We start from the raw sequence: 144,179 nt of genomic DNA, 5'->3' as shown, positions 1-144,179 counted from the left end.
CGTAAGTTGTATAGCATTTGAAAGTTTCAGTTGGGCGTCGCAATATAGCAATATCATTCTCATAGAAAACTCGGACACTGAAAGTTTATACCAAGTTGTACCAAGTTTTTTATGTTGTCCGAATAGTCTAACAGTACAGGACGTGCTCTGAATGTGTTGCCCCATAGAGGACGATAACCTGTTAACCCAGCTCTACACTTATTTCAAGCGGTGACGAGTTCGAATATCGGCTATCCTAAAGTTGTCTTAATCTTAGTAGTCAGCAATAACAGGTACAGTTAAATATTATTGAATAAGCTATGGAATTTATGATCCTGGGTAGCGTAGCCAGTATAACGACTGGCTACGACCAAGGGGTCGGAGTTCGAGTCTAGGTAGGGTCAAGAATTTTCACTTCTAAATCTCGTCCAGACCTGCTGTGGGTTCCACCCAACCTCCTATTTAATGGGTAACGGGGGTTCCTTTTCCGGGGGTAAAGCGGTCGGGGTGTGAAACTAACCGCTCACCTCCGAGGTCATGAAAACATGGGTCTATATCCACTCCCCCGTATGTTTTCATGGCGTACTGTTTAATTAGTTAAGCTCAGGGACAAGTTTACATTTTACCTATTGAATTTACTGAAGAAAACGATGAATAAATATATGTCAGAAGTAGCTCTACAGTAAACTGCTTAACATGTACACTTCTCCAAATGTAATAGGAATGATCAAGTCAAGGGGGATGAAGTGGGCAGGGCGTGTAGCACAAATAGGGAGGAAGAGGGATGCATATAAGATATTGGTGGGATATTCAGAAGAGAGGAGACCACTAGGAAAACCAAGACGTAGGTGGGCAGATAATATTAAACTGGATCTTAGAGAGATAGAATGGGGTTATATTACAAATTCTTTATTAAAACCGTCACAACAGAACTATATCAAGATCAGTGCCTAGTTTTGCCTCTGCTACATGTTTCGGCTATTAATAGCCATTAAGCAAATAATGGCTGACATATATACACCACTGAACTGCAGTACTAGTAAAATTGGATACAATAATAATAATTTTATAAAATACTTGACGTAAAAATACAATAAATTAGATTATAAAAAACAAAAGTTATAGTATAAAACAAAAATAACATTTTTCAATTGATGCTTTATATCATCGAGTCAGTCGTTGGTTTTTGTAATTTTGTTGCTTTCCCACCGACAAATGGGAGTATTCTATATTTTGTGTGTATGCAATAAAACTGTTATTGGAGGCTCGTGATATAGATGTAGTAATATTTATGTTAATCTAAAAATGATATGAAAGTAATGGTATTAAATTATTAAATGGTATTAATTATGACTCTAATTAACACTTCTTCATTTCTCACATAATCGGTCCAACTGATCTTCTCCATCCTTCTCCAACACCACATTTCAAAATTTAATTTAATTTAATTTAATTTAATTTCACACGTACACCTTCCATCATCTGTTAACAAGCTACCCAAATATAAAAACATTTCACATTTTCCAGTTGTTTTTGGTCTATCTTTATTGTGACTGGAGTTGGTTGTCTCGAAATTTTCATTATTTTTTTTTTCACATTCATTTCCATGCCATAGCACCTTCCAAATTCGATTAATCTATCAATCATACCCTGTAGTAGAGTTTCTTCCTTAGCCATTAACACAAGGTCATCTGCATATTTCACAGTTTGAATAATTTGCCCTCCTAATTTGAAGTCTCCAAGCCCGCCCAGAGATTCTTTGGTAAGGTATTCGCTGTACAAGTTGAACAAAATTGGTGATAAACAGCATCCTTGTCGAACTCCTCTTCCAATCTTCACACTTCTTGTCTCCCCTCTGTCCAGTCGTACTCTAACTTTCTGATCCATGTACAATTTGCTAATCAATCTTCTTTCACGCCAATCGATACCTGTTTCCTTAGGATCTCCATTAATTTGGTCCAATTTACACGGTCAAATGCCTTCTGCCAGTCTATAAAGGAAGCACACAGTTCTTCATCTATCTCCAAAGTTCGTTCTGCTATAATTCTCATCATCCAAATTGCATCCCTGGTTCCTTTTCCTCTTCTAAATCCAAACTGATCCTCTCCAAGTATATCCTGTATTTTCCTTTCGATTTTTCTTTTAAGTATCTTTGCTGTATGTGCAATACGGCTTATTGTGCGATGGTCGCTGCATTTTGTACCTTTTGTCTTTTTCTTTAAGGCAATCATTGTAACTTCTGTAAAGTCCTTGGGCCACTCTCCACTTTCATATATGGTGTTCATTAGTTTTGTCAGTGTTTTCAAACCACCTTCTCCCAGTAACTTGAGCACATCTCCAGGTACATCATCATCTCCTGTAGCCTTTCCCTTCCTCATTTCCTTGATAGCTTTTTCCACCTCACTTTGTAAAATATATGGTCCTTTCTCGTCTGTATCTACTTCTTCTTCCGGTTCAACTTCTAAGGTTTCTGGCCGATTAGGTCGATCATATAGTTCTGAAATATAATTTTCCCAAATTTTCAGCACTTGCCTCTGATCTACTATTCTATTCCCCTGGGAGTCTTCGATGCCAACATTTTGAATCCCATGATTCTCTTTCCATCCTAGTTCTTTTGTCTTCATGTACATCAAATCATAACGCCCTGTTCTTTGAAATTCTATAATCTCATTACATATCTTCTCAAGATATTCTTTTTGGCCCTGTCCGTGGTTCTTTTCAATTCATTCCTCAGTCTCCTGTATTTCCTTCTGACTTCTTCATTGTTGACATTCTTCCATTTCCTTCGCTCCTCCATTTTACTCATCATCTCCTGTGTAACCCATGGTTTTCTTGCTATCTTCTCAACTTTACCTACCAAATCACTGATAGTATCTAACATGCATTCTTTTATATTGTTCCACTGCCCTTCAACATTTCCGCTTTCACTTTCAATTGCACTGAGTTTCTCTTCTAGGGTCTCTTGCACGCTTTGTCTTTGAGCATATAACTTCTCCAAATCCCATCTAGGTCTGCGCTTTTGGAATCTTATAATTTTCTTCAACCTGGTTTGGAACTTGGCAACCAGTAAGTCGTGGTTAGAGATAATATCTGCCCCAGGCAGCGTCTTCACATCCTTCACACTGTTTCTGAATTGATGTTTCACAAGAATGTAGTCAAGCTGATGCCTCCTCCAATCCCAAGGTGCCTTCCATGTGTAAATTCTTCTCTTTGGCTTCTTGAACCAAGTGTTGGTAACAATCAGTCCATTTCTTTCACAAAAGTCAATAAGCATTTGACCCCTGTGATTCCGTCTTCCTAGTCCATGTGATCCAACAGTATTCTGATATAATTCATCTCCAACAGTGCTATTCCAGTCTCCTAATATGATGCTGTTTGTGTCTCCTCTTCCATCTTCCTGAAGAACGTCTTCAATTGTGTCATACACTTTTTCCACTTCATCATCTTCAATCTCTGATGTTGGCATGTACACTTGCATAATCAGTATATCTACCGGTTCTGCCTTTAAACTTCAGAGCAATAATTCCGTCATTACAGACAATCTTCTTAAGAACACTCCTCACTACACTTTTATGCACCACTATTGCCACACCTCTTTCAGCCCGTTCACCTCCGGAATAATACACTGTATAATCACCACTTCTTATTTCACCTTGTCCTTTCCACCGCACTTCGCTGACACCTCATTCTTCTGCATTTCCGTTTTCAAATTCTCCAATTTGCCTGCTTGATTCAAGGTTCTGACATTCCATGTTCCAGTCTTGTAACCATGATGTTCCTTCTGATCTTATTATTAATTACTATTTAGTCGGTGCCTCATCTTACAAAGTATTGTCCGTTCTGCAGGGAATGAAAACGACTGATTTGATGTAAGATTAAAGTCAATGCAAGGAAGGGGGGAGGGAGGTAGAGATAAGGTGTATGGGGAAGGGGGGGGAGGGGGTGGAGGGGGGTATGACTGTATATAATGTTTTGTATGTACCAATGATTACATCATATATGGGTTAAACATTTCGGTAAAATTATCACAGTTGCAAATAATTTTGCTGATTTCGTAAATGTGAAATCTTTCATATGTATCGAAGGTTCGGCCTTTCTTGCCGATGTATAGAACTTCTAATGTTTTGTCTATCGTACTATATTCATGTGTGGTGTCCAATATATGTTGAGCAAATTCGGAGCTTTGTCCGTTATTTTTTGTCTCGTATGTGTTCTCTGAATCTGACCTTAAAGGTACGTCGGGTCTGTCCTATATATTTTAATGGACAGTCAGTACAATGCAGTTGGTAAACCCCACTAAGATTATACATATCATTTTTGTCATCATTTATTTTCAACATATGTTTTATATTGTTTTTTGCCTTATATGAGATACCAACTTCAGTGTTCTTGAAAAGTTTAGTAATAGATCTGATTACATGGCCGAAAGAGGTAAAGGTGGTCCACTTCTTTTTGTGTGTAGTATTTTTTGGAGGGTTTTTGTGTTAGTTGTGTGGTATTTAGTAGGTAGTTATTATTATTTAGAATAGTTCTAACCACGTTTTCTTCTATGTTTTTATTGTTATGCGAAAGGGGATATTGATTCAATCGTTTAGTGAGAAAGTTTATAGCAGCTTTTTGTGTTCAAATGGGTGACATGAATCATTGTGGATGATTAGATCAGTAGCTGTAGGTTGTCGACAGATTCCTAGTTGTAGGTTTTCGTGTGTTTTTTCGATGGATAAATCTAAGAAACTGATCTTATTATTTGTTTCTTTTTCTATTGTGAATTTGATATTAGGGTGGATATTGTTGAAATCATACAACGTATTTTCAATGTTAGTTATATGGGAATTATAAATGATTAAAATATCGTTAACGTATCTAAAATAATCTATTATATGCTATTTCGTCAAAATATCAATGATAGTTGTATATTCGAGGTATTGTATAAATACCTCAGCAAGAATTGCTTAAGTTGGTGCTCCCATGGCAAGATCTTCATTTTGTTTAAACTATTTGCCATTATGTTCAATATAAATTTTGTTCTAGCATTACCTTTAGTAGGTTATTAATTTCAATTTTTGTTCCATGTGAAATGATTTGATTCTTAGCTATAATATTTTCAAAAATATTGAAAAGTTCCTTCATTGGGGTATTGGTATACATATTTTCGATATCAAAACAACACATTTGTGTATTGTTATTTATTTCAATGAATTGTAATGAGTGTGCTAGTGTACTAGTGTTTTTTCACATTAAAAGCATTAGGTAGTTGTATTGTATTTGTTAATATTGTGTTTAAGTGTTTAGCTAGATTATAAGCAGGGCAGTTTGTCCAATGGACTATTGGTCATATGGGTTGTCCTTGCTTATGTAATTTAATAGTGCCGTATATATGTGGTGCGCGGGGATTTATGTGTATAAGTTTCGATATATCTTTGTGTTTTATGATGTTTTTACAATTGTTTATGTAATTCCTTGTAATTTGTTGTACGTTGTTTGTAATGTAGTGTGACAACTCAGTAAAGTTATTATTGTTAATGAAGTTATCAAGTTTATTGATGTAATCGTCTTTCTTTAGAATGACTAGCGTGTTGCCTTTATCGGCTTTTGCTATTATTGAGTGACTAGTAATTATTTTATGTTTGATGTTCTTTAGTGTGTTCCATTCTACATGCTCTTTTTGAATTTATATTTTATTTCTTTTTTGATTTTGTTTATTAATTAATTTTTGCAAGTTATATAGCTACTAATTGTTTCAAATAAGGTTGGCTTTTCTCAGGTATAGTTCTTATAGCAGTGTCAGTTTCAAGGGCTAGCGTTTTTATCCAATTTTTTGGTTTCTTATGCAGGTTATATTTCAGTCCTTTGTCTAGGGAGTGCAATCCATCGTCAGTAAATACGATGTCAGTCATATTAATCGTACGTTTAAAAAACGTATGTGGTGCTTTGTTATTATTTATGGTGTTAATTTCTTAATATTATTTTAGTTTTTAATTTTGTTGTTTAGAGTGTCGTGTTTTGTTTCCACTTTCTGTTGAATCATGGTTTCGATATTAACGTATAATATATACCATAGATTATTCCAATTAGCTGCATTTTCTAGATACAGAATGTATAAAATTTTATTTAGGTGTTGTTTTTTAGTATACCAAAATGTAATTTCATTTTTTATTCTTGTTATTTGGAAATTTTTTATTGTTTTTAGATCTCTAGTTTTGTTATGTGGATTTACTTTCATTTTTGTTAGTGCATATTTGGGTGTTAAGTTCTCAGCCAAACATTTCTTATTAAAATATAAATTAGCATGGGGTTATATTGATTGGATCTACCTGGCTGAGGATAGGAACAAGGAGAGTGCTCTTGTGAACACAGTAATGAACCTTCGGATTCCATAAATTGCTGGGAAATACTTGAGTGGCTTCTCAAAAAGGGCTGAGTTCCATGACGTTGGTTAGTAAGCTCTGCAGTAGGTACCGGGGGTTGTCTCCCCGGGCTTAAAGCGGCAGGGACGCGAAAGTGACCAGTCACTTCCATCTAGTGCCGAGGTTAAGGACGGTGGAGCTATACCTCCACTCCCTTATACTTTTTGTATGGCGCAGTGTTTAATTAATTACTCGTCCTAATTTTTCCGTCTCTAATGCAACATAAACTTTTACTTTAAAACGTCATTAGAGTCGCATTTAAATTTCCTAAGATATCATTAAAATCATATTTTATTTTCCTGTTGCGATAAGTTTCAGCCCCATAAGGCCATCCTCAGGCAAATGGTAATATATTGAAACCGCCGAACTTTATCAGCTCATGTGTCAGTATACCACATATTACAGGCTACTACTGCACGTCATCGTTTGAGAATGTATGTCCACACTTCGCTCACGCTGTGTTCCCTTTGTGCGTAGCTCTCGCGTCCGCCATGTGTCTCTTGCACTGACGGACGCGTGATGCACCAATGCAACAGGAAGCTAGCAGTAAGTAAAGTAGAAGAGTGAACTAAAGCGCTAATGAGGAGTACATGATCATCTGGACTGCAATGTCATGCAGTTCGTCATAAAGGTGCAGTTCCTCCAAATGACAAGGCTTTGTAACCGAGGTCCTGCTTTTCATAGCCTAACAAAGCGTTAATGGCTATTTTCAATCTTATAAAATACTGCAATGTTAAAACCTTCTTACTTATATATTTATTTTATTTTCATTCATTTTTGTTTCATTGGCAGTTTCAACATGTTAGCATTTTATTTTTGTGCTCTTTTATTTGTATTAGACTCTAGTGATAGTCGGGATAGCGCAGTCGGTATAGCGACTGGCTACGGGCTGGACGGCCGGGGGTTCGGAGCTCGAGTCCTAGTAGGGCCAAGAATTTTCCCTTCTCCAAGTCGTCCAGACCGGTTCTGGGGTTCACCCAGCCTCCTACCCGATAAATACTGGAGGTCCTTTCCCCAGGGGTAAAGAGGCCCGGGGGTGAAGCTGACCACTCCAACTAGTGACGAGCTGAAGAATACGTGGATCTATACATCCACTCTCCGTAATTCTTCGTGAAGTAGTGCTTAATTGGTTAAACACAGGAACAATGTATCTTACATTTATTAGATTCTTGTGGTTTTAATCAAGACATAATCATCGACTTCTTCGAAATTCTTTTATGAGTATCATAATGATAATATTGATTTAATTCGATGTTAGAGAAGCCTTGAATTAAAGTAGCGAAGTTAAGTAACTTAATCAGTAACTAATCAGTTTCTGCTTGTGCCACTTTTATGCGGATTATGAGAAGGATCTACAATGAGCCAAGTACCCCATCAGTATGTTGGTCCTCTAGGACATAATACCGTATACACGTAGTTTGGTAGGAACCTGTTCCCACTAATCTTTAAGGCGTTACTCTTTCACTCTGATGATTGGGTCAGAATTTTCACGGAAATATTGTTACGTCTTTATCAGACAAATAGACATCACATCCATGAATACCGCAGCCTCAATAAGAAATTCAGATGTCACTAAATAGCATGTGAGAAGAGAAATTATTTTGTAATGAAATTATAGGATGAATGAATATTGACAGCGGTGTTTTGTTTGCCGACATTCGAATTCTACAGTTTCTCGCAAGCTCACCTGATGGCAGCAATGAACCAGTAGTCACCAAACATCATACTCATCATGCACTCAAAATTCCATCTGATTACGCACGCTTAGCAGAGGATAAAAAACTCCGTGGTTTTTGTCCTCAAGCGAACTATACCGACCGAGCTACCGCCGCTTGTAGGTGAAATTAGTGCCAGCCTTAACAGATAGAGGGTGTCACGTGGTCGGTGCAACGGATCCCATGGCCGATAATTTCGGTTTTCTAGACCAGAGCCACTATTTCCTTGAAATAGCTCCTCAATTATCCTCACGAAGCTGAGTGGACCCCGTTCCAGACCCACTACTTCTCAGAAAATCTTGTAGGTCCGGGAATCGAACCCGAACGTCTGGATCTGTAACCAGGAACTCTGACCACTAGACCACAGAGGCGGCCTAGGAGAGATTTAATGCAAATAATAATAACATTTGTATAAGGCATTATGAGAAATGTGTAAAAATTTGAAAATTATATCCAATAATTATTTTATTCTCAGAAATTTGGGAATGTCTGCCCATTGCTTGATGCCAGTGGCGGAATATGTCAGGTCTGCTCTCGGAGCGGTAGTGTTCTGCCAGACATTGCCCAGGAACCGCAGCACAGGTCAATAACTGATTGCGTACCTAGATTTCTCCTAATCATCATGCTTTCGGAACCTTCAGGGAAATTCTGATTGCTATATCATCTCACACGATTTAATTGTCCTCCCAGGACAGGAGTTTACAATGGCGGAATGATCTCATCAAATGACATTACTATTCAGAAAACGTTACTCCAATTATATTAAAGCGATTCCAGATTTCACTTATCTCGAAGACAGATTCATTAGTGTGCAAGTCTTATTTCAACATATGGCAAGCTTGGGTCTCTAAATGACTCCGTCCAGATTGATATTGGAAATAATTATCTTAACAATACAGCCGTGTGTACGTAAACCATCACAAGAAGGGCGGAAAACTGTACTGAACACATTGCTAAAATCATCTTTTGCGATTTCTCTATCTACGCTTACACAAGCTAAATAGGAGACGTCTATATCTGAGTTCTTTATCCACATGAATAATTTCGTTTCTCACGTTCGCATGTACTCGTACACACGGCAGCTCAGTGTTCAAAACTACAATCTGAAGGAGAAAGAAAGTGTTAAGGGAGAAAGTTATGAAAGGGATAAAAAGCAGAAGGGGTATGAAGGTTGAAGATACGAAAGAAATAAATTGCCCCTTGAATTTCAGCGACCTTCCGTACCAATAATAATATTCACAATAATGAAAAATGTTTCAAGCGAATATTTTAAACCATAAAAAAGATGAGCATTTTACGACATGTATTGAGATGAAGTATTTTTGATAAACTAAATTNTTCAAACTAAATTAAAGTTCGATTTCGGAATTATATAATTCTGGAGCTAGAGTTGATCAGTACTAATCACATTTAAATTCACTCGATAACTTTTATTATAGACTAATAATAGGCTGTCAAACTTCCTAATCAAATCAGTAGTTTCGGAGATAGGATATGAGGGCAAACGAGTCAATGTCCTCACACACTACCGGTATTATTTTAATGTCAATTTTAATATTATTTTCTTACATACCTCTAGGTCTCCCAAGCGGACTGTCCCCTGCAGTTTCTAGACTTGATACTGAAATGCTTTTCTCATGTTTCGGCTGCATGCTACATGTGCTTAGTATCTTATCCTCCTTGCTGCCGTCGCCCCAGTAACATATGTCGAACAGTGCAACTTATGAAACTTTTTATGGAATTTTCTTCACCCTCCTTCCACTTACTCTCTTACGTTGTTCTTCCTGGATTCCATACTAAGAGTTCTTCGGATTATGCTCTTCTCTTAGGGTCAGAGACAAATTTACACCCAAACCACAGGTCCACTAATACAGGATGATTCTAAATTATTATCGGAAATTTTGTGGTCTATAATATTCAGATCGAAAGGAATCGAATAAAACTAATTATGGAATGTGAAAATGTAATTCATAAATTTTGATGCTTAAAGAATCAATACTGAAGAATGCCGAGCAACTTCAACATGCACGCCTTTCCTGGCACTTAAGGTTTGAAATTTATAGGACAGGGAGATACCGACAATAATTTAGAATTACTCTATGGTTTTGGATTACTTAATATTCAGATTTTCACTTCATCTAATGTCAGGGTTAAGAATGGAGGATCTGTATGCCCACTCCACCATATGCCTTCATAGCATGGTGCATTAAGTGCAAGCACAATTTTACTTACCATAGCAAGATTTCTCCGAAATTTAGCTGTTATTTCGTTTTTCATGTATGCAATTTTCATTTGTAGTTCTTCGATATTTTAATTTTTCCAAATTCTCGATTTATTGGTGTCCTGGATTCTGATGACTGGATATTAGTGTATATGAAAGCTGTTTTCTAGGGCGCCGAAAATACACATTGTCGATTATTAACATTAGTGTATTCTGGGATGTGATTTCGTATAGTCTGGGAGATGTTTACCGGCGTTTCAGGGGAACGCGATGCCTCCATCTTCTAACCGGAGGAATGTTCAAGGCGGCTTCTTTTTCTGAAACTATACCATCAGCCAGGCTGCATTGAGCCATATCTCAGAAGACGTTAATATTCTTAGCCACCGCTGCGAGAACCTCAAATACCACAAGATTCATAATGCAGTCTCCTCGGTTATGATACCGTGAAATCCGGTATGTATTTGCTAATCTTTAAATATCATTTCAAACCTCGAAGATGCATGCATTATGTACTACCGAAACCTTGGCAGCCAGAAACGTAGAATCATACATTAAGTCATACCCAGAATACCATAGTAGAATCTCATACTTGTATAGAACTTGAGCTTCCTACGAAGAGTACTATCTTCTGGAATATGACGCGCAATCCGCTCAAAGCGGAGTGGCTCTGCTTGGTACTTGTTTCACGCTGGTTTCTGCTTGACTTACTCTTAGACGCTAAGACCTTCTTCCGAAATGTTGATTGGCTTTCAACGGAGTGCACGGTGTTCTCTGCAAGAGAGAATTTTCTTACACACACTGTATTAGCCCAAATATCAGGCGAGATTCGTTTAATACTGCTTCTTAGAAAAGAGGTGTCGCCATAGTTCCGGATCGTTAAGAATAAACGCGAAGAAGATTATGGGGAATTGCCATTAATAATTGTAATGATATTCGTGCAAATGCCTAGAATTATGTTAAATTTTGAATGTATTATTGCTTAATTGTGGAAACCAGACTAGGTCAGTCGGTATAGCTACTAGGCTATGGGCTGAACAACCGAGCAGTCGGAGTTCATTTCCCGGTAGGTTCAATAAATTTCTATCTTCCCCATAAAGTCCAGACCAGTTCTGGGTTCCACTGAGCCTCCCGTACAATGGGTACACGGGGCTCTTTCCCCGGGGGTAAAGCGCTAGCCACTACCACTTACCTCCATCCACTCCCTCATACGTCTTCACGGTATGGTGCTTAATTAATTAAGCCCAAGGATAACCTTGCCTTTATGGTTTTTACTTATTTTTGCTCACAGCCCTCAGAACTAAACTGCATGCTCAGGAATGCCAAATAAACTTTTATCTTGCGATTTCTTTTCTCATTGAGAAAAAAAAAACAGGTAGCCCTGTAATTGGGCTTATGCGGTACTTAGGATAGCTGAGTCGCTATAGCTAAGGGCTGGATGGTCAGGGTTGGATTCCCGGAAAGTTTTCCTCTTCTTCCCACCCAGCCTCGTATCCAGCGGGTATCGTGGACTATTCCTCCGGGGTTAAAGAGGCCAAGGAGTGAAGCTGACCACTTTTATCTAGTGCCGAGGTCAAGAATGTTGGAGCTATACCTCCATTCCCCTTACGTCTATACGGCGTAATGATTAATTAATTAAATACAGGGACAACTTATCTTTACCTCTTACGGTTACGGTACTTGGGTTTGTCTGCGTTCACTTGTTGAAGTTGTTTAGACATCTGTGCTGAATGAAGAGTATTAATGATATTTATCCCGAAGCAGTTGTAACAATGACACCGTTTCATTGGCCCTGCTGAGGACAAGGCAGGTTATAACGGTCCGGTCGACTCACAGATCCAGTCGTCTGGCTACCTGCTACAGAGCTGGTGCTATTGCTGCTATTGCTGCTGCAGGTGGCGGTCAAGGACGCAGCAGTTCCAGGCCAGTCAGCTGGAAGCGCAGCTCATACCATCGGAACCGGGCAAGAAGCCCAACATTGGCCTACCAACAATTAAATAAGTAAAACTGCGGGTGAAGTCAAGATCAAAGGCACACATCTGCCACTTCGAAGAAGCTGAGGTAGGACGCGCATGCGTTAAGTACATAATTGTAACACTAGTATCACGTGTATTTCCTACTCGGGCTAGTTCTTATTAGCTTAGTTAACGACACGGTAAATAGCGCCGAATAATACGTTGAATAATAAATAATGAATTTAAATGGGTGTGGAAGGAAGCGGTAGTGACCGAGATCTGACGTACTATCCAGGAATTTACCTTAAGACCTGAGGTACAATATGGAAGCCTCATGAGAGCCATCATCCCGGCTGAGATTCGAACCGAGTACATTCCGAATACAAATTGGAAGCATTAGCGATTGAGCCAACTTCTTCAGTATCTAAATGAGGTTTGAAGGGGAAAAACTAATTTGAAGAATTGTATATAAATGGAAACGTAATTTTAAAACCTATCTTAAATAACTAGGTACTGACTGGGGCTGATTGATTTTATCTGGCTTAAGACTTAAATAACTAGGTACTGACTGCGGCTGATTGAGTTTATCTGGCTTAAGATAAAGAGAGGGCAGTGACTGGCTTTGGTGACCATGGTAATTTCTTGTAAGATTTGAGGTTTTCACGGCTGTGACTATGAAGAATGCCGTCTTCTGGGATGTGGCCCCGTGTAGATCTTGTGTGAACCAATGTTTCGTAGGAACAAATTCGCTTAGTGGGGGTGGAGTCCAACTGGGTCCACTCGGCACGGCGGCCACTGATTGGCCTATTGTAGCCTGCCCCGGGTGATTATGATGATGGGAAATTTGGTGGAATGAAGATGGGCAGGGTAAACCGAAGTACTCGGAGAAAATCCGCCCCAGCGCCACTTTGTCCACCACAAATTCCACTTGACCAGACCCGGGATCGAACCCGGGCCGTCGTGGTGGGAAGTCAGGCGAGGCCTAACGTTTCGTAGGAATATATCGTCTCCAGCTGCAGGGTAGAAAAATCCGCGAACGAGGAACCAGCAAGCAGGTGCCTGCAGTCTGCAGCCACCTGATACAAGATCTACACGGCGTCACATCAAAGAAGACGGCATTCTTCATGGTAAGGTTCTTGGTTAGCTGAAAGATTGTTAGCTTCTCAAGAAGACTTTGTTCCATTCAATTAGTTACTTGAGACTTCGTTTTGTTTATTGGTCTTCATCTTCAGTTAATGAAGACAAAAATACAACCAACTTCGTTTAGAATTTTGTGCATGGTATCGTAAATAATTTGTGACTGCATTTTGATTATTAAAATGCGTTCAGACGAATTCAGAGAGAGTTCTGTGTTTGCGCTATGTATCACTTATTTGTAGGATTGGTTATTCTTAGAACATGGATAAATATAAGTAGAGCATCATGTAAAAAATGCCATAATTTTGAACAAATTTTTCAAGGCCCTGTTAGAAATTTAACATGAGATGTTAACCTAATTTCAGTTATATTCCATTAAGCAAATACATTTTTAATCTCCATTTGTGTTAAATTAAGTAACACTCAGCTTGTAATATGATGGAGCTTTCATAAGATGTTTAATTTTACCGTAGATTAATATGAACTTGTTACATTAAGTGAATGTATATAATATCTTATTGTTTTATTTTTATATAGCCTTAATAAATTGTTTGAATTTACAATGCATTGCAACAATACACAAAACAACGTGAATAATAGAGATTATATTGAATGAGCAATAACAAAAGATTTGCCCCACTAAATTTAATATTTTATACCAAGTTTAATCGAAACCCATTCAGTTATCTCAGTGATGGTACCATGCATTCATATTATCTCTAAGCACTTCACGCAAATGGCGCCCATTAACACGAAACTTGTGAAGATACAGTTGTTTTATAATTAGGGGATGGTTCTCGAGGTTTGATATTGGAAATTCTAAAATTTTATAGAACTACGAATTTATATGCACTTTCATGCTTTGTTGCCAGATCAGTTCCTGACTCTGTAGAGTGCTTAGATCTGTAATCAAACAATTTTTTTAATTCGCTTAGTGGGGGGTTGAGTCCAGCTGGGTCCACTCGGCACGGCGGCCACTGAATGGCCTAGGTTAAACCATACTAGTATAATGCTTAATGAAGTTCTGTAAGTTGAAATATTATTAATCACTTCTTAGTTGTAACAAAGTTGCTTTATGTATCTAACATTAACAGCTTCTTGTAAAACCAACTAAAGCACAAATAATGAATTGCTCCAAAACAAGTTTTTTCTTCAGCGTAATACTTTACTTAAGGCAAAGCTGGAAATTTTCGTGAATTTAGCCATAACAGACACATTGTAACTATTTTTCCGTTTGAAGCTACTTATTTGAAGTAATTCAGATACAACGTCGTTAACAATAGTTTCTTGCGGAGAGTAAACAGTCTAAATCTGAAGATTAACACAAAATAAATAAATCAATCAATAAACCATATGAGTACAATCTTCGGGGATGTGACACTGTGTAGACCGGAAGTAGTTCACCGCTGCTTTGGAGGGACATAAATCAACCGAGTAACGAGCAAAAATCAGATGACAATCAGGCTGCTTATTTCTGGTTACTTGCTAGGCTTATTTTCGGCTCTAAAGATGGAGGCAGTACGTTTGTCCGAAACGTCAGTGAACGTTTTAGGACACGGCATCACGACGCAGAAGATAGCCGCTGCTGCGTGAAACTCGGCTCTGGCGAACAATAAGATCTTTATCGCTTAAATAAATTTGTCACAAGGAATTTCAGGTATAAAATATCAGTAATTCCTGCTATTCAGCCTTGTATGGCTTAACATTTTAAGTAGTTTTTTATTGGTCGTGAGAAATCAGATGTTTTTATTCATATCAAGGGAGCCTCAGATTAAAAGAATTTGAGAACTAGAAATTCCATAGGACTGGACTTTGCGCTCTAGCGCAGTCGGTATAGCGACGGGATACGGACTGGACGCCCGGAGTTCGATCTTCGGAAGTGGAATTGATCTTTCTTTACTCTTACCACGACGTCCAGATATATTCTTGGGCCTACCCAGCTTACTGGGGTAAAGCGGCCAAGGCGTGAAGCTGACCACTCAGTTACAGCTATTGCGAGGTCAAGAATGGTAGAGCTATAACTCTAATTCCCCACACATATTAATGACGTAGTGCATAAGTAGTTAGTTAGTTAGTTATTGGAGAGGGTGGGTTTCCCCATGCACTTAGACCTGTATTGGTCCATTGTGCTTCCCTCTATGATTTCTACCAGTCTCTATATCCTATCGGTACTAGTGCTTACCATCAGTCCCGCCCAGCCAGCGAGACCGGCTCTACTAGCTGAGACCCACGGCTTAAAGTCCCTCCCGGAGGACTTGTTCCCTGAATTTTTCCGCCCTTAAAAATTCTACGACCTCCGCCGGGTATTTGAACCCGCGTACTACGAGTCATGAGGTGGGAACGTTACCTATAGACTACGGAGGCCGCTTTAGTGCATAAGTAACTAAGCACGGGAACAACTTTACATTTTTTATCTTACCGAATGCTGGAAGAACTTTTACTCATTAACTGTTCTTATTTCGCATCAGTTCATTTTCTAGGAGATAATGAATCTTTCCCATTTTTATCTCGTAGAATGATCCTTAGCACTAATGTAACTGATTCCAAATAATGAATATTACTGTCACTCTCACGGTAACGTAATTGGTTGAGGCACTATTCTACAAGCTGGAAGGTTGCGGGTTCGAGCCCCGATGAGGTGGAATTTTTCACAATTCACATAATCATTCCAACCGCACTATGGCCCCGTGGTCGACTCAGCCTCTAACAGAAATGAGTACTGGGAATCTTACTGGGAGGTAAAGGGCGGCCGGCGCATAAGGCTGACAACCTTCCCTCCACGTGTGAGTTGTCTAGAGAAAATGTGTTAGCCTCGACGTCTCACATGCCTATGGGCTTGTTACAGGGACAGCTTTACCTTTACCTTACCTTTACTGTCAATCTCTTTATTTAAATGAAACATGTTGGAGCAACGTAAGGAGAAACCGGTAAAGGTAAGGGTAAAAAGTAAGGTTGAACCTGTGCTCAATTAATTAAGCACTCTTGCAAGAAGACGTGCGGGCGAGTGTAGGTATCGCACCACAGTTCTTGACCTGGGCACTAGTTGGAGATGTGTGGTGAGTTTCACGTTCTAGCCATTTTACTCCCGAGGGAAGAGCCTCTAGTACTCATTGGATAGGCCGGATGGGCCCCAGAACTGGTTTGGACTCAATGGAGAAGAGAGATGTTTCTTGTCGCTGGCTGGAATCGAATCACGGCCGACGAAGAGACGGGTGATAGGCTGTAACACAAATACTTACTTGTACAAGCATGTATAATTTTTGTTTGTTTTGCAGCGAGATTAGTATGTAGACCGTATAGCGTCGAGGTATGGAGGATTTGTGAAGAGGTAAGGATTCGAAAGGAAGTTGTTCAATATTCCAAGATTTGCGTGGAGGGACTGGGGAAGACCATGAATAACTGAAGTAAAGATTTTTCGGTATCCAGACCAAGATTCAAACCAAGTACCTCCCAAATACGAGAGTTCAGTCTGAATCTCGGCAGGGGTACCGGTGTGTACATATGTGTGTGTGTGTGTATATATATACATTGTAACATATTTGGACTCTTGTGGACGCCATTCGAATTGTTAATTGGTTTTATGAACAACCTTGGTTACACAGTCTCCCTTAATTACAATCAAATACACCGCTATCGCTGATTTACACTCTCCAGTTCACCGTTGCACACACACTAGAATTCTGTATTCCACTAGTCGTCTCCTAGCAACGGGTCTCAACACAGAAACTAGCGCTTCAAATTATTCCAAATATTACACATCACACGTTCAGTTCTTCTTCCCGCGGCTGTCTCGCACTCACTCCGAAAACTGAGTAATTGCTTCTGTCGAATTCTGGCGAACACTTCGATTGCCGACTAACACTCTCTTCGGCGGCTGCTACATTTCAACTGATTTCTTAGGCATTCCAGTTTCTCTTATAAACCCTCAATCGGACAGGCGGAAAACGCAGCTTGCTTCACTGTTGCGTGAAGCAACAGGCGGCAGACGACAGCGTAGTTGGTCGAGGCACTATGCTGCAAGCGCGAAGGTCACGGGTTCGATTCCCGATGAGGTCACTGGATTTTTCAATTGGCCTAATTTTTGCAGCCGCACTATGGCCTTGAGGTCGACTCAGCTTCTAACAGAAATATATACCAGGAATATCCTGACAGTAAAGGGCGGCCGGCGCGTAAAGCTGATAACCTCACCACCATTTATGAGCCGGCTTAAAAAAATGGGTACCTCGACTTCTCACAACCCTATGGATTTCCACGGCCTGTTACAAGGATAGCTTTACACTTTGTAATTTAGAACCTTCATTCTGGTGTCTCGCCATTTCGAAGGCTTGTGTACCGGAATGAGACTTTGTGCGATGCATCCTAATGAGAAGCAATGCAGCCAGATCGCTGGAAAGTCAAGGATGAGAAACTGTCTTAACCTCTAGTCATCTGAAACTAACGGTAGAACGAGTGGCCGATTCGGTGTTGTGTTTACAAAGACAAAACTCAATCAGTTATGTTCCAACCTACATACAGACTGACTCTCTCAAATGTGGACTGAGTTACTTAAAATGTTTGCGATGTTCGGTTGTTTTGATCGACTTTCAGCAGACTGAAAATATCTCAGTTTCAGGCGGTACCAAACATTCAGAAGGTCATATCTAGCTTAGAAATTACGTTCCTTATTACCCACCAGGTTCCACATGCAGCCGGGTAATAAGGATATTTTAATTGGCCAAAATATGGTTGGAAATGATATTCATATAACTGGCACGAAAATACGCGTGTGTTTGGTTGTAAATTCAGAAATTTACAGCACATATGATCGTCGGAATCTTAACATTTTTTTGTCTTGTATTTTAAAATGATCAGATTTTAATCTTGGCTGTAGACTGGCTCTCCTAACTCAGTTTTGCTCGGTTTCTGCAGGGGAATTCCCATTCAAGATGGCCGAAGATCAGTTTCTTAAAACATATCGCATTTTTTTTTTCAAATTAATCATACTTCCATGCCACATTAAATACCGTATTTACGCATGTATAGGCCGCACATTTTTTGCCAAAAATTCAAGAGGAAAACTGGGGTGCGGCTTCAATTCGAAATATTCGAAATCACACTTCATTTAAAAAAAAAATATATTCGTAATTAGTAATACAGGGTGTTCTACTCCTGAAATAATATTCCAAGAAAATTATTTTTTCTATAATTTCTGTCTGAAAATTGTGCTGCGGCCTATACACGCACGCGGCCTATACATGCGTAAATACGGTAACTTAAAAAGTTGCCAAAGCATGTTACATGTACCAGGAACAAATCATTTTGAGTTACAATGCTGTAGGCCGCGCCATAGATCAAGCGGTTAGTCTTTGGCTTTCCACCGCGGTGACCCGGGTTCGATCCCGTGTCTGGTCAAGTAGGATTTGTGGTAGACAAAGTGGCGCTGGGACGGGTTTTCTCCGAATACTTCGGTTTCCCCCGCCAATCTTCATTCCACCAAATTCTCCATCATCATAATCATCCGGGGCAGGCTACAATAGGCCAATCAGTGGCCGCCGTGCCGAGTGGACCCAGTTGGACTCCACTCCCCATTAAGCGAATTTAAAAAAATTACAATGCTGTATCAACTGTAGTAGTTATGCTGAGACAAATCATGTTAAGTATATAGGTGATAGTAAGTGATCGTGGTCTGGTTCTTCTGGTCTGACTCTTCTGGGCAGTATAAAGAAAATCTCAAAACAGTCTACGGCCTAGATGCAAACCGGCTGCACTCTGAATACAAAGCAGACGCAGTTTTTTTCCTAAGCTAATCTGCATGGTAAGATACTCAGTTTGCACTTGACTCTAAGTGAAGAGACGGCTTGACAGGACTAGAGCATGTTTGGAAGAAACAGTAGGAATTTATTTATTTAACGGCCGTGTCGGTGGTATGGCGTCCTATGGTAGAATGATTAGGGAAGAATTAATTGGAAAGAATGTGGAAAATGTGGTCGTGGGCTAATTTGAGGTATTATTCGCTATTTTCCTGGAGGGACTGAGGAAGTCAGCGACAATCTTAGTCCTTTTCCGGATCGAGCTTCGAAACAGACACCCCACGAAAACAAGTCACGGACTTTATCGTTTAAGGGAACTTGCTCAGTAATAGACTCTGAAAAGCAGACATTCGGTTCTACTACCACGAGGTGGGATCTGAATTGTGAATGTGAGGTCTTGACTGCGGTAGCTATGTGATGTGACGTAGCGGAGTCTGGCTGAAGTATACTGACGTCACGGAGGAACACAGTGCCTCAACATTCATAGTTGTGCACACAAGCACGGAGTACACACCTCGACCCTGAAGATTGAGGTAGCGCTTCTCTCCGTAATGTCCATACATTTCTGCCAGAATATAACGCGTCACTTTTCAGAAGACAACGGTCTTCGTAATTTGTAATCATTTGTGTATTTTTAGTTTTGTTTTTAATAAAATTAGTTCCAAGTCGTATTACTGAGGTACCATTATGTACTGATGTCTTACGTAACAGGCAGCGGTGACTTGTAAATTAGCTTCTTAATATACTCCATTTTGTTTTGATTATTGAATGATGTAGCAGCTTCAGGAGCTGTTGTGTGTTGACGGTTTTCGGTCTCAGTGAACACCTCCACCCACACACACACACACGCGCACGTGCTTTCGTGTAGTATAATGGAAACCTTCGGGCACAGACAAGACATGGCTGGCTTCTCACGTCACGACTGAAGAGTCTACCACTCCCATATTTGGCAAGTCTGATCTTAACTGTACCAACTCACCAGGAAGGATAGGCTGATTAGAAGGACTATAAACGCAATCCAGGAAACCCCTGTTCTTTTTCTTTTGTGATTTATTTCGAGAATATTTAAGCAACTGGACTGTGTAACTGGATGACTGATGAAAGGGTATGTAAGGAAGCAATCGTGATCTAATTAAGGAATTATCCTGACATTTGGCTTGGAGGTACGTAGGAAAATCATAAAAAAAAAAAACTTTATAGTAATGATAGTCGGTGTCCTGGCCGAGCTTTGAACCGTGCACCTACCGATTACAAGTCTAGAGCGAACGTACTCGGTACAATGATTTCCACTCGCTTTCACCCTGGTTTATTGCTACGCTTGTTCTTCGACCCTGAAGATGGATGCGACATGTTCCTGCGAATCGTCGGATGGCTTTCAACGGACTACACGACGCTATATCCTAGTACTCTTTAAAGTTTATTTTGCGCCCGTTAGGTGTAAATTAGGACCGCCCCATAGCTCAAGCGGTTAGTCGCTGGCTTCTCACCGCGGCGGCCCTGGTTCGATCCCGGGTCTGGTCAAGTGGGATTTGTGGTGGACAAAGTGGCCCTGGGGCAACTTTTATCCGAGTACTTCGGTTTCCCCTGCCAATCTTCATTCCACCAATTGCTCCACAATCACCCTCCCCTATCATCTGGGGCTGGTACAATAGGCCAGAAGTGGCCGCAGTACAACTTAGTCCCACCTCACTAGCATAAAAATAGGTGTAAATTTATTCATACTTGTTTCTTCGAGCATTTGCATCAGAAACCGAAATATCGAGAGTCGAACGACTGCAAAACAAATTTCGACGAACTATTGGTAATTTACACAAGCAGCACACATGTTTGCAAAAGTGGGCAAGGCAAAGCCCGACATCGAAAATACGAGGCTTGAACTTGGCGGAGGACTAGCTTACGGCTTCTCAGGCGACTGAGATGCCGTTATGGCGTAAGCTAAGTAGGGTAAAGCAGTATCTTCTTCTCATTGCCTAGAGTGTCAGGTATGTAGCTACGTACATATTAGGGTAAAACGAAGTGAATGGTAATTATATAGAATTGTCAGAAACAGTGGTAAATGCGATAAATCTGATGATGATAATAATAATCCACTTTTATTAGTAATTATAAATAATTGCCAATTCTTCTTCTTCTACTGCCTTGACGTATTAGGCCCTCCGACCCCTTCCCATTCAGAAATAGTCTGAGCCTATGTGTGGACCTTATAGACAGTTGGTATGACTCCTTGGACGGGTGGTCAGCCCTGTCGCAAGGCCGCCACCTACACAGGACAACACAAACACAGAAGAAAAGTGGATACGTATCCATACCTCTAGTGGGATTCGAACCCACGATCCCAGTGTTTTACCGGGCGAAAACATTTCAGGTCTTAGACCGCACGACCACTGTGAATATAATTACCGGTTATCCACAGTTACCAGTTTCATTGGTAGATGTAATAAAATATTGTGGTGTGTTTTTTCAACATTTTGTTTCATGCATGAATGCTTTCGGAAAACTGAATAAAGTAGGTATAGAGCAGTATTACCAACCTATGCTTTTGGAAACTGAAAGAGAAACAGTGAACGTCAGTAACTATGAATAATAACAGGTAGTTATTCATAACCGCCTGTCACGGTAGCCGAGCGGTCTAAGGCATGCACTGCCTTCGCTCACTCGGAAGCCGGGATCGTGGGTTCTAATCCCACTCGGGGCAAGGATGCTTGGTGTTTGTGCGTGTATGTGAGTTTTCCTGTATTTATGCACAGGTAGAGGCCTTGCGACGAGCTGATCACCCGCCCAAGGAGTCCTACCGATTGTGTAAGTTCTAGAAAAACCGAAGTGAACGGGGAAGTTCATGGAGGTAGGCCTAGGCCTACTGGGGCTGTAGTGCCAAGGGGAAAAAAAAAGTTATTTATAATTGACCGCCTCTGTGGTCTAGTGGTCAGAGTTCCTGGCTACAAATCCAGAGGTCCCTGGTTAGATTCCCGGATTACCAGATTTTCTGAGAAGTAGTGGGTCTGGAACGGGCTCCACTCACTCAGCAACTTATTGGCAATCAGACTGTACAATCCGTAAGTCAATGTGCTGATTGGTGTACAGTTTAATAACTATTTATTGTACGCTCTTCATGGCGCGTGCGGGATAAACATCCAGCGATGTCTTCCTCAGGTCCTTAGATCTGATGGCCAACTTCTTTTGAGGTTGAATGAGTGGTTGAAGAAGTGGGTTGGAATGATTTTCTAGTTTGTTGAAGTACTTGATGCTGTTTTCTCGGATGTCTTCTGTTACGTAAATGTTTTTCATATTTTGGTAGTTCATAATTTTCGATTTTTTCTTTGATTAGGATTGCAGTGCCTCCGTGGGCTGTGTCGTCGGGGGTGGTTTGTGTGGTAAAGCTTGTATTTAGGGATATTGAAGTAGCTTCTGGTGGTGAAGTGGGTTTCGCTGATTAGCAGGGTGTCGATTGAGTTTATGTTTAGAAATATATCTTCCTGATGATTTGGAAGTCCATTGGCCTTCCATTGGGATGTTCTTAGGAATTTGGCCATTTATTTCGCTTTGTTGACGACTGTTGTTAGCATGTTTAGTACCATAGTATTTTGCTGTAATAATTGTTGAATTAAATTTTTGAATTCGTCTAGGTATTTTGCTAGTATGTTGGTTGTTTCTTCTGTTTGGGTTAAATTTCGCTTTGTGATTTCTGCGTAACTTCTGGGTTGGGTTATTTCTAGAGGTTGTATATTTCTAGTGTAAGATTCATTTGTGTAGATTGCTGGAGTAGAGGGTCTTAAAAGCTTCTGCTGGTACATTTGTTTAGCTTACGAAAGTGTTCACATACTCTGTATTTTTTGGGCTATTTCCTCCACATAGTGCGTATCTGACTGGTGTTTCCCTTGTCTTCTTGCAGTCTGTCGTGTTGTGTGGCCGTACTGTTAACATCTCGTACATTGGATTATGTTTGTTTTGTTTGAGGGGGGGGGGGCGTGGTTCTATTTTTACTATTCTATTTTGTAGTCCTGTTATTTCATAGATCTTTTTGTTGTTTGGGGCTGGTTCTAGGTCTGCAAAGAATAGGTTCAATGGCTCTTTAGTAGCTTTATGATGTACGTTGATTATGTTTCTGACTCTGTGTTCTAGTTCAGCTAGTTCTTGTTTTACGTCATCTATTTTTTGAGTGATGAAGGTATATTATTACTATTCTATATGCTCATGAGGATAATTGAGGAGCTATTTCAAGGAAATAGCGGTTCCGGTCTAGAAATCCGAGATTAACGGCCATGGGAATCTGTTGCGCTGACCACGCGACACCCTCTATCCGCTAAGTTTGGCACTAACTTCGCCGACAAGCGATGGTGGCTCGGTCGGTGTAGTTCCCTTGCGGACTACAGGCCACGAAATGTGTTTTAGTTTTTGTTTTTGGTTATTCGTAATTGCAGGCAAACTGATTATTGTCGCGGGAATTATCAGATTTTCCATTGTCTGTAGTATTTCTGTTACTTCGGATTTTCCGTAACATAGGAACAGTATTATTAATGTAAAACTGTAAACACGAACGTGTTTATAGGGGATACAGTTGTGACGTAGGACAGACCCGAGGTCTTGACGGAGTTTCTCACGCCGGGAGCCACTGTAACTGTCTAGGTAAGCTGAGAAGCCTGGTCAAGAGCCCCTGGAAGATTTCGATACCAAGAAGGGTAGATTGAGTTCTTCGACAGTTTCTTTCACTTGAAGGGAGATGCGATCATACAGGAATATTACATAACTTAAGGGTCATTGACATGAATATTACATAAGTGAACATCTGTCCCACACTTATATGCTTGAGTCAAGTTTTTGCTTGTGTGTGTTTTAAATAAGAGAAAAGTAAATATATACTCAACGAAACCTTGTGTGTATTTGTTAGCATTTGCCCGTTGTTCGACCTCACGTCACTGAAACACAGTTTACCCTAAAGGTCTTATATCGGTATTTTGAAGGTGAACTTAAAACCGAGTTCTATGAATATTTTGGTGTTGTATAAATATTTTGGGAACAATTCATGACGTTTACTGTTTTTTGATTGGTTACTGAATTATGCTTTCAGTAACAAGGTTACGTAGATTCTATACTTTACTTTTATTTACAGAATTCAAAGGAGTTTGAATGTTGATAGTTTAACCCACAAATGTTGGATTTAAAATTGTCAGAGTGGCGAATGTGTCACATAAACTACATTTACGTAGTCGCCGCAGGCGAGTTAACGGAGATTCAGTGGCGAGTATGGAGACAATGAAAAATTCTGCAAAATTATGGACGAGTAGATTTTATTCAGTTTTTCTAATGTTTAAGTTCAATTTCTATATAAGAAACAAACAAAACAAACTCCGTGATTTTAGTCCGCAAGCGAAATATACTGACCGAGGGAGCGACCGCCGCTTGTCGGCGAAGTTTAATGCCAACTTTTGCGGATAGAGAGCGTCGCGTGGTCAGCACAACGAATCCCCACGGCCGTTAATTTCGGTTTTCTAGACCGGAGCCGCTATTTCCTTAAAATAGCTCCTCAATTATCACGAGGCTGAGTGGACCCTATTCCAGACCCACTACTTCTCAGAGAAAAATCTAGTAGCGTCGGGAATCTGTAGCCAGGAAAGCTGACCACTAGACTACAGAGATAAGAAACCCGTTTTATCATTCTGAGAGTACATTAACATCTTTGAGGAAGTAGTGAGGCAGGTGTATAAGTGCAAGAAGAAATATAACATGCTGTGTTACCAGAGTTTCCGGTTATCTGATGCGCCTTGCAACCTACTTATTGCAACGGTATGGGATAACAAAAGTTTTCTGTGTTCTAACCACACGTGGAAACTATCAATTACAGATGACAAAAAGAATTATGTATGGAAATAGAACGTACCTCCGTTAGATACCTGTATATAAAGAACTTTACGGTCCCTGACCACAACAAATATGTAAAACGTGAGAAATCTGCATGAAACTGTACCCTTGTTCTTGAAACTGACATACCTCGAATTTTGAAAGAACTGCTGCATCTATTAGGATAAGTATAGCGACGTTCGCGTCATTGTGCTAATGAAAGGACATGTGAAAAATCCAGAAAGTTTAATGCGTAGCATGGAGTTCACGCTCCAAATGTGGATTTGTCATTTGATTGTCTTTGTTTCCCTTGTGTGGTGTCTACGGATGTGCAGCGTAAACCTATGTTCTCTGTACCACTGCGTCCTGACATGCTTTGAAGACCACCCAAAACCTTCTATCCGATGGATGCCGGGGTTCTTCTCCCGGGGTTAAACCGGCCGGGACGTCAATCTGTCCGTCCATTTCAATCTTAGTGCCGAGTTCAAGAATGCTGGAGCTATACCTACTCTCTCCCTAAGTGTGGTCTGGCGCTTAATCATTTAAGCACAGGAACAACTTTACTTTTGCTTAAGCCTAAATTTAGCGTTGTGAATGCGCGGTCTATAAAGTAGGCTTACCTGGAGATAGGTTACCGCAACAAGAGTGAGCAAAATCTTACTCAAAGCGATGTTAAGTTATAACTGACAATATGACCCTTTATGAATATTCCGATATTATCTCGGTTTCCTAATCTAAAGTGTGGTTTCCTGTCTTTGCCTTTGTTAGACGAAGAGACCAGGGTAAGTAAGACGTAAGTAATTAGCAGAAAATAATACAAGCAATAGCGTTGTTAAAAAAAGCAAGATCTTTCCCAAGAGTTGTATATTTACCAAATTATGGCCCGCTAAGTACTTGCAGTTTCGTGCACTTAACTCTGTTATTAACCGTTTATGATTGTCGAGAATGTTAGCTTTTCGGTTGCGAACTAATTTGATTTTATTTATGAAGTCTTCGCTCTCTGCACGTCACACCTTGCTTAATTCAGTTTGGATTTAGTATATCTGTCCTCTGTGATTTCGATTTGCAATTTTGTTTCTGTGGCATTAGGGAAGGGAAGAGTTATGATGGCGAAACTTTTCTTCGGATTATTACATTTCCACCCTCTCACTGCATTTTCTTTAATGTTTACACATTTTACTAACGTCATTCTTAAATAACTTCATAACTTCTAATCTCTTTACGGGAATATCATCATCATCATCAGTAATCTGTCAAGACGACAGGTCCACAGTCTCTTTCAAAACAATTCCTCCACTTAATGCGATCTAGAGCTTTCTCCTTCAAATGACAGTATCCTCTTCTGTCCCCAAGGTCATCCAGCATCTTCTTACGTCTTCTTCCTCGTCTTCTTGTCACTTCTATCCGCCCATCTATCTTTCCTTCGATAGCTTCTTTTAGAAGGCAGTTTCTGCGTAGAACATGACCAATCCAATTAGCCTTCCGTTTTCTTATTTCATGTAGGATATTCCTCTGCTCACTGACTCTAATTAACACTTCTTCATTTCTCACATAATCGGTCCAACTGATCTTCTCCATTCTTCTCCAACACCACATTTCGAAACTTTCCAGATGTTTCTGATCTACTGCCCTAAGTGTCCATGTTTCAGCCCCATACAGAGCTATGCTCCAAATGTAGCATTTCACTAGTTTCTTCCTCAAATTTAAGTCCAATTTGCTGGTAAAAAGATTCTTCTTCTTGCTAAATGCAGCTTTTGCCATGGCAATCCTGGATTTAATTTCACAAGTACACCTTCCATCATCTGTTAACAAGCTACCCAAATATTTAAAACATTTCACATTCTCCACTTGTTTTTGGTCTATCTTTATTGTGACTGGGGTTGGTTGTCTCGAAATTTTCATTACTTTTGTTTTCTCCACATTCATTTCCATGCCATAGCACCTTCCAATTTCAATTAGTCTATCAATCATGCCCTGTAGCACAGTTTCTTCCTTAGCCATTAACACAAGGTCATCTGCATATTTCACAGTTTGAATAATTTGCCCTCCTACTTTGAAGTCACCGAGCCCATCCAGAGCTTCCTTGGTAAGGCATTCGCTGTACAAGTTGAACAGAATTGGTGATAAACAGCATCCTTGTCGAACTCCTCTTCCAATCTGCACACTTCCTGTCTCCCCCCTGTCCAGTCGTACTCTAACTTTCTGATCCATGTACAATTTGCTAATCAATCTTCTTTCATGCCAATCGATACCTGTTTCTTTCAGGATCTGCATTAATTTGGTCCAGTTTACCCGGTCAAATGCCTTCTGCCAGTCTATGAAGCAAACACACAGTTCTTCATCTATCTCCAAAGTTCGTTCCGCTATAATTCTCATCATCCCAATTGCATCCCTGGTTCCTTTTCCTCTTCTAAATCCAAACTGATCTTCTCCAAGTACATCCTCTATTTTCCTTTCAATTCTTCTTTTAAGTATCTTTGCTATTATCTTTGCTGTATGTGCAATAAGACTTATTGTGCGATGGTCGCTGCATTTTGTAGCTTTTGTCTTTTTCTTTAAGGCAATCATTGTAACTTCTGTAAAGTCCTTGGGCCACTCTCCACTTTCATATATGGTGTTCATTAGTTTTGTCAGTGTTTTCAAACCACCTTCTCCCAGTAACTTGAGCACATCTCCAGGTACATCATCATCTCCTGTAGCCTTTCCCTTCCTCATTTCCTTGATAGCTTTTTCCACCTCACTTTGTAAAATATATGGTCCTTTCTCGTCTGTATCTACTTCTTCTTCCGGTTCAACTTCTAAGGTTTCTGGCCGATTAGGTCGATCATATAGTTCTGAAATATAATTTTCCCAAATTTTCAGCACTTGCCTCTGATCTACTATTCTATTCCCCTGGGAGTCTTCGATGCCAACATTTTGAATCCCATGATTCTCTTTCCATCCTAGTTCTTTTGTCTTCATGTACATCAAATCATAACGGCCTGTTCTTTGAAATTCCATAATCTCATTACATATCTTCTCAAGATATTCCTTTTTGGCCCTGTCCGTGGCTCTTTTCAATTCATTCCTCAGTCTCCTGTATTTCCTCCTGCCTTCTTCATTGTTGACATTCTTCCATTTCCTTCGCTCCTCCATTTTACTCATCATCTCCTGTGTAACCCATGGTTTTCTTGCTATCTTCTCAACTTTACCTACCAAATCACTGATAGTATCTAACATGCATTCTTTTATATCGTTCCACTGCGCTTCAGCATTTCCGCTTTCACCTTCAATTGCACCGAGTTTCTCTTCTAGAGTCTCTTGCACGCTTTGTCTTTGAGCATATAACTTCTCCAAATCCCATCTGGGTCTGCGCTTTCGAAATCCTATAATTTTCTTCAACCTGGTTCGGAACTTGGCAACCAGCAAGTTGTGGTCAGAGTCAATGTCTGCCCCAGGAAGCGTCTTCACATCCTTCACACTGTTTCTGAATCGATGTTTCACAAGGATGTAGTCCAGCTGATGCCTCTTCCAATCCCCAGGTGCCTTCCATGTGTAAATTCTTCTCTTTGGCTTCTTGAACCAAGTGTTGGTAACAATCAATCCATTTCGTTCACAAAAGTCAATAAGCATTTGACCTCTGTGATTCCGTCTTCCTAGTCCATGTGATCCAACAATATTCTGATATGGTTCATCTCCAACAATGCTGTTCCAGTCTCCCAATATGATGCTGTTTGTGTCTCCTCTTCCATCTTCCTGAAGAATTTCTTCAATTGTGTCATACACTTTTTCCACTTCATCATCTTCATACTCTGATGTTGGCATGTACACTTGTATAATCAGTATATCTACCGGTTCCGCCTTTAACTTCAGAGCAATAATTCTGTCATTACAAGCAATCTTCTTAACAACACTCCTCACTACACTTTTATGCACCACTATTGCCACACCTCTTTCAGCCCGTTCACCTCCGGAATAATACACTGTATAATCACCGCTTCTTATTTCACCTTGTCCTTTCCACCGCACTTCGCTGACACCTAGCACAGACACTTCATTCTTCTGCATTTCCGTTTTCAAATTCTCCAATTTTCCTGCTTGATTCAAGGTCCTGACATTCCATGTTCCAATCTTGTATCCATGCTGTTTCTTCTGATCTTCGCACTTTTTCTTGTTGTAACGCCTGCATGACATTTCCTCTAGAAACACTCCCCCCCGGAGATCCGATTGGGGGAGTAGTTTGCCTCCGGATTGTTTTGCCTCCAGAGGAAACATCTCGCATATATGGTATCTCTGTTTTTGGAAAGAGACTATCCAGGAAAAGTGATAATGTGGTAGTTTTTCCATTTGCTTTCCACATCGCAGTACAGCAGCCGTTCAAACCACTCTGGTCACGCCTGCTGCTATACGAACTTGAACCATCTCGAGCATCATTTGCTCTGTGCTTCAAGTCGCTACTGATGACGCTGCTTCCGGCATCAGTTTTTGGTGTCTCTCTTCGTCTGATGCCTACCCTTTGACCTGTCCAGCAAGGGAGGCCCTGCCAGTAGCTACGCTACCGCTGGTATAGCTCTCAGGGACGGGAATATACGGCATCATTATATATCTGATGAGGGGTTAATGTTTCCTGCAGCTTTTCGCAGAATTCCGTCCTCCCAGACGGCAATGACATGTCTCAGGTTAGAATTTAAGGCCTGAAAATGACTATAATGACTGAAGGGTTTCGTGGCTTTTCTCATTCTTCCCAGGCGGGAAGTCCACTGGACATCATAATTTAGGCAGTTGAATAATGGTCCTTAACCCTTTAGAGACTGAATTTCAGTATGGACTGGATTGATCTGGCTCAGGATAGGGACCAGTGGAGTGTTCGTGTGAACACGGTAATGATCCTTTGGGTTCCATCAAATGTTCGTAAATTCTTTACTATCTGCGTAACTGTCAGCTTCTCAAGGAGGGCTCAGCTCCATGGACTGAATTACAGTTTGCAGTTCACAAGAATCTCTCGTAGATAAGCATTTCTCTTCAAAATTAAAACAGCTGACAACGGCAACGGCGGACTGCATTACTATAATCTCACGCAGCACCATATAAAGAGTTATTACCCTTCACCAAATTCTAAGTATCCGTTTCACAGACGAACTTCCCATTTATCGAGCACCTCTGGAAATATTTCTGCTATAGCAGGTTGTTATTGTAGCGTTCGCCTCCACTTGGTTTGCAGCACAACCAGACAGAAACGGAAATAATGATGCAGCACTCCCAGTTCCGGCAAGGCTGCCAACACTGTTACCTCATGTGTAACACAAGAGATCTGAATAGGACAACATTGTTATTCAATAAGCAGCTTCGTCCCAGAAAGGATTCTGACCTCACGGACTTGGAGGTGTGACAGGACTTCATATGTTTTAAAGGTAAATGTGTCCCTGTGCTTAAATAAGCAGGCACTCCGCCATGAAGGCCTGCGGACACAAGCATCACGATCTGCAGGAAGGAAATTAAACAAGAGTGACATATTGTACGACATTTAACGAACTTCATGGAGCAGAGTCCCTCATAATGAAGCTTGCAGTACAAAGTGGAAGATTCAGAAGAAGGTTTCCTCCCAGTATGAATGTCACAGAAGCAAACTGCAAATTGAAGCCGCAGAGGGCAGACTCTTCCGGGTTAAAACTGAATTAAGGAAGGTGTGGTCTGTAAATGAAACAGCGCGTCAGAGCATAAGAAGCAGGACAAATTAGTTCACAGTCAAACAGTTAGTATTCTTGGCAATCGTTTTCGGCCAATAAATCCGTCACATTCATAAAACTGGATATAGATGGCTCTTGCGTGTTTTCTTCCAAGTTACTTGGCAAATATACGGCTCTTGGGGAAGATTTGTATATTTTCCAACGGTATTATATTTATTATTTGTCGCTAACACTTTACATATTTAACACTCCTGACTCCTGGCCTAGTCTCTTGTATATCGCTCTTTATATTTCCTAGACACCTCAGTTTGGGCCTTCCCACTTCTGCCTTCCGATTAGTTTCAAAGAGTTTCTAAGTAACCCTCGTTTGATTCCTTCTAATCGCATGTACCAACCACACAAACATTCTCATATTGTCCCCTACGAGACCAGAAAGATTGCATAAGAAATGGAACTCGATTCGACCGCTTGTAATTCTATTCTGGAATTTGCAACTAAGAGATATTTCAGGGGTGTTTCTAGACTTTGAAGTTCGGACGGGCAAGTTATGTAGTACGAATAAGGAGATGGAAAATTTATTCAGACTTTCAGCCAAAATAAATCGGGAGGGACAATGTAGGGAGATGCAGGTGCATGCTGGGAAAGTAGTCCCAAAAAGTAAGGCGTGAGGGTGTGGGCGTAATTAGTCTGACCCTGTACACGGTACAGCGGCGAGTTTCTACTAGCACGATGATGAAATTTCGGTGTCGTAAAGCTCGGGGAATATCGTGGCCATCTGAATGACTGGCAGCTTCTTAGGAAGGATTCGCCAGCGTGGAGTTGGTTCGTTAGATATTGTTCTGAGTGCCAACATGAATGGTTCCTTGTGCAACTCCTAGTGAGAGAGGCGTTGATAATGACTTCGCTTAGGTACTTTTAATTACATCAATATCCACGTGTTATGGGTGTCTTGCGAATAATAAGTTTAAGCCAGTGATTTTCGCACAGCATTCTCTTTCCATTTTATTTCCCACACCGATAACTCGTAGAATGAGTTTCAGATTCGTCTGTATTGTGTTAGGTCAGCAGAGATTTGTAGTTTGTTCGGGACAAGCTACCAATTCTGTAAAACATGTAGCAGGAATTCAGCTGTTTAACGCTTTAATGACCGATCTTCTCCTAAACAATGTGGTACATAAAAATTCAGTTTGTACCTCACAGGAAACATTAAGTCTCCGCTATAAAGACCAAGCAGTTAATGATGTTTGGGGAAACAAACGCTGTTTACTGCCAGAGCCATACAAAAGACGCAAATACATTCTGTGGGCAGAAAGAGTTTTAGTATGTTAAAGGGAGTGGTAGGTATACCACTGGGTTTTTATTTTATGTTTCTTATATAACAACGCTTTCATTATCGATATTATATGTATACTGTCGATGGTAGGGTGTTTAATGTACATGGAACAGTTGGTGGAATGTTGTTTCCTGGCTCGCAGTTGTCCTTTTAACGTTCCTTTCTTGTGGCAAAAGTAACGCCTTGACCTCTATGAATTTCTCATAAAGATGAGAGGCCTTATTTTGTCTATGGCAAAATTACTTGCTTCCTAGATTATGTATTGTCCAGTAAGATGGCGAAAATGATCATGAAAATAGGGTTATGAGAGAAAAGGACGGCTGGGTCCTGTTTGAAGATACTTTGCCAAAATTTTCTTTCAGAGACTGAAGAAATCCATGATTCATTATTTATTTATAGTTTATTTAAAGATATTGCCAGTGACTCAAATGACTGATGAGTCAGAAAATACATAGTAGTAAGCGGTCGTGGTGCAACTTAAGATGCTCTTACATCCCAGCGACCGCCTCTGTGGTCTAGTGGTCAGAGTTCCTTGCTACAGATCCAGAGGTCCGGGTTCTGTTCCCGACGCTACCAGATTTTCTGAGAGGTCCTTGGTCTGGAACGGGGTCCACTCAGCTTCGTGAGGATAATCGAGGAGCTATTTCAAGGAAATAACGGTTCTGGTCTAGAAAACCGAGATTAATGGCCGTGGGGTTTCGTTGAGCTGACCACGCGACACCCTCTATCCGCTAAAGTTGGCACTAACTTCGCCGACAAGCGGCTGTCGCTCGGTCGGTATAGTTCACTTACGGACTAAAACGACGGAGTTATTTTATATACCAGCATTTTCATTGAGGGACTGTGAAAAACCACGAAGAAATACAGTCAGGATAACAGGTGTAATGACCGAGATTCGAACTGATTACCTACCATATACAAATGAGAAGCGTTACCTCTTTAACCAACTTGCAGTCTATTGTGAATACGGTAATGAACACATATGAGACTTAAATTTCTAATAGCGATGAAAATTGTTTTCTGCAGGGTTACGATAGCTTGTAGTCTGGTACGTGTGTGTCAACGTTTCGGAGAGATACGCAGCATGGAGGCAGCTTGTTTCTCCGAAAGCTTTGTACCCATCTACCAAACTGCATGGTGCCGTTTCGATACTGGACTTCTGGGCTTTATAAAATAATTGGAAATTTCTTGCCTAGCCATGCGACTCTTAGTCCCTAAGCCAGTTTTCTGGGCGATGGAATTAATTTGTGTTTTATATAATAACAGAAATGTGTGTCTGTCGTAGCTTCACGCAGTCTCCTGAGAGAGAGGCACTATTGTGACGCGAGACGCAGCCATGCCGAGGCGCTGGCTGCCCCTGCTACTATGCTGCACTGCAGCACTTGCCCTGCCCTTCTCTGCCAAAGAGGAGGTTGACTCTGAGGAGTCACGGCGAGTCCTCGGGTCCAGGTAAGAGCAATCTGCTGATTTGACCATACGTACACGTAGGCCCGTTCTTAGGAACTAGGACACGACGGACACAAACTCTACTCTGTGCATTAATAGCGGGATACAAGAAATGAGAAATATAAGTATCTTATTCCTGGAAGTGATATACATAATTTATCCCATGTGATAGACGTAAAAACTTCGAACATTTTTTTATTACAGCATGGAATTTTAATCATAACAAATTAAAAATAAAACATTTTTAACATAAATGTATATAAGTTAGGGTTTAATACAATAAAAAGTAAAATTTTCACTGTTAAATCTTGTTAGCTTATATGCTGTATATTTCCCTTGATGATCAACTGTAAGTTTCAAGACTTGTCATACTAGATAATTTGTTTCATGTTGTATTTTTATGATAAATGTAATATTAATGATTTATTTCTAAAATTTATTATTCTGGAGTGCTTTGCTCTGCTGTATCAGTTCGACTGTTGAAGAGCCACTGGTAAAATTTTCACTTCTCTTAATGTTCTCAGCCTTTTATCCAGAATTCTGTGTTTGTGTATTTTGTAATTTGTATTCACATAGCTTTGATGTATATTCATCCATTTATGCTGATATCCTCAGTTTTTGTTTCATTCTGACATATTTCTGCATACGTATTAATTAAAAATATCTCAGAGTCGTTTTACATTAATTACATATATTGGTTGTGTAGGCATGTCTGATACCATCCGGTATAATAATTCCTGCTTGTTCCAAGCTAAAGCTTGTAAAAAGAAGTCAAATTGAAATGAGGAGTTCTGTTCACACTTCAGAGGAGTGGACATAAGTTAAAATATGTGAAAACAATTCTTTATGTCCTTAATTGATTCTCTGGTGGTCTGATTTTATTTTTTCCTTGCTTGAAGTGTGGTGACATCAGTGTCCGTGATTATGGACTTGGGAAATGGTACAAAGAAGTACTTCGCAGATGCTGCTGGACGTCCAGTACAAAAGCCTACAGCAGCAGCCATGGTAGGAAGTCCAGCAGGCCTCCTAAATCCTGATCGCTATGAATTTTACACATTCGATGAATCAGGGGACCTTGTCAAACGTCTCATGACCCTGGAGGAAATTCAGAGCATTATTGCTAATGGTGAGACCGAACTTGGAGAAGCAGGACTTGCAAATTATTACCATCAGAATCTTCCACCAGATTCTGCAGAACTTGCACCTGCTGCATCCTCCACAGTCACAGATAAGGTCATTGAGGAAGCTGAAGCAACTGATATTGGAGAGCTTTCGTCATCTGTGCCAGGAGTTCATGACGTTGTTGTGAGTGTACAAAATGTTTTAAAAAGTGAACTGGAAGCATCAAAGAAGAAAATACCTTTACCCAAACCAGTTCCTTCCCCACCAACACCAGTGGCGATGGCTTCTTCGAATTCATCTTCGTCTTGGGATATGATTCTTTCTGGAATTATGAGTAACTCTGGTAGTGATTCCAGTGGTGCAAACCAGTCCACATACTCATCCAATGGTCCGTTTACAAATGTCACACAAGAACTAAGTGACACTTCAACTGAATCTTCTTCACATGTGACACAGAATATCACTTTGACTACTACCCAAGAACTTGATAATAGTTCAGAAGCTTCACCCAGTAAGAGACCACTATCTCCTGTGTCCTCAGACACATCAGATGTGGAACAAACTGCCAACAATTCTGTAAGCATCCACAGTAATCTGCCATCTTTGCATTCTTCAGCAACATCACATATATCATCACTATCACCACCTTCATCATCTGTACCATCTTCACCAACACCACCACCACAACCGTTTTCGTCGTCATTTTCTTCATTCTCATCATCGTCGCCATCATCATCATCATCACCACCACCACCATCATCATCATCACCATCACCATTACCACCACATTTCTACTCATCTACCTCATCATCACAGTTTATATTAGCCTCTTCATCACCAAAACCTTCATCTCTCTTACCTTTGATGTCACATTCGTCAGTGACACCATCATCAACAATGGTAAAGGTACCATCCGTACTGTCATCACCATCCGAGTCATCAGAAATACCACTGTCACTGCAGTCATTATCACCATCATCATTACTGTCTGAAGCATTGTCTACTCAAGCACCGAAACCACAGTCTTCCCCGTCAAACAGTTCATATATCAGTGTGGCAGAAACAATTACTAATCCCTCTCTTATAATGAAAGACCAATTGAATGTAAAAGAAAACAAGCCATTAAATTCACATGAGTCTTATAGCAAGCCAGCAATTGGTGACGTTCAAGTAACATCTACCAGAACGTCAGCAGCCACACAGAAACCAATTGGCACCACACATCTTCCTTCATTAACATCAAGAATTCCACCATCAGCCTCACCACCTGCAGAAATTGGTTGGTCAGAAACTAGTGTCACATCGTCTGAAACCCAGTCATCTCCATTGTCATCAAATAGACCGCCCAGCATAATTCCTGTTAATGACCAAAATATTACATCATCACAGCAAGTTAGTGGCATCTCCACACCAGATCTTTCCCAGAATCAATCAGTAGCCGTTGAGAGAACTACAAATAATCCTTCAACTATTGCAACTTTAACAGCATCAAGTGGTAACAGTGACAATATTAAGCTGCCAAATGAGAACAGTGAATTACTTCAGCTACCTTCTGCAGAATCTTTAAATAATACTGACGTTCCAACTGCACAAGAATTTTTCCATTTGTTCACTTTGGCAAATAATGCTTCCTCCACAACTGAAAGTATTCAGTCTAAAAAACCTACCCAGAGACCATACAGACCTTCAGAACACAGTACAATTATCAAATCTAGTCCTAGTAGCCCAGTTCCAGCTACAGCTGTGATCTCTACACAAACACCAGCTACAACCAAAGCTTCACTACAGAGTGGGAAGCCTACAGAGCCCATCCAAACTACTCCAACTGCCGCAGATATCACAAAGATTATGATACAGCCACCTCATAATAACAGCAATTTTGTGCAAACCAGTACTGTCAATCCATTGGGAGCAACAAAGCTAAGCTCAGCAGTAATGAATAATGAAAGTGATGAAGTGTCAACTACAGAATTACTCAGGACCACCGTAGTAAGTACTAACCCCATAACAACAACTGTAGTAACAGAGTTACCACTGCCATCAACAACATGGAAAAGCAATGCTGAAAATCTACTGATAAATGCAGGCTCTGATTTTGTGCCAATGAGAATTGAATCCCCCATAGGAATGGTACCATTACCAACAACTGCCAATGGGAATCTGGACATGCCACCAGAATTAGCTGAGTCAGTGTTAGGTGTACTATCTCAGGTTGCTGATGTAGAAGGTACTGCTACAACAATTGACTATGGAGAAAATGGTTTATATATTTTCAGCAGTAGCACCACAACCACCCAACATAGCAGTACCAAAGGTGTCAGTTCAACGGAAAGCAACAATCATTTATCCCCAGCCGGTACTCCAAATGACAGTAACATCCAGAGCACTGTTACATCCCTAGATGACAACAAAAACAATAGCAACAATATCAGAACAACAGCAGACACACTTCCAGAAACAACTGTACATGCTGTCCCTGAACAGTTGTTTAATGAGGCAACATCTTCTCAACCACTGGGCAGTTTGCATCTGAAGGAAAGTACAAATGATGACCAAATCGCTTTATTACTTTCACTGGGAAACAGAAGCAATATTTATGAACAAGATGCAGTAGAATCTACTACAGTAGAAGCTGATGGTAACCATAATAAGAATAATCCAATGGACTTGAACAAGGTGGACCTAAACAAAGGTGATAATAATTCTGAAGGCCCATATAAACTGACAGAAGCAGTGATAGAATTAGAAGATCAAAAGAAGTTGAATAAAGAAAACACAAAAGAGAATGTTGCAGAGAGTACAAGCATAGAATTATTAATGAGTGCTAATAATAATAATAGTAATGAGGCCTTGAAGAGTAATTTTGAAATTACTGAAAAAGAACCATACGATGAGGAAACTGCAATTAATGTGTTTGGAGAAACTGATCCAAATTCTGATATTAATGTAATAATTACGACTGAGGCTGCAGATGATATCACTACTGGAAATGACAGGACTGAGCAAGGGGAAAGCACAATATCCAGTGATCTCAAAGTGACAACAGAAGAGCCAAATGTAAGTGCACATAGAAACAGCATTAAGACTGAAGCAAATGTGTTAAGCGCAAGCAAACTTGGTGTCGAGGAATTTTCCATAGCAACAGAAGTAGAAGGGCAATATATTGCGGCTACAACTGTTATACCTGAAAGCATTATTTCAAGAGATGCAATGCAGTCATCAGTAGTGACAACAAAGGAGAATTCAGAAACGTCTACTGTAACATTAACCAAATATAAGAAAGATGATACTGAAATGGGCCATGAATCTATGAAGAGCAACCTTAATGTTAAACCGAATGATGAGTCAATGGATGAAAAAATCAGCACAGAGCATATTTCAATGATTAAAAAGAATGAAGCTGATGATGATATGCAAAGAGTATCAACAGAAAGCCATGAAAGTACAACAAAGTTGGAGTCTGAAACAACAGAAGATGAGACACAGAAAGAAGAGTTAAACACATCTACTCCTGCCACTGTAGACATTGAATTTATTCAAAGCATGGAAACAAGAACTGACGTAAATATTATAGACAAAAAGGATGAAAATAAGCATATTAGTGAAACGACTGTCATAAGTTTTGCTGAAAACGATGAAACAACAACAGGTCTGCCTGCTGAAGACAAGAACAAAGAAGCTATTGGTGATGAGACAACATCTTTTGAAATGACTACAGAAGGCTTCACAGCAGAGGTAACTGTAAGGCATGAAACCGAAACAACAGCAGCAGAAGATGAACTCAATAGCGATAATAAGGAGAGTCCAAGCTTTCGAGAGGATGAACCTCAGGGCACAACTGATTCACCTGTTACAGAACATAAAGTATCAGAAGAAACAACAGCTTTCTCCGAATCTAATATTGTAAATGGTTTTACGAAAACATTACTGGAGAAAGGTAGTGAAAGCAGTGTGAAAGATGTTAATCATTGGGAGTCTGAGGTGACTAGCAGTACAGGTTCATCTGAGAAAGTAACAGAGTCTGATGTTACAAAAAAAACTGCTGCAAACACGAGTTGGACAAAACTGCCAAATCTATCATTCTCTCAGCATAATGATAATAAAGTCATAGACAGAGCTACCGTTAGCAGTACGCGAAAGCCTACTACCACATCTGCAACAGAAGATGTCACAACACCCATTGAAATCTTAAAATACAGTGGATTGAACAAAGAAAAGGTGAAGGATAACAAGATCAAAGCAAAGCCTCAGGAACCCCAGCGTCCACAGACATATGTCACAGTTGATCTAGAGCCAGCACCTCAAGAAAACCTGGGCCTTGAAGCGACTTCTGCAGGACTTGAGGAAGATGTTCGACGTTTTGCTGAACTTTGTAATGAGTTGGCTTTCCGTCTGTGGGCATCTGTTACAGCCAAGGGATTGACAGCATCAAGGAGTGTGACCATGTCTCCTTTTGCAGTCACATCACTTCTTGCCATGGTGTTCCTTGGGGCACGAGGTCCAACCTCAGGTCAGATGAATGATATCCTTCGCCTGGATGACATGGTTACCTTCAACCCACACCAGGTGTTCAGGAATGTTACAGAGTCTGTGATACTTTCCAGGACCCAGGTTGTAGCAACTGCTGCATTTGTCAGAGAGTTGTACAGTGATAGGGTAAGTAAAGTGGAATTCTTCACAGCCATATTATTTTTATTGTCCCCCTTCCACGTTCATTGATTTGGCCCTGTGTCCAATTCTAATGCACTATTATTGTCTGCAGAAAAAGGTACATAATTTATATAATTGGTAGGACTCTTTGGATATGAGGATCAGGCCAATTTATATAATTGGTAGGACTCTTTGGATAGGAGGATCAGGCCATTGCAAGAACATCCCCTGTACTTGAAGGTGCAATATAGAATACAGAGACTAGAACTTTTGGGATATGAACCCATGATTCCAGTATTTGAATTATTGTAGAAAGTACTGAAAAATTGGTAAATTTTGTACAATTTTATTCATCATTGCAATGGATATGGATTAAATGTGTTGTAGTTTTATGAGTACTTGATATATTTTGTGCATAAATGTGTTAGATAGATGTGACAGACTATCTGCATGCATGTTTCATGTCTGACGTGGGGGAAGTAGGTATACAAGAGAATTTAATTTGAATTCATTTGCATGACTCAAATATGAAGTTATGCCTGACAATATTTTGATAGTGGATGCTATATTAGTGGGCACTGTGTGCAGTAATACACATCACTAAGCTATATGATTATTAACTTAAAATTCTTTCCAATTTCTTACAGAGATGAAAGGGGAGGGGGAAGTTCATCCATATCCTTACTCAAGCACACAGTTAAACGTACATTGCATGTTTCTTTTGTTAAATTTGGTCCTTCCCCAGTGTTTTTCATATTTCTTTGAATTCTGTACATATAATATTAAGTCTCGTGGGAACACACCTTGCTGTTTTACATGTTGATTTCAGTCTTTCGTTGTCCATTTCTAAGGTGTTGTTAATCTGTTAAAATCTTTTACAAATTGTAATACTTAAATGTAGCTTCAAGAAGGATATAAAGAAAAAAGCTGAAGAAGCCTGAGAATACTTATATACATAGTTTATAGTTGCATACATATGTACACCCACAATAATGTATATCTGGAAACTCAGGTGTGCCTCTAACAGAGCTAGCAATTCAGTATGACACTGGGTGCAGGATTAGGCTGTGGTACTGTTATGTCTGTTGCAAAAACATCTGCGACCCTTCAGACAGAGTCAGATCTTTGCTAGTTTGGGTTACCTAACCTTATCCATCCATACTTCAGCTAATGCCACCCAAGCATGAGGTCAGGTTGACTTGGTTGGTTATATTTATTTAAAGAAACCAGGAATTAACTTTCTTGGTGGTAACTAATGAATAGCAATGGAAGGTTTAAATATAGTTCATCTGACTTTTTTGAGAAGAGAGACTGTAACCAGTGATAAGTGTTTAGAAAAGTAACTGAAATACAATATCTATAAACAAGATGTGAGCATGATGCTGATTTACTGTTTTGAAGGAGCCACAAAGTAAAAGAAATTTTTGATATTTAGAAAGCCAATGTGATAGTTAAATTTTCGTATGGAAGAGCAAGAAAAAAGCTGAGATAAATTAATTTCAGAAGATGACAGTACAACTTCAAAACAACAATCCTTTGCCTTTAGCTAATATGTTTAGTAAGGCTAGTATGATCAGTTCTAATTGACCTGACTGAAGAACCTTTTCTGCAAGATGTGTGTGGGATATGGTGTTTTATTGGCATAGTATGTAACTGTATTTTCATGCACTATGCAGTCGGGGATGTTAAGAAATGCAGTTATTATAACATTGATACACCTGAAGGTCAAATATTTAATTATTCTTGTTTCATAAGCATATGCAGATAGTGGTATATTTTCTCTTCAGACAAAGGGTAAGCTTCTAGATTTCTACAAGGAACGGGCTCAACAATTCTATGATGGCCACGTTGAAGAGGTGAATTTCAGTGCAATTGGTGATCTAGTGAGACGGCGCACCAACCTTCTCATGAAGCGACAGACCCATGGCAGAGTGCCTGAGTACCTCCGGAGCTCCAACATCCTGCTGCGGCCACCCCTGGCCGTGTTCAGTGCCAACATTTTACAGGTGAGAACACTAAATAAAACAGGATATACATGACACAAGTGTGAATCAGACTGGCATTACAGTGTTTACAATGTCACCATGATAAGCTCTACAGTTCTGCAGTGTATAATGATACTAACCTTAATTGCTTGTCATCAGTTACTATTGGGAGATTGTAATGAAAATGCATTCAAATTACTGTCTTCAGGGATATGATGTTATGTAGTCTGATAGATGTTTATTAAAGTTTTTAAGGAATTTGCTACTTCCATTTTCAGGGTATGATAAGTGTCTATGAGACTACACACCATGATTTCCCTGGAGATAGTAAAGTTCATGGTTACTGATACTGACATCCAACTTAAGAAAATGACATCAAAATATTATCACATAATCAGGAAAAAGGTTGAATTTAATAGCAAGAAATTAATTCTTTTTATTTCAGTCACACAATCTCAGTCATCGTATGTATGACAAAAGCTTCTGGTTTTGAGCAAAATGTCTGTCATGAGGCTTGAAATACACAGTTTCTTAAAAACTGGCCAGTGAACTTATTCATGAATGTCACTTACCAGAACAAACTTAGGCAAAAAGACTGCAGTTGCTAGGGAACAGCCAATAAACATGTTTCCACGACAATGAACATATGATGCCACAATATAGAACTGTTGGAAATGGTGTTTTCTGTTCGTTCCATCCTGAGGCTGCATAGTGAGCACAAATTAGATGATTCAGTCAGCAGACCTCTCTTCTCTTCACTGAGGAAGGCCACTCATAAAATATATCCATATTTAGGACAAGACTAAAATCTTGATCATAGATTTCGATGAGACCTGAAGCCACGAATGCCTGTGCTGGTGAAGACCAGTAGCAATTTAACAGACTGGACATACTTAGTCAGTCAAGAATGTGAGAACTTCTGGATCCATGGGTGAGGTGAGGGACAGTTGCCAGCCAGCGAAGACGTAGTCAGTAGAGGACATTTTTGGGAGAAACTGAGAAGAATTAGTGCATGCTATAGTTAATTCATTTTCCTTCTCATAGATTCAGCATATGAGTATTCTCATTCTATTATTTTCCTGTTTATTGTTCAGCTGTTGTTACATAACAGTCCTTCATCAGTTTCTGAACTTCATGTCGATCTTCTTGGGATTCATCTTTTCTGGATATGGTCTTTTATGATTCTGGCTCATGCCAGCCTGCCATCTATGGGAGTTACATTTTACTCCCTGTGATAATGCTGCTCAGTTCTTAGGCCTGGAAATTGGGGCTGTTAGCTCTATAGATTTGGCCCAGCTGAGTAGGTTTTTGCTTGAAGATGGAGATAGTGATCTATCTTCAAAATGTTTCAGAAAAAATACAGGACAATGTATAATGTCCAAAAACACAATAACTGTCATAGTTACTTTGCAATGCTGTTTCAGTTAAAAATAATACACTGTATATCATCAAATTATATGAGGATATGATCATGTATGAGAGGTAGATAAGGACCAAAAATTGGATAGATATGTTTGTATGAAGGTAGTATCCTTCTGGAAGCACCAAGGAAAAGCACAGAAATCTCAATTAGGATAATCTATAACCTAACCTGCTTCAACTGATAATTATATTATATAAGTCCATATGGGATTTTTTGCAGGCAGAGTGGCAATGGGGCAGTTTTTTTAAGAACTTTGACATTCTCCTGCATTTTATTCCAGCATTTCTCCATATCCATTCATTATCAGGCACAGGCTAGCAGATCCACCTGTGGTTGTTGTACTGAGGGACTCAAATTCATCCCACTTCTGGAACTATGCACTGAATAGGTTTCTTAATGGTACTATTTAAATTTCATATGCTGTATAGCATTGGATGAAGGAGAAGATGATCTTCATTGATGAACACGTAAGGAATTGGAAGGAGTTGTGTTCAGGTACCGTCCTACTTCATGTACAGCAGAGCTGCAATACAGCTCATCCATTGACTCAGGACCCCATCATCTGCTCTACTGACTTGCCTTGGAAGAGAAACTTATGCCCTAAATATTGTCACATGTTGGGCATGTCATGCTACAAGTAAATTCACGTAGGTCTCGGATTTAGCGAACACATTTATTCTTGCACACTCAAATACAAATAGTATGGTTTCAACTGCATTCTGCAGCGGCTATCATCCAACTATCTCTGTCTGTGGCTGGATCCCAACATCTCGTTCGTACGTGTCTGCCTGGCTCTGCTTCCAACTCTCTTATATAGGCATTATGTGGACTGGATACCAGACACCATCTCTTGCGGTTCCATTTCTACTGTTTCAACAGTCTGCTGTTGTGCAACAAACCTTATGTTGTTCATCTCCTGGGGAACGCTTTCCTTGTTTCGGCATTATCTGTGCAACAGCTCACTGTTATTACATTGCCATGAGAGTACCTATTCCAAACATATTACAATATGTTCCATTTTATTCTGCAGCATGTAAAAAGTCTTTAGATGACAAAGAAGCTATTGCAGCAGCAGAAAAAAATAAACAACGAGCTTGTTTATTAAAAAATAGATATTTATTTAGAAAGATGACAAACTAATATACAATCAACAGATATTGAGGATCTGTTGTTTGGTATATGGAGGAAGGGTCATTGTGTCTCTCAGTAGTGATCTTTTGAGTGATAAATGTCAGGTTTTATGACATATAACAATGATTATTTTGTATCTCAAAACCTGAGGTTAATGCTGAACCTTTAAAATTATTTTTGTAGTTTCTCCTTTCAGTATGCCAGGAGAATAACTTTTCAGAAATTCTGGATTGTCCTGAATGGTAAGGTGTAATTCTTCATGTTTTTTAATATGCCGGTATTCTGCTTGCCTTATCTTGTGGCTTTATGCACTGAACCCAGACCTGAACAACTGCTCAGATCTTACCACTCACAGCAAACTGTGACCTCACTTCTACCACTACACATTTAAACTGTTGTTGCAGACTGACTGCAGACTGGCATCCACCGTTGGTCGTGACGGTGAGATGTATTTCACAGTGACGCCTGCTATACGGCAACGTCGGCTTGTTCCTGTTCCTGCAGCCGTGTGGTTCAGCGGTTTCTTGGCTGGATATGAACCTGTACTTGATGCTACAGCAGCATCAATAATCAATGATGACTCTGTTGTTAGTCTCGTAATGGTATTACCAGGTCAGCAAGGTCAGCAGGCTCCAGGTGATGGACTTCAGCGTCTTGAGCAACGACTAATTGAAACCTCATATCGCCGTGGGGCTTGGTCACGTTTACTCCGAAGTCTCCTGCCTCGACCAGGGCTTGAACTTCAGATACCTCGCTTTTCACATCGTTCTCTGCTTAATATGACCTCACCATTACAGCGGATGGGTCTCAAGGATCTGTTCAGTGCTGAACATGCCGATCTACGTGGAATCAATGGTCTCACAAATGATCTGCATCTGTCAGATATTATTCAAGTGAACACTTTCAGCACATGTGCTGAAGACGCTATTGGTTCTCGTCATCATGTAGAAGTGTACCCTACGTCCCCACAGCGATCTGGCAGAGAAGAACTCGATGAGAATGCAAAGGATGGATCTGTGAATTTTGATGATGTGGATGACCTGGGACTTTCATCCCTGCCTCTTGCTCTAAGACCACGCCAGGCAAGACTTCCTGATGCCCCACGGCTGCGATTTGATAGGCCGTTCCTCTATTTTGTTCGACACAACCCTACAGGACTCATCCTCCACATGGGCAGGTTCAACCCACGCCTCTTGCACTGACAATACCAATACAGACAATTCTAATGAGGAAATTTTCCCAAATGGCTAAGATCCATGGGATCATTTGGGTAGAGTAACACTTCTATGCCACAGGCTATTTTTTTTTACAAAATTCCAATTACTTTGTATACTCTCCAGCTTGTACAGTGCGTGTTTTATTTTCGCTTGAAATTATCTTTATGTGGAAATATTTGCCAATGTAAAACTACTGATAATTGACTAAATTTTATTATTTTCTTTGGCAGTTTAAAGACAGACGTCAATTGAGGTGGACCCCTGGAGTCCATGCATCGATTCATAATGTATAAATAATTTATTATAATATGCTAAATTTCTTTCAAAAACTCTACAAAAATGATAGCTTAAAACCCTGAAACAAACTGAATTATGTGTGGAAGAACGCATTAAATGATATACGTATTATACTCTCTTACCCCTATCATGCAAGTGCAACACCCAGTACACATGAACTGTGCTTAGATTACATGTTGCCTACACATTACCATAAACCCCCACCTATACAGTATCTTGGTGTTCTACTGGCTGTATTTTATTTATTAATATTTATAGAGGTCATGAAATAGGTGGGGTATGGGATTAACTCACATGAAGTGAACTGTAAGTGATAGTGGTTACTGGGATGGTACACCAATGTGGCTTTTAAAATTTTCTTGTGGTAGGTTTCACTAATGTCGAAATTGACTGTGCAAAAAGTGCTAGATTTCATAAGCTGTATTGGCAATTAATATCGGTCTTGGTGAGACAAATCATGAGATAGAAATACAAATGTGTGGTTTTAAAAAGAAACTGTGTGGCTAACACAAGTTTCATTTTGTGAACTCATAAGTGACAACATCATCATCTGTAAGCTGTAAGCTTAAAATGTCATCTGTAGTAAAATAAGATAAATAAACAATTATCCTCTTTTCATAATAAATACTTTTATTTTCTTATATGCCAATCACAATTTTTGAGTGCATAGAATTTTCCTTAATTTGTGACATGTTATTTGCTTTAACAGAGTTGCTGAACACTATGTTTGAAATCTGAAATACTTTCTAGTTCTGAGTTCATGGCTCTAAATGCCAGTGTTTAGTAACACATGTTGCTAACCCATGAAGAATTCCCAACCTCAGGAAACAATAAGTAGTGTTCTATTTGTAAATCAACGCCATTCATTTCTCAAGTTTGCTTAATTTTAGTTATTATTTCACATTTATTTTAAGGACAAAATTAATCATGTGTTTATTACTGAACCTTTTAAAACTCATTGGTGATATACATACTACCTGCAGGTCATTCCACGTGAAATCATCCAGAGAGGTCGCTCACCATTTAAAAAAAAATTATATTTTGTACACTTATTTATACATATTTTCATACTACAAAAATATTTAAAAAAAATTGTAATCCGCCCGGTGGTTCTCCCGGTACAGGCATTTTTATAATGCGAAGAAACGCGTTTTCGGCTGAAATGGAGGTTTGCGTTATCTTCCATATCTCGATAACTATTGAAGCTACAGACTCCAATAAAAACGCAATTTATTCCTCATGATATGAACTACAAATCATGTTATTATAAGTTCTTACTCAGCTCACTTTCTCTAGGTGTAATTAAGTTTGAAACTTACCTAGCGATTTTTGGAAAAACGCTATTTTTCACCTTCAAAAACCAATGGGAGGGGGAAGGTATCAGATCTGTGGTTTCTACCCTTTGTTGTTACCTGCATGGGGAATATAATTACGTAGTTTTGAATCCCGTGCCTAGTTTCAAAAATTTTCCAGGAGCTTCCAAACTTTGCTCTGGGCCCAAAATCGACCATTTTTAACATCTCATATCTCCGGAGGAGAAGCTCCGAAAATTTTGAAATTCTTAGCAAATAATGCTCTACTCCAGAGTAACTTGGAGAATAAATTACAATTTTGACATTAAAATAAGAGCGAAGTTGTGGGCAGTTTGATTTTTACCAAGAAAATTAATACATCGATAATTGGCATCCAATGGTATTGGTGGTTCTTTATTCGGTATAAAATACAAGAGATCTATGTTTTGTCATTAAAATCATTTTCAGGCCTGTACTTACTGCTCGGAATGACACGTTATCAACACTTGGTTTTAGCTGGCTATAAACGTGGATGTAGGTCTCTTATTGCGCGCCTCGTGTGTTTTGACATCTGAACCCAAACTTCTGTAATCGTGATGTTAGTGTTGGGCTGCTTCTTCAGCAGCTTTATGTATGGGTGAAGCATTCACGTGAATGTTGTCTCGAACTGTAAGTCAGTGTATGTTCAGCAACTGTAGATCTTTCATGTGTATCGAGCTCGGTGTTCTCCAAGTCGAAAGTAAAAACTTTTTGAAATGGAATGTTCTATAGGTATTGTCACACGTGAAGAGTGTCGTAAGACTACGTATGGTGCCGTCAACAAACAGTTAACGCTTGTGAGTGAAAAACTGTTTTAAAGTTAAGATTGGGTGAATGCGATTTGAGTTCCGTATGCAAGCATCATGAGATTAAGTATTCTGTTAAATACAATCACCTGTTTGGAAATATTTGTTGTGACCCGCTAAAAGTGCACAAACGAACCATTAAGAAAGGTTTACGTGAAATGTCATTAGAACATGTGAAGAAAGAAAATAATTTTCCGGTAGCTCTAGTACCGGGTAAATCCTTGTGTCCTAATTGTTACACAAAGATTTTTGTTCTTAAAGAAACCGTGTGGGGGCAGTAGTGGTTCTGGAAGGGACGAGTTTGCACCTATGCAAGAAAATCTGGCAGAATTAGGAGTATGTTCGGCTCTAGATATTTCTCCTATGGCTAAAATTATGAAGATGAATACAGAGAAAAGGCCCGCTGTTTTATCAAAAACATGTAGAAGTATATCCTACTCTCTTCGAAGGAAATTAGCGAGTTCATTTTTAGACGACTCGATGGATCTTGATTCAGATGAACAAATACCTTCCTTTGAATTAAGTGAGGAGTATGATTTGTTGATTAACAAATTAAAGGAGAAATGTTTAATCTCAAGCAAAGAAGAAAAAATTAAAATCATTAGCTTATTGCCAACTTCGTGGTCATGACAGAAGATAAGTCAAGAATTTCAAGTTTGTGAGCACTTGGTTAGAATTACTCGAGCTCTTCAACAGATGCGAGGGATCCTTCCGGATTTAGGCAAAAGGCGGGGCCAGACAGTTAGTGAAGAAACAATTCAGGCTGTCACGGAATTTTATGAAAACAATAAAAATAGTAGGATCTGCCCTGGAAAAATGATTGTGTGAGTGTTAACGTGGGAGGTATCAAATAGCATATGCAGAAACGGCTGATACTATGCAATTTGAAGGAACTTTACGTTCACTTTAAGAATACTCAACCTGAACACAAAATTGGTTTCTCCAAATTTTGTGCACTTCGACCGAAGTGGTGTATCATTGCTGGTGCATCGAGGACTCACCCCGTTTGTGTGTGTGCAGCTACCACGAAAATGTTTAGCTGATGCTAGAGGGAGCAAAATTGAATTCGGACTACAAGGATTTATTACATGTAAAGGTTTGTGACATCGAAAGTTATAAGTGCATGAGTAATGAATGCGCAGACTGCCCTGGAGAAGAAATTCTGATGCAATTGCTATCAGCTGAATCAGAGAGCATGCCCGATCAAATAGTCTGCAAACAATGGGTCAACACAGACAGAGGTAACATGATCTATATAATGAAAAGTTACAGTGAATTCTGCGAATCTCTAATTGAAAAACTGACAAAACTGAAAAAAACATCACTACGTGGCTAAAATTCAGTCGCAGTATTTGAAAGAAACGAGGGAAAGCCTGGACGAAACACAGTGCCTCGTTCTTGCAGATTTTGCAGAAAACTATTCGTTTCTCGTTCAAGACGAGATTCAAAGTTTCTACTAGGTAAATCAACAGGCTACATTTGACCCATTTGTGTATTACTACAAGGCGGACAATATAACAAAATGCCGAAACTTGTGTATAATCAGTGATCATGCGAAGCACGATACAGCCACAGTTTATGTGTTCCAAAAATATCTTATCGCCGATATAAAAGAAAATGTGCCTTCAGTCAGGAAAGTTATTTATTTCAGGGATGGCGCTGGAAGCCGATATAAGACCAAAAAGAATCTTTCCAATTTATGTCATCACTATGACGACTCCGCACTTGAAGCAGAATGGAACTTTGCCACCTCGTACGGGAAGAATAGCTGTGGCGGTATTGGCAGCACCACGAAGAGGCAAGCATCGAAAGCCAGTCTTCAAAGAACTAATTTTAATCAAATCATGTGCCCGCTAGAACTGTACAAATTCTGCACAGAAAATATCCCAGGGATAGTTAACTTTTTTGTGCTAACAGTGGAAGTTGCAAGAAATGAAATCATTTTAAAAAACATGTTCCAAAAGTGCAAAACTGTGCTCCACACAAGAGAAAAACACCGGGTCGTCCATCTGGAGGAAAACAATGTCAGGTGTCATAAAACATCCAACTCCGATGATTTCGAAGACATCGTGATAGTGGACACTTACTGAACTACGTGTACTTTCAAACAAACTGGAAAATTTTCATCGGAGTACACAAAGAACTAATACTACTGGATGCAGGTAAGCCAATTATCGAGGTTTTGATTTTTTTTTGGTAAAAATCAAAGTGCCAACAACTTCGCTCTTATTTGAATATCAAAGTTGTAATTTTATCTCCAAGTTACTCTAGAATAGAGCATTATTTTCTACGAATTTCAAAATTTTCGGAGCTTTTCCACCGGAGATATGAGATGTTAAAAATGGTCGATTTTGGGCCCAGGGCAAAGTTTGAAATCTCCTGGAAAATTTTGGAAAATAGATACGGGGTTAAAAACTACGTGATCATATTTCCCATGTAGATAACAACAAAAGGTAGAAACCACAGATCTGATACTTTCCCCTTCCCATTGGTTTTTGAAGGTCAAAAATAGCGTTTTTCCCAAAATCGCTAGGTGAGTTTCAAGCTTAATTACACCTAGAGAAAGTGAGCTGAGTAAGAACTTGTAATAACATGATTTGTAGTCCATATCATGAGGAACAAATTACGTTTTTGTTTGAGTCTGTAGCTTCAATAATTATCGAGATATTGAAGATAACGCAAACCTCCATTTCAGCCGAAAACGCGTTTTTTCGCATTATAAAAACGCCTGTACCAGGAGAACCGGGCGGATTACAATTTTTTTAAATATTTTTGTAGTATGAAAATATGTATAAATAACTGTACAAAATATATTTTTTTTAAATGGTGAGCGACACATCTGGATGATTTCACGCGGAACGACCCCTGCTTCAACATTTGGAAAACTTACAATTTGCCCACAGATTGCATATTTATCTGCATAGACAGAAGGCATTTTCTTACACAGCAGGTCGGTCAAGGCTTCAACCGTAGTGTCCCAGTGGTTGGTGGACTGGCAGTGTTTTGGAGTATAGTAATATTTTTTGTGACTTATAAATTATTGCAGTTTCTGAAGTTAATTTCTGGAACCTGCTGATGAACTGCAAGTATCCAGATCTCTTCTTAACGGTACACTTAGGGGCCCTCCTGTTTTACAGCATTAACTAATTAGTCTCTATAATAGAGATATGGCATGTTTACTGTGAGAGAGAGTCTGGATGCTGAACTGTTATTCACACAAAATTTCATGCCTCACGATTGTATCATTTATACATGTTAATAGCGTCAATTTTTGATAAAATAGCATATGTGCCACATGTATTCCAGGTACTACTCAATATTGTTCCAATAGATTCGCCATTTTTACATATTTGTCACAACCCAGTCATTCAGCCATGGACTTGGACAGACCGCCTTTTAGCCAGTGTGTTTTAGAATATATTGTAATTATGTGGATTCATATTCTGGGCAGCCCGGTATGTCCAAAAGCACATATTGACAGCGCTTTAAAGGCTTACGTATGCTACACTGATCTCCCGTTGTTCGTCATGCTGTCAGTCACACAAGTGTCTGAGAGGAGCTTACATGGTGACGCAAATACGTAATATGACTGTTCACTAAATAATGCATTGCAGTGGGTCTTTGTTAAAGCAATGATCCTTTCCGAAGATATCTCACACGAGCGTTCAGGAGGGTATTAGGTACGAATAAATTAATTCTTTCTTATAATGGAACAAGTGTTTTGATACAAGAGCGGATTTAGGAACTAAAAATAGAGATCATTGGCAATCTAGATGCGCTGAATATCAAAATAAGGACTTCAGAAGGTCTTTTACTTGAAGACCTGGATAAACTTTATATCCAATGAAGGATGAACTGAACAATACATGTAACTCACCTGTAAAAGGTAAAAGGTAAAACCATTACTCGAACAGGTGGTGGAGACCCATAGGTTTGTGAGAAAGTGAGGCTCCCACATTTTATCGACAATCAGCTCTTAGACGGCGGTTGAAATTATAGAAGGAAAACTTGAAAGAAAGCAGTTTGGGAGATCTAGTTGTAGAAAGGTTGATAATATGGAAATGGATTTTAAAGAAACAGGAAGTGCGGTTTTGGACTAATTTCATCTGGCTCAGGATAGGAATCAATATTATACATCCATCTACGCCTAGGTCTCCAAAATCGTTTTTCTCTCATGTTTTCCTGCTAGAATTGTGTACTGTGAAAGATCTTCAAAATGCCGAAATATTTTTTAAAGTCGTTGATATCTGCAGTTGATAACAATATGGCTGCAGTACAAAATATAGATTTGGATAGTTGCATGCGATGGTGTATGTTTCTGTAGAGTATTATTAAAGTTTGCCCTTGAGTTCAGAAATTATGAGGACCCACGCAGAAGCAACTTTTTGGCTAGGATAGGGATAAATATTGCGTTTCTTACAGAGAACGGAACTTATGTGACGTTATAATTTCATTTTCGCAATGAAACAAAATTTGATGTTAAAATTTGATTTTAAACAGGATCGATATTTACCTTCTGTACATAAGCCGATCACAGTGACAGCGAGGTCTAAGGCGTGAACTGTCTTCGCCCTCTCGAACGTTGGGTCGTGGGTTCGAATCCCACTCAAGGCATGGATGTCTGTATTGTACTCGTATGTGTTTATTCTATGTTTGTGATGTTCTCTGTGTAGGCAGAGCCCTTGCGAAAGGCTGATCCCCCTTCCAAGGAGTCCTATCGACTGCGTATAAGTTCAAGAAACTGAAAATGCGGCCAAGACCAAACAAAGTTCTATAGTACCATACTTACTTACTTACTCATGGAGCTGAGCCCTTCTTGAGGAGCCGCCATTTCTGCAGCTACTCAAGAATTTCCCAGCATTTTATGGAACCCGAAGATTCATCACCGTGTTCACAAGAGCCCTCCACTGGTCTCTATCCTGAGCCAGATCTATCCAATCCATACCATCCCATCCTGTTTCTCTAAGATCCACTTCAATATTGTCCACCCACCTACGCCTTGGTCTTCCCTGTGGTCTCTTTCCTTCTGTCTTTCCCACCAATATCCTATAAGCATTCCTCGTCTCTCTAATTCGTTCTACATGACCTGCCCACCTCATCCTCCTTGACTTGATCATTCTAATTATACTTGGAGAAGAGTACAAGTTATAAAGCTCCTCATTATGCAGTTTTCTCCAACCTCCTGTCACTTCATCTCTCTTTGGTCCAAATATACTCCTCAACACCCTGATCTCAAACACCCTCAGTCTATGTTTCTCCCTTAATGTCAGAGACCAAGTTTCACACACATACTCAGCCACAGACAAAATTATAGTTTTGTATATTCTAATTTTTATGTTTTTGGACAACAGACAGAAAGACAAAAGGTTCTGGACTGAATGGTAGCGAGCATTACCAGAGTTCAGTCGCCTCTTAATTTCCTCCTGAATCAGGTTTCGATCTGTTATCTTTGTTCCCAAATATCTGAACTGTGCCACGTTTTCAAAACATCTGTTTCCTATCTTTATGTCATGATTTTGCCCTGCATTTTGGTGACGAGACAGTAACATATACTTAGTTTTCTCTGTGTTTACTTCTAGACCAACATCTTTACTTGCATCAGTTAAAGTTTGTGTGTTTTTCTTTATGGTATCTACATTATCACCCAGTAGATTTACATCATCGGGGTAGACCAACAGCTGATGTGTCCCGTTTAATTTCAGTCCCACCTTGTTTCCCTGAACCTTCCTAATTGCATATTCTAAGGCAAAGTTGAAAAGGAGTGGCGATAAAGCATCTCCTTGTTTTAGACCATTCTGGATAGGAAATTTATCAGACAAATGTTTACCTACACGGAGTTTACTATACGTTTCGTTTAAACACATTTTAATTAACCTAACTACTTTCATGGGTATCCCAAACTCTATCAGAATATTGTACAATACTTCCCTCCTAACTGAATCTAGGCTTTCTTGAGGTCTACGAATAGCTGATGTACTGTGTCATTGTACTCCCATTTTTCCTCCAATATCTGACGAATGCAAAAGATCTGATCTGTAGTTGATTTCTATAGTACCATATTATTATTATTATTATTATTATTGTCATCTTCACATTAGGACAAATAATATACTTCCTTTCAATGACGTGTGAACTATACGACAGTGCAGGTCAAATAGGTCAATTACCATTCAGCAGCGGTAGTAATAATTAAACACGTAATGATACTATTTCTTAACCAGGCGATGTAGTTTACATTCCTGTGTTATTATTTTCTTCTTGTCATCTACATACATTATGTTGTGATGTGGTCTGTTTTGATAATTAGACGCATGCCTGTCTTCCTCATGACATTACTACTTTATTATTAGAAACGTAAGCCTATGCGTCATCAGAGTGCAAGATACATGCATCTACCGATTACTAGGACCGCCAGACATGATGGCTGAAAGTCGGAATAGTGGAGAGAATAGATGCGGCCTTTGCTAGACAACGGCGCTAAATACTTTTCTGTGGCAACAGATACTGACACAATTTAAGAGTAGCTCTGCGAGTCATAGAAGACGTCAGAAAAGTAACCTGATACCCGGGGGGGGGTCGTGAAACAAGACCTCGAGGAGTGTATTCTTGTGACGTCACTTTATTGCTCAACACCATAACTACAATTCAACGTAACTATAACATAAATGTAGTTTTACAGTGGCTCCTTTTGTGTTAACAACTCTCGCTAGAACGTAGAACTGTCTGTCTCTTCAAGCTGGCTATCCAATGGCTTCTCTGTACACACACTGCCTTCTGTCGGCGCACACTGCAAACTGTCGGCTTCCACTGCTCTCGACACAACACACACTGCCACGCCCGGTCCTCAGCTGACTTCTTATACTGTTCCCTGTTGCCCTAGCCGCAGCAGCGTATGCTGTTATGTCAGAGCCGGAAGTGTTTACCGTCTCGTTGCCTAGCACAGCTCCTCTGCTGTTGCGTCACCGCGGGGAAGTGTTTACTGGCCTGTTGGCCTTAGCAGCAACTTCGAACTGTAATCTGGTACAAAACATTCACTTTGCAGTGGTAAGACAATGCAACTAAGGAAGCGATAAGCACAGTTAGGTGCCTCAAAATGTAACTCTTGCAGCCTACTAGGGTGAACATTCAGCGCTGTAACTGTTCCACTGTTTGCTGAAGCTCAGCAAACTTGGCCTGCAATGTCTTCTCTCGTTCAGTTTGCCTGCTAACGTCCTCTGTCAGGGACTCAAGTCTTCGTGGAATGGCAGCCATTTCCTGGCGCTGAAGGAAATTGAATGTCGACAGTTCAAGTTGTGCCTGCTCTATCTGCCCATACAAATCATCCAGTTGTTTTATAAGTGCGTGTGCCCGTGACTGGTAGCCTCCTGTAAGAATTGTCAGCTTATTTTCCATCTTGGCAGCCCTCTTTGCCTCACGTGTCATGCAGCCTCGGTTCTGCTCCAAGCGTTTTTTTTGTGACTCAATACGATCTTTCATACTAGCTAGGTCGGCACGTGTGTACCGATTTTGACTTGGCAGGAAGAGTACCTGTGCAAGACATTCCTCCCACACTTGAGTGTACGACTCCAAGGACAGGTCTCCATGCCCCATGCCTTGTTTTACTACTTCCATCTCTTGCTGTAATATTGCGTGTGCCTGGGCTAGTTGATGCTGGCTGTAGTTCTCAAAGGGATGCTGCTCAAGGTACGCTAAATGCTCTGCTTGGCTTGTCACTTGACCACGCTTCTTGGTTTCAGCTGGTATGACGGGTGGTGAATAGACTGCATCATAATGTAGCATTGTGATCATTTCTGTTTTTATCATTTCCTCAGCCTTCTGTAGTTCCGTGAGTGCGGGTTCTGTGTGAGGTGGACGCAGTACTGCCATATTGACTCCCACTGGTCGAGGCAAGTCCCGCTGAACTGGCTGGGAACGACTTTGCATCTCCAGTTCGCGTTTGGCCTTCAACTCAGCAAGGTTTCTGGTGTCCACATCTGCTTGGTCCTCTACAATGTTCGTAGTGTCTACTGGAGCTTCAATTTCTTCCTCAGAATCTGGGACAACTATCTCATAGTCATTCCTTGGGACAGGCAAAGAGTTCAACCCAGACCGAAGCTGCTCTTTTAACTGGCGCTGATAACTATGCATGGCTTGGGGTGTATCCCTCACATCCAACCCCTCTTCTGGATTAATGCTTAGTTTGTCACGAATGGGTGTAGGTGCGACAGCACCCCTACTGCCATCTATGTTTGGTGTATGGAAACCCCCACCAGCTGGAGGATGAAGTGCATCACTACGTTGGCTTCTGAATGAAGTTGCGAGCACTGTGTTTGGTGTGGTGACAATTTCCCGTTGTGGAGTCATGCATGAGAAGTCTGAGCTATGCAAGGGTGTATTCAATCCTCCTTTAAGAGGTGTGTCTACATGAGTGAGAGCTATCATGTTCTGAGATTCCTGCAAGATCCTATCTGCTGTGAGTGCCGGAGTACGGGGTGTTCGAGGGCCCCCTGCAGGGATCAGAGAATAATCAGCCAGCAGTGTATCTGAAGGCTGGTGTCCGCCTTCAGTAGCGACTTCTCGGGCTGCCTCACTCGCACGTCCCAGTTTCACCACCTGTTGCAGCTCCTGGTCCGATATCTGAGGTTCCGGTAAAACCAACTTGCTGCGCTTATTAGCTGGCTCTTGATTCTGCAGCATAGCCGTAGGAATATCATTCTCCTCCCGCTGCTTCAATTTCTGCTTGTCCTTACGACGCTCGCGCTCTTCCTTCACTGTTCTCAGCTCTCCATCAAGATGCTGCTGCCTAAGTCGGCTAAAATCAGGAGCTGCCGGCTCAAATGTCTCATTGCTAGTATCGTGAAATCCTGGTTGAGGGAGCTTTTCAAATGGGATTTCTGCATTATAGTCTAGCCCACGCTTCTTTTTCTTCCTAGGTTCCAACTCAATTCCAGCTGCTTGCAATTCTCTCCGTTTCTGTAAAGCTGCCAACCTACGTGCTGCTTCTAATTGCTTCTCCCTAGCTTTACGCTTTGCTTTCTTTCCCTGCGTATTGGCAAGTCGTGCACGTGCTTCAGACAACATCTCCAACTCATCTTCATCCATGTCCTTGGGATCTGGACGTGCAGGTTTTGTCTCTGGATTAGGGTCAATTTCCCCAGGCTTCAACTTGCGTGGGTCATCTGCAGCGTCCTCTCCATCCCCCTTCTTCTGTGCCTGATCTAGCAGGTACTCGTAACGTTCCAAACACTGTGCTGCTGTTCGTCCAACGATAGGTGCAAAGGATCTCCATTGGGTTGGCATCAATTTTGCTAGATGCAATAGTTTCTCGTCTTCTTCACGGCTCCACTCTGTTTTCTTTATACTTGGATCCAGCCATTCATACCAACGAGCTTTGCATTGCTTTGCTGACTTCCTATGTAGTAGTGATGCAATACGAGACCATTGGTTTTTCCCATATTTCATCACTGCTGCCTTCAAAACCTCATCCTCTGTATTCCTCCACACCCCACCTTTTATCATTATACGGGGCATGATTAGGCTTTCGGTTTTAAGCGATGGAACAAAAGGCACAAGCAAATCGCTTAAAATGAAGATTTAACACTCAAACACTATCTGTACATATACACTAACATACACGAACTCGTTAAGCTCTTTATCGCTCTTAATCTCACAAAGGTTCCCTGGTTTCTGCACCAAAAATGTCGTGAAACAAGATTCGAGGAGTGTAATCCTGCGATATCACTTTATTACTCTTCCACGTAACTACAACACGAAAGGTTTCACAATCGGTCCTTTCGTGTTAACAACTCTCACTAGAATCTCGAACTGTAGAACTGACTTCCCACTCAATGTATATTCTTATATAACCTAGTGTCGGACATATAGAAAACATGTCACTGTCCGTATTGTTGCAGGCTTTGAGCAGCAGCGGCTGTTTACTCGGCCGTTGCTAGGCAGCGAATGGTTTCTAGTTTGCGATTGGCTAACACACGATCCAATGTTGTTGTAGACATTACATAGCAACGACTGTTTACTCGTCGTTGCTGGGTAACTGTATCTGAGCTGTCACTATAACGATTCCGGGGTAACGTCGTTACACGCAACAACTAGTAAAGCAAACGCTATGCAGTCAAGGAATTAAAGGGGAAAGATGCCTCAATTCCTCACAGGGAGTATAAATGTGCCAACTTGTCAGTTGGGGGAGAGAAACATATGGCCATAAATCCCGTGGTACTCGAAAACAAAAATTGCTGTGCTGTTGAGAGCCAGCGAGCTCGTGTCGAAATTGCGGTGCAACAAACGTAGAGCCTAAAAAGAAATACCGACCCCTCCCTTCATCGAAGTGGGGGCCACACTTCACATGTCTAGGGAAGAACATAAATCTTGGTCGTAAATATCGACGAGACCTGAAGCCAAGAATGACTGTGCTGTCGAGGGTCAGCAGAAATTTAACCCACAGATTGAAGCCAGAGGGTCGATAGGCAATAGGAGGTCGGAGTCGGCTGTTAGTAGCCGCTGCCTAACAACGACTAGTGAACAGATAGAAGACTTTATACGTGCTGTATTTGTAATCATTCATTGATCTGTGGCTCTGCAGCCCTTTGTTGGACCTTGGCCGCTTTTCCAGTTTCTTAACCTATACACAGTCTGTAGGACTCCTTGGCCGGGGGATCAGCTCGTCTGCCCACAAAACAGCACAAACACAGAATAAATCAGACAGACGGCCATGCCTCAAGTGGGATTCGAACCCAGGATTCCAGTGTTCGAGCGGGCGAAGACAGTTTATGCCTTAGACCGCACGGTCTCTGTAGTCGGCTATAGTGATTGATAGAGTGTGTAAGTCAGTGAGGCTCTTATAGTTATTAGTAGTTACGAGTTATATGCGCAGCCGGTATAGCCCAGTCGATATAGAGACCGGCTACGGTTGGAAGACCGAGAGGTCGGAGTTCGAGTCCCGTTAGAGTCAAGAATCTTTTTCTCTACGTCGTCCAGACTATCTCTGGGGTCCACCCAACCTCCTATCCAATGCGTACTGGGGGCTTTTTCCCCAGGGGTAAAGCGACCAGGGCGTGAAACTGACCACTCACCTCCAACTAGTGCCAAGGTCAAGAAAATGTGGATCTGTAAGTTTACTCCCCCATACGCCTTCATGGCGTAGTGCTTAATTGGTTAAGCACAGACACAACTTTACCTAACATCAATAAAACCGTGTACATTCAAGTTATTCTTCCGTACATTCAACATGTGAGAATCTTAAATAGATGACGCTTCTTACCTTCAACTAAGTTAATTTTAGGTTGGTAAACCTGCTTCTATTCATTTTCCATATACACGCCTCCACTGATCTTGTTCTTACTGCCTGAAATTTCCTACTTCAGATGTTCCCTCTTTTCATTCTTGAAATGTCTAGCAGTAAAAGAATAATACACATTACGAGGTTGTTATTTGAATTCTACTGTATTGCCTCAAACATCCTCCTTTTCAAGAAGAGTTCTGTCTTCTTGGATATAACGCCGTTTAGTCTGTTGAAAGTCAACTAATGTTTCAGAGGAACATATTGTGGCGTATTGGCTCTATGCAGAAACTGTTGAGCCACAGAGTCCACGGGGCACGCGCACAACGTGAGAGTTGCGGATTGTATCGCCGCGTTGCTAGGCGACAAATCTGCAGACGCTTGGATGGCGCAACAGGAAGTTCGAGTGACGTCACATACACCCCCCACTCATCCCGTTACTGCGCGACGCTCGGTAAACACGCCTGACAACAATACCTGATATTTGTTGCCGAGCAGCACTGTGTTTTCTATGCGTATGTGGTTGGTGCCGAGCCTATATAAGGAGCAGAGAACACTATTCATCCAGTTTTGAGTACGAGTTACGAGTATTGAGTATTGAGGATGGAGTTTTTGGAGTACTTGGGAGTTCGTAGAAGACCTGTGAAGATTTCAAGGGTGATAAAGAAGACTTCATATGTGCGACGGTGCAGTGATACTGGAAGTGTAATTGGAAGATCTCATGTGCAATATCTGGACTGATTTTAAGTGTCAATTCCTGCGTGGAGATCCGTTGCTAGTGAACAACTAGTGGAAGAGAGATAATCCTAGTGCGTATGCAACGGCGAATAAACTGTATGTAAATCAGCGATAGCTCTGTGATTTGAGTGTAATTGAGAGTGCGTGTAACCAAGCTGTTAATAAATCCAATCACCCGAACTAGAACCCGTCATTTCGTCACGCGTACCCTCTACACGTGACAGTATCTTTTCCATCTTCATGGCAGAAGAATAAGCCAAGAAGGAAACCAGCATCAAAGGCATAAATCGCCAGGTACTGATTAATTTCCAGCACAGTTGATTGAATTAGGTATTGTCGCGTGTTGGGTATGTCACGTGACAAATAACTTCACGCCGTTCAGGGATGTAGCGAATATTTACCCTCCTTCGCTTTTACACTTGTACAATTCACAGTTATACGAGCTTAGTCTTACGCAATCCAGTATCTCAATTGCTGTTCAACTATCTCTCGGCGAATGCTGGGCTTCCACTCTCTTCAACGGAGACTGTCTCAAACTTCAGCTTATACTGGATACTGAATACTCATACTCAATACTAGTAACGCTCTCTCTCTAGTAACTGGCTCTCTGGTTCACGTCCAAGTCCAAGTCACATTGCGACGGACGGTCAGTCAGTCAATAGGTCTTGGTGTCGAGCCCCATCTGGGGCTCATGACCAGATATTTATTACTGTTTGGCATTTATGGTCTTGTTTTTGTGGGGTGCCCTCTCTGACGAGAGGACGGGTCTGCCTTTTGTATATGCTGCTGACACTTGCCAGTGCAGTTTTTCTCGGGTCTGAGTCCCTTGGGACTCGAGACCATATATTACTGTCTCAGCACAGACGAATACTTGTTATGTAGCTTCTGCACTGACCACACAGAAAACAGTAACGTGATAGCTACCACTGTTGCGTGACGTCGTGTTTACCGATTGCCTAGCAACAGTCGCTGCACAGCCTCCCCTGTTGCGTGACGTCACAGGATAGCGGTGAGTGGTGTTTACCGAGCGTCGCGTAGTGATGGAAGGAGTGGGGGTATGTGACGTCACTCGCGGAAATGCAGAGTGCACGTGACCCCTACTTCCTGTTGCGCCATCTACGTTACAGTATATTGTCACATGTCTGGAATCCAGAAGAGGTATTCCCATGGAAACGCTAGAACAGATCGCTGTATAGGAAGTAACAATAGCGGTATTGTAATCCCAACAGTGAGCCGTTGCGTAGAGAACGCCGGTTCTCCCCGGAGATGAGTCTCCACGGTTATAACGATGGTTCATTGCATAGCAGCGGCCGAGATTATAGAAAGGGGTTAGTTGAAACCTAGACGCCGTACGGTATAGATGAAGACAAATTTAAGACAGTCTTGGAATTGCCGCCATCAGAGATAGTTGAGATCCAACCACGGCCAAGGATAGTTGAGACGTCGTATTAGAATATTGGGCCAGAAGTCAGGCGATACTGCAACTGATAATAATTGTAGAGCGTGTGAGTGTAGAAGTGAAGCACAATAAAGATTCGCTAAATCCGAGACCCACGTGAAGTTATTTGTTGCGTGACATACCCCACGTGACAATATATTATATTCTGAATACGATTAAACCAAGCAAGAAACCGGCATGAAATAGAGCCCATGCTACCCAGGATAGTTCAGTCGGGTATAGCGACAGGCTGTTGGCCAGAGTTCGATTCCTAGAAGGGGAAAGATATTTTTCTCTACACCACAGCATCCAGACCGGCTTTGGGACCCACCCAGCCTCCTATCCAGTCGGTACTAGGAGTTATTTAAAACGGTCGGAGCGTGAAGTTGATCGTATAACTCCATCTAGTGTCAAGGTCAAGAATGGTGAAACAATACCTGGACTCCCTCTTACGCTTTTATAGCGTGGTGCTTAATTAATTAAGCACAGGAAAACTTTACGTTTGCCTTGTAAGGGCCCATGTTTTGGTGTTTTTTTATTAGAATCGGTTGAAAATATACTTTATAGAATGCTGTGTTGCGGTGTTTGGAATCTCTCTGTTCTGCAGTATTCACATTATAACGTGATGATAGACCTAATTTATATTTTCATTTTCTTGAGCTACTATATCAAACATTTGTCTGGATGGGTTTTAGTATAGTAGGAAAATCTCCGGGCTCCAGGCCGAGAATAGAACCCGGAACCTGCCGAATATGGAACAGGAATTTTAACATCGCTAACAAATGTAAATGCTGTTTGTTAGAGGGAGGGTACGGTCTTGTGATCCGTAATGCTTTGCTGTTTTGCCACAGACTGTACAAGCATATGGCGCAACCTTATATCGGATTTTACTATACATCCCCATTTGATGCATTGTCCCACACAAATGACCAGATCACGAATACTACGTAACCAGATTGCATGTCTGGATCACCGTGACGTAAACTGCGTGTGGTTCGCGATACGAAGAAAGTTTATGCGCATGCGTACAAGGAAGTAGCTTATACGGGTCGACGTAAGAAAATAAAGTATCTGTAAAAGATTTGTAACAGTGTGCTATGACTGTCAGAAAGAGTTAGTGTGCCTACTCGTAGTGTGTGTTGGCGCAGTTTGCTCGAAGGACACAAGAGGCAACATCATATACAATGACTGTAAGTTCTTGTGTTAGTTTTAAGCGTACTTTTTGAGTGTACTCCATGATAAAAAAACTGACCAAAAGTTTGGAGTTATTTGCATTTAGTTTGTTGTGAACTTCTTTTCACGGAATTAAGATTTAAGATTGTAGTAGTGTGATCTGTTTTGGCCCTTCTTTTATTTAATGTCAAATCCAAAATGTAAACCTGAAGGAAAGAGACGACTAAGAAGACCTAGACTTAGATAGGAGTATGGACTGGATTAATCTCTCTCATAATAGAGACCAGTTATGGGCTGTTGTAAACACGGTAATGAGGCTTCGGTTTACTTAAAATGTTTGGAATTTCTTGAGTGGGTGAGCGACTGGTGGGTTGTCAGGTAGAACTCAGAACCTACAAGTTCTTCTGTGACCGATAGACGTCGACACCCCGAAACATTCATCGAAGTTCATCGGCCGGTGCTTGTCTGTGGCGGTCCATTTCGGTGACGTGCGTGTATAACATGAACGTATATTCTGTCGGTTACATTTTGTATTGCGTAAATGGGCCTTTAAACTTTACCCATCTGACGATGGTGTATAACACACTGATATATTGGGTTTTTGGACTTCCAGTGATTGAGGCTAGCTCTTTCTAACGGACCCAACTAAATAGGTGTTTTCCTTCACCTGAGGACGGAAACAGATCCAGTTTCCGAAACGTCGTGTTTTTATTTGTTATCTTAAAAACCAGGACGATGGATAAAGTCCAAAAACCCAATATATCAGTGTTTTACCCAAAGCTGATTGTCCTTATGACGCGACCTACCAGGAGGAATTGAATTTTAAAAATATTGGCGACACAAAAATTTAAGGTTCGCACTTCTGAGCAATTATTTGCGCATGAATTCCTTGGAACAGTTCAGTGAATCCTATCAGTGCTATACGATATGGAAGTTCTCACGGCAGTGACCATGAAGAGGCTGTTCTCTGGGATGTTACAGTGCGTGGTCAGGTAGATCATTACCGACGTTTCGGAGGAACTAGTGTGTGGTTACTTTCTCTTAAGATGGAGGCAATGCATTCCTCCGAAATACTGGTAACTATCCTGACTGAGGACTTCTGTAGTATCAGTCCTTCTGGATGACTTTTGCGACAGAATTTTCAAAATAGGCTTCGGCCGTACAATTCATTATTTACTAATCATTCATGGCCATATTGCTATCTTTCCTACCGCGGACGGTGAGAGTACAAATCCAGGGTAGACCATGTAGGGTTTGAAGTGGACAGAATGGGACCGTATTTTTCGCAGTATTTGGGTTTCCCCTTTCAAAACACGTAGGGTTGGCGTGGTCCCGTATACCGACTTAGAGGACGAAAAATTGAGATCCTTCCATTTAAAAACAGATTTTCTCAAACTTTTATCACAATGACGTGATATTTTCAGACATTGTGAAGAAAACCATCCTTAGTATCACAGTTCTTAACAGAGTTTATTTAGATTACCCCATAAAGTGTTTGTATTATTATCGGTTGTCATGATAACGAACAAAAGAGCAGCAGAAATTAATTTACGTTTAACAAAAGGTAAAACAAAAAAGGGTGTCCCTAAAATCGTGTCTCCCAAGGCGGCCGCTTGGTTTGCCAGTGATATCGTATACACTCATTCACCGACGACGACGACGACGACGACGACGACGACGACGACGACGACGACGACGACGACGACGACGACGACGACAACTAGTGCCGATTCTTCATGCACAATTGACCCCACCCGCCGTATCACATTACTGCCTCGTTTCACGTTATACTGTAATAACCTCTGCAAATGAAACATAACGGATAAATGCTCTGGTGGTGTGGGAAAATGCATTTCTGATGCAGCTGATAACAGCAGCAGTCGATAGATACTATAAACATATTTCCCTGAGGTGGTAGCCATAAATTCTTTCCCCCAAGGTCTTGGAAAATTTTCATGATAATATTTTAATAGCAGTTTAGGAAGAAAAGCTTTCACCATTGTCTTACGGACAGAACTTGTTTGAGAGGAGTGAGCAGTGTACAAACATGTTGCAGATACTGATCCTAAACAAACTTATGCCATACGGACACAAATGATCTTTAACCTCTGTGTAATATCGTAAATGTTGTTTTCTTATTTCATGCGTGAAAGTAGCGCCTTCATGTCGTTATAGCCGCCCAGCCCGACTGCGTCCCGTCTCGGCGTGCGGGTCAAATTCCAGTACTGACCAATATGTAATGCTTTTTAATTCCCTTAGCTCCGGCGATTTCTTAAAGCAAATTGTGTTCATATTTCTCATTAAATGTGGCTCAGCTAGAGTAATTACAAACAGGCTAAATAAAAAACTGCTTAAAGGTAAACTTCCTATGCTTAAATAATTAAGCACTAAACTATGAAGACGTATGGGGAGTGGAGGTATAGCTCCACCTTTCTTGACCTCGGCACTAGCTGGAGGTGGTCAGCTCCGCGCCTCGGCTGTTTTCTCCCTGAGGAAGGAGCTCCCAGTACCCATTGTATAGGAGGTTAGGTGGGCCCCAGAGCCGGTCTGGACACTGGAGAACATATTTTCCCCTACCGGGAATCTGACGCAAAACTTAAATGTACAGTGTCAACATGGCACAGAGTAGAAATGTGCTGTGTGTTAGGAGCCTTAAAATCCAATTCCCTGTTCCTTCTGCGAAGTCACTTCAATCCATTCCATATCAAAATCCATTCAGATTCCATTTCAATCTGCCTTATAGTGGCGTCTTAAAAAGAAAAAGATTTTCCTCGACAAAATCGTGTATATTTTTCTTGAGCCCATGTGCTATAACTTTAACCGGTCGCCATGACCTACCAAACCTCAGAATAGTGATCAGTCACTGTCTTATCAGACTTGGGTCTAGTAGTTTACACTGGAAGAGAAGGAAAATGATTGAAGACTTCCCAAAGAGAAAAGTTGTGTGACCTATTTAGAAATTGAAAGGAGAATCAATTTCCTTGCTCGTTCCTTGCAGCAAGTCATGAGTTTAATTACTTCTTGCAGCATATCTGTTCGAGATACGAAGTGTGGGTTGAGACTGAGTCCAAGTGGTACTGCGGCCACTGCTCGGCCTATTGTACCAGCCCCGGATGATGGACAATGATAAGTGTGGAGCAATCGGTGAAATGCGAATTGGCAGTGAAAACCGAAGTATTCGGAGAAAACCCGCCCCAGAGTCACTTTGTCCACCACAAATCCCACATGATCTGACCCGGGTTCGAAAAAGGGCCGCAGCCGTAGGAAGCCGGCTACTAACCGCCTGAGCTATGGCACTGCCTACAGCACGTACAAAGCCTTCTCAGTCTGCTGTCTCTTCACCAGCCGTTCCCTGATGACGGATCCCAACAACGTCCTCTGCTTCCGTGCTCACCTTCTTACCAACTGGCGACCGTCCAACAAATAACATATTGTCATAGTCGGAGACAGAGTTATTTTATGACTGGCGGTTTACCGCTAATCCATCTCGACGCCAAGCCCCATGAGCCTCAAGACTAGATTTATTTTTCGACTGAACATTTTCAGTTTTATTTGTTTCTGTCTAGTGTACGTATCACACATATAACACGATTTTTTATTGCTAGTGTGGTGGGACTAAGTCCCTTGTACTGCGGCCACTTCTGGCCTATTGTACCAGCCCCTGATGATAGGTGAGGGTGATTGTGGAGTAATTGGTGGAATGAAGATTGGCAGGGGAAACCTGCCCCAGCGCCACTTTTCCAACACAAATCTCACTTGACCATACCTGGGATCGAACTCGGGCCGCCGCGGTGGGAAGCCAGCGACTAACCGCTTGAGCTATGGCGCGGCCCGTGTAACATGTTACTGACAATTCTCTCTTGTGAACTATACACAAGCCCTCTGTCAGTCCAGGCTTTTCAAAGCGGATCAGGTCTGTCTTAATTATCATATGCTACAACGGCAGCTTAGTCACTTGAGCGGTCATAAGCTTGGCCGCAGCCAAGTTTAAGCCGTTTATATTTTCTAAGTCTGGTTTCGTATTGTTCTATGCTGCGAAAATGTTCATTCTCATGATTTTGTAATGGCTTTTGCTTGTTGCTCGCAGAATTTTGTTATATAATCGTATATACATGGAAGGTTGCAAGCCGTGTGTAAATCGCAGACCGATGGCACCTACGTGCGGAGAACCTTGTCTTGCAGGCGTTGCCGCTAATTCCCAGGCGAAGCAAACTTAAGTCATTACTGATCTAATCAGCACTTTATAGAGGGTTATTTTAATTTTTGTGCTTGCTTAATAACTCACTTTAAACAAGGAGTAGATTGAAATAAATATTCTGAAGGCCTTGGCATCCATCATTTCTGTGCATAGACTCCATATAGTTCTCTTATCGAAGATTACACCGAGATATCTTACACGATTGAAGAAGGGTATATTCCGTCCATTCAGTGTAAAATGAACCTCAAGGGGCCTAAGTCTATGAGAAAAGTAGATGGCCCGAGTTTTATCTTTATTGATTTTTATGTTCCAGCGCTCGCACCGTGTTTCAATAGCACTGAGACCTCGCTGCAGCTTTCTGAGAACATAACCCTCTTTGCGGTGTGTCGCATACATACAGGTGTCATCAGAAAAGATATCTAGATAGACACCAGGTGTTTGTGGCGTATCGTTATGTATATGCTGCACACTGTAGAGGACAGGACGGAACCTTGTGGCACCCCAGCTTGTATATCCTTTGGCGTACACATTTTACCTTCGACTGAGAGTCTGAATTTTCTCTGAGAGAGAGAGAGAGAGAGAGAGAGAGAGAACTAATAAGTTTGAGTAAACTGATCGAAAATTTTAATTTATGTAATTTTCGTAGCAGGCCATGGTGTCATATTGTATCAAAGGCTTTTTAAATGTCCAAGAATACAGAAGCCGTAGACATGTTATTGTTTAAATTTAAGGTCACTTGGTCAGTAAGCTTCACACAGTGAAGTGCTATGACAGTAACGGAAATCAGACTGGCCCATATTAAGTAGGCCTTTTCTTCAGTGTGCTTTCGAACTATTTTCAGAATAATTTTCTCGAATAGCTGGCCTGCTGTGGATAAGAGGCTAATCGGACATAAATTTTGAGGACATTTCGGGTTCTTACTAGGTTTCGGTAACGTTATAACTTTTCCTTCCTTCCAAGGCTTTGGAAAATTGGACAGCCGAAGGCAGTGATTAAATCAATGTGTCACATGTACCAATCGTCTGAAGCATTCGTTTGGAATACCGTCGAGTCCACACGGTTTTACTTTTCCCAACTTGTGTCATCTACAGATGCGACGAGAGCTTGGACTCTGTTCTACATCTTTTGCTCATGGGTTTCGTCACACAGGACATGAGATGTGACCTGGTTTTCTGAAAAGTCCGCAATCACGTTGGCTTTCTCGTTCGGGTGATATGTTATTCCTAAAGGTCCATGAACAGCGGTTGATGCCTTTGGTCCACCCTCTTTCATAAGCGATTTCGCAATAGGCCACAGAGTTTGAGATGTGATCTCATAATTCCTTACTTTTGTTTCTACCTTTCAAGTACTCCAATTGTCCCGCTTATAACATCTCGACACGGACCATATAGGGAACAAGGTTCCTCTGATGCTGTTCAATTGTTGCTTAGCGGACCGCGCAGAAAACTCCATTCCTCTGTTGTTTACGGGCGGCTGCTTAGCAATGGCCACTGTACAGTCACCTATGTCGCGGTTGCCGCCTAGCAACGGGTCTGCATGTCACTATATACACCATATTAACTCCTACATTTCCCCCTATTCATCATTCGTAATCGTCGTAACTTATCTGTTTCCACTGTTTGTAATGTTAGCAGCTGAGCCAGTGCGATAAAATACCATGAAACTTTCCAGTATGCTCCTTGAAGCTACAACCCGCATGATATCCGTCTATGCAGTGGCAGAGGTTGGAGACGTTCTGTCACGGCCCACTGCGGAGCTGTAATTCAATTTAAATTGTCTCAATTGCACCCTCGGCAGCCACTGACAGCAGATTGTGCGCGCGCAAGAGAGAACAAGATCTTTTTAAATGATTCCAACTGTATAAATGGACCTTATAAACTAATTACCACACGTACACACGTAGATATGGAAGGCAGTGGCTGTCACAGTGTCGTTACTAAAAGGATAGACCGTGAAACTTTTCAATTTAAAATCCAATAATACATAATGAGCCTTGTTCCATTGAAATAATCAGAATAGATATTAGCAGTGAAGGATAATGCCGATCACAGTGGCCGCGCGGTCTATGGCATGAACCGTCTTCGCCCGCTCGAACATTGGGATCGTGGGTTCGAATTCCATTCGAGGCATGGATATTTGTGTGCGTTTACTCTGTGTTTGCGTTGTTCTGTGTGTAAGTAGCGGCCTTGCGACGGGCTGATCCCCCGTCCAAGGAGTCCTACCGACTGCGTATAGATTAAGAAACTGAAAAAGCCCCCAAGGTCCACAAGGGCTGTAGAGCTATAGATAGATAAATATAGATATAAACAGATAGATATAGGTATAGAGAGATAGATAGATATATATAGGTATACATAGATAGATAGTAAAGAATAGATAAATTTTTGACTAAAAATAAATGTAATTATAATTTATGTGAAGCTGGAGAGTATCTGTTTAGAATACATCAAGACTAATTACCGATAACTAAGTAACTAACATATGAAAAGAAATATCCGAAGCCTCTCATCCCTGAGACTGCTCTTACCAGGCGAGACGAAAGCAGAATGAAAGGTCTTTAGAAAATAAAGCCGGGTACACACATGCTCTTTATTCTATAACCTAATAGTACAACAAAAGAGGGCTTCGAGTTGCATGTTAAAGAGCGTTCAGGTGTGTACGACAGAACAAATATTCGTCATCTACCAGACGTCCTAAGCTGCTGGTCAGAACTTGTCTTTACACATAGCAAGCGCAGCCTTTGTATTCATAAATCACACTGTGTCAGAGAACAAGAAACGACGGGAAAGACGCCGGTGGCAAAAGCAGATGCGTAGAAATAGAACTGTGTACAGTGGCGCGACTTCAGTTCCAAGGAAGTAATGGACAGTGTAACAAGTGTACTGGCATGGCACCACGAGACTTTTAAATTTCTGATTAATTTAGTCGGTCCGAAAATTGCGAAGAGGGGATTTTTTTATTGTTGTGGGGTGGGACTAAGTCCCTTGTACTGCGGCCACGTCTGGCCTATTGTACCAGCCCCAGATGATAGGTGAAGGTGATTGTGGAACAATTGGTGGAATGAAGATTGGCAGGGGAAACCGACGTACTCGGAGGAAACCTGCCCCAGCGCCACTTTGTCGACCACAAATCCCACTTGACCAAACCCGGGATCGAACCCGGGCCGCCGCGGTGAGAAGTCAGCGGCTAACTGCTTGAGCTATGTCGCGGCCTCGAAGAGGGGATATCACGTACAGAGAGCTGCCCCAGTTGAACAGAGACTGGCAGTTAATACAACGGTATTTTGCTGCTGGTGATTTGTGCAACAGCCTGCAATCCCTTCGCAAAATTTGCAAGCAAGCTATTTGCCAGATTGTTCCAGAGTTTTTGTTGTATATATAGCTGATATGTTCTTTTTTTATTTGTTTTATATTATGAATGCCTCTGCTTGTCACCCATTTTATACTGTGGATGAATTTTTTGTATGTACTAGTCGGCGAGATTAATTGCATTCTGGTTCTATTCTTATGTCTTGACTTAGTTCTTTGTACTACTTATCTATCTAATATGACTTTTCCATGTCCTAAAGTGTTGGATTTTATGGAAATAATAGATGAGTCATGAGTTCCATACTGGGGGAGTTTTGTTGTATATATGGCCGATATGTTCTTTTATTTTGTTTTATATTATGAATGCCTTGACTTGTTCCTGTGGGAATGGAATGCTTGTTTTTTGATCTGTGACTCATTCTATATCCAATGGTTGTTTCCCAGGCTGTATCTGGATCTATTTTTGAATTTGAAATAAATTGAAATTGAAATTGAAATTGAACCCCACAGGCTTAGCGAATTCTTCCCAAGCGTTGTATTTAATGTGTTTATTGTAATACTTGAGGGAGGTGTTGGACCCCAGAGCACAGGCTTAGCTTTGTACAGTTCTCTCAATGCTAACGTGCATCCTTTATTCCACTCTGAAAATTACAGTACTCAGAGAAATGAGATATGAAAAATATTGTGGAGAAATAAACAGGGCCCGATGAGGAACGGTTTTCGGGTGGGGAACACGCACACAAACGCGTACACACGCCTGTTCAAATGGTGTAAAGCAACAAGGTATCATAAAACTAAAGCTATCCCTGTAACAGGCCGTGGAGGCCCATAGGGTCATGAGACGTCGAGGTTCCCACATTTTCTAGACAATCGGTTCACAGATAGCGGTGAGGTTGTCAGTCTTACGCGCCGGCCGCCTTTTACCCCCAGGAAGATTTCTGCTACTCATTCCTGTTAGAGGCTTAGTCAACCCCAGGGTCCTAGTGCGGTTGGAAGGATTAGGTAAATTGAAAAATCCACTTCATCGGAACTCGAACCCGCGACCTTACGGCTTGTAGCATAGTGCCTCAACTAACTACACTAGCGCGTTCCCCAACTTGGTTTGATACTCGCTGGAAAATAGATAGCAGTGTGTATCGGCCGTGCCGCGAACCGAGCAAGAGCGAATGATTACACTGATACCGTACATACTTGTAACATTACGCTGTTACGTTACGGAAGAATGCACAAGTGGGTGTCCGGCTGTAACATTATCTGCCGTTGCATGTTGGGAGAGCCGCGGAGCTACATGTAAAGTAACTTGCATGCTCAGTAGTTTTAAAGCCGTAATGGACAAGCTGGTGTGTACGCTGTCAGCCTGATTGCTACTGTTAACCCAGACTTGTCAGTTTTCTTTTTAAGTGTCACTCGCTTATCGAATCGTTTGGAGGTCATTCTTGTAGTCACAGGACTCGTTGTAATGTATCTCTACTTGGCCGTAAACAGAATTGTTCTTGAAAAGTATGGATTTCTGGCCGTTGAAGTACACGGTGTTACAACCCAGAAGATCGTGCTTTTGTACCAGCACAATGAGAACCTCAACTCCAGAGTCATTCTTGTTTGCAGACATGTACAGTGTTTTATAAGTCACGTGCTACAGGAAATTTTATTATTGTTTTATATGAATGATGGTTTCTTACTTAAGTAAACATGAAACTGTTCGTCTGGTATTCATGTGTACTAGGCTAGGAACATTTCATTCGACCAGACTGTCTCCTGGCTGAACAAGATTACAGTTTGTCCCTGGAAATCGGTCATAGTGCTTTCCGTGCTCTTAATCTGCCAGCGCAACTTGATCCACTTCAGAACATCAAAATCTGGGACTGGTTTCGAATTGTAAGATTCTTAATGACGAAACATATTAGTTGCACAGGAGATTAAATTCTTGAGCAAAGTGGGAGGCTCATTTACAATATTTCTGATATTTTTTCAGTTATCTATTTCGAAAAAATATTGAGTCGTAACTCATTAAGTCTTAACGTATTTCATTGGCGTTCTTGTTTGTTCTCCATAGTTTGTTTCCGTAAATTGAAGGCTCAGTACTGGCACACCAGCACATCGATTTGAAACCGAAAGGAATTCAGAAGTTCATAGATACCTATGTACTTGGCAGCGCCATAGCTCAAGCCGGTAGTCGCTGGCTTCTCACCACGGCGGCCCGGGTTCGATCCCGGGTCTGGTCAAGTGGGAGTTGTGGTCGACAAAGTGGCACTGTGGCGGATTTTCTCCGAGTACTTCGGTTTCCCCTGCCAGTCTTCATTCCACCAAATTCTCCATCATCATAATCACCCGGGGCAGGCTAAAATAGGCCAATCAGTGGCCGCCGTGCCGAGTGGGCCCAGTTGGACTCAACCCCCCCCCCCCTAAGAGAATTAAAAAAAAATTACCTGTGTACATAATCCACGCTTTGAACTTTATTTTCAAGGAGGAAAACTCAAGAAAAGATATTAATTTTGCTGTGTGGGTTTGAGTCCAAGCCAGTTTCTGTACCCATTATTTTCTCCCAAAACTAAAACACTGGAACCCTTATTAGGTCCGGCGCAAGTGTAAATGTCGCACCAGAATTGAAAGTGTCAACCCCATATCAGTTAAAAGAGAACACAGTTCCTTTTCAAAATTTTGCCATACTAACAAAATTTCCAGAAACCATGAAACTAATCGTCATTGATGTTGTATTTCTTAAAACAGTTTTGTGTATATTGGGGCATAACAGGTTTAGATTACTGCCAAATTAATAGTCACCATATATAAAAAAATCTGCAGAAATTTTCATATAAAACAAAACAAAAATAAAAGGCATGTGAAATGTGCTCCGTCAGTTGGCCGCCAGGTTCGTCTGTGTTGTCGTGTTGGCACTACTGCTGACAGTACACTTGCCACTAAGCAACCATTTATCGAGACGATAATTTAATACATACTCATCTATTTCAATATGAACCGGAATAGCTCGGTAGGTATGGTAGGTACTGTACAGGGAAAACGACCGAACGATCATAGTTCGATTCCCTGCACGGGCAAGCGATTTGTCTCTTCTCCATACCAGCACCACGGTTCACGTAGTCTCCTACCAAATCGTTAACATGGGCAGTTTACCCAGAGGTCTGAAGCTGTCCACCCACCTTCATGTAGTGCCGAGCTAAGAATATGCGGATGCATACTTCCATTCCCCTTCCGCCATCATGGCACAGTGCGATAACTCAGCACAGTGACAACTTGACCTCTCGTATTTAAATGCGAATTATTGCAGTATTGTCTTCAGAGACTGAATTGTATTGCTTAATGTTGCCTTGTAAGCTTCCGGAACACTTGATTTTCTTCCGTGAAGATGTAAGCAGGAAACTATGAATGATTATGGATCAGTGCTGGAATAACAGAGGGCATAAAATCAAGTTATAATTTGTTATTGAGGAAGCGAATAAAAATGACGGTTTTCTGCATCTAATTAACGGTCCAAAACTGGTATTACAGCATATCCAACTTCATTATAGCCTTATTATTATCATAGTAACCGTGGTCACGAATCTGCACGTTGAAATCCAGATTTTTCTGGACGGTGCAGTCACTCGTCTTTGAACGATGCTGACGGCGTAATCGTATCTCGGGGTTTCTTTACGGGTCAAGGCGACTGGGTTCGGTGATTAATTTGCATATCCTAAGTCATTGAGCTTTGGGGACTTAACGTTTCAGTGACTGTATATGTGTTGACTTCGTAACAGGGAATAGGATCTGATTAGGACGATGGGTTATGTTGGTAGCAATGGCGCAAAAGAAATAAACAAGGACGTATTCTAACTTCGTATTCTTACTCCTTGCTGTCTTTGTGCAACCTCTTCGATACATTAATTTTCACATTTCAACGTTTTCGTCTCTTCATGTACCAGACAATGCATATAAATAGAGTTGGCACGATAACCTAAAAATAAGCCAAAAATATTTCACAAGAGTTTTACATCCAAATGGACCGCCTCTGTGGTCTAGTGGTCAGAGTTCGTGGCTACATATCCAGAGGTTCCGGGTTCCATTTCCGGCGCTACCAGATTTTCTATGAAGTAGTGGGTGTGGAACGGGTTCCACTCAACCTCGTGATGATAATTGAGGAGTTCTTTCAAGAAAATAGCGGCTCCGGTCTAGAAAACCGAGATTAACAACCGTGGGGATCCGTTGCGCTGACCACGTGACACTCTCTATCCACAAAAGTTGGCACTAACTTCCTCGATAAGCGGCGGTCGCTCCGTCGGTGTAGTTCGCTTGCGGACAACAGGCCACGGAGTTTACATCCAAATGAAAAGCAAAACAGCGTGATAACAGAGCAACAGGTTTCTTTAATCCAACACCTGGTGATGGTCAATTAGGCCGAAACATCTCGTGTTATATAATGAGAAGAAATGAAGACACTGGAGTGTGAATGTTAATATGGCGACGGGTTGCAGAAAGGCTGCAAGGAGTCAGAATACACAGTGCAAGACAATGCTGCAGTATAACACGAGTAAGAGGAGCAACGGTAGTTGGCATACCCTGCCATTCAAATATCTTAGTCGTGCTTACAGGTTCATTAATTCACTGCACCTGAATACAGCACCAATTGTTGTTAACTAAAGGCTGACTAAACCTTATATTGTAAGATTTGGTGTCTTCACAGTCGTGACTATGAAGAATGCCCTTACGGGATGTGGCGCCGTGTAGAGCTTGTGTGAACCGACCATCTGTTCACGCTGGTTCCTCGCTCGCGGATTTTTCTACGCTGAAGATGGAGGCGACATATTCCTCCGAAACGTCCGTTCATACAGGATCTATACAGCGCCACATCCCAGAAGACGATATTCCTCAAGCCTTATATTATTTAATATAAAGTCACTGGTTTTATCAGTTTATCAATTTACGATGCTAACAATTTGATCCAGTAGTGTACTTCTACAGTGGACTGTAATTGACTTTCTGAGGGTCATGTCAACTCTTAACTGCGACTTCAGTCTCCCATTTAACCTAGCCCACTTAACGCTGCTCTGCTCTTCACTGCCTTTCCTGTCCTTAGGGAGCTCGGTTTTGACTGTTCCCTGATCAGGTCCTGCCTTCTAAATTTCCAAGAATACCCCAAATTTTGTCATCCAGCCTTAACCTTTCGCAATTCTCCTCTCCACAGCTTCCAGACTGGCTCTGGGGCCCACCTAACCTCCTATATAATGGGTACCGTGGGCTCTTTCCCTGCGGTTAAAGCGGCGGGTGCGTGAAGCTGACCACTCACCTCCATCTAACACCGAGGTTAAGAATATGTGGATCTATATATATATAGATATAGATATCCATCATGAAAATTTGGAAGGGTAGGCATAATTATAACGGTAGGGACAAATTTGTCGTTATCATTATGCTTACCCTTCCAGATTTTCATGGTGGTAAAGGAGTCCTTGATTTAGGCTGCAGCTTAACACTTCAATTGGTTATAGGTAACGATGGTGGTATAGCGTTTTTTGGATAGCTTATGAGTTCACAAAAAGCCTTAGAGCGAAGGTCTGGAGGCAGAAACCTTGACGTCCACGTCAAGTCCGAGACCATTCAGCAATTTCAGATTTAAACAGGAATAATTAAAGACTTTTTCATTAGGCTGGATCACTGCTACATGTAGAGACTTCACAGTCTACTGTGCTTAGGACCGCTGTCTGCAGACAGTGTAGTTAGTAGGCGATGAACATTTGTGCTACAAACTGCCGACTACACGTCTGTCCTTAAGTATTTAAGCACCACGGCATGAAGACATGTCGGGGAGTGGAGGTATGTTTCCACCATTCTTAACCTCGGCACTAGATGGAAGTGAGTGGTCAGCTTCACGCACCAGTCTCCAAGCAGGGAAAAAGCCCCCGATACCAATTCCATAGGGGCACACGGTAGCGTAGTTGGTTGAGGCACTATGCTACAAGCCGAAAGGTCGCGGATTCGAGTCCCGATAAGGTGGATTTTTCAATTGACCTAATCCTTCCAGCCCTGGGGTCGACTCAGCCTCTGACAGAAATGAGTATCAGGAATCTTCCTGTGGGGTAAAGGGCGGCAGGTGCTTAAGGCTGACAACTTTACAGCCATCTGTGTTCCGAGTGTCTAGAAAATGCGGGACCCTCAACGTCTTACAACCCTATGGGCCTCCACGGCCTGTTACAGGGATATCTTTGCCCTTTTTTTAACCCATTCTATAGGAGGCTGAGTGGGCCCCGCGACCTGTCTGGACCCTGTGGAGCAAAGAAAAATCACCTTGGCCCTGAACCTCAAGACTGTATTTATCAGGATACTTGCATAACCTAGAGACGGTAGTTCTGGTTAGTAACACCGAATTTGTATGAGTTTAATCGTATCGTCATTGTTCTTGTGCCTAGACCAGTGCCGGAATGAAGTGTGTTTGCATCTCCATCCCAACCTCTCTTTTCTGTTAACATTTGTTTAAAACTTACAATATGAATTTTATGTATGTTTGGGATTTGCAAAATTGATTATTATTAAGTAATAATTGTTTGTGAAGTCATAGCAATAACTAGAAGAAACAAAATAAATTCGATATTTATGTTAAAATCAAAATGCAGAGAATGCTCATGTGATTGAAACACAAAGCAAAATTTGTTGCAAATCAGTTTGGACGGAATGATCGTGCAGTTGCAGGAATTAACAGTTCGCATTCCACATGCATCACACTTCAGACACAAACAATATGGTTATGATATTCATGCGAATATTGGCAGTGGTAGGGATAAAGTCCTTGATGAAACGAACCACTTCCCCGATATACAGCATGGCATATGACGAGGCGTGCAGTGTTCTCCAGAGACTTCACTGCGAAAGAAAAGTGCCACGATTTACGTAGGCTGGACAGGAACACGCCTAGTTTGGCTCCTTGGGTCGGCAGCCATTTTTATGCATTCCTTGAACGAAAAGTATAGAATGAAGGCATGCTATGGATTTCGAGTCTTTTTGAAGATTACAAGCGGTAGCGTAGTTGGTTGAGACCCTATTCTACAAGCCGGAAGGACGCCGGTTCTATTCCCGATGAAGTCGTTGGATTTTTCAATTGATATAATTTTTCCAGCCTCACTATGGCCAAGAGGCCGACTCAGTCTCTAACAGAAATGATTACCAGGAATCTTTCTGGGAGTAAAGAACGGCCGGAGTGTAAGGCTGACATCACCGCCATCTATGAGCCGATTGTGTAGAAAATGTGGGAGCCTCGACGTATGTCAACCATACGGGCTTCCACCTCCTGTTACAGAGCTAGCTTTACTTTTCTTGTTTGCCTTTACAATGTTACGGAGCGTGGGCTCATGTAGGTCAACACCTGCATGGAGGAGACGGTAACCTTCACAATCAACCGAATGAAAAGCTCAAAAATCCCACACTAGTTGATTCTGATAAGAGGAATTCAGTAAAGCGCAGCTTTTAGTTCAAAATTTCTAATAAATTTTCGTCGTGTAACAGCTTCCGCAGCGCTACAGTCCCGACCAGTCTCGATGACGCTCGATGACAGCCAGTGTGCTTCAGACTGACCTTCTCGTGCCCCCATCCACATGACCTCTGGTCTCTCATACGCAACCAATACCAGGCGGACGTGTCATGGGACTGAATGAAGAAGTCGATCTTCCAAGATTTGTTATACAGCAGAATGAGGCACATCTTGCGGCTGATTACTGGTTATTCTAGTTCTCCTACGTATAGTGAGAGTACCGACTTTCCTCATTCTAGATCTCAGTACAAAACAGTTTAGAATTACGGGTATACGTGGTGTTTCGGTAACAGACTTCAACTGAAGCGGACTTTTACATGTATTGTGACTGACTGATGTGGATAATCCATCCGAAAAACGAAATATCATGTTCCAGGTATATACTCGTTACGTATACATGCGCTATGACTTCTCATATTGGGAATTTTGTTTTAACGTTGTCTTTTTTACATAATAACTAATAAGCCTTTATTTTCATGAGGTAATAATAACAGTAGCCGATCACAGTGGCCACGTGGTCTAAGGCACTAAATACGAGTATATTCAACCGCTCAAACACTGGGATCGTGGGTTCAAATTCCACTTGACGCATGGATGTCTCTGTTCTTTCTAAGTTTTGATGTCCTGTATATTTAGCGGACATGCGACAGGGTTGATCACTTGCCCAAAGCGTCTGTAAGATCATAATTTCATAATTAATTTAGAGGAATTTTCAAGAGGAAGGAGAAGAAGAACAGTCGTAAAACGAAAACATAACCTCTTCTAGAATAGTGGCTCTATAGTGTTTCCATTTACCTTGGGATTCGAGATGCATATGTTTCCGTGTGTCAGGTCTGCTCATGTCCCCTCATTTCAACTACGCAGGTCAATATTAGCGCCGTTATTGTCCTATTTTCATAGAACTCTGTAAGAACATCAAGAAATTTGAAACCCCTCCATCTTTCATTATTCAGAAATGACAATATGGCGGCTGTGCGTTATATCAACGTGGAAATAACATTCACGGCATTAGATGTGAGGTTATTTTGTGTGGTTACAGACTTTCGAAAATTATATAACTTTCGTCAAGGTGGCCTAAGTACTTAACGATGTATGTGTATGACATCGCTCTTTCAAAATGACGTTTAATTTGATGGTTAAAGCTCTAGATGGCAATGTGCAGTAAAGTGCTGAGTCATGGAGATATTTGGGTCTACGTGTGGAGCCGTACAGTCCGCAATTCCGCACCCCTGACCCCGGTCTGTGCTCTATGGATTCTATAGACCCGCGCATTAGTATCTAGACATTACGATCATGTTCATGATTTGTTTGGTTTTGTGTCGTCAACTAGAATCTAATGATTGTTTACAATTTAGTTATGACTGCCTAACAAGGACCTTCATTCTTTATTTTGAATCTCAAACCAAAAAGAAAAAATAAAAGACAAAGAATACGAGACATTACTTTCATGAAAACTACGAAGCTGCAAGAATGGAACAGATTTCACTCTGTCTCACTGGGTGAAAGTCAGGGATGAGTGAAATGACAGCTTGTCTGTCAAAGAGGCCGAAAAGTTTTCCGTGTTTTTAGACCTGACCTCTCTGAACAGACCGCGCATTGAATTTGGTCGGGTCCACTGAGATAAGTACTGTAGGATGTATATGTTATACAATAAGGGGGCATGAATTGCAGTGTGTCATCGCCTTTTCCTCAATGTGGAGGCGTCCATCACGTTTCTACTTGTCATGCTCCTTACGTGTAACCCAGAGACCAAGTCGAGAAAGGAGATAGGCCTACGCTTAGAGCAGTGAGTCTTCCCGTTTTACAGAACGTGGGAGGTTAGTTTACGAAGTCAAGGTGGTAAGGACATGATTGTTATAGACAGGCATGCCAAATATATTACGGAATTCCTCTAGTAAATAATAATAATAATAATAATCTTCTAGAAGAATGCCGTATTCTGGGATGTGGTGCTGTGCAGATATTGTGTAAACTGACATTCCTCAGAAACGTCGGTTTACACAATGTCTATACGGCGCCACATCCCAATAGACGGCATTCTTCATAGTCGCTGCCGTGAAAACCTCATATCTTGTATAACAATCTTCTACTTTGACAGATTTGGCTCCCTGACTTGTGCACACTCAGAATTAATTAATTCCGAAATTTGAATTTTGTATATAGTTGGTATAACTCCTTGGATGGGTGATCAGCCTGTACCAAGGTCGCTACCTACACAGGACAACACAAATGCAGACATTCATGCCTCTAGTGGAATTCGAACCAACAATCCCAGTGTTTGAGCAGGCAAACACCGCACAGTCACGTTTTCTTTCATCTTATCATGTAAAACGAAAGTTCTGTAACCAAATAGCTATGTGACGGAGTTCTGCTTCAGAAACTGGTAGTCACTCAGCTTGTGTAAAAGTGCACCCTCTCTTAAGGAACTCAAGGATCCTTTACAATGTAGTCTACAAAATATCCATCACTGAATCCTTTCCTAAGTCAGTCCTCACCAGCAATCCTACTTATTTCAGATATATTCTGATGTAGTCTTCTCATGTATCCCAAGGTTTCCCAAGTGGCATCTTGCCTTCTCCCCCTATACTAAAATTTTTATGCATTTCTCATATCTCATGTGTGTTACATGCCTTGGCCATCTCATCTCCCTTGTTAATTGTATTAATCAGTATAGAGAACAAATTATGGCCTTCCTCATTACAGAACTTTCCACATCATCGGTTATTTCTTCGGCCTTGTGTCTGAATATCGTTCACAGGAACCTGTTCTTACGCTTGCTCAATATGGAAGTACGCAGCTTCAGTAACTTGGAGTTTATAACATATATAACTTTGTTGCCAATCTGACATGTAACAAAATGTGTACTGTGTCCATGATGTGTATTTTTGCTAACCGTCTTACAGTGCACACAATTTCACCTTTCTCTTCACTTTTACACTACATGTTTTGGCACTAATGTGCCATCTTCAGGTGTGTCTCTATCCACGTCAAACTACTGCCCTGCATGCCATCACTTCTCCATAAAATGACTAAAATGCATATTCGTCATGTATATCAACAAATTCTAAATACTAAAACCTTTCAGGATTTGTCATCCATACGTTGTATCTCAAATACACGAGTCACGCCAATCCTCCTCTATGGGAGCACTCTTCCTACATTCATGTGTATATTATGCTTTTTGTTGTCTCTTGCTCCTGTGACTGCATGTGTTGTACTGCTGGATGTGTGTGTGTGTGTGTGTGTGTGTGCTGTCTTCATTTTGATTGAGTTTTGATGTTGTGGGGGTAGGTGGTGGGGTGTTGTTATGTTGTTCTGTGTATAACATTATTAATAGTAGTGTACTGTGTCAATAAGGTGGTGCCATTTAAGGGAAATTTCTAACTTCGTTTCCTGGCTATTCCAGCAGAATCATATCAAATGAAGATTTCTATCTTCTGACAAATAGTTTATTTAAAAACTTAAAAGCTGGGAAATAAAATCATTGTGGAAAAGTGTACTTCAGTTTGAAGTACTCATGTTTTCCAAACATGTTCCTTACATACCTATTATTCATTTATTTATGACAGCAATCATGGTAAGGTTTCATGTACTGAATATTTCATAGCCAGAAATTAATTTTCCTTTCATTTGTTTAAATATTCAACATTTCTAAAAATGCATCAGCTAAAATTGTAGGTATTAATGTAGTTGACATGATCCCACTTGAGTGATCTCGGTGCTTTCAAATTCAACAAATATGAGCTCAGCCTGCTATGCTCACTTGCTCAGTTCTAAGTCTTTATTTGTGGTATTACTGGGAGAATTGGTGGTGTGGAAGATGGAAGGCTTTAAAAGGGGTTACAAGATGAAAGAATCTCCCATTTTCTATCATGTTTGAATATTTCCAAACACTTCCAAATCAGTAACAGTTTCAGGAAACTATATCTGTTTGTGAGTGCTAGTGTTTTGGAAAGCCATTTGTCATATGAACTGTCATTGCAATGTGCTGACAGGTGGCTCAGGCTAAAAGACAGTCACTGATCGACCTTGTGGTGGCATTAGTGTCACTGCCGCTTCTAGTGGTGTTTGGGCTGATGTTGGAAAGCAATATGAGAGGTGACTGGACCAATGATCCTGAAATGCGCTGGCATGTGCTTGGCCTTGGCCTGGCACTGCTCTTTGTAAGCCTCATGGTCTGTGGTTATATCACTCATCGCCTGGGCATCTGCATCTGGGCAGCATCTCAGGAACCGTACAGTCCACACTATGGATCAGACGTGAGTAATACTTTTCTTAAGATGGCCAGAATGTTTCTGGTGATAGTGTGCAAACAATAATCTTCTTGATGTGCATTTTGGATGTCGTACATCCATGTTCTTTCAAAACCTTTACCCAGTGGTTAAGACTAGTCCTATTGAGGCAGTCAAGAAGTAGTATACCCTATTTTATCTGTCACTTGTAGAAGAAACTAAAACAAATTTCAGAAACGTTTTGGTTTAAAAAACTGTGATGGCGGACTGTGTTCAAAATATTATTTAAAACTTTGTTTGCTTTGTTAAGAGACTTCACTTAAAAATGTTCTCTCTGTATCAGTGTTTCCCAGACTTTTATACCATAGAGCTATAAAAATAGTGACATTCTTTCAATCAACCCTGCTTGAAAAGGGATATAGAAGAAGAGTATATAGAAATTTAAAAGTTGATTTAGTTCTTGATGAGAAACATTACAGAAATATCTGCCTTTTCTTTGGGCAAATACGGAAGCTGCATACAATTCCCTTATGCAGAGTATAATTTTTTCTGACAGTGCTCCTGCAGCAGATGTTATTAAAATCAAATTTCCCACATAGATACCATGGCAAACAGAATTGTGTAGTGATGATTCCACCTTTTCAGCCTTGAGTCAGACACTCTTGGCTGTGGACCATGGAAAATCTCTGTATTTTTGATTCAGTGTGGAGCCATGATTAAATCAGACCAGCATCTGTACTCTGTTTGATCTGTCCAACACTAGACAGAAGTAATACGTGTATGAGGTAAATCCTGCAAGTGTTACCAAAGCATCGTTCTCTCATTGTCTTTTTGAACCTCTACTCCCCCAAGAACGGGGCATGCAGTAGCGTAGTTGGTTGAGGCACTATGCTACAAGCCAGAAGGAAGTGGGATCAAATTCCGATGAGGTGGATTCTTTCAATTAACCTAATTCTTCCAGCCGCACTATGGCCCAGGGGTCTACTCAGCCTCTAACAGAAATGCATACCAGAAATATTCTTGGGGGTAAAGGGCGACCAGCATGTAAGGCTAACAGCCTCATTGCCATCTGTGAGTCGATTGTCTAGAAAATGTGGCACCCTCAACATCTCACAAACCTATGGCCCTCCTCAGCCTGCTACAGGGATACCTTTACTTACTCTTTACTTCCCAAAGAACTGTGACTGAAAAGCATTAGAGAGCTTTGTTTCTCATGTTGTTTGTCGAGAAAGTCACAGTTTGAATAAAATTAGGTTTCTAGTTGGAGGATTGTGACTCCTTTCTGTCAGGTGAAGGATTTAATTTATTGAACTTTCCGAATACACTTGCCAGGCTTTTCAGTTTTTGCAGCTGTGAGATATTTGTGGGACAATGTGAAACAAATAGTGTAGAATGTAATAAAATAATTCAATATTAGAATTAAGTCAGACAAACTCTGAATTTAGTATATTGCTCACTTTCCTGTGCCAGATATCATTGTATGTTCAGAACAAATCTTAATATTGGCAGTTTCTGTGAGTGACTGAAACCTTTTGTTTAGGACACAAGACCCTCTACAAGTAGTAAGCTACATCTGGTAGTGGGTGATGAATTACCTCCAAGTTATGAATCTGTTGTCTCATGTGGCAAACCTCCCCCATACCACTCAACCATGGTATTTGATGAGAAGCGTGATCACTCTGGAGCGCATGCAGCAGCAGTCCTGAAACAGGCCACTGGCTGAACAGATTGCTGCTATGGAAGACTCATTGAATGGCTGTGAAAACGATATTCAGGAGAAGAATCTAATGTCTACTTAAATACTACCCGAAGACCAATGTTGACTTCTTCGGAATCTCATCACCATATAATGTGACCTATGCAAGAACCAACGTTGTCACAAGTGGTTGTGTGGAGCTGCAGTTTGGCATCTACTCACTGCTCATATCTGCATGTGGTGAGAATAGATGAGGTGCTCCTCTGCACAAGAATTGGAGCAATTTTCAGACACTGTGAGAAATTAAATGTTGGTATTCCTTTATCATCATTTTTTCTTCAAATTGAGTGGCAAAGATCAATTAGAGAGCGGTGGGAAAAATAGTACAGGTAAGGATTTGTTTACTTAAAACAGAAGTGAAAGAAGGAGAAAAGAACTCAATTTATTCTTTCTTTTTCATTTCTGAAATGTCTTTTTAAACCTTGATAAGGTTATACAATATTCTGTATTAAGATTAAAATTGTGTACTGATTTCAGTGTTGTGAGATTAGTCTGTCCTATGTTAGAAAGTGTAGGGTATTGCAGACATTCTCTTTGCTCACCATAATATGAGTAGTTATGCAAGAAATGTTTTTATGAAGGGTTATATCCTTGTGTGGGTTCGAGAATACTCATGCAGTTTACAGGAGTGCTTTCATATCAGTTAATTCTGCTAGGTTTTCCGAGTTTTTGAAGCATGAAGAATGCCGTTTTCTGGAATGTTGTGCCGTGTAGATCTTGTGTGAAGCATGTTGAGAGATTTCAGTTTATTGAAGCTATCAGAATAAAATGTCCTGGTACTGAACCAAGAATTAGAATTATATGAAAACTTGAAGTTTTAATGTATAAACTAAAATTTTAATGTATAAGTAATTTAAAATATTTTAAAGTATTTGATAATATCTTGAAGTATTCAATCATCTGTAATACTTGTATTAATAACCTTTCTGATAGAGGCATTGATTGTAACAACTTAATTCATAATTCATTTCAATCATCTGATATCACAGAAAATTTTCTGTAGTGCACGTTTAGCAGTTCGCTGACATGGAGTTCATCATGTGTGAAATAACTGATCTTGGTATATTAACTGAAAACCACACATTTTATATATTACGTAAAGCACACAAGGTACAGACGTGTGGAAATGATTTCTCTGAGCCTCTCACATTAATACTATATAGTCAAAATTATTATTCCTGTGTACTAGTAAGATATTCCTGAATTGGAGCTGCTTCTCGAACAGATCATACTATAACAGATTTAAGCATGCATAAAGCATACATAACATGTTAGATGTGGAGATGCTTCTAAGGGTCTTACGGGTGAGCAATTCCGATACATGCAGTCACTGTTATTGCTTACTTCAGGAACTGCATATAAATACTCTTGTTGATTTGATTAGCACATTTTTTATTCATAAGAATTACACAGAAGAAACCTGTACCTGATTCATGATACATTTCATCCAAGAGGATATGATATGCAGACATGAAAACAATGCAACTCTTTATTTTTTTCAGAACAGTATTGAGAAAAAATATTCTGTTTGTATTTGATCCAAAATGTTGTAGTGAAAGATAATAATTTTGGCAAGTTTTAATAAAAAACAGTCCTCAATTTAATGAAAAATATATGCATCTACACTATAAGACCATAGATATTATTACAGATGTGTAACATAATTTTGTTTCAGCAATAAACACTCTTGTATTTGAAATACTGAATGATTACTTGGCCAATCTTCTGCTTCTATTGCTAATGTGGTGTGATGTGCATGGCGCAACGGGAATTAGGGGTCACATGAACTCTGCGGTCTGCGAGTGACGTCACATACCCCCACCCCTTCCATTACCACGCAACGCTCAGTAAACACCCCCTCCCCGCGGTGAATTGGCAGAAGAGCGACTGTGTTGTTACCAAGGGATACCGCAGTTGCTACACAGCAATAAACAGCTCTCGACAGCGTTGCTAGCCACACCTGTAAACACGGTGTGAAGAAACAGTGGTACATATTACATAACAGTTTTCTGTGTTGTCCGTAGTACGGAGGCTAAATAAATAGCAGTGAACACTATTCAGTAGTTAGTTAGGAGCGAGTAGTGAGTGATTAGTAGTTAGTAGTGTGTGATCAGGAGTGACACAGTCGAAATGTATCCGCTGCTGGAGACAGTTGAATTGGAACAGTTGCCGAGTTCAGTTGTAGCGGAAAGAAGAATACCGGGACGTGTGATTAGAAGTGATAGTATGAGAAGCAGATGCTTGGCTCACAAGAGAAGTAATTGGGAGTGTGTAATACAGTGACACTTGTATAGCTCCCACGTAATTAATACGTGAAGACAACTGAAGATAGAGTGAATAGAATATTGTGTAGGGTTTATAAAGTGTGTAAACCTGTAACAGTGTTATAAGTAATTGTAGCCAAGATTTCTAGGTTGTTAAATAAACCAATTAACAATCCGAACGATGTCTTCAGTAGCAAAACACGTTACAGTATGTATGTTAGTATAAACATGAACAGGTGTAAAAATCAATCTTCAGAAAATGTTGGATGCTGTTTCTGCTATTCATGAGAAAGCTGTTTGTAGCTAACAGCACTAATTTGTCTTGTACTTCATGACTCTTAATGAATCAGCAGCATTTGCTACATCTAATCCAAATGTACATTAGCCACAGATTTTGCTGTTGTAAAACAAGAACTGATAATAAACTGTATGTGACTGATAAAAGATAGAGCTATCCCTGCAACAGGCCGTGGAAACCTTTAGGGTTGTGAGATGTCGAGGCTCCCACATTTTGTAGACAGTCGACACACAGATGGTGGTGAGGTTGTCAGCTTTACATTCCAGCAACCCTTTACCCCCAGGAAGATTCCTGGTACTCCTTTCTGTTAAAGGCTGAATCAACCCCAAGGCCATAATGCAGATGGGAGGATTATGTCAATTTAAAAACCCATGGATTTTGTCTGGTGTATGGATTTCTGTCCTGCATCTTTCTGCATTGTCCTCTGTGGTAGAAGTCTTATGATAATCTTATTCTTCATCTATCCAATGTCTGCCAGCTTCAGTGAATTAATTCTGCACCATAAACTGTGATGAAAGTGGCAGAAAAGGATCAATCAATTATTGTATGTAAATGTTCCCTCCCGCGGTGACGTAACAGCACATCCCACTTCTGACACCAAATGTAACGTGTTTTGTCTCTGAAGATGCCGTTCGGATTGTTAATCGGTTTATTTAACAACCTACAAATCATAACTCCAATTAATTTGCAGGTTTACACACTTTACAAACCCTACTCACAAATCTCTTCACACTATCTTCAGTAGTCTTCACAGGTCCACAGTACAACATGGCGACTGCTAGATTTAAACTGTCTTCTATCTGGCTTTACGATCCACACACTGTCACTCCTAATCACACACTCTCCTCACATACTGCTCAGGTGGCTTTTTATACCGTTCCTGTTCGTGTCACAGCAGTGGTCCCCTTGTTACGTCACCGCAGGAAGGGGCAGAGTGCTGACTGGCCTGTTACTGTAGTAGCGGCAGTGCTCTGAAGCTGTTATGTCACCGCTGGCAGGGGAGGGGGTATCCTGCATAGCGCAAATACCTCACAGTATTGTATGTGTAATAACTGATACTGAAAACAGTGACTTAATATACAAGTTAAGAGCAAAAGAAAAAATTGATTTACTTTAGAAAGTTCCCCATCAAGATTTAATTATACCAGACACACTGAAGTCTATTCTTCAACACCCCCATGCCCTGTGTCTTGTGTGGACTACTTCTGTGCACTAGTTTCAACAGATATATCTGATTCTTAATGAAGGAGTTGGAGGCCAGAATTTATTAACATTGTTAGAAAAGACACAATTACAATGGGTTGGCCATGTAAAAAGAATGTGTTGAACAAGGATATCTGCAAAGATAAAAGATTTAAAATTTAAATGCAAGAGATACATGAGACAGCCCAGAACATCTTGGTTTAACTGGGTATTGAGTTGCAGCAAGAAGGAAGGAAAAAGGTGGCAAGAAATAGAAGACAAGGGTTGTAGGAAGAATGAAGAGATAGTAGGTTCATTAACTGGTATAAAAGCAAAACACTGAGAGAGGAAAAGAAGCACTGAGAGAAATCTTTCTCTGCCTCCACTGTATGTATTGAACATTTTCTTTACTGTTTACTTTGTGCATATAAAGTAAATATATATTTTATCTTTATCTACGCAAGACACTATGAACAAAAATGTCTAGAACTTTGTCATCCAGAAGGTAGTATATACACACAGTGTCCAAGCGTACAATAATTATAAGTACTAATTGCTGAGGTTGAATATTTTTTATTTGAAATACAATTCTTTCATAGTAATGTTAAAAGATGGGTTAATTTCTGGTGTAATAATAATAATTTTATTTTTATATGTTGTCTGTATTTTTACTGTGCCAAAAGTGATCTGACAAGTCCATCATTTAACATTCAGAAAGTTCTTATGAATAGATAATGCCCTACAATTAAAAAGGATGTGGCATCCAATATAATCCAGTGTCACTGCTCAAAAGCGCAAAGTAGCAGTGATAATAAACAGGAATACATGAACATTTCTTCCAGTAGATTAGTCATGCTCACTAGATGTAACATTGGAGATTGGTTTTCGAAGTTTGAAACCACACCAGAAATCACCCTCAGGAGCCATTTTTAAGCCTTTTACAAGTCGTAGTGGTAACTGTGTCTTTGAAGTGGTGTGAAGCTCAAAATGGCTTAGCAAGTGTACCAGTGCTGTTTTGGTCTCCATCAGGGCAAAGCGATTTGCTGAGGAAAGAAAAAAAAAACAATAGAGATTAGTATATAATTGATTATACAAAATATTAAAATACATGTGGAATGGAGCTGGGATAGCTTGGTCAGTATAGCAACAGGCTATGGGCTAGACAGCCAGGATGCAATTCCTGGCAGGGCAAGAGATTTTTCTCTACTCCACAGCATTCTGACCAGCTTTGAAGCCCAGCTTCCTACCTGCAGGGAACTGGGAGCTCTTTCTCAAGGAGTAAAGTGGCTGAGGTGTGAAGCTGACCACTCACTTCTATCTAGTGCCAAGGTCAAGAATGGTGGAACCATACCTCCATTCCCCAATATGTCTTCAAGGCATGATACAAAGTGTAACTGCCATCAATGTAGTTTCTTCATAATGGAATTGTAACTGCTAAAAGACATTATGAAATTTAAACATTTTTTTATACAAGTTCTGATTTGTCTTAGTGAGCAGTCATTTCAGTTGTTACCACACTGAAATCTGAATATATATGTGTTAAACGTACAGCTTGTTCTTACCTATACAGTGCCTGGGACCTGATCCAAATGGCATGTAGGTAAATGGTTGTATACTGTGCTTGTTATCTTCGCTGAATCGATCTGGATTAAATGTTTCAGGATTGGGGAAGTAGTTTGAGTCATAATGCAGCCCCACTATAGGCACCATCACTGAGGAATCTTTCTCTATCTTGAGATCACTTCCAGGTACCTGATATTCTTTCACGCACTTCCGGCTAATTAATGGTGCAGGAGGATATATTCGTAGTGTCTCTGGAAATAATAGTTCACACGGTATGAAGTGATTTTCAAGCTCAGAACATTTTAGTCTCTCATATATTCCCCTCCCATTCTAACTGTATCAGATGATATGAATATTTTTTTGACCATCTATGGTTAGAAGACAAAATTATGGTGAAACAATCACATATTCCAATTTGAAATACTGAGAATCTCAAGATTAGAAACTTAGCTTCCTTTGTTATTTATTAATCCCTTGTACCCTGCTTTAATCCTATAAAACAGTGGTGCTATATACACCACCTACTTTAATATTACAGAACTGACACAATGAACTTACCGGTTTTGTCAGGATAGCGTAGTTGGTATAGCGACTGGCTATGGGCTGGATGACCGAGGGGTTGGAGTTAGAGGTCAGTACAGGGTCATGAATTTTCTCTTCTCCACATCATCCAGACCAGCTCTGGGGTTCACCCAACCTCCTATCCAATGGGAATCGCAGGCTCTTTCCCCAGGGGTAAAGCGGCCAGTGCATGAAACTGACCACTCACCTCCAACTAGTGCCAAGGTCAAGAAGATGTGGATCTATAAATCGCTCCCCCATACGCTTTCATGGCATAGGGCTTAATTAGTTAAGCACAGGGACAACTTTACCTTTATTACAACAAACAATTATTAATTCCCTAAATAACATTAAGCCATTGGTCTACATAATGGTGATGCTGTGTTATTTGTATGGTATGAGCTACCTTTCTAAATGCAGATGAAGTCTGTGCTTCAGAGTATCAAATGCTACACACCATTGCCTTTAAACGCCAATTAACCCTTACTGTATGTTTGTCACATAGCTGCATCTGCTGGGTTTACAGTCACCGGCAGACCTAGTGATGTATTTTTAGCCCCCCCCCCTTTCTTTTTTGAAAAATAAAAGTAGTCTTATTAGATCATATTGGTGTCTGTGTGTCTGAGTATTCTCCTTAATGGCTGAAAGCCAGAATAGTGGCATCACAAGAAATCTGTGTCAATATGTGTAACCCCACAACATTGCTAGGCAGTGATTCAGTACACAAAGTTCCTGCAGCAATGGATCCAAATACAACAATAGAAGAATTGCTGGATGCATCCTCTTCTATGTGGTCTGTGTCACATGAAAGGAAAGTCTGTATGTGTATCCCCACCATCGCTGCTAGGCAATGGCATGGCAAATGTGTTGCCATGACAATGAAGAACTTCTGAACATATGTTCTGTACAGTTCACGTCATATCAGAGACAAGTGGGTGATCGGTTCTTTCCAGAACTTCCTTTTTAAATACAAATTGTGTTATTATAAAGTATCAACCCAGCAACCAGTGCCATATTAGCAGGGTATTTACATGTGGTCGATAAAGACTAAATATCTGAAAAGATATAACTGTAAATACAGTTCTTATAATAATCTACAATTTGTATTTGAACAAATATTTTATATCATAAACCTATAAGAGAATGTATACAAACCGTTCCTGAATCTGTGACTACCTTTGTAACAACAGTCTGCATATGAGGTATTCACAGTAGCAAAGGTGCATTTAAAAAACACTGTAGATGTACTCCACTGTTTACTTTGAACTTTAATCTTGTACCAAAGTGACTTGAGAATAAACATACAACAATTCAGAATTTATTTCCATATCCCTGTCCATAAGTTTCTCTGCCTCTTGATGGTGGTCCCTGGAAGCAAGAAGCTGCCCTGGCTGACTAAAGGTGGTAGTGCCCTAATGTAAGATGTGAGCTATAGTACCAAGACCTGCATGGCACTGAGGCAACAGTGTGAAGAGTCCCCTTGGGATACAAGGCAACATTCCACTGCAAGCTGGCCTTCACCCACATAAGGGTCATGTGGGCAGTGACAGAAGGGCTGTAATGAGGGGTCCACTGAAGGTGAGGCCTTTTCCTGATAGGGGTGGAAAACGTGACTGTTGAGGAGGATGGCTGGACTGGCTAGCAGAAGAAGTGGCCAAGACGATAAAAGCGCTTTTCAAGGAAACTAGACCTTGGCTACAGTGTGGTTGAGGGTCTGCTGATAAATAACAGAGGTTGGCAGGACACATCCCACTAACAGTATTCCAAAAGAAGAGGAATTCCCTCCCTGCATCAGAGGGCTTAGCAGTGTGATCTCCTGCTGCTACAGAAAGGTCTCCCTACATCAGAAGGCTCAGTTGTTGGATCCTCTGCTGCTACGGGAATGAGGAAGTCTCTAAACAGAGTGGATGGTGGGTCTACCAAGGGGAAGGCTGACAGAGGTCTCTTAATGGGAGTGGCTAATCAGAAAGAAGCACTAAAGAGACTAAGAGAAGAAACAGATGGGGGGGGGGGGGTCCCTGAATTTGGGGGGGATAGGAACTTAGCTGGTGCTTGGATCAACATCCAGCTGGCGCCACTGGTGGAGGCTGTGCTATCCCTGAAGCATATAGGGTCCCTGCCATTAGTATTCTGAGGTGGGGATGGTAGCTTTCTCTCCCTGCATTCTGTTCTGGTGCTGTGAGGAGACATACAGAAACTCAGGGGCTGTGATGAGGGATCCACTGAGTGGGAGACTGGGAACATGCTCTTGATGGGGTTGAGTAACCTGGTCATCAAGAAGTACAGGCCAAGTCAGTGAAGAAGCAGATCAGTCAGCCCAACTTGGCTGGGCATAGATTAATGATCATGACTCAGTATGGGTACAGCCAAGGGATACTAAGAGGGACTCAATCTGGAGGAGTATGGCTCTGGCTAGAGACTCTCTGAAAACCCAACAATGATGGGGGTTCATAATGGGCCTAGTAGTGTTCTGAGTGCTTTGGGTGACTGGAAAAATTGCCTCCTTCCCCTGTCAATATAATACTATACATTGGTACATGCACTGATGCACTTAATATTTATCCGTGACAGAACTCTCAGAAACCACCAAGTAGATCACAGTGCTCATTTCCCAATACCTGAGAGTATATTGTCCAGATATTTGATGCTCTGAACTGCCTCATATGTGACTTGACCTCCATGCTCAGCTAGCACCTTGTCCACCTCTTCCCTAGCCTGATTCTGAATGTCCTGGTGCACAGCAAGCAGGAGTGTGGAGAAGCTGAGCAGAGTGGCTACAGCTTCAAAGCCAGCTGAGAAGAAAACCAGTGCCTGGGCTGCAATGTCATCAGTGTCTAGACCTGTGAATTGCAAAGGAATGAAGCTTCTGATAAACCTGTGGCATCTTGTATTAGACAAAAATTAAATTCAATATCATGACTTCTGTACATATCTTGTGACACTGTCTGAGCATTCATATTGAGCCGAACAGGTCATGATGAACCTTCGCCAAGAAGGTCAATAACTCATACAAGGTCTGAAATGGGAACATAACAGAACAATAATAATAATTCAATTCAATTGAATTCATGTTTATTTACGTGCAAACTTAACAGCACAGAGGCCAATTACAAAGCTAACACGAATAGAAAAATACACAGAAATAATTAAAAAAAAACAAAAAAAAAATGATAGTCTATATTAATTACACAGTGAGCATGAATAAAGATACAGAAGCAAACATACACAGACAAAGCCACAATGTGAGAATTTGAGTTTCAAATAGAGCAGCATACACTAATAATAATAATAATAATAATAATAATAATAATAATAATAATAATGAAATTAGTAATAATAATAATAATAGTTTAATTAATTCAGTATGAGATATGTTTCATTAACAGAGATTTGGTCCAAAGACATCAACGTCCCTACAAACAACATTAGCAGCAGAAGCACATCTAGCAGAGGGGAAATTTCTACTAACAGAACAGACATTGAACACAGGAAAGTCTCGGATATATCAAACAGGGACCCGAAGGCCAACAATTTCCAAAGCAGAAGGGCAGAGTATAGAACCACGATAAACTTGAATATGGAAGAGCGCATCAAGATGATATCTCCTTTTTGCAAGGTGTGCAATTTCAATTGTTCTAAAGCAAAATCGTAACAGTAATCTACTTGAAAAAATGTTTAAAACAGAGAGCCGTAAATTTCTGCTGAATGTGTTCTAATTTGTTTGCATCAGTTGACATAATGGAATTCCAAACTACTGAAACGTATTCAACCTTGGATCTAACTAAAGTAAAGTATAATATGAGCATGCATTCAAGGGTTGAATAGTTAAAGGTGATACTGCGAATTATACCTAGCATCCTAATACACTGAAAATATAAAATTAATATGATCATGAAAATGAAGTTTAGAATCAAGGTATACGTCCAGGTCTTTCACTGAATATGATCAAGTTATAGTGAAATGAAAAAGTTTGTACTCGTGTATCAAATAGTTAGTTTTCCTGGAGAACGTTATATCTTTGATACGAGTAGTTCGCTGCACACCAGCTACGTATACAGTCAATGTCAGATTGCAGAAGATTACAATCTTCAGGAGAGCTAATAGCACGGTAAATTTTAATGTCATTTGCAAGGAGTAGGTACCTGGAGTGCTTAACTGAATCACACAAGTCGTTTATGTAGACACTGAAAAAAAGAGGCCCAAGAACAGATCCTTGTGGAACTCCGGACAATACTTCAAAGGGCAATGAAATAGTTTCACCAATACAGGCCCCCGTGGGTGTCTGTTGGTTAGGTAACTGCGTATCCAGTTTACATAACCACCAGAAAATCCAAGGGCACTCAGTTTGCGAAGAAGCAAGGAGTGGGGAATGAGACCGAAAGCAGAACTTAGGTCAAAGTAAATGGCATCCACTTGACGTTGAGAGCCAATTAGGGGAGTAATAAAATCAAGATACATTACTAGACTGGTGGTGGTGGATTTACATTTTGTGAAACCATGCTGGCAGGGATTTAATTTCAACTTGAGGGTGTGTGAAACATGGTCATGGATAACACATTCAAATAATTTCGAAAAATTGTTAAGAATCGAAATAGGTCTGTAGTTATTGACTGAGGCACTATTGCCTTTATTAAAGATAGGAACAACTGCCACTTGCTTCCATAATGCAGGAAAACACTGTTGGGATAGACTAAGATTGAAAATATGCTTCAGGACAGGTGCAAGATTATCAGAACACCCTTAATGACAAATGCAGGGATGTTATCAACACCGACAGATTTGGATGGTTTCAGATGTGCAATGGCTTTAAAAATGTCTGACTCAGAAATAGGTGATAAAGATAGAGATCCCAATGATGATGATGAAAGAGAGGGGAAGACCCCTGGAGAGGAACTATTTATATATTGACTGAATATGATTAGCAAATATATTGGCAACTTCATAGTGGTCTACCAAATGAGTACCATCAACTATAAGCTGAATAGAAGCGGAGCTTTTTTTCCTAAAGGACACCACATATTTCCAAAATTGCTTGGGATGTGTCTTAAGGTTCACATTAATAGACTCAAACGATCTAAGTCTGTCGATCTTTATTGTAGCTTTGACTAGTTTACAATAGAAGGAAAAAGTATCATATAGGCTCTCAGATTTATGCTTCTTAAAGTAATTCTTTTTCCTAATGTAGTATTGTAAAGAACTGGAAAACCAATGTGGGAATTTAGACTTGGTGATGAAACCAGGGGGATTGCTTGCTCCATAGCATCTTGGACAGCTGCACTGAGGCTGGCAGCAGCAGAGTCTACAGAATTGGTGTCATACACACATGACCAGTCATGACTTGAGAGAATATTGTGACATGTGACATACAATAAGGTATAATCACCAGCTATATATTTACGATATGAATACTCACAATTTTGGGTATGGTTAACAAGAGGCAGACTAATGCCAGTAACCATAGGAGGGTGATAAGTATCGGGTTTTATTATTCCTGAGTCAGGAGAGGTAATATTATAGTCCTTAAAGTTTGTGAAAACCAAATGAAGCAAATTGCTGCTGCCAACAGAATCGATGCACTGTTGCAGGTTAGGTAGACATGTGGAGGTGTAGATCACATCACCTCTGAGTTTAGAGTAATAATGGCAGTCAGGAACAGACAGAACATGATTCCAGTCGAAACCAGGAGTGTTGAAATCCCCCACCATGACAACTCAAAAGTTTTTGGTATCCAGTCCATCTTCTAAAGAGCGAAAATAATTGGCAGTGACTTCAGGTTTGGTATCAGGGGGAAAATAATGGTTTCCAATGAGCAAATTTTGATTGTCCAGAGTGGGAATTTCAACCCAAACACATTCGTTATAGGATTCTAAATCATACCTACGTTTAAAAGAGCGAAATCTAGAAGAGAGGGCAGTAAGAACTCCACTGCCAAGAGTCTTATTGGCAGACACCTGATTGGAGCATAAAACCGTGTAACTGTCAGCAAATAGATTATGATCTAAACACAAATCATTAAGCCACGCCTCAGTCAAATAGAGGATATTGTAATCGGTAGAACAGACATTACTGTAAAGTTCGAACTGCTTGATCCGAAGGTCTCTGAAATTTTGATAATAAATATCAAAACATATTACAGGTTGTGCGTGTGACCCGGCTGAAGCACATGTGTTCATGTTGCTAGTATTAAATAATAATAATAATAATAATAATAATAATAATAATAATAATAATAATAAGGGACAAGCTTTGGACTTTAAACTACATTTCTTACTGTCTGTAGGACACGTGATCAAATAAGAAACTGATTTTCAGATGATCTAATGTTATTTCAATTGAACAGATTTCAGCATATTGATATCAACATATGCATGTGAGAACAGTCTTCCAGTTGTCAGTGCTCAATCAGTGACAATAAAGTAAACCTGTTTCTCCTAATGATAAAATTAAGTAGAAACAAATGATGTCTGGATTATAAGATATAACTTTTGAGATGACATGAATTGATCCGAAAACTGGTCTGGCCTTTGGGCCATAAAAACCTATAAAATATCTTTTGTCATGCCCCAGAATACTGTTTGAATATAACCTTAAGAACATGGCTCTACTACTGGTTTATCATAGTGAGAGCCCATCCAAATCCACCGTTACCACTCACAACCTACAAATTCACTAATTCCCAGGGCTATCTCCTTCCATCTCTCACCTATCAAGTCCCCTCCTAAAGCATAAAATCTTACTAATTTTGGTGCTTCTGGTGATATCCTGTGTGCTAGTATTCTGTGATTCTAGGTTCACATCACTTGAGCTCCCATCTTCCCACAGATTATCCTGTCGCACCTGCATCAGGAGATGGATCATGTCAGGTCGGATTATTCCTTCTTGTTCTCGAAACTTTATGGTCTCTCTCACTAGTGTTCGGAAGAAATCAGCCGTTTTCTTTGGTACCAAACGCGCACCTAGCATCTGTGGATGCAAACAGATGAAAATATATCAGAAACTCACTACTGTTTGTATCACATTTTTCCTAGTTCTGTACTAAGTAACCTTTGCAGTAACACATTATAACTGAGCAAATTTGTAAACAATATGATTTTACTTTACTGTCCTGAGAAATATCAGGCAAAATATGCAATACTACAGAACTCAATAAAGATCCTGAAAGTTCTGTAACCCCATTACTCACTATGCTCTCACATTCTGGCTTCATTATAGTGCTATTAAGAAATTAGAGGTCAGTACCTTCATAACTTTTGGTATGTATGAGTATGCAATAAAAATAATAATTCTCAGAAGAGAGATGTTATTAAATTCCTTTCCCATTTTGTAGAATTCATTGTCTGGGTTCTCCAAAGTGTTGCATTGGATCCCAAAAGCTGCAGTAGCAATCACATCATTTGTGTACTTTGTGAACAGCTCCTTCAACTCCAGTGAAAGTACATCTGAAGGTTCACTCATCTGTGAAACAAATTCATAAGTTGAGTGGCTGTTATAGAGGGTGTTTCACGACTTTAGGGCATAACTTCAGGAGGTGATTTCCTAGGTCTTTGTGATCAAAAAAGTTCATATAAACATGTGTCCGATTTTGGACGGTTACGGAGTTATGACCGTTTCTTCATTCCCTTACACGCCCTCGTGTGAACCGCGTGTCAGCTGGCGGGTCGCTATTTTTAGTCAGCTACAGAGCGTTCTCGTTATCTTGACACTTGAGAGGTACCTAAAGCGTGGTGGGTTGGTATGTCCGGCCACGGCTAGTGTGGCGGCTACTGGTGTTCAAAACAGTTCTCATCTCGGTGCGTCTGTTACGTTCACGATGCCATTTACATTTTCATTTGAGGAGTATGCAGATATGATTTATGTGTACGGGTTTTGTGACGGTAACTCAGTTCTTGCCGTAGCTGAATATCAGCAACGGTTTCCGAATCGTAGAATACCGAACCGGAGAGTGTTTACTGGAGTTTACCAGGCATTGCGAGATACTGGTAGACTTCCCGGCGTTCGTATTGCAGCTGAGCGTGGTGTTAATGAAGGCGTCAATGAAGAAGGCATTGTTCGTATGGTACAGTGCAGTCCACGTACGAGTACGCGAAGAATTGCCAGCCAGGTCTCCAGACTTAAGCCCACTGGATTATTGTGTGTGGGGATGGATGAAAGAACTGGTTTACAGTGTGAAGGTGGCAACGCGAGATGCTTTGCTCGGTCGCATTCTGGACGCCGCTGACCACATAAGAAACAGCCAGCCGAAGCTGCTACGTGCCACCTGCGCGGTTCACAACCGAGTGGCAGGCTGTGTTGCGGCCGGCGGTGGCATTTTCGAAAATCAGCTTTAAGCACCAATCAATTCAAATTAAAGGTAATTTTACGAAGTTAACTTTACATTCATACTTTAAATGTATCATGTATTATGCTGGTTTATTATTCTGTTCCGTTTATTGTCAGTAATCGTTACCTTCTCTTCTGAGGTTAAAACGGTCATATCTCCGTAACCGTCCAAAATCGGACACATGTTTATATGAATTTTTTTGATCACAAAGACCTAGGAAATCACCTCCTGCCGTTATGCCCTAAGGTCGTGAAACACTCTGTATATTGATGTAATGACTGATGGTGAAAAGTGAAGATCCTAAATAGCATTTGAATATCAGAATTCACTTGCCGGATTTTGGCTTAAAATAACGTTTGCAAGGTAACAATAAAAGAACAAAGCTATTAAATACGTATTTTAGCATGTATATTCATTGCTAGACAACAACTGTGAAACAAAAGAGAACAACAGCCACTGCTATGCAGCCACCAGCATGCCAATGGCCTGGATGAATAGCGATCACGTGGGAACCGCAACAGAAATGAAGGCAACGATTGTACAGCAACAGAGGAACCGTGTTTCCTACATGATCCGTGCCCAGATGTGACAACTGGGTTGGTTTGGAGCAACAAGCTCAATGCTAAGTTGAAAGTCAGGCTGTGAAGAGAAGACTTTATGTGTACTGTAGTTACAGCAATATTTGGAGTGTGTAATTCAATGAGACTATAGTTAGTGTTAAAATCTGGTGCCAGGAAACTACTGATGAAGACATGTCAGACTGAAAAGACTTAGTGTGTGCTGTAGTGATTTGTAAGGTGTGGAAATTAGTGACAGTGTTATAGTTATTTGTAGTTACTACCTGCAAGTGGTCAACAAATCCAGAATCCAATCCAAATCCCACCTAGAGTCACTCTTAACATGTGACAATAACATAAAACGTTAAACACTCTGTCTCTAATGGCTTGTGATCCCCTTCAATTTTTTCTTTCCAGATATCAATCTCAAAAACAGGACAGGTAGCAAATGGACAGACAATTTATTGGACATGGGATATGATGCCATGTTGCTTGGTACTCAAAAGATGGAGGAAGTAGGTTATGACAAGAATTTTATATTTATTTACCGAATTATAGAGTGTCATCCCAGAATATACTCTTGATACTGACCACTGTGAGAACCTCAAATCTCATAGAGAGGATTCCTTGAACAGCTGAGTGAAGCAGAAGAAAGATTCTGCTTCATGGAGAGTCAGTGAGTGATTACCACTGTTTGACTTTAACTTAGCACGTAGAATGTTGTGAGTGGTACAGGATACCATGAAAGCATGCTTTGTAAATCCTAATGATGGAGTTGCATATAACATACAAATATCAACTAACTGATTCATGTTTAGCTGTAGCTTGTTGTTGTCTGTAACAGTTCTCCAAGTGTGTTGTCAACTGCTGGCCAGTTTCTGACACCACAGTGAACAAAATCTTCATCTTGCTGGATGTGAAAGCTGGACTTAGTGTACTTCTCATGTCCTTCCACTTTTGACCTGTAGACAAAAATAAAATGAACTGAAGATCTGAACCTTATGCAACAACACAGTTTTCATCATAAGGGAAACAGCTGCCTTCTGCTGATTGTGGGTAAATTTCATGCAACATTTCTTTTGAGGAGAAAATACATGTGGAAGTTGACACACGGTAACGTAATATGTTGAGGGGCTATGCTACAAGCCGGAAGGTAGCGGGTTCAAGTCCCGATGAGGTCACTGGATTTTTTCAATTGACCTAATCCTTCCAGCCGTACTATGGCTCTCAGAGCAACTCAGCCTCTAACAGAAATGAGTACCAGGAATTAATTAAATAATATTCCTGGAGGGTAAAGGGCGGCCGGCACGTAAGGCTGACAACCTTACCGCCATCTTTGAGCCGACTGTCTAGATAATGTGGGACCCTCAACATCTCACAACGTTATAGGCCTTCACGGCCTGTTACAGGGATAGCTTATTAGCTTTACCTTTACTTTACTTGCAGCTGACACTAGATGACATTATCATGTGAATATTTTCTTGAGACATTGTGCATTATCTACATATAGAGTGTGTGAAATTTTGCTGTCTAGTTTCAAGCTAAAGGAAAGGATACCTACCATGTAGGTATGAAATTAATATGCAGCCTTTACATTCGGATAAAATCGAGGTGTGGTGTGCCTTGTCCCGTAGACGAATTATCGGTCCCATATTCTTCGATCAAATTGTTACCACGGAGATATACGGGGACATATTCAGTGAATTTGTGAGTCAGTTAACAGATGACGAATTAATGGAAGATTTAGTTCAAAAAGATGTCGCAACGTGCCACACATCTAATGCAAGCATGAGGGAAGTTGAAAGTTATTTCGGTGACCGAATCATTTCGAAAAACCTGTGGCCGCCAAGATCACCAGACCTGACGCCACTTGATTTCTTCTTGTGGGGTTTACTGAAGGGCCGTGTATACAGCAAAAAGCCGCGAACAATTAACGCCCTGGAAGACGCGATACGGCGGGAGGTCGTTATTTACCCAACTGTCGCTCAGCTAGTCAAGAATCTCCCTGCCATTTCTCAGAATCCTAAAGTTCATTACCGTGTTAAGAGACCTCCGCTGGTCCCTATCCTGAGCCAGATCAATCCAATCCACATCACCCCATCCTATCTCTCTAAGATCCATTTTAATTAATATTGTCCACCCACCTACATCTTCGTCTTCCCTGTGGTCTCTTTCCTTCTGGTTTTCCAATCAATATCCCATACGCATTCCTCGTCTCCCCCATTCGTGCTACATAACCTTCCCACCTCATCCTCCTTGACTTGATCATTCTAATTATACTTGGAGAAGAGTACAAGTTATGAAGCTCCTCATTATGCAGTTTTCTCCAACCTCCTGTCACTTCATCTCTCTCTTCGGTCCAAATATTCTCCACAGCACCCTCTTCTCACTCTCAGTCCGTCCTCCATTAATGTCAGAGATCAAGTTTCACACCCATACAGAACCACAGGCAAAATTATAGTTTTTTTTTTTTAATTATTTACTAAGATTAGTGGCCAAGGTTTGAATCGAGCCTGAGGCTACAAGTGGTTATTGGAGTAGCCTAGCGTTCAGGGCTTACGCACCATGTGCATGTTAATCAGGGGCGGGGCTTAACGTGACGTATGCAAAGCGCAAGATAAAACGCTTCCTCATGGACACAAGGAAACATCACATCAACGGGGCTGTTCCAGGAATGGCACAGAATTGGTTAACGTCTTTAATTTGTTTAATAATTTTATTGCATAAAGGGCCAAGATACAAGTCATTACTTTACAGAAGTAAGGAAATTTAAATTATCTTCTTGCGAAATGAACCTGTACTAAATTGGATTAAATTAACCAAACCTAATCACACCACTCAGGCCACTGTTGAAGTTCTAGTGTGGACAGGCAAGACACTGAAAGTGAACCAAACGGCCGCCTGGGTGGAATAATTTTAGGGGCAGCACATAATACAAACTTCTTTCTTCTATTTAAAAAAACTTAACATCTGCTGATGTTTTGTTTATATGGTGACCATTAACTGGCAGTAACGTAAACCGTTTATGCAGCAATTTAAACTAAAATTTTAATATTTTCAACATCAATGACAGATGCCATCATAACTAACGCCATTCAACTGAGTCATTCTGGGGAAGCCACCAGCTGCTCAAGAATATGCCAACATTTTGTGGAATCCGAAGGTTCATTACCATGTTCACAAGAGCCTGCCACTAGCCACTATCCTGAGCCATGTCAGTCCAATCCATGCCACCTCATCCTATTTGTCTAAAATAAATTGTTATATTATCCTCACACCTACGTCTGAATCTTACTAGTGGTCTCTTTCTTCTTGACTTTCCCACCAAAACTCTGCATGCATTCCTCCTCTCCCTCATGCCCTGCCCATCTAATTCTCCTTGACTTGATCATTCTAATTATATTTGACAAGAAGTACAACTTATGAAGCCCCTCATCGGTTATCGTCTTAGAGTTTAGAAGCTTCTTGCTATTAATTACGACTAAGTTTTAATACACTTTATATATATACATGTACGACCTCTGTGGTCTAGTGGTCAGAATTTCTGGCTACAGATCCAAAGGTCCCGGGTCTGATTGCCGGCGTTACCAGATTTTCTGAGAAGCAGTGGATCTGGAACGGGGTCCACTCGGCCTCCTGAGGATAACTGAGGATCTATTTCAAGGAAATAGCGGCTCCGATCTAGAAAACCTAAACTAACGGCCGTGGTGATTCGTTGCGCTGACAACGGCACAGCCTCTATCCGCTAAATTTGGCACTAACTTCACCGACAAGCGGCGATCGCTCGGGCGATATAGTTCGCTTGCGGGCTATACATGTATCCCTGGGGTCGACTCAGCCTCTAACAGAAATGAGTACCAGGAATCTTCCTGAGGGTAAAGGGCAGCCGGAGTGTAAGGCTGACAACCTTACCGCCATCTGTGAGCCGACTGTCAAGAGAAAATGTGGAAGCCTCGAAGTCTCACAAACCTATGGGCCTTCACTGCCTGTTACAGGGACAGCTTTACTTTTTTTTTGGGTTATATATATGTATTATCTGGGGGAGAATGAGATTTTTCATCTGGGGACGACACTCTTGATTGGGCTTTTCTTGATTCTAGAACACGTGGGACTATAGACCGCTCTAGTTTCTTGTGTGACATCACTACTACACTGCTACTGGGTTCGGTATGGCTTCGCAAGGCAGAGGATGTGAAAAGTTTCGTATGGTTTAGTTCACTTGTGACTAATGATATATCGTCACGTGATTTGGATGCTAAAGCCGGGTCCAGACTTGTTGCGTATCTCCGCTGCTAATCATCTGATGCAACGCTACAAAATTTTGCGTCCAGACTTGTTGCGTATCTCCGTTGCGTATCAACCGATGCAACGCGACAAAATTTCTCCTTCCAAGAAGGCAACGAAGAAATGAGGAGCTCAATCTCAGTTTCGAGCCAGATTTCAGTCAGCAGTGACTACACCTAACCTGAAGGTAGCAGCTTCCGCGTACGTCTGTCTTCACTGTGCTATAAAGGGAAGAAGAAAGAAATCACGACGTTTGTGGATATCACCGATCTATGCCAGTAGGGAAGTATACAATGGGTCCAATCTTTTGGCGGACTTAAATTTTCAGTCATTCAGTGGGATGTACAAACATTTCACAAGGATGCATCCGTCAGATTGTAATGTTCTGTGTTTCGGGGATTCCAAATCACGTCCCTCTTCTTACATTCGTCAATTAAATGCATAATGCTCTCCTTACTCCACTCCATTCAGAGTTTAAACAGAGAATCAAAAATACAAGAAGGCACACTGGTGATGACTACCCTCCAACTGTCTTTTGTGCGGAGCTAATAAGCAGAGCGGGATGCAGCCGCCTGCACATCCAGACTGGCACCACTGCAACGCGTGTCGTCCCTTTGATGCGACGGGAAAAGACCGCCAAGCGAGCGAACAGCCCGTTGCGTATCACCGTATAAACATCTTGCAACGGAAGGATGATACGGGGATACGCAACAAGTCTGGACCCGGCTTAAGACTCGGCGTGTGACCGGTGGCAGATCGACTTCGTGACGGGAGAATTGCGCCACCAACTTTCTAGTGTTTCGTGAGGTCTGTTTATCTTTTACAATGTCAAAATTAAGGTCGAACTTTAATACAGTCGATGCTATGCAAAACTTCGGAAAAAATATATCCAAGAACGACAACTCACAGCAGTTAAAATGATGTAGTACATTACCTTTAAGGCTTTGCAGGCCTTTTGTGAGTATGGGTTCAGCATCTTCTGGTATAATGATGGGCACATCAACAAAATGATCAAAATCCTTGACTGTGATGTACTTGATCAGTTCGGGGTCCCGCACCACATACGACGGTCGCAAGAAATCAAACATACCCGCAATCTTATGTCCGTCTAGCTGGTTATACACCGCAATCACATGGTCACACAGCGACGTTCTCCTCAAAACAAGAGACTTGACACTGCCGAAAAAGAAGGTCGGTTTGATATATGGCACGTTACGTTTGGTGAAATAATCATTATTCCCAGTTATGTAACGATAGGCAGTGTACAGACACGCAATTAGTCCAAATATTAGGGCTACAGTCACTTCTGATCCGAGCCACTTCACATCCTCTGAGCCGCCCATTGTGTGACGCAATATCTGTGTACTTGCGTGTGTTAACGATAATTCTTGTTGGCCTTGTTGTTCGAACCGTGCGACACATCCTGGCAGCGGCATTATTCAGAACTAAAGTTGGAGAGAGAAAAAAAAATGTTCAGAATTGCAGCGATGTTACATCATAACCGATAATAACATTGCACGTTTACTTCTGTCTCACACTTGTTCGACTAAAAACAACTGGACAGATTATATAGCACAAAATTTTGGACAGAATATGAAGAGAAAATACACTTGCAATTCCTGGGCATAACCATACTGGATGAAATATTTAAAATAGGCCTTCAAGTGGGATATGAGAGTACGGACTGGATTCTTCTGACTCAGGATACGTTCCAGTGGCGGCACGTCGTGAATGCGCAGATGAATGCTTTACTTCTGGAAAACGAGTGGAAACTCTTAACCAGATGGACTGATGTCAGCTTATCACTTTCTCAAGAAGGATTTTGTTTCGTGGAGTTAGTTCCAAAATTAAAAGAATTTCACCGATTTCTCCGCAGAGGATTCCAATCAAGTGTTTCTATAGTCCTGATTACAGGCAGAGTCGCACCATTTGCTCCTTATTAATGTTACATCCGAGGATCTCATAGCGGCGGTTATGAGGAGTTCTCTCCTTCCTGCCTGTTTCTTGCTAATTTCTTGTTTGGCTTATTTTTCGACCCTGAAAATGGAGCCGATATATTTCTCCGAAACGTTGTTTGACTTACACTGTGTTATATCCCGGAAGACATAGCTCTTTGCTCCTTTACAAACTTTTATATATTGCATAACAAGCTGTTCGTTCTACGATTCGCAACTTTAACCCTTTAAAGCAGAGTTGGATTACATGTATCAGCAGCTTTGTGCATTGAAATACTCTATATTTCGCTCATACAATGTTAAGTGCGGTACTGGCACGATTCTTGCATTGAACGGCGCGTATTTCCCTGTACACCTTTAACTTATCGATATGGGTACTGCAAACGCAACGCTTTCTGTGAGAGAAAAAGAGAATATTTGAATATTATTTAGTAGAAATTTGTGCTACAGGCTATTAATACCTATGCTTTTCACGGTATTAATTTTACAGATGTTTTGGCCCCATTGACTGATCGGGTCTGTACAAAGTGATTACGTGTACCAACAAGTGGTATTGTTCTGGGTTTGTGATATTGATGGCCACTTCAAATTAATGAAATAAATGACTATAACAGAAAACTGAAAGTATACACACAATTTGGTTACAGATTATTGAAGTATGTGTGTTGGTAGGACGTCCGCAGGACTCTGTTTGGCGTTTCATAACAGTAGAGTCGCTCAGGATGACGTAGTGCGTTGTGCTTCTTTCCGTGAATTATGTAAGGTTTGAAATTCCCTTAACTATTATTTGTTTCATTAATATAGCGGATAATCAGTGAAACCCAAAGAAGACTATGTGGATCCATGCAGTGCTAACAACTTTGCAGTAAGTTTCTTCAACAAATAATGAAGTCGATGGGCTAGTTTAAAAAAGACAGCAGATAGAAAATCGCATGTCAACACACACTAAAACAAAGAGTAGGTCTACTGCGATTAAAATATATCAATTTAATACATATTTTTTATATTATTGTAAATGGCAAGTCACGGATGAAGAAGAAACAGTACCAGACACACAACGACCCCGACAGAGTCCAAGCGACCAGCTATAAGAGAGCTCGGGAATTTTCCATGTACCATATGATAACATCTCGAGGGCAGTTCCACTACACCCAACTTGCCACCCGATTAAAGGGAAGATAATGCATACAAAGTTCATAGCATCATACCCATCTAGGAAGGAACCAGACCAGAGCGACCAATATACCAGCGAAATAACTAATAGATACAACTAGATATATATTAATATATACCAATATAATTGAACTAAAAAGTATATAATACCAAGAGTTTTGTTACCAAGCATAATACGTATATTATATATTATATAGTCGTATTCAAAATATGGGTTCGTATTAAAATAAGTTCAGGACCTAATCACAAACAATACACCTGATGATGATTCAATAAGGGTCGAAACATATCGTGTTTTTAACGTTTTCAGATTTTAATGTTAATAATCTATATTTGAGTATGTTTATAAGAAATTGTTGTGTCGACGGACGTAAAAATACTCAGTGTACATGACGCACAGCAGGATGCAACACGCAAGGAAAGAAGAAACAGCAAGTCCATTACGTCTGCTGTCCTGGAAGGAAGATCCTGGCCAGTGAAGTCCCATTCTCCACCGAAAAAGAAACTAACCCAAACCGCAGCCCTCAGCTACTGATTAATAGCAACTTGCCCACTTCAAACAGTATTGAAGGATGTTGCCGAAATCAGTACGAGGGCGCCAAGTTGGCCATGGCCGTAAGCAGACGGCAGTAGATGCGAATACCACGCAGGAACACTTTCTCGTTGAGGAACTCGTTGTGATCATGCATGCGCACGGGAGTGTTGCACATCGGAGCGAAGCCCAGGCTGGGCACACCAACCTGAGGACAATGAAACTGCTACACGACTCCTTCATTTGAAACACTTTGAAACACAAAACTAAGGTGATACAGTTATTCGTCCCACCACATTTCAGGTTCGCTTAATGTGTGTTTCGTTCAAGTTTTTGTTAGGAAAGTATGCTCACTTTTTTACGTATAGGATTCATGTTTTCCCAAATATAGCAGAATTGATTTTTATCTCATACTTACTTACTTACTTACTTACTCATGGAGTTGAGCCCTTCTTGAGTAGCCGCTAATTCTGCAGCTACTCAAGAATTTCCCAGCATTTTATGGAACCTGAAGGTTCATTATCGTGTTCACAAGAGCCCTCCACTGGTCCCTATCCTGAGCCTGATCAATCCAATCAATACCATCCCATCCTATTTCTCTGAGATCCATTTTAATATTTTCCACTCACCTACGCCTTGGTCTTCACAGTGGTCTCTTTCCTTCTGTCTTTCCCACCAATATCCTATACGCATTCCTCGTCTCCTCCATTCTTTCCTAAATAAATCAAGAAGTTCGTGTTCCTTGTGGTCGGTCTACAAAAAGTAAAGTTTGTTCACGCTAGAGCAATGTTCCAGTTGGTCTAAAGGCTCAAGCGGTAACGCTGCTTACTTCTATTTCATAAGTGTTAGCTTCGATTCTCGAACTGGTAGTCGAGAGTCGAAGCCGACTGTCTTTACTGAGTGGTTTTCCTCAGTCCCTTCATACAGAAAAAGGGAATTGTGTTTCAAATTACACGACGAACCCTTTCTTCTACGTTCTTTTCAATTAGTTATAACATTCATTCAATCTTTCGACGTTAAATTCGTTATTGATAACGTCGTTAAATAAACTACAAACTTATAAGAAGGAGAATAAAATTAATACGCTCTCAGTCACCGTGAACCAAGTACATCGAATTAAGAAAATATTGGTGCATTGAAATTCTTGAATTAAGAATATGCACAAACAGTATTACTAGTACTCGTATTTGTATTTCCAGTTCAACCCGACTTTCTAACGATGATGTTTTGGAACCTCGACAATTTTCTTTACATTGGAATGAATCTCTAAATTTGCCTCAAGTTCTTGAGTGGAAGGTGGGGCACGCGGTAGCGTAGTTGGTTGAGGCACTATGCTAGAAGCTGGAAGGTTGCAGGATCGAATCCAGATGAGGTCATTGGCTTTTTTCAATTTATCTAATCTTTCCAGACGCACTATGGCCTTGGGGGTCGACTCAGCCTCTAACAGAAATGAGTACCAGGAATATTCTTGGAAAGCTCTTGGGGGTAAAAGGCGGCCGGCGCGCAAGTCTGACAACCTTACCGCATTCTATGAGCCGATTGTCTAGAAAATGTGGGAACCTCAACATCTTACAACCCTATGGGCCTCCACGGCCTGTTACAGGAATGCCTTTACTTTTTTACTTACTCTTGATTGGAAAGACTCACCATTCGCAGGTGCCGACTATCCCCAGCAGGAGGGTTTATGATTGGTTGTATATTCAGTCCCCTGCAACACATTCGCCAGCGCACTCTTAACCACGGAAAAATATGACGTTACTGCCCTAATTAAGCGCTACTTCGTAAAGACGTGTGGGAGAGTGTAGGTATAGATCCACGCATTCTTTACTTCAGCATTAAATGGAAGTGAGTGGTCAGCTTCACTTTCAGGCCGCTTTACTGCCGGGGAAATAAACCCACCGAGAGTATGCACGATTTGAAGTTCTCACAGCGGTGGTTGTGCAAAGCTCTATCTTCTGGGATGTAATTCCATGTAGTCCGGTGGAAGTTAACCAACGAATGACCCAAGCAAGAAAGAAGCCTGCTTCCTGCTTTATGCGGGCTTATCTCCAACCCTGAAAATGGGGACATGTTCCTCCGCAACGTCGGTTGACTATAAACTGACTACACAACTCTTAATCCCAGAAGATAAAATTCATCCCCGACTGTAGGCTTGGTGGATCCCAGAGCCGGCTTTGGCCCAGAGGACAGGAGATAAATCTCTTATTCTCACCAGGAATCGAACCTGAGATCCAAGGTCGTCCTGTCAAAAACCTAGTTAACATGCCGGCTCTATTTTACCATTAAGCAAATAGAATCTGAGATGTAAAAACACCTTTAAAAACAACGTACTGAGGAGATTGCTGATCTGTTGAAATTGTGATATTCTGCATATATTTAATCATTCTGCAGTTCAAGGAGAGAAAATAAACGGAGAATGTAGCACTTATGAGAGAGCTAGAAATGTGCACAAATTTGGTAGGGAAACTTGAAAGGAAGAGAGGCGTAACCGGATGGGTAACATTAAAATTGTCTTAGAGATAACAAGGCATATGAGTGTGCACTAGATTCATTCTAAGTAGTTACTATAGGATTCTGACGGTGGTGTATAACACACTGATATATTGGGTTCTTGGACTTTATCCATCGTCCTGGTTTTTAAGATAACAAATAAAAACACGACGTTTCGGAAACTGAATCTGTTCCCGTCCTCAGGTGAAGGAAAACACCTATTCAGTTGGGTCCGTTAGAAAGAGCACTGGACCAATCCAGTGATTGAGGCTAGCTCTTTCTAACGGACCCAACTGAATAGGTGTTTTCCTTCACCTGAGGACGGGAACAGATTCAGTTTCCGAAACGTCGTGTTTTTATTTGTTATCTTAAAAACCAGGACGAGGGATAAAGTCCAAAAACCCAATATATCAGTGGATTCATTCTGCTCAGAATATGGGTCAATGGCGGATTATGACCCTTCGGGTCCCATAAATTTAGGGGACTTTTCTCTCTACCTGAAGGACTATTGGCTTCTCAAGGTGCACACTACTGCATGGAGTTACATAAGAATATTCTGTTGCAGAAATACATGAGAATGGTTTAACATGCTCAGAAGTTACCGGACAAGTGTTACTGAAGAAGAATGTTCAGGGCATCCATCCATATTGAAGGACAAAACACTGTTATCCTTCTGTTTTGATAGTCTTCGATGAATTTCCATATTTCTTGCCCTTTGACCCAAATAAAACGATTCACTACCGACAGGTAGAATGTGGAGAATATGGTAAAGGGAGCGGCCATATTCATGCCACTAGTGGGGTAAGGGAAATGAATATTGAAGGTTAAATAAGTGACTACAACGACAGGGAAATTCCGTGCTTACGGTTGCTTGTTTGTTCGGAAGTGGACCAATCGCAGCACACATAATTCTACGGTTACTTTCTGACTTGACCCCGTAGAAGAAATACTGTTAATTACCATTTCTTTTTTTCAATTTCTATGTTAAGAACTCACGAATTATTGCATTCTGCTTTGAAAACGAGCCACCAAGGATTGCTGTTATCTATGCGGGTTGGTTGAAAATGCGGATCCTTCTGCCTGAATGTATAGTACGTCTCTGGGCCAACTTCCTCGCACCATGACTGTAGCTTTGCTAGCATTTTCTCGTGGTCCTCCGTCACGGCCAGGCGGATGTCGAAGGTGACGGACAGCTGTTCAGGAACGTTACCCAAGGAACTGGCACCTCCCTGTGTTTACAGAGTTCGTAGAACAGTAAAACTGTCCCTAGCAAAAGGGCATTCCAGCAGGATACAAGTTACACGTACACACAAACACACATAAGCATGTAGTGTGCTCACACGTACGAACATACGAGTATATTTGTAGAGTAATTTAAGGCTATAGAGTATTCTTAGAAACGTGGCGAGGATACACATAAAAGGATCAAATTAGAAACACAGTGATTATAAAAGAATCAAATATGTTGAACTGAAGTAACAGAATTCAGAATAATACGAGTATACCTAATTAAATTCATGATGTTGAAGGAATCTGTGAGGTACTAACTGAATTTTAAATATAATTTACATGGACTTCATTCTTCAAAAAGATCACGTGTGAGGCATGCAGTTTTAATAAGCAAAACATCCCTTCAGCTATACCAAGCTCTATGAAACACAGATTTAGATATTTCAGAAATGAAATACGGAATAATTGGAACGGATTACGAATTTTTACAATCTTAATATAATCATTATTTTTACAGTGACCCCACTTATACCGACAAGTAACCAGTCCTACAAATTCTTTTCAATACAAGCCAGAAACGTGATTCTCTTCCCGTCCACTAGAGGCGCACATGTTGCGAAAATGGCGTCTAAAAAGGACATAGCAGTCTGTCATTCAGTACGCGACTATGAATTCAAGTAAGCATGCAGTGGGAGTTCCGTATTACCGGAAGGACCCACAGCAACGAAAGCCGATTCGCTCCAGATGTGAGGAGTGTGAAACTAATGGGTGCATCTACAGCAGGTATTCTGTTCCATAAGCGTTGCATCGTTTGACAATGTACTCAGTTAATAAAGACATGCTGGTGAAAGTCTGGGAAACACTGGAATATCGAATCGACGCCTGTCATGTGACTTATGGGGCTCATATTGGGTGTCTGTAGGGTGTGTAAGAACACTCCCTCAGTCTGTATGTGTTACACGGAAATCATTGTACTACTTTAACACTGGAGTATCGAATCGACGCCTGTCATGTGACTTATGGGGCTCATATTGGGTGTCTGTAGAGTGTGCAAGAACACCCTCAGTCTGTATGTGTTACACGAAAATCATTGTACTACTTTAACACTGGAGTATCGAATCGACGCCTGTCATGTGACTTGTGGGGCTCATATTGGGTGTCTGTAGAGTGTGCAAGAACACCCTCAGTCTGTATGTGTTACACGGAAATCATTGTACTACTTTAATTTACATGGCATTTTTTATGTTTACTTCATGTTTAATTACTTTGTACCTTTTCCAACTCTGATACCCACAACATTTAGAGAGCAAATAACCTGTAAAAGATCCATTAGTTTCTCCCCCTTAGACATACTGTCCAAAGAAGCGTTTCAGATATACTGGATGATGTTAAATACGGTGAAATACTCGTAAGGTGCGACTGAAATAATGTCTGTATTAATGAATATTCGACTTTTCAAGTGGATGTCGTGTTTCCCACTACAAGTGTCCGTCAACTTGGAAACAATAAATAGAAATGTATTTACAGCTAAGAAGCATTGAGTTTTGTTTACCTCCATCATGGTTAGATTGAGTGAAGTCACATCTCCGGCTCTGAGGCTTGGATCGGATTCGAGCTTCTCTTTCTGCGCCTGTCGGAATTCCATTGCCCTGTCCAGGATAACGCGAACCTTCTGCCCGGCAGTGTCATTCAGTGGCGTCGCTAGGGATCCCGTTTTTCCATAGCAGTGGAAGGTGATCTCTGTAGAGAAGATACACTCAGTACTATCCTCGTGTATTATAGAAACAGGTAGAGGTTGCAGTGTTACCAGATTTTCTAATTGAACTTCAATGTCGCAAGGCTAACACTGGATTTATCAGCTGTGTGATTTGGCAACAATGTTCACATATCCGCCATTATGATGTCTCAGTAGCAATATCTTTAGCTTGTCTGCGGAAAATCTGACACTTGAGTTTTTTGTTGTTTTTATTTTAAAAACGGGGTCACGCGGTAGCGTAGTTGGTTGAGGTATTATGCTACAAGCCAGAAGGTCGCTGGTTCAATTCCCGAGAAGTCATTGGATTTTTAGATTGATCTAATTCTTCCGCCGCACTATGACCCAGGAGTCGGCTCAACGTCTAACAGAAATGAACACCAGGAATCTTCCTGGGGTAAAGGGTGGCCGGCGCGTAAGGCTGAGAATCTGACCGCCATCTGTGAGTCGATTGTCTGCAAAACGTGAGAGCCTCGACGTCTCACAACCCTATGGGCCTCCACGGCCTGTGACAGGGATAGCTTTACCTCTTTATAAATAAAACTCACGTTCGATTAATTTTAACAACTGGATGAGCAATAAATGCAACATAGTGGTAAATTGGAACGTAGATTTTTGTGTATTCGAAAAACATATCCAAGCTACATATTTGCCTTGGTAATGGTGTAATAAAACAACATATTTTTTCCCCTTGGTACTACAGCCCCCGTGGGCCTAGGCCTACCTCCATGAACTTCTCCGTTCACTTCGGTTTTTCTAGATCTTAGACATACGGTAGGACTCCTTGGGCGGGTGATCAGCTCATCGCAAGGCCTCTACCTGTACGAAAACACAGAAGAACGCACACAAACAAATTAACATCCATGCCCTGAGTGGGATTCGAACCCACGATCCCGGTTTCCAAGCGAGCAAAAACAGTACATACTTTAGACCGCTCGACTACCGTGACAGGCAATTAAACAACATATACTGTTCACTTTTCAAGCATTCTTAATAAAGCAGAACTGGAACGCCTTTTGCGGAGGCCATGCTTGACCATTTACTTGTCTGTCTGTAGCGTTTTTTTTTATTGCTAGTGGGATGGGACTGAGTCCCTTGTACTGCGGCCAGTTCTGGCCTATTGTACCAACCCCAGATGATAGGTGAGGGTGATTGTGGAGCAATTGGTGGAATGAAGATTGGCAAGGGAAACCGAAGTACTCGGCTAAAACCTGCCCCAGCGCCACTTTGTCCACCACAAATCCCACTAGACCAGAACCGGGATCGAACCCGGGCCGCCGCCGTGGGGAGCCAGCGACTAACCGCTTGAGCTATGGCGCGGCCTTTGTCTGTAGCATAGTATCGACACTAAATCATTGGACAGATACGAGAAGCTAGCACTATAGTTTTCTGATAACACCGATTTTCATTCATATTTACCCATAATGAAGTCAGTTTTACTCAAGACCATAAAGAATGAAACGGACGTAAATAAGTTTAACAAACTGCAAAGAATATCTTTGAGAATTCTGAGTGCTACGTTATGGAGTACACCGTCTCCAATCTTGCTATAATTCCCTTACGCTGGCGTACATTCCATTGAGACTCACGCCAGACACTGCGTTCTCCGTATATGACCTGGATGACGTTCTCGGGATGCGCCAAACCTTCATCGAAAGCGAAGCCGATATTCAGGTCTCGGAACTTTTGAGAGAGAACAAATTTCTTCATTCCATCCTCCCCTCCGATCTCCTCGTCTGTAAAACCAACAAATTTTTGTCACCACTCTGCTCTACTGCATTAGAATATCCGCATATCTGTTTGTTTCCTCGTGTTTGCATTATAAGCTTACTTCTTGTAAGGTTGGTAAGTAAAAGTAAGAAAAAAATGTAAAGGTTTCCTTGAAATAGGCCGTGGAGGCACATGGATTTGTGAGATGTTGAGGCACCCACATTTTCTGGCCAATCGGCTCACAGATGGCGGTGAGGTTGTCAGCCTTACGCGCCGGCCGCCCTTTACCACCAGGAGGTTCGTGGTACTCATGTCTGTTAGAGGTTGAGTCGACCCTAAGGCCATAGTGCGTCTAGAAGTACTAGGTAAATTGAAAAATCCACCTAATCTGGATTCGATCCCGCGACTTTCCGGCTTGTAGCATAGAGCCTCAACCAACTATGCTACTGCGTGCCCCCCTTATAAAGTGTGTAATAGAAGATAAACAACAGTAAGAACACCCCTATATTCAGATTCATACTACTTTATACAGTTCAATGTACAGGAGTTTTGTATCATATAAAACCACTTTTAACTCTTGAAAAGAGTTTAAAGAAATGATCACTGTTCATTCTCAGAATCACATGAAACATAGGCGAAAATACCTTCTATATGTACAACACAGACTTTGTTAGTATTACTGTAAGTGGCAAGAATAGTAACTACTGTTCTAGAAGGGTTAAGTTACTAACACAGTTTGTAGTCTGCTTATGAAACTGGAACGCTCACTACTGGTTACGTACTAATAAAATATTTTGACTATGTGTGATGATAATGATGATGTTATTAATATTACTGACAACTAGAAAATCTGTAGTTACATAAGTGCTGCTTCGTGGTCTGCTACTACTACTACTACTACTACTACTACTACTGCCGCTACTACTACTACCACCACAACAAACTACTACTACAACTATTGCTACTACTGCTGCTACCGCAACTGCTGCTGCTATTCTACAACTAGTACTACCACTACTGCTGCTACTACTACTACGACCACCACAATAGCAAAAAACGACTACCACTACAACTACTTCCGTTACTACTACTACTACTGCTACTACCACCACCACCACAACACTCAGCTACTACTGCCACCATAAAATCTACGGCTACTGTTACTACTACTACCATCACAACAAACTACTACTACTACTGCTACTACGACCACGACGACCACCACCACAACAGAAACAACTACCACTACAACTACTGCTGCTACTACTACCACAACCACAAACTATTGCTGCTACTGCTACTACTACCACTAAAATTACTAGTACTACTGCTGCTGCTGCTCATCATCATCATCATCATCATCACGATAGTCTGCAAAAATTTCAGCTTGGATATTACCCAGATTAAAATAGCTGCTTCCCCCCGCAGGTAGGCATGTTTTGTCACAGTTGTGAGGGTTGCGTAGTCACATGATCCTGAGAACTATGCAGGCGGTAGAGTAGCTTCTGGTAGATCTCCCATGGCAGATAGATCGCAGATGATGATCCATCCTGGTCCTCCATGTTGGGGTTTGGGCATGGGCTGACTACCCAAGGATTTACGAATACAAGCTTAGAATGCGCTTGTCTCTATATAGAGGTGGGGCACTTCAACAGGGTATTCGACAAGTAGGCAAACCTGTTGTCAGGTCGTTGGATTCAGTTGCAGAAGATTTGAAGACAATGGGCCGTAGAAACTGGAGACGGAAGTCAGAAGATCAGGACCAGTGGAGAGCAATCGTGCAAGGGGCAAAAATTCATCATGGACTATAGGCGCAAATAAGAAGAGACATCTGCTTACATTCGTCTGACTTCCTAGACTATTGCAGTTCATAGTAAATAGACATGGTGTGCAGTCCTCACCGGGCATGTAAGAAATGTGAATAGTCCTTCGTACACGAATTCCATCAGCTTTCAACCTTCGAACGGTTTCCAAATACTGGATGCCTGCGCCTTTCGTGTCCTGGGCCCCTCTTCCGTAAATGTTTCCTTGTTCATCCTGCTCCGCTCCAAATGGCGGGTAAGTCCAATGTTCCTGCAGAAGCAACAAAGGAATGCACTCCTCCACTGTCTCACACTTCACAGCAACATTAATCTTGTGATTATGCATTAGATTTAGTCTCTGGCTTCACACCGGGGCGGCCCGGGTTCGAGCCCGGGGCTGGTCAAGTGGGATTCGTGGAGGACAAATTGGCGCTGGGGCAGGTTTTCTCCGAGTACTTCGGTTTCCCCTGCCAATCTTCATTCCACCAAATTCTTCATCATCATACTCACCCGGGGCAGGTACAATAGGCCAATCAGTGGCCACCGTGCCGAGTGGACCCAGATGTACTCCACCCCCACCATGCGAATTAAAAAAGAATGCATTAGATTCTGCCTTTGTTATAACTTACTCTTGATTATGGTTCGTTTTAGTTAGTTCTAGTTATTTTTCGTCAGTTTCATGACCGACCCCAGTTATGCCCTTGTGATCTCTAACGTCCGCTGTGCCAGTCCAGGTCACATCCGTTTCTAGTTCGCATGTCTGTCTTCACACTAGTGCTATAAACTACATTCTTCCGTCTTTTGAATTCTTGCGCCTATTGAAGGATCTGGAATACCGCAGTCGGTATAGCCGCTGACTACGGGGTTGAACGGCCGAGGGGTCGAAATTTGAATTCCGGCGGGGACAAGATATTCTCCTTTCCACCTCATCCAGACCGGCTCTGGGGTCCATCCAGCCTCATATTCAATGAGTATTTGGAACTTTCCTCCCGTGGATAAAACGACCGGGGCATGGAACTGACCGTTCACATCCAAATAGTGCCGAGGTCAAAAATGCGTGGATCTATACATTCACTCCACCATACGTCTGTAAGAATTATGGAGGGGAAATGGTTAAGAAGGACCTAGGCAGTAAACGGTATCATCTTCCGGAATGTAACATCTGATAATCTGATAAAATTTGATCGGTGTTTCGGTGGAACGCACTAAGTCCGTCTTCAGGGTCAAGAATAAACCAAGCGAGCAACCAGCAACAAACAAGCATCATCTTTGGTTGCTTCCTGAGCTTACTCTCTGTTCCTACATATAGAGGCCGCGCGTTTCAGCGAAGCGGAATGCATTGCAGTACATGTGAGAACAGAGAGCTTTCGACAGACATGGCTGTACGAATCTGAGACTTAACAAAGACAGAAACCTCAGGTATTTCTCTTCATTGTTCTGTTGAGGCAAGTTCCGAAACCATGACCTACATCCTGCAGACCTTTGCCTGTTGGTGCATCGAGCACAAAGTCTGTGAGTACACATGATAACACAGCACAGATGCCAATGAAAATATTATACCTTTTTTCTCAGCAGGATTCGAAACCGCCTTCCCACTATGCGACAGATCCAGGACCATAAACGACATAGACCCCAAGTTCTCTGTCATTGTCGTCATTCAGCTAATTAAAGGCCTTATTCAGAATGTGCATTATCTTAATTATTACCATAATTCGTGGACGAGTGCAATAGATGTATGTATGTATCTAGGGCTCAACAGCTCTTTGTTGGGTAGGACCCCTTGGACGAGGGATCAGCCCGTCGCAAGGCCGCTACCTGCACACAGGGCAGCAGAAACACAGAACAAACCTACACAAATATCCATGCCTCAAGTAGGACTCGAACCCATAATCCCAGCGCTACTGCGATCGGCTCAATAGATGAGTACAGAGCTGTAGTTTGTAGGAATGTAGAACTGTTTAAAGAAGATAAAAGCAAGAAACCTGATCACCTGATATCAGTTCGTCGCATTACTGTCGAAGAAGAAGACAATCAAGAAATAAGCATGAAGAAGACAGCAGGCAGAGCTCTTTACACATGATCACTTTGTAAGTGACTTTAGACTGTCAAGTTAGCACTTAGAGAAATAAGAACTGAGTTACATTTTAATATTTATCTTCCGGTATTTTTATATCACAGGATTTTTGTATTAAAGGTTACATCTGAAGATGAACTTTAAGCCTACACCCGTTATCTTATCAGGAAATGTGAGCTTGCTTCGTGTGGTCTCCTTTAACGGTATTTTCACGAACATCACGCCACGAAGCTCCAGCTTTTCATGCTTATTATATATATGTACTTAAATGTCTGCCGTTTACAGAACATTCATAAAAGTCATATCAGTGACGACCAACCAGCTGTTTACTTTATAGTCTACTTTCCTAAGAAGGCTTATGCTATCTCCGTGTTGTCTGTGTCTTTATGAATCCTCCTATTAACTTTTCAACTTCTTAACCAGTCTTTATGAAACTTCGTGTTTGTATCATGTCACCTGAGCCCTTCTCAACGGCGTAGTTTATAAATCCCTCTCATCAGTCTGCATGTCTGTATGTGTATTTCACGTATCGTTGCTAGGCAACGGCTGGGTAGACACGTACCCGTGGCAACGAAGAATTGTTGTAGGCGTCTTTTTCCATCCTCTGCATGTCGCATTAAAGGGTAGTAGGAGATTAGTTTTCCTTAGAACTTTTTATTTTAAATCACGACATGTTTCGATCAAATATTAATCTTCATCGGATGAACGTTTAAGAATAAAAACTGATTAACGAACTGCATACTGTATGTACATTGCGTTGTAAGCTGAATCCAGATCTAATGAGTTATTACATGTGTCCTGTGGTCTAGTGGTCAAAGTTCCTGACTACAGATCCAGAGGTTCCGGATTCGATTCCAGGCGCTACCAGATTTTCTGAGCAGTAGTGGGTCTGGAACGGGGTCCACTCAGCTTCGTGAGGACAATTGAGGAGCTATTTCAAGAAAACAGCGGCTCTGGTCTAGAAAACCGAGATTAACGGCCGTGGGGATCCGTTGCTCTGACCACGTTACACTCTGTGTCCTCTAAAGTTGGCACTAACTTCGCTGACAAGCGGCGATCGCTCGGTCGGTATAGTTCGCTTGCGGACTATAGGCCACGGTGTTTGTTTTTGTCATGCATATAATACGTAAGACATAATACTTACAGTCTAAATTTAAAGATATAAAGGAAGGTTTAGCTCAGTCAGTTTGGGCTGGACGACTGAGGAAACGGAGTTCGGTTACTGGCAAGAGTAAGAATTCTGTTATTCACAGTGCCCAAGTTAGTTCTGGGGCCTACCGCAGCCTGCTTTGTAAAAAGAGTCGGGGAAATTTTTCGTTGGCATTAACGCGACAAGGGTATGAAGCTCATCATTCATTTCCATCTAGTGCCGAGGTGAACAAACGCATGGAGCTACACCACCACTTCATCCTACCTCTTCATGCAACGATAATTAATTAAGCACAAGGAAAACTTCACTTTCGCTATTAATATGGACAAACGATTTTGATACATTCACAGGAGTTAGTTGTATGGGTGCAGTTTCCAGAATTGTGTGTGGTGATTGATTTTCGAGGAACAGTTAACATTTTTAAAGGTGGAACGTCTCTACATTGCAGAACATCGATCTCCAAAAAAGAAACCTGTATTTCATTTTATGTTTCACGTTCATGGCGCTCCATCCATACTCGTTTCCTTCCGGAGGAAGATAACAGAAGTATGTAAGCATGTGGTATGGAGTTCCTTCGCTTCAGCTATTAAGATGGAAACAGTACTATGGTGAAGAATTTTGAGATATCTGGCAACACTGTAGCAAATTAAATTTACACTGCCGATATGTCATTAGTTATACATCGACGTTTTCATTACCGAGACTTCGCAGCAGAGGACAGTAGGATGATGATGAATTTGAAAGAAACGGTCGTGACCTATTTGAGATACTATTCCGGAGTTTGCCTTGAAGGACTGAGGAAAACCAAGAAATACCTTAATAAGGATAGCCGGTGTTCCGACCTTAGTTCGAACCGAGAATCACCTGAATACGTGTTTATAATGTTACCTCTAGGGCCTAGAGGTAATGCTACGAAGTCGTCTATAGTCTAGACCATAGATATTCATAATTAAATTGTAATTACTTATTAACCTCCTTCGACCCTACTGTAAGCTTAGATATGCGAGGGAGAGACAGTCACTACGTCACAAATGGAAGTACAGCAGCAGTAATGGACGTGTAGGTTTTCTGTGTGTATCACTAGATGGCAGCACAGCCTAGAGAGCTACAGAGGGCCGGATGGGCATTGCTTAGGCAATTTTTGTATATGCATGTATTTTCTTTTTCAAAATAAAAAGCCTAGGTAGCAGACGTGATAGGTACAACATGAGTCATCTGATGTGTTACTTTCGTGCGTTGTTCTGCATGTACACATAAAATTTTGACACTAAGTCGACCTGACAGAATCGTTGCATGTCGTGCAGACGAACTGCCTAGTTCGAAATTACTGTAACATCATTTTAATTATACAACTTTTTTTATTGACGGCTTTATTTTGTTCACTGGCATTGCTGGACGAAGAAACATGAATGAATTAATTGTGTCATCAGTCACGTGTTTAGGCTATTTCAAGGTTTAGCGCCAGTTGATTTCTTTTTAGGGGGAGGGCACGCGGTAGGGTAGTTGGTAGAGGCAATATGCTACAAGACGGAAGGTCACGAATTCGATTCCCGATTAGGTTATTGGATTTTTCAAATGACAAAATTTTTCCAGCCGCATTATGGTTCTGGAGTTGTCTCAGCCTCTAAAAGAAATGAGTATTAGGAAGATTCCTGGGGGTAAAGGGCAGCCGGTGCATAAGGCTGACAACTTCACCGCCATCTGTGAGCCGATTATATAGAAAATATGGAAGCCTCGAAAACACTATGGGCCTCCACAAACTGTTGCAAGGATCGATTTTCCTTTCAACTTTGATCTTATTGTGATTTAGAAACTCCGGGATATGCTTAGAATTGTGGGCGTCATACTAAAGGGCCGATGCTATGCCCTACCTTAAGCCACTTGAACGCATTTACAGCTTTAAGATCCATTTGCTAAGGCGCATTCTTAGAAGAAATGCCTGTAAGATTGCGCATTTGATATTCGTTGCAAAATAGTCTTCTAAAGACAAAATATTTAATTTTTGTAACTCTTTTGATGTGTTTTTTATTCCTGAGGATGGAAAGTTTTGTTTAATAAATACAGTTTTTCAGTGGTCATAAAAATGATGTGTTTATGGACATAAATATATTAAGTGCCCAATCTTAAGTGCCTTTACCCTACTATCTTTCCATATATGTGAAGGTTTCACAGGCAGAGGGCCTGTCCAACCAGTATGTAAGAAACACAGAAACAAACGCACATCGTAGACAGGTACGACGTCCATGTGTGAGTTGAGCAGGATAGAGGGCAGGCCAGGTTCTTCCCCGAGCCACGTGATGATGACGATAGGTTTTCCGGCCGCCAACTCGAATATTTGTATGGGCAGATCCAGCTCCATCGCCTGGCGTCTGAGGAAAGCCACGCACTCATCTGAAACAACGAGCACTGTACGGCCTCAGGGAGAGAATCCGAGATAATGGCTCCCTTCCCCTGTTCACATATTCACATGTGTTGTAAACGCATTTGGAGCCGTATAGAATGATAATACTCGTGAGTAACAACGCGATTCTGTTCGGTTTAGTTAATTTAGTACTGAACGTCCCATGGAATTCAACGTAAATTAAAATATTAGTAGAAGAATAATAATTTATATATATAATTCCATAGAGAAACTATTGTCAATACAGTAATTAGCGCTTGGGTTTCAGAAAAGATGGCGAATTTCTTGAAAAGCCGAGTCACTACGCTAGTTAACAAAGTTTAAACTATGTGACTATATGTTGTTTATTCATAAAATAAAGGTAATTTCATTCGTTTACGATAAAAATTTTATTAGTTACAGAATTTTTATTAACACTCTTGAAATTACTTACACAAACGTTTAAATTGCCGCCAGCATCACCCCCATACCGTTTAAATACCAGGAGAATAAAGGGTTAAGCTAACGAAAGAAAATCGAATTTTCAGAATTAATTCTGCTATTCTGATTCTAGTTATTAATATGAATTTTGCCCCTCGTCCTATTTTATTGTATTTTGAACAAAATGACGTGTTTCTTCTTATTGTTCCTGTAATTTTTATCGACACGTTCCCGCCCTCTACTTCCGTCCCGGCAGGCTTAAGGGGAGAGCCAGTGGTTTCTTCTTTTGCCATGACTTAGACGTATAATATCGGTAACAAATCCTTTTCAATACTCCGGCTTTGAACTTTAATTTGGGGCGACAGCTCGTCCCAATAAATCTAGCATCACAATACATAGACATATGAAAGCCAACATTTATGCTTCCAGCATAATTCGCACCAATAATCTAAAATATACTTACTTGTATACAATTCGCCGTGTAACACAATGTTTACTTACCATAATTAACGTCAGGGTGCACAGATGGTATGCGTAGATACTCTCTGAAATTCCGCACTGCCATCTTGTCGAGCTCATATTGAGTCAGTTCCATGTTGCTTCGACTACTGATGGATCGAGGTTCCCGCAGTATGATCATGGTCTTAGGGATCTCTGACCTTGTCGTAGATGTGTCTTTGCATTGTTACTGTTTGAATCATGTCTATACCATGTGAGAGGGCAAAGGTACTTCTCTCTATGAGTAGAACTTGCACTACTAGAGCCCGGACAGAACGCACACCCCAGATCTCAGCAAGTCAATAATCTAAGCCAGCCGTGTGAAACATGCGGCCCGCGGTCCGCATACGGCCCCCATAGCCACAAAGTGCGGCCCCTCAACTTTTAGAGCTAATTGATATTAAAATCAATATTAAAATTTTAGTAGAAATATTTTTTGTAAAGACAATTTTCCAACAGACCAAAAGACAAGAAGTCTCACGCAGACATAAATTAGCAGGCTGCAGGAAATTCAATGTTTTGCTATTTCTAACATAATTTCTTGTGTAATCTCCCTTTTTACATATTGAAAAGCTGTTTGATACTTGTCAAAAATGACATTCTCTTGCTTTTTAAAACTGTAAGATATGTGACTTTAGGTAATTATATTGAAATTATTCCTAAATAATAAATAGAATTAAATTTCCTTGTATCAAAATCTATTGAATATTTCTATTTTGAAGTGCGGCCCTGGGCTATTATTTATAGGGCTGAGGTGGCCCTCTGTACAAGTTGAGTTTGACATGCCTGATCTAAGCCATTTGAAGTACAGTGGTTACTTTACGCACCGCTTGCTTCAGCGTTAAGAATATTCTGGGTTTTGTCTAGAGAGTTTATTTGTGGATTTCATGTGAATCTCATAATATACAATGAATATTTTCCTAAACCCATCGGCCAGTTTGTCTCTCAAGACATCAGTTTCCGGGGATATAATAACATGAATCCTGTTGAAAGTAAACAGATGATTCGGAGGAACAGATCGATTCCATTCTCAAAGTTGAAGAATAAGCTGCTTTCTGCCTGCTTTATGCCAGTTTCTTGTAAGGCTTATTCTTCAACCCTGAAGAAGGAAGTGGCATGTCCCTCTGAAAAGTTAGATAACTTTCAACTAACTACACGACATTTGGTATAGTAGTCGACATAGCGTCTGGATACGGGCTGGACGACCGAAGAAGGGTCGGATTTCGAGTCCCAGCATAGTCAAGAATTTTCTGTTCCTTACGTCGTCCAGATTGGCCCTGGGGCCCGCCCAGCTTCCCATGCAATGGGTACCGGGGGCTATTTCCCCAGGAGTAAAGCGACAGGGGCGTGAAGCTGACCACTCACCACCAACTAGTGCCGAGTTCAAGAAAGCGTGGATCTATACATCCAATTCCCCTTGCGCTTTCATGAATTAGTGCTTAATTAGTTAAGCACAGGGACTTTTATATGACATTTTATTCCGCAAAATAGAATACTTAAAAAACACTGGTGCGATAACAACGAATACCATACAGCTGTCCTCTGTAATGGAGGCGTGCGTGAGGCAAGAATTTCCCGATTAAATGCCGTTTAGATTAAGTTCCTGCTTCAGATGGTTAACACTTGTAGTGATGTTTCCATTTCCAATGTGAGGCTTTAGACTTATCGGTTTGTTTAAAGACGATTTCTCAGCCCAGTTTTCTGCGTGTAAAATGTCATGGGGGAAATCGACTATACGTGATGAATGACGAAGGATATTCAAGTTGAAGAAAGCAGTCTTCTGTGTTGTGGCGCCTTGTAGATATGTGTTAACTGACGTTTCGGAGGAACGTATCGCCTCCATCTTCAGGGTAGAAGAAAAGAGAAGAAAATCTTATTTTTTCTTCTACCATGAAGGTGGAGTTAATACGTTCCTCCGAAACAACGTCGGTTAACACAATATCTACACGGCGCCACATCCCAGAAGACTGCTTTCTTCAAAGTTACTGCCGTGAAAACCTCAAATATTCCATAATATTCAAGTTAGTCATGTTGAGAGTTTAAGCTACCACATCAGAATTTATGAATTTATTTCTGGATATTCTATTACGTTCTCATTTTTAGATTTCTTCCAAGATGACGAACAGTAATTTGTAATTCGCACTGGTACGAAGGTATTTGTTAAGGTGAAATGTCTCTCGGCCGGTCACGGTAGCCGAGCGGTCTAAGGCATGCACTGTCTTCGCTCGCTCGGAAGCCGGGATCGTGGGTTCGAATCCCACTCAGAGCATGGATGTTTGTGTGCGTTATTCTGTGTTTATCTACAGGTAGAGGCCTTGCGACGAGCTGATCTCTAGCCCAAGGAGTCCTACCGTATGTGTAAGATTAGAAAAACCGAAGTGAACGGAGTTCATGGAGGTAGGCCTAGGCCCACTGGGTCTGTAGTGCCAAGGACAAAAAAAAAGTCTCTCGAATAGAGCTCTGTGACTTGTGAGCTGAGTAAATATTTAACTCCCTTGTCTGTATGATTTAGACATACGACTAGGGAATTTTCCATATAATGGTGTCTGAACATTTTTATCTGTTGGAATGGAACATAATGCCACGTGTTAGAGTTGTGTCTATTAGACAGGGGTATGGATTGGATGATTAGGTTTATTGACACCTTATGCATACCGCTCGGAACTACAGACAATTACAGCGCTATCGCTAATCCCCTCACTTTACAGTTCAATGCTGCAAACACTAATGATCTCAGTCTGTTTCACTCTCCAATATCCGTTTCTTGGTAACGGATTTTAACACAGGAACTATAACAGCTTCACCGAGTAACACACTCCAAATATGGCGGTGCTATAACAGACGTAAAGTCTTCTCTTCACAGCCAGACTTCCAACTCCACTGAGCTGCTCTCAATAATAATGAGCCTCAATTCCTCAATTCAACTCCCCTGCTCCCAAGCTCATAATCTGGCAGGCTGGAGTATAGAAACTCAACTGAATACACCCCCATTTCTTCTGTCATCTTCTATTGCCATCTCAAGAGACTCCCTCAATTTTGTTTCAGCAGATACTCGTTACATAGCCTCGGGGCGGCCCCAACAGAAAACACCGTTTCCTAGCAATTCCTCTATTGTTATAGAGATGTGTTTACCTCTCCGTTGGATAGAAAACATAGTTCTATTGCTGCGTGTGTGTTCGTTTCCGTGAGAACCTGTTTACCAAATCGTTGCCTAGCGATGAACGTCCAATTTGGCTGGTCTATTTCGGTTTTCAGGCGTCCTGTCACAATACAGTAATAGGCCGAGAGAGAGAAGAATTACAGGAACTTTGATATTAAAAGCAAAATTTCAGTTACCATCAGCCCAGTTGCTTTTCCCATGGATCGCACTGTATTTATGTTTACATTATTTTTATATGGTTATAAACTCAACATTTTATTTCATATCTCCAGCACAGTACGTGTACATTGCTACCGTAACACTATCATTTCATCCAGAATAAAAACTAAATCTTCCTTTCTGCGTTAACTTTCGTAGTTTGTAAGTCTTGTTGATTTCAAAGGGTTCTGACAATGGTGTAAAATACTTAGAATTAGCAGGTCTTTGGACTTCGTCCTAGAAACTATAAAACATAACGTTTCGGAAGCTGGATCTGTCTCCGTTCTCAGGTGAACGGGGAAGACACCTACTGCCGGGTGCCTTGTTATTTCTCTCCGAATTAGCATTGTCTCAGGCAATTAAATAGCTGTAGTGAATCTGGTAGGGTTTGTCCAGCGATTGATGTTAGCGCTTTCTGAGCAATGCAGAAGGAAACAAATCAAGTTTCCGAAACGTTGTGCTTTCTAATTTCTAGAATATCGGACGATGGGCAAAGTTCTAAAACCCAGTAATTTTTAAGTCACGTTGCATGACAGTATTCTTCAACCAAATTTTTTTGGTCCTTTCAAATTCCGCCTCCAATTTGACGTAAATCTCTCACTTTTATCACTGTTACGTTCCATTCGATCAATACCTCCAGTCCATTCTACTCCCATGTTATTAATCTATTTGTTTATAGGTTAATAATTTCCTATGATGGGACTTCTAACTTTATGACTTAACGAATCTTGCGGGATCTTTCATAATACTTTCAACTCTTTGGTTTCACTGATTTTCTTAGTCGTTCGTGTTTCAATTCTGCTTTCACGGGCATGCTACTACTGACAAATAAACATATTCTTGTTGGTCGAAATCAAAATTACGAATCAAACAAACTGTGCCAGCAGGATACCCGGCTGTTTAAACAGCGCCATATGTAACAGCGGGAACACAAACAAAACATATTTGAAAGTTATAAGAATAGGAAACATAAATTTATGTATTGTTTTGTGGGAGCCACCCACATTGAATCAAGGGCTGGTTGATCAGCGGGGACCACGGCAGCTCCAACGTCCAATGGTTTGCGCGCGGTTAGTGACAACGTACCTCCGATACGCTAGTCGTCAATTGCAGTCTAAGAAACATCCATTGCTACGCAACGGCTCAATAATCATGTTTCTGTGGAAACAGATTGGCGACTAACGCGTCGGAAATTCGCATCTTTATACGTTGCCATAACAGCGCGCGAAGCAATGGGAGCTGGAGTTTCAGTGGTCCGCGCTGATCGGCTAACCTTTGATTAAATGTGGGTCGCTCCCACAGTGTCTTAGAAGTAACGGATTCGAGATCGCTAGTCCTCCTTTCTTCTTCAACGTACAATAAGACGCATGTACGTATTTTGTGTTCAGATTGTTTCGACCCATGAGATCGTTGATCCCAAGTGTTCCGTGCGGTTATCGTTGTCCGGTTTCTTCTGTTTCTTTTGTGTCGGGTAGTGTATGGGGGGCAGGTTTGGAACTTGCAGTAGGTACTGTGTTAGAGGAGTTGATGGCAGCGAGGGGTATGGTTTCACAACGGACAAAGCTGACTGTTGTCTCGGTACAGTCTCCGTTACTCCTGGTGCTATACTTTTCACTTGCTTGTAGTAACTGTGAACCACCAAATGGAAGTAGATATTCATACCTGTAACGGATGAGAGTGTATATTAATCTGTGAGAATGATTATAGTTTCAGTTGTGCAACAGCTAAAAATATGAAAATTCTCCCTTTACGCAGTTGAGTTCCACGCCATGAAGACCTCAGTACTAGATAGAGGTCACCGTTACACCCTTGCAGCATTATCCCTCGTGGAAACAGCGCCCGGCACCCATTGAAGCTGGGTGGGCCCCAGATCCTGTCTGCATGCTGTGGAGTAGAAAATTTTGCCCCTGCCTGGGAACGAACACAGGCCGTCCAGCCAGTAGCCTATAATACAGACTGAGCTATATGTGCCTATAAAAATATTTTATTACTTTGTTTAAGGGTGTTTAACAATGGTGTTTGTCCCTCAGAATATATATTATCAAAATATTATTAAAGAATAATAAGTTGGAAATAATGTGAAAGAACCGATTGTGGCTTAATTCGAGGTAACATATCAACATTTTCCAGAAAGGACTGAGGAAATCCACGAAGATCCTGTCAGAATGGCCGGTCTCCGGGCCGGAACTCGTATCCAGTCATCTCCTGAGTACAGGAAGGGAATGCCCCCCATCCGACTATCAATGCAGTGAACTTGTTGAGAGAACTGTCCTCCGGCTTGTCAATAAATTTCCCGCCTTTTTGGAATTGTTTATTATCGTGTTTGTAGGAGGTCAGAATTGTTCCATGTCCTGAGCCAATTATAAAAATTACCATGTTCCTATCGTACTGATTAATTATAATACATAAATCATAGATTTCGGTTAAATATAGCGTTCATTTTAAAATAATTAAAAATATATTAAATGATTAGACGTTTCGACAATTTTTATTCGCCATCATCAGACCTTTATATTTTAAACATGGGAAGGAAGCCAATTGAATCCATCCACACGCTAATACGTTATTTCTCTAACATCGGAGAACAAACTTCACCGATTAACATGATACTAATATTATTTGTTCGAGGTATTCATCTCGCGGCCATTTATATGTTTGAAATAGATTGATTAAGCCATGACCGGAATTCAGGGTGACGGAGTTCCGCACAAACTTTTTAGGTAGGCTTAAAATATGTGTCAGTCCTGAAACCACGTACTCGCTTTATGTTCACGCATCTGCATATAACAGGGCTGAGATTTCGCAAGAGTCTGCTAATGTAAACCTGCTCTAAGTTCTGACGAACTATTTTCATTTTGCTTTAGAGTCGTTAAAGGACCGCTTCTGTGGTCTAGTGGTCAGAGTTTCTGCCTATATGTCCAGAGGTCCCGGGTTCGATTCCCGACGCTACCAGATTTTCTGAGAAGTAGTGGCTCTGTAAAGGGGTCCACTAAGCCTCATGAAGATAATTGAGGAGCTATTTCAAGGAAACAGCTTCTCCGGTCTAGAAAATCGAAATTAACGATCGTGGGGATTCGTTGCGCTGACCATACGATATCCTCTACCCGCTAAAGTTGGCGACTTCGCCGACAAGCGGCGGCCGCTCGGTCGGTATAGTTCACTTGCGGACTAGAGGCAACGGATTTTTAAAGTCGTTAATTTTGAGAATATTACATAAGAGCTTCAGAATGTACTTCTTTCGACAAGTTCTTATGGCATTTGATATGCAACTTTTATATCAGTACTAATACGTCTCATTCGCACGATTTTTTAAAGCTTTACTTTAATTAATTAGTCGAGAATTGTGCCCACTTTAAGGAAACCACTTAGAACCATAGGAAGGATACATTAGAATTGAAAACCCAAGGTGCTAGTAGAAGAGAATGACCGTGGAAAACATGGAGAAAGACAATAGAAGAGGAAATAACAGAGATGGGAAAACCTGGAGAGAGGCATCGGAAAACCAGAGGAGAAGATGGAGAAGCTTCACAGGAGCCCTATGTTCCAGTCGGAACTAAAGGAATTAAGTCAAGTCATGTCAAAATTGCGCCCAAGGACATTCGCCGAACAAACTTAATTCACGAACCCTAAGCGATTTTTACATTATTATTAATTTGTACATACAAAGTCAGTAGATATTGTGAGGGCTATGGACTGAACGGTCCTAGTTAGATTCCCGGCAAATCAGAATTTTTCTCTCTCGACAGCGTGCAGAATGACCCTGGGGCCCACCCAGCCTTCTCTCGAATGGGTATCGGGGGCTCTTTCACTGGCAGTTTAGCGGACGTGGCGTGAAGCTGACTACTCACCTCTATCTATTGCCGAGGTCAAGAATGGTGAAGCTATACCAGCACTCCCCCATGCGTTTTCATGACATAGAGCTTGATGAATGAAGAACAAGGACAGTTTTACCTTGCACACACGTAAGTACGAGTACGTCACAGAAACAGAGTCAGATGTAAGTTATTCTGACAGCTGTGAGGTGAGCACATACGAACCGATGTTGATGGGCTCCGCGAAGTGTGTCCAAATGTAATCTGAGTCGAACTCGATATAAACGGCTAGTACAACTGCGCTGACGAAGAGAAAGCTGCTGAAGATCAGGTCAATGGTACACAGCACCATCCACGGGAATATGAGTTTGGGTTTGCTCTGAAAAATAATGTGGAATTTACGATTTTCTTTCAGATCGAGAGAGTTATTTAAGAACTTCGATCCTAATTGATTATCAGAACATTGGGGGTTTTCTTAATTACTGCTTATTTAATCCGTTCCTCTTATACCCTAAGGTGTCCAGGTTGCTCTCTTTTTCATTTTGATCATTTTACAGATGGTAGGACTGCTTGGACGAGTGATCAGCTCGCCGCAAGGCCTCTGTGTAAACACAGGACCACACAAACACAGAATGAACACATACACATACAAAACATTCATGCCTTGTGTGGGATTTGAACCCACGATCCCGGCTTTGAAGAGAGCGAAGACAGAACATGAGTCGGACTGCTCGACTACCGTGACCGGTGTGGGTTTCTTAGCACACTGAAATATTCTGTAGAAGTTAGAATGAAATGTATGTATTATTTTACTAAGTTAACGTCCTATGGAGGTTTGTGTGCCCTGATCATCTGGAGAGCTATATGCTAGCGGGAGCGTGAGCTCTTGACTGGATCACTTAAGCTAGACGGGCCAAAGGGTAGGTCCCAGATGAAAGGAGCCCCTGGTCCTCTAATTTATAAGCCGGACGTCAGATCAAGAACCTAACTAACTTCATGGAGTTGAGCCCTTCTCGAGAAGCCGTCAGTTGTGCAGCTAGCCAAGAACCTACTACCAACATTTTATGGAACCCGAAGGTTCATTACCGTGTTCACAAGAGCCATTTGCCGGTCCCCTGTTATGAGCCAGATCGATCCAGGCCACCCCACCCCACCCTATCTCTCTAAGATCCATTTTAACACTGTCCACCACCTACTTCTTGGTCTTCTTAGTGGTCTCTTTCATTCTGGCTTTCCCACCAATATCATATATGCATTCCTCGCCTTCCCCACTCGTGCTACATGCCCTGTCCACCTCATCCTTCTTGATTTGATCATTCTAACTATACTTCGAGAAGAGTGACAATTATGAATCTCCTAATGATGCAGTTTTCTAGAACCTCCCGTCACTTCATCCATCTTAGGTACAAACATTCTCCTCAACACCCTGTTCTCAGGCACCCTCAGTCTGTTCCACCCTTCCCGTCTCTCCGACTGAGAGCCTCAACTCTTAAAGCAATATGTGTTAAGAAACGCGACAGTAGACGCCGAGCGAAATGAGTATCTGTCAAGGATACCAAGGCTCTTGCAATAAGTAATTATCTTTTTAATATTAAAATTTTGGTCAGAAACCTGGAAGTGGAAAAACATTTTAGAAGGATAATAATAAAATGACTCTAGAGAAATAGGATATATGTTTGTAGATTGGATTTATCTGGCTCAGAATACTGATCAGTAGCGGGCTCTTGTGAACTTTTCGTGTTACATAAAATGCAAGAAAATTCTTGAAATATGAGCGACCATCAGCTTCTCAAGACAACTTTTATTCCATGAAGTTGATTACCTAGCTGAATCATTTTACTTACAGGAGTTCAGTGTTGTTATTATACATAAATTTGGACCCAGTGTAGGTATACACTCAGTTCTACTTTATCAGTAAATGTAGTTTATTCAAGTTTAGTCTGATACGCGCAGAGATCGTTTTATGCTTGTGAGTATTAATCTGTGGGCACAGGGATTTGAAGATTTTCAGTATAAGATCGTTCTGTCTTTTCATTTCCTTCCATTTTGACAGAGTTGAAAACGGCTTTTCAGTACTAGGTATTTATTCAAGATCCATTTAAACCCCCGAATAAATGAAGAAGTGTCTACGTATAAAGGAATGAACTACAAAGCAGGTAAAAAGAAATTGTTCTACATGTATCGATGTTGGGAACAAAAGTTATGACGTCAAAGGCACTTTATATAATTTCGTTAAAAGAAAGTATCGCCATAGAACTACCAGAAGAAATCTGGCCGTCTCAGCGTACTGGTTAGTCCTCTCTGTCTCATGGTTGCCAGAATATCATATAATACATAATTTATAAAACAAAATTGTATCCATCGCCTTCCCGTTAATAGCTGGCCGTATGTAATATAATGTATAAAGCGATCTATTTCGTACTTACACGACTTATTAACATAAACAACCGCTGTATTTTATAAACTAAATTTAATTATAAATTAATTAGAAATATTATTTACGGTAGCGTAGTTGGTATGTATTTGTCAATTTAGTGAGTGTAAATTTATTATAGTTGACAAATACGCACTTTTTAAATACTTTTTAAATGGTTTTGTGAAGACCTATGAGGGCAAGCAATGAAATAGATTAGCGTAATTAGGACACCTGATGATGGCACTATGTTGCCGAAACATGTCGTGAAGTAACAGGTGAAATTGAGTGCACTACAAGACGGCCACTGTATACATATCATGGATGAAAATCAGTGCAACAGGACGCTAAAATACAACATCATTTCTCCAATTTAATCTTGCACCTGGGGGGTGTAGGCCTTGTGCAGAGTTGTGTGTTCGGATGGCATTTTCTGTTCTTCAGACCTTATGGAAGAATTTCTGACTTAATCTATCATTAGTGCGACTCTTAATATAATACTTACATCAAATACTCCCTTCAAGAGCAAAATGTTGCTAACTATTTCTGCCCCTTTGAAGACAGCCATGATAATGCTTGTTATTTCTATAGCTGAGGGAAAAACATAAGAAGGGATTATAACATTGTACACAGATATTGCACTTCAGTTCTCAATTAAAATTAATATTGATTTTTGATAGATAAAAATACTGATCATCAATCTATTTACAATCTGTAGACCTACAAATTTATTTCAGTTTCTTCACTCACATTTGCATTTAAGAAAAGGTTTATCTGGCACTTTTCTGAGAGTAATTAACGACGTACAGTTCTTATTGAGAAGCTAATTGTCACTCAGCTAGCCATGGAATTCCTCGCCTCTTATTGAATCTAAAGGCCTCGAACAGCACGCTACTGCCCTTGTCCTGAGCCAGATAAATCCAATCAATATCCACATATTCTATTTAAATGCCAGATTTATATTTTCCTACAAACTACTCCTAATTGTTCCAAGTTGTTCTTCGGTTCAAGTTTTCCGGTCAAAATATTGTATGATTTCCTCGTGTCTCCTAAGCGTGCTACATAATGCTCCCATCTCATCACCCAAGATTTGATCATTCTGACGATATTTGGAATAGGGCATATGTTATGAAGATCCTCGATACCCAGTTGTCCCCCATCTTCTTCTTCTTTCCTCTTCTCTCATTCCTCACATCCTCCTCAACACTTTGTTCTCGCTCTCATTCACTTCTCTTGGCCGAAGGACGGACTTTTTACCCTTATGAAATACAGTGTGAAATTAGGATTTTTTTCTATTTTAATCTTTAGGTACTAGAATACACGATAATTAACATCGAAATATGTTAGAAGAATATTTTTAATAAACACGGAAATATTAACCCCATGAAAATTTCGAGACAACCAACCCCAATCACAATAAAGATAGACCAAAAACAACTGGAGAATGTGAAATGTTTTAAATATTTGGGTAGCTTCTTAACAGATAATGGAAGATGTACGTCTGAAATTAATCTAGGATTGCCATGGCAAAAGCTGCATTTAGCAAGAAGAAGAATCTTTTTACCAGCAAATTGGACTTAAATTTGAGAAAGAAACTAGTGAAATGCTATGTTAGGAGCATAGCTTTGTATGGGGCTGAAACTTGGACACTTAGGGCAGTAGACCAGAAACACCTGGAAAGCTTCGAAATGTGGTGTTGGAGAAGGATGGAGAAGATCAGTTGGACCGATTATGTGAGAAATGAAGAAGTGTTAATTAGAGTCAGTGAGCAGAGGAATATCCTACACGAAATAAGGAAACGGAAGGCTAATTGGATTGGTCATATCTTACGCGGTAACTGCCTTCTATAAGTGACCAGAAGACGAGGAAGAAGACGTAAGAAGATGCTGGATGACCTTGGGGACAGAAGAGGATATTCTCATCTGAAGGAGAAAGCTCGAGATCGCATCAAGTGGAGGAACTGTTTTGGAAGAGACTGTGGACCTGTCGTCTTGACAGATTACAGATGAATGAATGAATAAGTTATTTATCATTTGACGTAGGAAGAATAGAGATAATTTTTGCAACCAGAATTTCAATTGGAAATAACTGAAAGTCATCACTTTGGTTATGTGTTCGATCTCAGGGCACAGTAACAGAATTTTAATCTTTCAGATGTTTATATCATGAACCTAACTTGAATCTTGGTTATGATAATAATCACTTAGCTCCTGGTGTTAACTTACCAGTATTCAGTCTGCGATAATCCTCTGTCTCCGCCTTCCTGGCGTTAATATGGCCCTCGTATGCTGAAAAACTCGCCACTAACGCCATAAGAACAGCTTTGACCTGAACACGAAAAGGAACAAAACTTAAATATTCCCATTAACGTGGTAAGGTTCCTCTCCATACATGTGTATGTTCAGATCTGTTGTTATGGATCCTGCAGCTCAAGTTGTATTGAGTTCATGCCAAAAACAGGACAAAATTTAAACTGTATGATTTTTCGTTCTTTCGTAGAATGATCGCCGTGAAGTTAGTTGTGTCCATCTGTCAGCCCGCTTGTTTCGTCTTTGAAGTTACTGGAAGATAGGAGGAAATTGTGATCAAAAAGAGATTGTGTAAGATTTGAGGTTTTCACGGCGGTGACTATGGAGAATGCCGTCTTCTGGGATTTGGTGTCATGTAGCTCTAGTTCACACAAGTAGGTTAGTCCAGTTGTTGGATCTGTACCTGTCACATCTAACCTCTGGGTTTAAATTACATGAGGTTCGTACTGATTTGCTGAAAGGAAGTCTCGCCGAACATACCATTTTACTTTATAAAATGTACGTCGTGACTATTATTAATGCCTAGTTTTTCAACTTTCATTCGTAATGTATTTAGAGACTGCGAATTTTTAACGAAGTGAAATTAAGAATAATTATTGAAACTGTGCAGTGCGATATTAGTAAGGCGATTACTTAGACGCTATTGAACATTAAGTTGAATGAGTTATGCAAAATAACAAAAAAAGAAAATTAATGTATTTGAACCCCAACGCAAAATCATTTTCTTGATTTTGATTTATTCGACTCGTGATGCCTGCTTATTATGTGCTTTAAGTAACTTCCGTGGCAAGCGCAGTTGTCGCTAGCTGTTACGTACGGTCGATACGTGAGCAGATATTTTTTCCTGGAAAATATGAACATTAAAACACGATGTGGAAATTAATGTAAAATTGATATTTAAGCCATAGACGCAGCAAATTAAAAGCACAGAATTTTATTTGGCGTTAACGTTTTCTGACACATATTTTTATCCCCATAATAATGGTTTTGACATCCTTCAATGATATGTCACATTATGTCTTATACTGGGCTGTGCTGAACTCTGTTCGCACTGAAACGTTTGCATAATTATTCAATTCATAATATCTACTATTCGTTCTCAGATATCAAGATTGTTATACTAAGTTCCTCTCTCGAAAACAGGCCATTTCGACGAAATAACTTCCTTCCTTCCAGCAGACAGATATCAATAGAAACCGTTGTTTATAAGTAAATACCGTGTTAAGATAAGGTAAAGTTGTCCCCCTGCTTAATTAGTTAAGCAATATGCCATGAAGAGATGTGGGGAAGTGGAGATGTAGCTCCACCTGTTTTGACTTCGGCAGTAGATGGAGGTGAGTAGTCAGCACGAGACGTACATTGTCTTGTTACCTTTAAGAATTAACTCTGATTTATTGTTAGATTAATTAATGATACTCTTTGAATTGCAGATGTGAAGTAGCAATATGTGAGAGGAAAAATCGTTATGAATGGTAAGTACTTAAATATCTGAAAGGAGAAGATCTCAAGATCAGTTATATTCTTCAGCAATGGCGGATCGACCTGAAGCAGCAGTCTGCTTGTGAAATGCAGCGTTTGAAACCACAAAGGAGGGTGGTTACGTAACAAGAACCACGTGGGCGTTGGAGTTCTGCCTTTGTCGTCATGGATTATGCAATTTTATGTCTGTACACGAATGCACAAAGAACTGAATGGATGAATATTCAAAATTGAGTTTTCTGTGGCATTGGAGGTTTTCACTACCTACTGAAAATAAATATAGTTTCGATGGAAAAATTCACTGCCACTTATCGTACTTTCACTCCTGTATAATTTCTCGCACTTTCTTACTTGACTGTAGAAATATTCTTCGGCAGTTTTGAACAATAGCAAAAAAGTCACATCAATATAATATTTTCTTCGGAATTCTTATAATCATACGTAATTCTACTCGTGTGTTATCAAGTTAAAGAGGAAAGCATGCTTACTGATCGGCGGTGTTTCATATTATTTTGTACTTTAGGCAGTACATATATTCTTCACGTTTATCCATTCTTAGACAAAACTCTCCTACGCGTGGGCGTCGCGAGAATTCCTTATCAAGGAGGTCAGCCAGATAGCTTGTTTACGAACAACTGATCGCCCTAGAATATTCAGGATATAAAAATATGGTTTTAATAATTTTAATTTTGGCATTATTCCTTTTTCATTTCAATTCTGAATTTTTCCCCAAATCCAGAAGGGTCAGATGGATGTCATGTCCCTTTCCGACGCCATGAACCCACGCTGAGAGAGGCTACTGTTCTGAAATGTCAGTAGAATCACAAGTCTTCTGTGTCAGCAGATGAGCACTAAACCAGAATTTCTGGGAAGAAATAATCACTTACTTTCCTTTGATACGACACAGACCACATAGAAAACGAATACAGTTGGAACACACAGACACACAGATAACAAGGTGATTTCATAAGCCTGTAATAATTTTTGAGGAGGGACGAGGGTACAAAAACGGATACTGAGACAAGCAACAAGGCGATTTTAAGAGCCTCCATTTATGTTTGCAAAATAGGGAAAACAGGTTAAAAATACGTCGGTGGTTTGGCTAATGACATAACCTTCCTCATGGACTTTGCGAAACTAATCAAAACTTTTAAAACCTTAATAGAAATAACATGGTATGTATCAGTCCTTAAGGTTTTTTTCGTTTACTGACCCAAGCCAAAGAAATACTTGGTTTATGATATAGCTCCTCCCGACTTATAGGCTAAATGTAGAACATAGATACTGCTCACACCATAGAGACAGCCTATGAAGACGCAGCCATTCTTGAGACCGAAGCAACAGCAACGCTTCAGCGTAGGTATCATGGCGCCCCTGTTGTCAGCGCCTGTTGCTGCCTCGTCCCCCCTGCCATAAGAGAAGCAACATCGTTACATAACGGGCTACTCCTTAGGTGAAGACTGTGAAAATACCACGAGATGTCCACATGACTTGGATGGGAGAGAAGTAAGTGCCAAAATTTGGCGGTAACATTCTTCTTGTGGTTCATTTTCCCATGATTCTAGTATATCGAGTGAATGGTGTCGAGGAATAAGACGATTGATGAATTTGATGGAAGTGGTCGTGGCCTAACCGAGGTATTTTTCCCATATTTCAGTGGAGGAGCTGAAGAAAACAGGCAGAAATCTCATTAAGGATAGCCGATGCCCCGGCCGAGATTCGAACCTAACTTTTTTTTTTAATTCGCTTAGTGGGGGGTGGTGTCCAACTGGGTCCACTCGGCACGGCGGCCATTAATTGGCCTATTATAGCCTGCCCCGGGTGATTATGATGATGGAGAATTTGGTGGAATGAAGATTGGCAGGGGAAACCGAAGTACTCGGAGAAAACCCGCCCCAGCGCCACTTTGTCCACCACAAATTCCACTTGACCAGACCCGGGATTGAAACCGGGCCGCCATGGTGGGAAGACAGCGAATAGCCGTTTGAGCTATGGCGCTGCCTTCGAACCTAATTTTACTTCCGGTTGTAGATCTCTTGGAATAACGCCTCTGCTTAGAATCTTTGTGTATACATATTACAGTGTCAATGGCAACATCTGTTCTTGTTCCGTACATATGTTTTGGCCGTACAAAGCTAATATCAAGTTATCAGCAATTCTAGAAAAATGATTTACTTTTTACAGTGTGAACGCTTTGTTAATTGTTAGGTACTACTTTATATGTATAATTCACTAAAGGGTTCATTAAAATTTGAACACTAAAATATTGGATTCTTTTGTGCTATATCTATTTTTCATTCAATGTTAAACATGTGGATACTATCAGTAACTTATAGAAAATATATTGTCATAAGGATTTTGTTGATTACTTTTATATTATAGTATTTGGTGTGCTTAGAATACTACTAAGGGATTAAAGATAACATTAATCTCTATCTTTGGGAGATATGTTCTGAGAATGGGAAATGGACGGAACTGTCTCAAAATATTGTCCAGTTAGCAATGTGGGAATTTTGGATTCTCCCAAAAATATTTTTAAAATCATGACGATTTTTCTTAAAAAATAATCTACAGGTGTATATTTCAGATTTTTAACGATAAGTGTCTTGTGCTGATTTAGCAGCCAAAAGGTTAAAGTACAGCGAAAATATATGGACACATGGACGTGTGAAGTATCTCAACTGATAATACCACGTGATAACGTTCTAGTTAATGCATGCGTGTACGTACCCGGATTGATAATCTCTGGTATTCCAGTATAATTATCTTCCCCATTCAGGCAGCGATCTTTATCTTGGACTCTCGGTGTTAAACTGAACTCATCACGGCAATGACTTAGTTTGAAATGCCACGAGTCGTATATTGATCCCTTTTAACACTTGTTCCTATATTCTGTATCGACATTTCTACTCATTTGTGGGCTGGGGCATGTAAACGTGACGCAACAAACCACAGAACAACAGCGCACAATCAGCGTATCTTTACATGATTGAAGGTTTGTTTCAGAGTTGCTCGGTGTGGCTTCTGACGGTGAAACTTTCTGTTACTGCAGGAGGCCAATGAGGTACTCGGGTACATCTAATTTAAAATATTATCCGGACTGGAGGATTGGGAATTGAGTGAAATTAAGGATATATTTTGATGTGAAATACATTTGTATTCTTTTGTGAAATATTCCAACTTTCATTTTTCCATATTCTTACGCCCCTAAGTACGTATTTTCTCATTCCCCGGCATCGAGGGAAACATTTTAATATTTCTGAAAGTTTTCATTGTGATTTAGAGTTCGGGAACGAAATATATTAAAATTCAGAAGTAACGAATCCTTATGAAGTTCTTCATTCGTAAAATAATATCTGAAATCACCGTCTCAGTATATCTAATTTATTTCATTTTTACTGATCAAAAGCTATTATATATCCAAAGTATTTCAATCATGAGAGCCAAGTACTTCAGTACATATGAAACAACACAATTATGTTACATAGCTTTATCAAATCGACATCATAAATATAAGTATTACTGCATGACATATGATGGCGCACCCCCAGGAGAGGGGGCATGGCCGATAGTAGACAGCCCCTCCACTCTTCGAGGAGGAGGCCCTCTTAAAAAATAAGTACAAGTCTTACATATAAAGAACATAAGTATGGTCATGGGTCCCGACGGGACCCGAAAATAAGATTGACTGTGCTGGCGAGGACCAGTAACAGTTGGCCTGACCTGACACGTGATACGACGCGACCCAGAACTAATCTGACAAAGTGTATCCAAGAGCTACTCATATCAACAAACGTCTACATAACACTAATTTTAACTACTTTCAAATTTAATCACTCTATTTAAAAAAATTATGTGCTTTAAATATGGCATAAATATTGTTAAGTTTTCTTTAATATTTGATCTCTCTCTCTCTAAGTGGGCATCTTGTGACCAAAAAATATTGGATATATTTTAGTATGCGATCATTGAAAAGGAAATAGTTTAGGTATACTTCGATGGTGATTTAGCATATTATTTTCACATATAAAGTACTTGTAGTATATTGGAAAAGTTAACCATATTAAATCATATAGTAATTACTAGATCTTTATATCATAGATGTACAGTAATAAATTCGCAAGCCACCATGTTTGGTATTGTTAACGACAGGAAATTGAACAATAAAATATTTTTAATGACACATTGTTCATACCAAGTTTCATGAAAATCGGTCAATTTGTTTAAAATCCATTAGCAGAAAAAAAAGCATATAAGAGAGACTGTCGTTTTATAACCTTTGGTTTCATCGTACATTTTTGAAAGTTTACCAGAAGTGCCTGATTCTTAGCTCCAGAGATATCTGTGAATGGATCTAATAACTTTCACTCTTGAAGTCTTTGAGGAATTTCATTTCTCCTCACTGGAAACGTCGAGACCATTTCAGGATTCCCAGTAACCCGGTCGAGACTGGAACCGAATTGCTCGGTCAGTAAAATATCTGGCTAAGTTTTGGAGACCTAGGTTCTGTTCCATGCACGGGTAGAATTATTCTCTTCGCCTCTACCACGCGCAAATACTAGAAATAGGGCATAATCTGTTGTACAATGCCTGGATTGACAGAGGCCTTGTATATATTGTACATAGAAATAGTAATTAAGACTAGAATTAAATTGTAAATATATGTCAATACCGACAATGGACTGACTAAGACTGACAAATGACAGACCCGACCTCTCGTCAGAGAGGGCGCCCCAAATAGACAAAACAGCAAATTTCACAAAGAAGAAAACATCTGGTCATGAGCCCCAGCTGGGGCTCGACACCGAGACAGACAGACTGACTGACCGTCAGTTGCAACATGACTTTGACTTTGACTTACCACGAGCAGACCTCGCTCGGGCCCGCCTCCTATCCAATCAGAACAGCGGAATATCCCCTTTGGAGTAGATTGCTCTGTGCATGAAGAAGTTCGTGCTGGAGCTCATTTTATCGGCGCTGTCTGTAAATATACATTGCGTTGAATGACTGGATAATAATAATAATAACGGACTGGAAGGGATGAGGAAGGAAGCGGTCGTGATCTTGTTTAAGTCTGGCATTTGTCTGGAGAAACCGAGGGAAACCATGAAATACCTTAGGATAACGGTGTCCCAGTCGACACCCGAACCGGGACCTACCCGGTATACCAGGAGTTCTCTCGCGAGCCATCTTGCTGGCTGATATGTGAAGTTGACCAGTCCTCGTCTAATGACGAATTTATGCCTTAATAATGCTTGAAGGTTTACCGTCACTCCCTGACTCGCCTTCATAACTTTCTTTTTACCACATAAGCACTAGAATGTCACTTTTTTAAATATTTTACATAGTACACCCTCGCTAACTTGTTTCGTAACGAATCTCATTTAAAAATAGTTGCCCACGAGTGTGGTTTACATAAGAGGATTTCATACGACTGCCGAATACGTATCGACTATTCTGTGAAGACTACAAACTGGAAATAAGGCCTATTCACAATGTACGTACAGTCACCGACAGGGACCGGACCGTCAGCGGACCGACAGACTGCTGGAGTATTAGGCAGCGTCTACACGAGCGCACAAAATGCGTCCGTTGTAACGAACGTACTTTGTTGAGGATGTTGCTAAAGACACCACACACTTGCCGAATGCGGTGCGTAGTTTTTTGTCTGCAATGGAGCCAGAAGAAAGCGTAGCATTCGCCTCTCTTATTTATTTCTACAACGGACGCATTTTGTGCGCTCGTATAGAAGCTGCCTTCGACTGACTTTTCTAAATTATTCATTGGAGACAGGCCTGACTTGCTCGCCTCACCCGCCTTTTACGTTCTATGTATCTATTTATCTAAAAAAAATACTTAGTGGGGAGTCCAACTGGGTCCACTCGGCACGGAAGCCACTGATTTGCCTATTGTACCTGCTCCGGGTGATTATGATGATGGAGAATTTGGTGGAATGAAGATTGGCAGAGGAAACCGAAGTACTCGGAGAAAACCCACCCCAGCGCCACTTTGTCCACCAAAAATCCCACTTGACCAGACCCGGGATCGAACCCGGGCCGCCGCGGTGGGAAGCCAGCGACTAACCCCTCGAGCTATGGCGCGGCCCAGGCTATCTATCTATCTATGCAGCCCTTTCGTTGGACCTTGCCAGCTTTTTCACTTTCTTAATCCAATACACAGACGGTAGGACTCCTTGGACAGAAGATCAGCCCGTCGCAAGGCCTCTACCGACGCACAGAATAATACAAACACAGAGCAAACGCACAAGACATACTTGCATTGAGTATGACTCGAATCCACGGTTCCAGAGTTCGAGCGAGCGAAAACCGTCCATGTCTTAGCTCCGCGGCCCCTGTGATCGGCTGTTTTGCGTTATATGCAGAGCGGAATTGAAAGGTGCGGGCAATTTGGGCACGGGTTCTATATAACCCAAATCAGGGAAAGTGTCCATATCAACATGCATCCGGTAACAGTTAATTTGTGAGTTATAGCTGGAAGAGTACATTTATAATAAGTGCTAAAATGTCTCCATGAAATTCAATGCACGTCTTGACACGTCTCATCATGGACCGCCACATCTGTTCAAAGATATCCGGGTAGTTTCCGATACTCTGACAGGTACCCACAGTGAGATGGTGAGGTGTCTCTTCGTTGTCAACAGGAGCTGCATACACAAGGGTATTCAGGTGCCACCACGGGCTAAATCCAGAGGATTCCAATCTGGTGTGGAGCGTGGAGGCAGTGCGGTGGGCCCTCCTCTACCTATCCCTCGGTTGTAGAGAACATCTCGCACAGCACGGCTAAAATGCGCGGAGCACCACGTCACATGTACCACGCTCGTGCTTCGACTGCCAGTTGTACATCTTCCAGTAGCTTCAGCAGATCGTGCGTGAGGAAATCTCGGCAGCGGTTGCCTCTAAGCCGATGTGGCAAAACCATGCGGGCCTACCAAACAATCACCAACAATCCCTGTACACAAATTAATGCTGAACTGCTGCTGGTGTCCACACAGCACTCTTTCGGCTGTAACATAAGTTAAATGTTTCCGGACACACGTTATTATGGACAGTGTTTCCTGTTTTGATGTGTGGAACGTGTGCCCAAATTTTGTCCGCACCTTTCAGTCACATTCTGTACAGAGAGAACCGAAAGTTAGAATTCACGAAGAAGAGGCGAAGCAAACGAGCAAGAAAAGTTACGGTTATTTCCTGACATGTTCTTTTTATTGCTAGTGGGGGGGGGGACTAAGTCCCTTGTACTGCGGCCACTTCTGGCCTATTGTACCAGCCCCAGATGATAGGTGAGGGTGATCGTGGAGCATTTGGTGGAATGAAGATTGGCAGGGGAAACCGAAGTACGCGGAGAAAACCTGCCCCAGTGCCACTTTCTCCACCACACATCCCACTTGAGCTGACCCGGTTCCTGACATGTTCCTTCAATACATCGTCGCTACTGCCTTTATGGTTCTTATTAATGGGCGCCGCTAGGATTCTGTTCCGGAGGGGCGGAGCACAGTTTTCCAATAGGAGGAGGCAACCAGAAAATTTGCTTACAGACTTACATTTAACAGAATCTTTCTTACTGATTTATAAAAACACGTCTAAATTTTATTATTAATATCTGGCACATATTTTTATTTGAATTTGGATGTTTTTTTTTCAAAAATGGATTTGGTGCAGATGTCTTGTTTGACCTCTCTTCCAGCGCCAACACTAATACTGTGTGATATTTCGTCTTTTGTGCTGGCAGAATTCATTTTTTCTCTCATTTCTCACTCGTCTATCAGAAATCGACATGATGAAGGTTGTAGCTTGTTCACGCTGTCCAACAGCTACAGACATCAACACACCAAGATATTCCTCCGAACTTTGCTAACCGTTGCCGGTCAGTGGCTGTCCGCATCGTTGACTTTTGATGTGAACAAACTCGTCAGAGAATATTTTGCCACCCCGCTGACGGTTCCTGGGCGATGTAACGTATAGTGTGAACTGGCCTCTTGTCACCTTGTCTTCTCTAGGCCAAGGGCAGTGAATGTTGTGAAGGTCAGACTCGATATATCGAACGTCCCGTGCGATCCACAAGGTGCTGAATATCGACCTTGGATGTGTGTATATGCGCACTGGGCCCCTATCTCTGCTTTGTACTGCCAAGATATTGTGGAATTTGATTTTTAATTCAAGGAATTGAAACGTCCACAGCTTGAATTAGACCACTAGATGCTGACAGCTGTACTTTCACTTTCTCTTCGAGTGGTGCGTAAGCACAGGGACAGTTTCTTATTAATAAAAGCCAGCTGTCTCATTCAATGAAGTTAGTTTAGTGTTCGCAATTGTTATGCAGGACTCACGGTTCCTTTTTACTCACATATGCCAGCATAATTAATGTTCTTCTGGTATCTCCGTCTTAGCATTAGGGATGAGTTACACTCGCCATAATTGAAATGAATTTCTTCCCGGAGGAAGTAAGGAAAGAAAAGAAAATACTTCAGTCTGGGGATCGTTATGTAGGGATGACGAAAATTCAAGGTGATTCTAAATTATTGTCGCATTTCCGTGTCCTATAATTTTCAAACCGGAGCAACAAAATTAAAACTGATTGTGTAATATGAAAATGTAACTCAAATAGTTTTATTATCTATGAAAGAAAAATTAGAATATAAAAAACTATAATTTTGCCTGTGGTTCTGTATGGGTGTGAAACTTGGTCTCTGACATTAAGGGAGGAACATAGACTTAGGGTGTTTGAGAACAGGGTGTTGAGGAGAATATTTGGACCGAAGAGGGATGAAGTGACAGGAGGTTGGAGAAAACTTCATAATGAGGAGCTTCATAATTTGTACTCTTCTCCAAGTATAATGAGAATAATCAAGTCAAGGAGGATGAGGTGTGCATGTCATGTAGCACGAATGGGGAGACGAAGAATGCGTATAGGATATTGGTGGGAAAGCCAGGGGGAAAGAGACCACGGGAAAGACCAAGGCGTAGGTGGGTGGACAATATTAGAATGGATCTTAGAGAGATAGGATGGGATGGTATGGATTGGATAGATCTAGCTCAGGATAGGGACCAGTGGAGGTCTCTTGTGAACACGGTAGTGGACCTTCGGGTTCCATAAAATGCTGGGAAATTCTTGAGTAGCTGCAAAATTGGCGGCTTCTCAAGAAGGGCTCAGCTCCATGAGTAACTATAAAAGCAATGCTGCAGAATGCTAAACAACTTCAGCACGCACAGTTTCATCTTGTTGTTTGCGGTTTGAAAATTATAGGCCGCGGAAATTCCAACAGCAGTTTAGAATCACATTACACTTCTCGCTAAGGAAGATACAACCGGCTCAGAAATGCTCTGGTTTATTTACGTGCTTGTTTCTCGTTTATTCAATGATGCTAATATATATGCTACATTATATGCGGTTGAAAGGTAGAATAACTGGCGAATGATGAATTGGGAAGGATATGGAAGAAAGCGGTCGTTTCCCAATATGAGGCGCTACATCGGCATTTACCTTTGAGGGACTTAAGA

General features: G+C 40.9%; 6 protein-coding genes across 11 annotated transcripts in view; 2 read left to right on the top strand and 4 right to left on the bottom strand.

Moving 5' to 3' along the window:
* LOC111861977 (mucin-5AC) overlaps window positions 1-45,918 on the top strand; it is a 198,007-nt gene extending 152,089 nt beyond the window's left edge. For all 3 annotated transcript variants that reach the window (XM_033750521.1, XM_033750522.1, XM_023846972.2), the window contains 4 exons: window positions 33,320-33,483; window positions 34,380-39,258; window positions 41,040-41,258; window positions 44,196-45,918. In XM_033750521.1, coding sequence (XP_033606412.1) covers window positions 33,371-33,483; window positions 34,380-39,258; window positions 41,040-41,258; window positions 44,196-44,993 — 6,009 coding nt within the window. In that variant the 5' untranslated portion in view covers window positions 33,320-33,370 and the 3' untranslated portion in view covers window positions 44,994-45,918. The remainder of the gene's footprint in view (window positions 1-33,319; window positions 33,484-34,379; window positions 39,259-41,039; window positions 41,259-44,195) is intronic.
* An 8,649-nt stretch (window positions 45,919-54,567) lies between these two features.
* LOC111861967 (cell division cycle 5-like protein) lies at window positions 54,568-56,952 on the bottom strand. The gene has a single exon (XM_033750524.1). It carries the CDS (start codon window positions 56,950-56,952, stop codon window positions 54,568-54,570), a length of 2,385 nt encoding a protein of 794 aa, XP_033606415.1.
* A 5,018-nt stretch (window positions 56,953-61,970) lies between these two features.
* Window positions 61,971-85,301, top strand: LOC111862023. 4 transcript variants are annotated; one of them, XR_002842362.2, is made up of 4 exons: window positions 77,224-77,461; window positions 81,081-81,344; window positions 82,858-83,402; window positions 84,749-85,301. XR_002842362.2 is itself a non-coding variant. In XM_023847067.2 (3 exons), the coding sequence occupies exons 1-3, from the start codon at window positions 62,075-62,077 to the stop codon at window positions 83,038-83,040; spliced, it is 453 nt and encodes a 150-aa protein (XP_023702835.1). In that variant the 5' UTR covers window positions 61,971-62,074; the 3' UTR covers window positions 83,041-84,772. The 4 variants fall into 4 exon arrangements, 3 of the variants coding, with proteins under 3 accessions (XP_023702835.1, XP_023702834.1, XP_023702837.1); XM_023847067.2 differs by lacking the exon at window positions 77,224-77,461 and adding an exon at window positions 61,971-62,080 and having other exon boundaries at window positions 82,858-84,772; XM_023847066.2 differs by having other exon boundaries at window positions 82,858-84,772.
* A 2,073-nt stretch (window positions 85,302-87,374) lies between these two features.
* Window positions 87,375-103,553, bottom strand: LOC111861996 (cytochrome P450 9e2). Its single transcript, XM_023847014.2, has 7 exons — window positions 103,037-103,553; window positions 98,623-98,780; window positions 96,181-96,396; window positions 95,679-95,904; window positions 91,560-91,781; window positions 88,380-88,631; window positions 87,375-87,860 (listed from the first exon to the last, which is right to left on the bottom strand). The coding sequence occupies exons 1-7, from the start codon at window positions 103,536-103,538 to the stop codon at window positions 87,664-87,666; spliced, it is 1,773 nt and encodes a 590-aa protein (XP_023702782.2). The 5' UTR covers window positions 103,539-103,553; the 3' UTR covers window positions 87,375-87,663.
* Window positions 103,554-105,814: 2,261 nt separating this feature from the next.
* LOC111861965 (aminoacylase-1A) lies at window positions 105,815-121,432 on the bottom strand. The gene is made up of 8 exons (XM_023846958.1): window positions 121,294-121,432; window positions 120,193-120,362; window positions 114,847-115,018; window positions 112,825-112,971; window positions 111,035-111,222; window positions 109,249-109,481; window positions 107,410-107,470; window positions 105,815-105,970 (listed from the first exon to the last, which is right to left on the bottom strand). Exons 1-8 carry the CDS (start codon window positions 121,430-121,432, stop codon window positions 105,815-105,817), a joined length of 1,266 nt encoding a protein of 421 aa, XP_023702726.1.
* Window positions 121,433-124,360: 2,928 nt separating this feature from the next.
* On the bottom strand, window positions 124,361-137,479 carry LOC111862051. Its single transcript, XM_023847121.2, has 6 exons — window positions 137,392-137,479; window positions 135,954-136,068; window positions 133,099-133,201; window positions 131,379-131,464; window positions 128,686-128,839; window positions 124,361-126,310 (listed from the first exon to the last, which is right to left on the bottom strand). The coding sequence occupies exons 2-6, from the start codon at window positions 136,026-136,028 to the stop codon at window positions 126,033-126,035; spliced, it is 696 nt and encodes a 231-aa protein (XP_023702889.1). The 5' UTR covers window positions 136,029-136,068; window positions 137,392-137,479; the 3' UTR covers window positions 124,361-126,032.
* Between the last annotated feature and the right edge of the window lie 6,700 nt (window positions 137,480-144,179).

Source organism: Cryptotermes secundus, unplaced genomic scaffold (assembly GCF_002891405.2).
Source record: "Cryptotermes secundus unplaced genomic scaffold, Csec_1.0 scaffold181, whole genome shotgun sequence".
NCBI lineage: Eukaryota > Metazoa > Arthropoda > Insecta > Blattodea > Kalotermitidae > Cryptotermes > Cryptotermes secundus.
The sequence above is the reverse complement of the archived record's forward strand: the minus strand, read 5'-3'. Positions and strand labels throughout refer to the sequence as shown.

Excerpts from the sequence above, each read along its gene's own strand:
- LOC111861965 (XM_023846958.1), bottom strand. The coding sequence starts at position 121,432 with ATGATCATACTGCGGGAACCTCGATCCATCAGTAGTCGAAGCAACATG. Across the intron at positions 115,019-120,192 it reads ACGTCGTACCTGTCTACGAT|GAACATTGGACTTACCCGCC; the intron begins GTGCGTTTGTTT and ends TTGCTTCTGCAG. Across the intron at positions 107,471-109,248 it reads AAAGCAGAATGCAATAATTC|GGGACTGAATATACAACCAA; the intron begins GTGAGTTCTTAA and ends AATGTGTTGCAG.
- LOC111862051 (XM_023847121.2), bottom strand. The coding sequence starts at position 136,028 with ATGATACCTACGCTGAAGCGTTGCTGTTGCTTCGGTCTCAAGAATGGC. Across the intron at positions 131,465-133,098 it reads TTATCGCAGACTGAATACTG|CTATAGAAATAACAAGCATT; the intron begins GTAAGTTAACAC and ends TTTTTCCCTCAG. Across the intron at positions 128,840-131,378 it reads TCTTGAAGGGAGTATTTGAT|AGCAAACCCAAACTCATATT; the intron begins GTAAGTATTATA and ends ATTATTTTTCAG.
- LOC111862023 (XM_023847066.2), top strand. Across the intron at positions 81,345-82,857 it reads GTCCACACTATGGATCAGAC|GACACAAGACCCTCTACAAG; the intron begins GTGAGTAATACT and ends CCTTTTGTTTAG.
- LOC111861967 (XM_033750524.1), bottom strand. The coding sequence starts at position 56,952 with ATGCCCCGTATAATGATAAAAGGTGGGGTGTGGAGGAATACAGAGGAT.
- LOC111861996 (XM_023847014.2), bottom strand. The coding sequence starts at position 103,538 with ATGCCGCTGCCAGGATGTGTCGCACGGTTCGAACAACAAGGCCAACAA. Across the intron at positions 95,905-96,180 it reads ACATACCAAAAGTTATGAAG|ATGCTAGGTGCGCGTTTGGT; the intron begins GTACTGACCTCT and ends TTGCATCCACAG. Across the intron at positions 88,632-91,559 it reads TCTGGACAATATACTCTCAG|AGACACTACGAATATATCCT; the intron begins GTATTGGGAAAT and ends TATTATTTCCAG.